This window comes from Pseudorca crassidens, chromosome 5, assembly GCF_039906515.1.
Source record: "Pseudorca crassidens isolate mPseCra1 chromosome 5, mPseCra1.hap1, whole genome shotgun sequence".
Taxonomy (NCBI): Eukaryota; Metazoa; Chordata; class Mammalia; order Artiodactyla; family Delphinidae; genus Pseudorca; species Pseudorca crassidens.
The window spans coordinates 55,754,756-55,885,036 of record NC_090300.1 but is presented as its reverse complement, the minus strand read 5'-3'; the positions used below and the strand labels follow the sequence as shown (position 1 = coordinate 55,885,036).

Here is a 130,281-nt window from a genome sequence, read left to right as displayed (position 1 = left end):
CTTCAAATCAGCAGCCTCTTATTTAAATCCTGACGTATGTAAAGCACTGTGCTCTGGTCTAGGGAATTTCACGGATGATTAGAATAAATTCTTAGTGTTTCTAAGCCTTTTTAAAAAAATATATAAGCTTGCATTTGAACCAATGTAAAAATATGTCACGAGATTCTAGACTCTTCTGGAGCCAAAGTAAATTGTTAGCTGCTGCACCCGCCCCTCCCCCCCTTCCCCGAGGTCTTTTGCTGCTTTCCTCTGAAGTCTAGCCAAGAATTTATCGGTTTTCCTATAATTACGATTGTTATGAAAATCTTTTATTTTCTTCGTTTTCTAAATATAATATCCTGTCACACAACCTCTTAAAAAGACACCTCCCGAAGGTGAGTTTTGCATAGTTCCCACCTGATCGCTGGTTTAAATAAAGGAAGAAAGGAGAATCCGCTGCTGAAACCTTAAATTTCCAACAAGAGGAGGAGAACTTGTACTTTGGAATAGAACACTTCTGAACGTCTCAAACAGGTTGTCAGGATTTGGAATTTTTCCTAACTTTGTCAGGCCACCTTAGAATGCCTGAAAAGTTTGTAATGCATTCCACAAAATGAGTGAACCAGTCTGGTAATTATTGGTTTCCCTGTTAATAATTGAAGAATATTTACAGTCTGCCCTTCATTTAATGCTATGATAACCGTTAGGGAGAAAGCAAAGAAAAACAGTAATTGAAATTTCACTTTGGAATGTGCTTGCATACTTAAACTAGGGTGTGCCCAGCATTCCAAAAGGTCTCCTCACTGAAAATACATTAAGCTAGTGAAGAAAGCAACCTGTTTCCTCTGTGCATTGCTCCCTGTTAGGCTTTGCACCCAAATCTATTGATTGCCTACACAGTATCACCACACAAATTGTATGCTAGCCTAACGAAAGCTATACTTGATTCCTTTTAAGGGTTATATGGCAGTCTGACTAGCAAATAAACGGGCAATACAGTCTTCTAACATTTCCTAACCATGTGACATCCTTTTCCATTTCCTAGGCAAGTAACCTCAAGCAAATTTAACCTCTCTATGCCTCAGTTTGAGTCTTTATAAAAGGGCATGATAATACTTACCTCAGAGTATTGTTGTGAGGATTAAAAGTTAATATATGTAATTAAAACATATTCTAGCATATAATAAACATTCAGTAGATGTTAGCTGTTAATATTACTACTACTTTGCGGCTGTGGCTGCTGCTACTATTACCACTACTGTTACCTCAGCTGAGACCCTTTACTTGCCTGATGGGACTGATGGTCCTCTACACCGCTTTCTCACCCTTGACCACAGGAGCAATGGCAGCAGTGTTTCTGTTCCCTTTGCCCCACCCATCCCCAGCCACAAATCCCGCCACCCACCAGACAAAGCTTGGTGCAGTGAAGACCTCCATTGCATTCTTTTCCTACCAGAGAGAGGACAGTCCTTCTACACCAAACTTAATCTCTCTTCTCTTTTAAGGGAAAGCCTGCAATGCTCAAGATGTCTCCTCTTGTCTAGAAGATACGGCGTTCTTGCTGCTGCCCTTGGCCAGGCTTCTGTCCCCTTCCAAGGCAAGTCCAGCCAAGATTCTTTATGCTAAATGCAAGCCTCTTCCTTCAGGTGCCTTCACTGGAAATGTAGTTATTGAATTCATATGTCAAGGGGACAAAACTGTTTACAGTACAGGATAAATAGATAGATAGATAGATAAATCAATATGAGAAGTTCCTTGAAAGAATAAACCATTTAAAAAATTCTTACATGTCATTCACAGCTCCTAAGATGCTGAATGAACAGTTTTCAACAAAAAATACTAAAGGAATTGAACTAAAGTACTTAGTATATTAAAGTACGTGACATATTTTCATCAAACAATATGATAATTTCTGAGGTGGGGAAATGAAATGTGGAAGATAGAACTACTGAGATTCTTCCTTTGGAGGATCAACTTCCCCACCTCCATCTCTGAATTGAGTGACACGCTGGACCATCTTTCCTGACTCTCATCTTAACACTTGTTCCTCTTCCAGTTTATTCCCTCCTCTTTATTTATAGTTCCTTTCTTTCCTTACACCCTCCCCTTTCCATCTCCATCTTTGTTTTCCATATGTACTCCTTCAGGGCAGCAGAGAATGGGGAGTTAGGAAAGTTAGTTTGGGGTTATGGAATATCTTTTTCCACCCTATATCCACCCGCATTCACAAGTATGCACACTGCCCACGCCATCACTCTTCAAATCAGAATGAAGAAGATTTCTCACACTTTTGTAGTTTGTTCTAATCTGCTAATAAGAATTAGTATATCTGAAAAGACTATTAAATTTTTGCAATAAATGGGCAATATTTGTTGTGGTGGATTTTGTTTTTATTACCTAAAGTTGTGATGAAATATAATTTCTAGGTTTTACTTTTTATTTTTTAAAGGAACATTTCTTTCTCTTTTTTTTAATAAATTTATTTACTTATTTTTGTCTGCATTGGGTCTTCATTGCTGCACACAGGTTTCCTCTGGTTGCGGCGAGTGAAGGCTACTTTTCTTTGCGGTGCATGGGCTTCTCATTGTGGTGGCTTCTCTTGTTGCAGAGCACAGGCTCTACGTGCATGGGCTTCAGTATTTGTGGCACATGGGCTCAGTAGTTGTGGCTCGCTGGCTCTAGAGCAGAGGCTCAGTAGTTGTGGTGCACAGTCTTAGTTGCTTCGTGGCATGTGGGACCCTCCTGGACCGGGGCTTGAACCCATGTCCCCTGCATTGGCAGGTGGATTCTTAACCACTGCACCACCAGGGGGGGAAGTTCTAGGTTTTATTTTTAAGTATGAAATGTCATCGACCAATAATACCATCTACTTTATAGTAAATTTAACTATTTCATCATAGAATTAAATGTTTTACTGTAACTAAATATTAACATTGTAATGGCACATAGAACTCATATAATTGTTTTTCTCCTCTGTCACCATCCTTACCACCTCAAAGCATTTGTGAAATACATAGCTATGTATAAAGCCACACTAGGTACAGTTACAAAGATTCAGTCCCTCTGAGAATTTATCACTTAAGATTTTTGTTTCAGAATCTTTAATGAGTAGCCATGGAATTCTGTACTTTCTTGGAATTATTAACATTTTTCAATTAAAATGTTGTATTTCCAAGTCGGTTATAATATAGCATCTTCTAACCTGTCATCTCTGCCTGTGAAACAAGCTTTAGAAATTATAATCACTGTGAGCCAGAAGAAGCTATTTTACATACCTCAACAGTCAGTAATTAGGATATGACATTGGCAGTTTTATTCATATGAATCATTAGGCTGTAAATCACTTGACATAGATTTGCAATACTATACAAATTTACCACCTGAAGTTTCACTTGGACAAATAGAATTACCATTCCTTGATGGAGCAAGAGGTTTCCAAATATGGTGAGGCCATTTTTCAAATTATGTAATTTGATTAGCAAAATTTTAGATGTAGAAAAAAAAAATCTCAGTTCACTAGTGTCATTCTTTATTTTACAAATGAATTTTACCGAGGCCCGCAACATAGAGCTTATATTCCTTTACCAAGGTCAGGTAACTGGTTAATGGAAAAACCAAGATCAAAAATTTTATTTCTATTAAATCTATTTTGTCTTTATTAAATTAAAGATACTAATATTTATATTTTACATTAAACTTATAAAAGTACCAGTATCTTTATTCATACTGCTTGTATATTTTACTTTTGAGGACATTAAGATGCTTTCAGGGACTTCCCTGGCCGTCCACGCAGGGTGCGTGGGTTCCACCCCTGGTTGGGGAACTAAGATCCTGCATGCCACCCGGCATGGCCAAAAATAAAAAAATTTTTAAATTAAAAAGAAAAAGATGCTTTCAGTCCCATAAGAGCCTTGTTGGTCTTGTTCACCAATGTATCTATCTCCAGCACCTAGCAACAGTTCCTGGCATATAAGATGTTCTCAAAAGTTGTTGCATGAATAACATTGTAATTGATCTTCAGAATCCATATTGCCTTCTTCTAATTAATTCTCAAGTTTGCATTTAGAGTGACATTATGCAAATCCAAACTCATCATATCACTACCTCCTTAAAACCCTTCAATACTACTAGGCCTCCATGGCCTGACCTCTACTCATTTCCAGCTTCATTTCTCTTGAGTTCTATACCTGCCTTCCTTCTCAAGGATTTTTGCATCTGCTCTTCTCTCTACCAATTCCTTTGATCCCCATTCTTTTAACCTAAGAGACAACTTCTAATCCTTTTAGCATTTGCTCACTTACTACTCCTCAGAAGATCTTTGCTAACTACCCATATCATCAGAATCCCCATTATATAGCCCCCAGCACCATGAGTATCTCTTTTGTGGTACTTATCAAAGATGTGATTATTGGATTAATGTCTCTCTCCTCCACTATCTAAGCTACTTGAAAGGGAAAATATTTTTTTGTTTACCATTTTGTCCACAGTGAAGGCACTCAGTGAAATATTTGTTGAAATAACAAGTAAATGAATTAATGATTAAATGAACTTATTTTTATTATAATATCAGTGATGTCCTTTCTAAAGTTATTTTAAAAGTTTTCTCTTTTTTTTTTCTGATTTTGTTTTTCTTTGGCTGTTCTGTGCAGCTTGCGGGATCTCAGCTCCCCAACCAGGGATTGAATCCAGGCCACAGCAGTGAAAGTCCAGAGTCCTAACCACTAGGCAACCAGGGAACTCCCCTAAAAAAGGTTTCTATTATTTTTACTTTTATCTAACCCATTATTTATGACAATTTTTCAGGAAAGATTAAGTGGCATATTTCCAAAATTAATAAATTTACAAAAGGATAAAATAATTACATCTTTTATTGACAGTTGAGTAAATTACCCAAGGATTGAATGCTTTTTATACCACGCCTATTCCAGCTATGAATGGAAGAGAGTTAATGCTAATAGTACTAAACTGATTGGATAAAACTTGCCAGTGTTTATGAACATAGGCAATTATCCATATCAAAAATTCAGTTTTTATACAACCTACACTTTCATACATTATAAACTGATACTTATAAATTGCCTCTTCCACACTGTCAACTGACTTGTAGACATCAAAGTTATCCCAAAGTGATTTTGTCTTCAGTTTAGTTTTGACAGTAACTCCGTCTTTGTAGAGTAGTACTGATATTTACTATGACAACAATTTGAATACTTTGATTGTACTTAGCAATATTTTGCTGCTGCTATTCAAATGAATGGAAAAATGGAATTGCTAATGCAATTGAAATAAAAATGGAACCCAGGTCCTCAAAAAATGGTGGATATTTGACCTCAGTTGGCATGAGGATTTAGCATAAGCAGATTAACTGTGGGTTTAATAATGAAGGAAAAATTACATGTAAATAGAAATGCATTGGGGAAGGTATTTTAAAGGTGAGATATACTGTTGTAAGTGATATTCAAGTGTATAGTGCAACTATATATAAATCCTATGCCTAGAAAAAAATTAACATTAATGAAATACACAAAATGTTCTTAGTGTCTCTATCTTGGCCATTGCATTTACATTATTTCCCCTTCTTTCCTTTTTTTTTTGGTACTTTTCAAATTTTCTATCACGAGCATTTTAGTGGACAGTTGTTGCTTTCCTGGCTGTTGAACATTTAACCATTCCTTCCTAATAATAGTCTGATATCCCTTTTGAGAAATCCCTCATTGAATATGGTTTTAGTGCAAGGTCATGTTCATCTGTTACCATAGATCTGAGTGGAGCCACATTCTCTTCCCATGCTTAAAGCTCAGTCATCATCTGCTCTTTCAAAGGATTTTGAATTTTTAGCATGTGTTAAAGATACGGAAAGGGTTAAGGATCATATATTGATACATTCTAATAGCACCAACAGTGTGCAGACCAGCTTCTTTGAGTCCAGTAATCTTTGATGGTATTTCCACTGACTACACCTCTGGAGCTCTCTAGCTCCTCCCAATTCCCAAGGCTGACCCTCATACTGATTCTGTGAATTTGCAGAATAAATTAAATCCTTTTTTCCTTCAAGATAGTTAGAATTGGTTTCTATTGCTTGTGACCAAGAATGCCCAGATGTGTTGCTTTTACAAATCCAAATCTTGTTGGCTCTACCTTCAAAATATGTCCATAATTAAACTAGTTCTTATCCCTCCATTACCCTTTTCTACACTACCATCATCTCTCACCTGAATTATTGCAATAGCCTCCTAACTCATGCCCCCAATTTTACCCATAAATCTTCACCATCTATCCTCAAAGAAGCAACTGGAATATTCCTGTTAAAATATAAGTCAGATCATGTCACTCTGCTCAAAACCTTTATTGGCTTCCAATTTCTTTCATACTAAAGCCAAAGTTCCCACAATAGTCTTCATGGCCCTACATAATCCTCATTGACATCCTCACCCTCTCCCTTTCACACCTTTGCTTACCTCTAGCCACACTGGCTTCTTTGCTGCTCCTCAAAGACACGAGACACACTCCTAACTCAGGCTGATTTCTCTACTTTTATGTTCTTCCTTCATAGGTGCCTGACTTACCCCCTCTTCTCTGTCAATTCTTGCTCAAATTCACCATATCAGCTAGGTGGCTACCCCTCCAAAAATTGCAGCTCCTCCTCAAGCTCTCCTGGTCCCCTTTGCCTTGCCCTTTTAATTTTATAGCCATTATCAACTACGAGTATATATTTATTTGTTATGTTATTATTTATTGTCTGTCTCTCCATACTAGAATGTGAGTTCCATGAAGGCAGCAGGGGGGTTTTGTCTGTTTTTTCCCTACTATATTTCCAGTGACTAAGTCAGTACCTGCCACATGATAGGTACTCAGAAATTTTTTGAAGAAAAGAATAAATGAAAGAAGAAAGGAAGGAATGAAAATAAGGAAGAAAGGAAATAAATATTTCTAAATATTACTTACATAATATAATGAAAATTTAGTTAATAGTTTATCCACTGTTTTCAAGCTTTTTGCATATTTCTTCAAATGAAATGTCACAGTGAACTCCAATACATAAAACAGATAAATGCCAAGCTGAATTGACATAGAAGAGAGGTCATGATTTATCTTCATAGAGACTGCAGGAATTTTAATTCTTCTAGAACACAGAATTTGAAAACCACTGACTACTGACAGAATTTGAAAATGATTGACCACAGTATCTGAAGGGCCAAACCCTTTATTTACAAAACAAGAAGATGAGATTTACTCCTAATAGATATTCACACCCATCTATGAAGTTATCTAGCAAAAAAAAAAAATTCTTTTTGAATTTGAATCTAGTTAATCTCTAGATCTGATTTTTTAAGAAATACAGAGAACAGAGAAACGTGAAAAATTATAGCTCAGGGATACAGTCAGTAAGATCTAGCCTTGTAGAAACTCTACAAGAAACCCTGATTTCTTCAACAAATAATTGAAAGGGGAAAATGATTAGTAAAGGGATAATCAATAGATGAGACTTAAAAGACATAAAACCAAATACAACATGTAGATTTTATTTGGATCATGATTCAAACTTTTTTAAAAATTATGACAACAGGATTTCTGCTTCTCCTATAGCTGAGTAAACTGCTAAACAACCAACTCTCTCACAAATAACTATAGATATAGGGGAAAAGTACAAAAAACAATTATCCAAAAGATTTGAACAGTGAACAAAAGCAGGTAGACTCTGCAGAGGAGTAAAAACTTAGATTGACATGGGGTGTTTAAAAATGTTATGACTTTTAGAATAAGAAAACTCTGCAGTTATTGTTATGCAGAGGCCAAAACTAAGAGAAAAGTCAGTCTTTCTGTCATAAGGAGCAGAGGACAGAATTTGGGGCAACCACAGCTGCTGGAAAGTAAGGGGGTACAGAGGGTCCTCTAGAGAGCCTAAGAAAAGCATGCTAAATTCTGCATATAAAATGAAACGATCTCTAGCTGACCCCTTAACCATGTAAATACAAGGAGGACTGCAAGTAATCCTGTCAAGGAAAAAAGAACAGAACTGAGATTTGAGCTACTGCTCAAAAGACAGAGTTTTCAGTTTCAATTCAAACAAGTAATTGCCTGACAATACAAAAATATCAGCATTTTTTGAAGAATAAAACAGAATTCAGAATCTCCAAGATACAACCATCATGTCTATGTTCTGTGCCATATCAAAAAAAAAAAAACAACAAAAAACAGGCATGACACATTCTAAGAAAAATAAACCAATAGAGGCTAATTCTGAGGTAGCTCAGATTTGAAGATTAGGATACAAGGACTTTAAAGCAGTTATTATAACTATGCTGAACGAGATAAAGGAAAGTATTCTTGTAATTAGTGAAAACACAGAAAAATCTCAGCAGAGAAATAGTATTAAAAAGAATCAAATGGAGCACAAAAAGCAAGAATCATCATATAAATTAAGAAAAATTTTATAAATTATATTTCGTAAAATTAAAAACTTCTACCCTCCAAAAGTCACTGTTAAGAAATGTCAACAGTTAAGAAAGTGAAAAGACAAGCCACAGACTGGAAAAAAATTACTTTCAAAATACCTATATGACTAAACATTGATATTCAGAATATTTAAAGAACTCTCATGACTTAATAAAACAAGCAACCCACTTTTTTCAAATGGGCAAAGAAAGATTTGACAGATACCCCACCAAAGAAGAGATACTAATGGCAAATATGCACATTATAAGATGCTTAGCATCACTATTCATCAGGGAAATACAGGTTAAAACCACATTCAGGTACTACTACACATCTATTAGAGTGGCTAGAATTTAAAATAAAAATGGTCAGTACCAAGTTATAGTGAGGATGTGGAGCAACATGACCTCTCATACATTGCTGGTGTGGATGTCTCTTACAAAGTTAAACATAATTGCCAAATGGCCCAATAATCCCATTCCTATGTATGAGAATCATTGAGGAAATTTTATTCATAATTGCTAAAAACTGGAAGGAACCCAACTGTATATCATTAGTGAATGCATAAACAAGTACATCCAAAACATGGGAAACTACTCAGCAATTTACATGCAACAAAATGGATGACTCTCATAAGCATCATGTTAAGTGAAAGAAAACAGAACAAAATACATGTTGTGTGATTCCACTGATGTGGTATTCTGAAAAAGACAATGATAAAGGGACAAAATACAGATAATGGTTGACAGAGGCTAAAGGGTAGGAGTGGAGGCTTACTGCAAAATGGCACAAGAGAACTTTGGGGGATGACGGAAGTATGCATGTCTTGATTGGGGTAGTGGTTACACAAATGTATATCTCTGCCAAAAGTCATGAAGTTACTGTATTGAATAATGTCTTAATAAGCATAACTTAAAAAAAAGAACAAAATGGGAATTCTAGGATGGAAAATAAAATAGCTAAAACAAAAAATTAACTGGATGAACTTAATAGTAGATTATGAGCCTGGCACACTGCCTACTGTGCTAAGGAGATGGATGGACCTAACAGAAGAATGAAGAGTCAGTCAGCTGGAACATAGACCAATAAAAATTATCCAATCATAAGGACAGAGAGAAAACTTTTGGATAAAAAATGAGAGCTTTAGGAACCTGTGGGAAAACATCACATATAATTGGAATCCCAGGAGGAGAGAGAGAAAGAGGAAAAAATAATTTTAAGAAATAATGGCCGAAATTTTCTCAAATATGGGAAAAGACATAGCATTTACCAGAAGAAAAGGTTTCTATTTCCAGAAGCTCAGAAACCCAAATTAGGATAAATACAAAGAATGTCTTTCATATCATAGTCAAATTGCTGAAATCCAAAGATAAAGGCAAAATCTTAAAAGTGGCCATGGGGAAAAAAAAAAAAGACACATTACAAATAGGAGAACAAGAGTTTGCAAATATACTAACTTCTTATTAGAAACTATGGAGACCAGGAGACAGTGGTACAACATCAAACAAATACTGAAAGAAAAAACTATTAACCCCAAATTCTATATCTAGTGAAAATATCCTTCCAGAATGAAGGCAAAATAAAGACATTTTCAAATAAAAGAAAACTAAGAATTAACTGCTAGCACACTAGTATTACAAGAAATGCTAAAGAAAGTTTTTCAGGCTGATGTGAGATGATTCCAGCTAGAAATTTTAAGACTCATGAAGAAATGAAGAACTTTAAGAAATGGTAAATAACTGAGTAAATATGAAAGACTATTTTTCTATTGGTTTCTTTAAAACACATGTAACTGCTTAAAACAAAAATTATAGGCTTTTTTATGGGGTTTATAATGTAAGTAGATGTAATACATCTTTATGACAACTACTGCATAAAGAAAGGCAGGAGCTCTAAACGAACCCACATGGTTGCAGAGTTTGCACATGTTGTCTTAATCTGTTTAGGCTGCTTTAACGAAAACAACATAGACTGGTTGGTTTATAAACAGCAGTAATTTATTTATTTTATTTTTATTTTTTGATTTTTTGACTGTATTGGGTCTTCATTGCTGCATGCGGGCTTTAGTTGCGGCAAGCAGGGGCTACTCTTCATTGCGGTGCGCAGGCTTCTCGTTGCGTTGGCTTCTCTTGTTGTGGAGCATGGGCTCTAGGTGTGCAGGCTTCAGTAGTTGCAGCACGTGGGCTCAGTAGTTGTGGCTTGCAGGCTCTAGAGTGCAGGCTAGAGCTAGAGCAGGCTAGCTAGCGCAGGCTCAGTAGTTGTGCCGCACAGGCTTAGTTGCTCTGTGGCATGTGGGATCTTCCTGGACCAGGGCTCGAACCTGTGTCCCCTGCATTGGCAGGCGGTTTCTTAATCACTGCGCCACCAGAGAAGCCCCAATGGCAGTAATTTATTGCTCACAGTTCTATAGGCTGAAAATCCAAAATCAGGGTAACAGGTGGTAAGGTTCTGGTGAAGACCTTCTTCCAGGTTGCAGACTTCTGACTTCTCACTGTGTCCTCACATGGTGGAAGGGGTGAGGGATCTCTGTGCAGTCTCTTTTAAAACAACAGTAATCCCATTCATGAGGGCTTCAGCCTCATGACATAAGCACCTCCTAGAGGTCCCACCTCCTAATATTATCACATTGGGCATTGAGATTTCACCATATGAATTTTGGGGGAATGCAAATATTGAGACCACAGCACATATTATACGAGGTAGAATATGAAAAGTTGACTGTATACTGTAATCCCTAGAGAAAACACTAAATTTAATAATTCAAAGAGACATAAATAAAAATGCAAAGAGGCAGAGAAAAAAATTAAGTAAAATTCTAAAAACATTTAAATAAACCAGAAGAAGGCAGAAAAAGGGAAAGGAGAGAATAAAAAACTGAGAATCCAAAAAACAAATAATAAATGATAGATCTAAATCCAGAAGGTTTAAACAGACACTTTACAAAAGAATACAAACTAATGGTAATGACCAAGAAGCACATAAAAAGGTGCTCAATGTCATTAGTCATCAGAGATAAGCAAATTAACAGCAAAATGAGATAGCACTATACACTCATTAGAATGTAAAAAGACTGATAATTAAAAATACTGATAATACCAAATGTTGGCGAGGATGTGAAAAAATCAGAACCTTCATTGTTGATCCGTGTAAAAAGCTACAACCTCTTTGAAAAAAGATCGGAACCATTTCCTGTAAAATAAGTATGCACCTATCCTATGACATTAATGCTTACTCAAGAAAAATCAATACATCTGACCACAAAAAGACTTGTATAAGAACTTTCATAGCAACTTTACTCATAATACCCCAAAACTGGAAACAGCTCAGATATCCATCAGAGACTATATAAACAAACTGTGGTATATTCATACAAGGGAATATTATTCAGCAGGAAAAAAGGAATGAATCACTGATTTCCACAACAATGTGGATGACTGACTCTCAAAAACATTATGCTGAGTGGAAAAAAGCCTCACACAAAAGAGTAAGGCTATTTATATAAGGTTCAAGAACAGTAAAATCTAATCTATTATGGAAAATAATCAGAACAGTGGTTTTCTCTTAGGTAATGGAGTTAGGGAGTAAATGGGGAGGGTCATGATGGCAATGGCAATATTCTGTATTTTGACAGCAGTTTGAGTTACAGATATATGCATTTGTCAAAACTCAATATATACTTAAGATTTGTGCATTTTATTGTTTGGAAATTTTATGACAAAAGAAAAAGTAAACAAATATTTTACTGTAGTTAATGATGTGCATATTGAAGTAAATATTTAAGGGAAATTGTACTGATATCTGTAATTTACTTTGAAATGTGTAAAAAAAAATAGATGAACTAATGGATACACAGAGGGATAGATATATGATAAAACCAGAAATAGAAAAACATTAATGGTATCATCTAGGTGGTCTGAAAATAGGTGTTCACTGTAAAATTATTTCGACTTTGCTGTATGAAAATTTCACAATAAAATGTTGGGGGAAAGATTCAGTAAAAATTTATTTAAAATAAGAGGATATCAAAGAAATGTGAATGCAGACTGGATATTTGATGGTATTAAGGAATTATGTTTATTTTTGTGTGTGTGATAATGGTATTGTGGTTATAGTCTTTAAAGGTATCTTTTAGAGATGCATTACAAAAAAAAATCACATTTTTGAGATCCTTGCATGTTTTTCTTTGTTTGTTCCCCAAATTTATACTTTTTTATTCATGTAAATTGACCTTATGGGCTTCCCAGTTCTCTGTTTTCCTATGATTGTGATATATTGACCCTGAATATGATACCTTTACTAAATTCTGGAGCAGAAATAGAACAAAAGAGTGACTGTTAGCAGGATTCACAACTTATGGGATATGAGTTCAAAGGCACTGGGACTCGAGAAGTTTTAGACCCATGATGACTGAGCTACTAAAATTCTAGCAAGCGTTAGGGATCAAATAGTATGTAAGATGCTATAGACCAGAGCCACACACAGGAAAAGAAATTCCATACTTTGGACAACAAATGTGAATCAGAGGAAACCTAAAATTCAGGCAATTGTGTGATTCCAGAAGTTCTTAACCTTTGCCCTATAGCAAATAAGCTAATGGGTACCCCATGAAGTGGTCTGTGAGTTTTTGTGCGAGTTGTATAAAATGATGTTAGTGCTTAGAATAATGACACATAGAAAGCACTCAATCAATGCTAGATATTATTATTATTATGTATTTGACAAATATTTTTAGGTACTTATTATACATCAGGCACTGTGCTAGGCACTGGGGATAAAATTATGAAACAAATTCGTGCAGCCTTTGCCACCATAGAGCTCAGAGTTTAGTGAGCTCTATGTAGAAAATCCTCATTCCATCATAGTGCTTTCCTTTTTTTACAACTGGAGTTCACAAGGCCATATAGCATGCTAACCATCCATAACAGGTAATTTTATGTTAATATGTATAAAATAGAAAAATGTTTCCCTAATGCCTACTAACATGAAAGTTGTGATGCTTGGTAGAGTCGCAGATGTGAAAAAAAAACACAACTAATGCTTTACGTCTCATTATTTTTACCTTCTCTTTCACACACAGTTGAACTTATAGAGGCTATTAAAATATTAGGCTATTTTCTCCTTCATTAAGCATAATTTCCTTTAATTTTTTATTAACATTTTGCATGCTTCTCTTTTTGAAGATTAAATGGAGCTATTATGTATAGTATCATAGAGTTTATCAATATTTTCAAATTATATTGTTTCATTTTCCTAATTAAAATCCTTTCTTTGTTTTCTTTTTTGCATGAATGTGACTGACCAAGGAATTGGTATATATTAAATCACTGCTCTTGAGAACACCAATGTGAAATTAAAAGCCAATATCTTATCATATAGTAGATACCTTTAGACAGCACTTGTATGTTGATTTTTTTTAATTGTAAACATGGATTACTTATATAATTTAAAACTTGGGAAAACGAAGCAGTCCTAATTATGCCATTTTCTTTATCAAACCTTTGACTTCCTGTTACCAGTAGCATATGCCAAGCACTTTCCCATGAACATCCAAGGCCTTTTACCAACTCTCTCCCAAGCAGAAAGTACAAATATGTTTCCATGCTTTGAAAATAAGGAACATAAGTTAAAAGACCCATTTCCTGGAAACTCTTGGAATACTTTAAGGTAGAAACCACAATTCATATACTTATCTGAAGTTTTAATAATATCTAATTAGATATGAAATCATCTACCCATAAACTTTACAAGTATAGTGTAAATCTCAAAACAAAACAAAGCTTGAGTTTCTAGTCTATTCATCTATTACATTATCTTGTTAAAATTGTAATGAATATATTTAGTATTTTACTATCTTAGATTCCTAAAGAAAAACCAAATATGTGTTTGATTATCACAAGATTATCATAGGGAGAAGAAGTTTTAGTAAAACAGACTTTGTACTGTCTTAAGCAAGGTCTGGCTTGATTTCTTGAGCGTACTTTAGAATTCCTCAAGACAGAAAAAAGTTTATTATTGTGGCACAATTACTTTTCTTGAACCAGGAGAAGGGGGTTTAAGTATAGGCTTTGTTTCCTAGGCCATAGAAATGAAGGACTGGGTTCTAGTTCACCATCTTTGGCTTATACCACATTACTGGGCTTTACCTCCACCTGCTTCACTTGGTGGTCCTTTTTTATATCTCCTCTCAAATGTGGACACATTCACCAGGAACCAGGGATCCCACAGTGGTCTCCCTTTTCTATGGGTCCTAAATAGCTTAGGCTGGGTCAGAGTACACTGGGCTCCACTATATTTGTAAAGGATGTGAATCTGCTCCACAATCATGGATCCAAAAAAACATCATTTTCTTTATTGTTCTAAATTAGATATGCATGCCTAAGCTTTCTACTCAACAGGATTTGTGGGATATTTAATCCATCTTGTTTAGTTGATTATACAGGAGAATGCATATAAGGCAGACGGGCTGCACTCCTCTCTAGTATCATAAACAATCTGGGTCATTGTATACAATCCAGAACATTTGGGGGAAAGGATTCTGGTCTTCAGTCCATTTTGATCAGTGCTGAGATGTTAATTATTGCTGCCTGCATAAATTATTTATAGGCAGCCACCTCTACTCTTGTCATACCATGCTTGAAGAAGAGTACCATCTGTTCCCCAAATGATGACACTTCGCTTCAGTCCCCAGGCATCCCCAAGCTGCCCCTACTCAGCAGCTGCCCCATTTCTTACTTTTCCTGGGGAGCCGTGTGGGAGTGGGTCTGAGATCTTCATCACTCTCAGGACTGCCTCCACCATGTTTCAGGAAAAATGCCCCAAAAGTCAGACCAGAATCCATCTTCACCTCAGGGAACTGGTCTCTATCTTCTCCCTCTCCTTCTTTCCAATCTTCTGAAACACAAAATGGCCTTCTTCCTTGAGGGCAGCGGTGGGAGTGCAGATAGGATATTCAATGTTATGGAGCTTTTCACAGAAGCTCACTCCTATATGTACTTTGTTTAATGCTAACTTACTGCACTAACTAAACATGAGTTATTATAAGACACTAAATCAAAACAAATTTAAACAGTAATTATTTAATGAAACAAGTGTATAATAAAATTTCATATTTATTAATTAAAAATCATGTCTGATATATCAGGTCTTCTTAAATAATATATACACATTTATCAAACTAAAAAACACAGATTATATTGATTAAAAAACTTATTACTACTTTCATACTTCAAGCAATTAAAAAGTATTAATACTATGGATTTAAATTTGTTTTTCATTATTTCTATACTATTCTCATTCTTATTTCTCATTACTGTTAGTGGTTGCGTTCCTAGGGTTACAGAAATATTAATTACCTGGAGGGGTATAGTGCCAAATTAAAAAGCAGAAAACATCAGTGCAGGGTAGCCAAGGTTACAGTTTCTGGATTGTCGGTATGTTGGGTCTGGCTGTGTCTTTCAAATCTCAGCTGCTGATCTCCAGGCTGTACTTCCTTTTCATAATTATTTTTGTAGCAAAGACTCTAATGTGAAATTTATGATAAGGTATTGTGGGCAAAGCAGAGCCAGAGTCAATAAAAACAGCAGGGGATAAACCATGGAATATTAAAGCTAGAGAACACCTTAAAGTCAGTCTCTGCTCATTTCATTTTTCAAATGAGGAAAAAGAAAAAGAAAAGATGCTGGTGGTAAGGAGACAATTAAGATGGCCTTTTTTTCCCCCCAGAAAACTGTTTATGTGATACTCTTCTTTTTTTTAAATAAATTTATTTATTTATTTATTTATTTGTTTTTGGCTGCGTTGGGTCTTCGTTGCTGCGCGTTGGATCTTCGTTGCTCTGCACGCAGGCTTTCTCTAGCTGCGGTGAGAGGGGGTTACTCTTCGTTGCAGTGTATGGCCTTCTCATCACGGTGACTTCTCTTATTGTGGAGCATGGGCTCTAGGCATGCGGGCTTCAGTAGTTGCGGCATGGGGGCTCAGTAGTTGTGGCTCGCAGGCTCAGTTGCTCCACGGTATGTGGGATCTTCCTAGACCAGGGAGCAAACCCATGTCCCATGCATTGGCAGGAGGATTCCTAAGCACTGCGCCACCAGGGAAGTCCAAGATGACCTTTTTAATAGCCCAGGAATTGTGACTCTATGGTCTTGAACAAGGATGGCAGCAGTAAAAAAGAAGGCAGATGTCAGAGACAGGGTAAACAAAACTGAAGACTTGCTGCTGACTAAGTTGAAATGCAAGTTTCTGTAATTGGTAACATGCTATGGGGAGTTGATTTGATAACAAAAGTGTAGTATATTTACAGCAGAGCTTGCCTTGTTTCTCAAAGCGGTAAAATTAGTAGAGCCAGCCAGTGAATGAGTGATTGCCACTGAACAGTGTTATATCCCCAAAAGGATTGGTTATCAAATTGGTTTTTCTTCATACTATGCAGTAATTTTAGGTGTTCTAAAACAATGTTACCTAAAGTATGATCTGTAGATCAGAACCAGTCTATAAACAGTTATCAATTCACAGTGAGATAAATACAGAAATTGTGAGTAAGCATTTAGAAACTTTAATACCAATTTAACATTGCTGTGACATTCAACTGCATGATCAGAGTAACTTAACAAAATATTGGTCTGAAAGGATTGGAAAAATCCCTGGTCCTTCACAGTTTGAGAAACTCTGTTTTCAAAGACAAGGGAAGACTGGTGGCTCAGTGGTTAAGAATCCGCCTGCCAATGCAGGGGACACGGGTTCGATCCCTGGTCCAGGAAGATCCCACATGCCACAGAGCAACTAAGCCTGTGCGCCACAACTACTGAGCCTGCGCTCTGGAGCCCGTGAGCCACAACTACTGAGCCTGCGTGCCACAACTACTGAAGCCCGCATGCCTAGAGCCCGTGCTCTGCAACAAGAGAAGCCACCGCAATGAGAAGGCCACGCACCTCAACAATGAGTAGCCCCTGCTCGCCGCAACTAGAGAAAGCCCGCGCACAGCAACGAAGACCCAGTGCAGCCAAAAATAAATAAATAAATAATAATAATTTTTTTAAAAGACAAGGGAAGATACTCACAATATATGAAATTACAAAAGCAGGTGACAGAAAACTTAATATTGTATGAAACTATTTTTATAAATATATACACTTATCTATAGTAAAAATAGAAATATATTAGCCAAAAGAGAGATTAAATAAAATAATGTATATAAAATACTTAGAACACTGCCTGGTACAGAGAAAGAAATACTCCATAGGTGTTCCTCATGATGATGATGACAATGCTGGGACCGATCTGCAGTTGGCAGTCCTATTCTGGCTGTCTATAACCATCAAGGATTTTAATTCTATTCCATAGCTGCTGCTACTGCCACCATTGTGCTTGCTGGTCCCTCACTATTGGTACAGACCCCACCCCAGGGTCTCTGCCTTATCACTGTGCCATTCCAAACATACATTCATCATTAATCATGGATTGTTCCCTCGGCAGCCAAGTCTCATGGCTCTTTCTCTTTCTGAGTCAGTTTCAACGGGAGTTAACAGGATGTTAAGCCTACCAAGAAACGTAACAATACTTTAGGCTGCTTAAAAATCAAAATGCATAGAGTTGCTTGTGAAAGTCAGCTTACATCTTCCTTGTGGTTCTTATCTAGACTTACAAAAGAATACATTTATTTAGAGGGGTATAGCTGAAAGAAACACAAGAGATCACCTAATGAAGGTTAAAGAGTAAAGCTCTGGTAACAATGTGTCAAAGTCCATAGTCCAGCTCTGCCATTGCCTAACTGTGTGACTTTGGGCAAGTTGCTTAACCTCGCATAGCTCCTCTCTTAGCCTGAGAGAGTAATATTACTTATCACTCCTTCAGCAGTGACTAGCAAAGTATGTGCTCAATAAATAATAACTGTTGTTATTAACACAACCCTACTATTTACAGAGGAGGAAACTAGGTCAAAGAGGCCCAAGATCACATGATTGGTGCATTATTGAACTAGGACTAGATGCCAATACTCTTTCTCATACCCCTCGCTGCCTTTCACAACTCTGTTCTGAAATTCTATAAATTCTCAGAGATGCCTCAGCATTGTGTTTATTTGTGTCTTGGAAAACATGGGCAAAAATATAGATATCAGGTTCAGCATATGTTTTTATTTTGTGCATTCATTAATTCTGGAAATGCGGTGGTATAGACCTATAGATGGATGTATACAGAGGAGGAGAGGAGAAGAGGAGAAAGAACAAATGCAACTAAGTTGTAATTCCTCTGTATCCTATGGATGTGCCACCACTGGCTAGCCTCTACATTCAGGAATTCTCATATATTAATGATCTGGGTTTATAAAATGTTAAAAATCATCATAATTGTGAATTTATTCTGTAAACGATTGTATCTGGGCTTTCTGTTATAAACAACAGAACCAACTCAGTCTAGCTAGTTTTAACAGAAAAGGACCAATCATTCTCAGAGGCTAAAGCTTCTTGAAGCAGTACCCAAAGCCATGAGACTGTCCACTGTGCCTCTGGGAACAATGAGGACAGACAGTATCACCAAGCTTCACCTCTGACACCGCTGAGAGCTCTGTGCCTCTCAGCCAGACTCTTCATGATGCTCTTTTGAGTCAAAGGCATTCCATGAGTGCTGCTAATGGCAGAACCTAGGGCACATACTGGGTGTCTGAGATGTGAAAGAGACTGGAGCGTGACATTTATAGCTTCTAGCTTGCAGACCTGGGATTTACAATGTGGGAAATTACCAACATTTAGAGTGTTCAAAAGATTCTGAGAGGCCACAGATTTTCAAAATGCCCACTATGATCCTCATGCAAGTTTTTTTGGAATAGTGTCCCATTCACATGCCCCCAAACATATTTACTGTAAGATGTATGAAGAGTCAGATAATTCACCTTTTAACATGGAATAAACTAAATATTTCTGAGGAGTTAAATAGTTAAAAATTTTTTTCTTTTTGTTCTCTTTCCCTCCAACACTCTCTCTTTATCCCCTACTTTCCTTCCTATTCTCCCTCCTTTTTCTCTTGTCTTTTTTCTGTATCTGTGATTTCTCTAAATACTTATCAATGCGCTGTATAAGTGACAATTGTCATTAAATTTTAAGAAAATATTGAGTGAATTTACCAAGTTTTTTCATACTGTTAATGTTTTAAGTATTCAAATCTACATTTCACTAAGATCTCTCTCCTGAGATCCACACCTATACATTGAACTGCCTCCCAGAATCTCCCTTTGGAAGTCTCACAATTACTCAATCTTCAGTTAAACCCCAAACTGAACTCAATATTATCTTACACAGACCTTCTTCTGCTGTATTTTCTAAGTGAATGGTGCCACCTACCCAACTGTCCATGACTTTAGAAACTTTGGAAGCATCTTCCACTCCTCCCTTTTTCCAAGCTGTAATAGCCCAGCAATCCTGTGTACTATGCTCCTCTAAAATCCATCCAGTTATTTCCACCCCTTCTGCTGCTGTCTTATTCAGGGTCTCAGCTCTTTTCACACAGACCTTGAAGTGATGCTTCCAGGCTAACATCCTGACTTTCATCTTGCCCTACCCACTACAGCAAGCATATGTTATCAGAATTATCTTTTTAAAAATGTTGATCTGATTATGTTATTTACCTTCCATTAGACTATCTCAAACAACTTCCTTAGCCTTCAGGTCAGTACAAAGCTTAAGCTACACCTTGACAATCGAAGTCCTTCATGATGTATTTACTGTCCCCTTCTCTTGCCAAGGGGTAGGGCTTAACTTGAGTTGTATATTGGAGTCCAAGGGTCCAACTGGGGCAGGGCACTCTACCTACCTAAGGATGGTATATATGCACACTTTGGACCAAGGACAGCTTTGCAGCATTCCTCAGGTTTTTGAAGGGTTGCATTTAGCAAGTGAGTGATATATATTTGTTTAGTATCTGAGACCATACAAGATTGAACATTTGTACTTATGAGATTAAGCTTAATCAGCAGGGATTTTGGTTAGTCTTAAGAGAGATAAGTGTTTTCCTGTTAGTTTGATTAATCCTGAAAGCAAGTTGTCAAATCTCTAGAAGTGTTCAAAAACGTAATCTTTTTTTGTTTTTGCGGTTCCCGGGCCTCTCACTGTTGTGGCCTCTCCCGTTGCGGAGCACAGGCTCCAGACGCGCAGGCTCAGCGGCCATGGCTCACGGGCCCAGCCGCTCCACGGCATGCGGGATCCTCCCGGACCGGGGCACGAACCCGTGTCCCCTGCATCGGCATCGGCAGGCGGACTCTCAACCACTGCGCCACCAGGGAAGCCCACCCAAAACATAATCTTATTTTAAGTAATTAGACATTAATCTAATACCAGGAGACATGCAGTTGTAGGAAAGAATTTTTTTTAAAACAAAACATTTTATTAACAAAGTAATGGATTTAATATACACAAAAATATTATATCTTATCACAAGAAACCATGGTCCACTCTACATACTAAGGGGATAAGGCACAAGCTTAAAGTTTTATGGGGAACGTCATCCCCCCAGTCCTGCTGGAGTAGCTCTGTATTCATCCATTTGACCTCATTTGGAAATAATTCAAGGTTCATCTTTGAGGTTGTTTGTAGGTGTGAGTTCAGGGCCAAATGGCCCTCTGCAACAACCCCTCCCTCCAGTTTCTGGTTATGACATTTATTTTAAAAGAATACTCTTTGTTCAAATAATCAGTACAAATTAACAATGCTAAAATAAATAGCTACACAGTTTCAGACAATGCTTTCCAGAAGGGTCTCTAAATGTTCACTGATTCATCAAGGGTAGGTTCCCACATCCTCTTTTGAGGGGCTTTAACTTGCTGCAGAAGACCTTGGCAAAGTGATATGTGATGGTTCCCTGCTCTGCCCCTGAGTGTTGGGCTGCAAAAAAGAGCCAGGATCAGGCAAGAGAAACACGGATTTTAGAGCTGAGCACCAGCAGAACCTTATTTAGAGTTTGTGTCAGTACTCAATATGGGTGTCTACAGGGCATTCACTGTTCCCTAGGGAAGGGTTATATCACCTCAGCACTGAGACATGAATGGGGTTTCAGTCAGGCCAGTGGTCACTGTCACAAAACAGCTTCGCCCACTGTGCCAATCATACTGTCATTCTTGTTGACCTAAAACAGATAGACTGCCAGTTATTTCACCAGCAGAAAAGAAGTGTTTATTCAGGATCAGCAGAGAATTGCAGTTTGGGTTCTACAACCATGATGAGCCACGGGCAAGTCCTTGCATGGCAAGGGAAGGAGAGTGCTTTGACAAAGGGGTAAAGAAAGTTGGGAGGGCTATAGTAAACAAAGAGTCCATGGCTTTTCATTGGTTGAGTCCTTCCAGGAAACCAGTCTTTTTTCTTCCTGTTGGGCTCTGCTATCATTCAGGGTGTGAGAGCTCCCCCTTCTGGCTTCCCAACTCAATTTTTTTGAGGTTTCTGTTCATTAATATTTTAGTTGTAATAATTGTTATCATTGGATCAATACCTTCTAATGTATATCACTCTTTACAATTTACAGCATACTCTCACTTGCATACTCTCAGATTGTTCTCCCAACCGTCCTATGATGTGGGTGTTATTATACTCCCATGTGTCAAATGAGGAGACTGAGGTTTAGAGAGATTATCTCACAGCTAAGTCATTGGCATAGCTGGGATTTGAATTGAGAGTCCACGTTCTTTTTTTTTTTTTTTGGCCGTGTCACACAGCTTGTGGGATCTTAGTTCCCTGACCAGGGATTGAACCCGCGCCTTCGGCAGTGAAAGCAGAGAGTCCTAACAACGTGCGAGAGTTCATGTTCTTAACTGCTCCACTGCAACCATCTCAGCCAGAGCCTCTCCATCCCCAAAGCTGGTGCCAACCAGACTCTATTTGTTGAAATAGTCTGCTTTAGTGACTCAGCAGTCAGTGCAGTGGAGTGAAACGAGAATGGCTGTGCAGTCAGACCCAGGTTCAAATCCCAGCCATCTATCTGAGTAACCTTGGGCAAATGACCATGTCATTCTCAGCCCCAGCTTCCCGTTGTGAAATGAGGCTATTGAAAGTATGCCTTAGGGAATTGTCATGGGTGATGGATGAGGGTGGGCAGGGCAGGAAGGGCAGAATTTGCTACTTCTTTTACCTTTATTGTATCTGTGGCTATGTTGTATGTTGAATGTCACACATATGATCTGGTCCCCAACTTCAAAGAGGGGAGGGCCTTATGTAAAGTGGGAAATGAGTTAGAAAATTCAGAATAGGAATTAATTCTGCCAAAGGAGGCTTCGCCCAGAAGAGAGTATGCAAATAAGGCTTTGAGAGAGATGAGGCCACTGGCCGGCTACACTCACATCTGCACAGGATATGTGGTTGACAAGGAATCTCATACCTGTTATCCAGTTGATCTCCACAGTAATGCTGGGCTGAGAAGGGTCTTTAGCAGATTACACCTTTGCAACTGGGGAAACTGAAGCAGACTATATTCAGTCAAGGTCACAAGTCAGCAGGGAGCTTCCTGCCTGTCTTCTGACTCTAGACCAGTGCCCAATGCCTCTGTTCCTCTCATAATAAAGTGACCCCAGGGTACCCGACTATCCCTGAACGGCTTGACAGAGCTTGTGTGCCTTTCTTTGGTCTCTGGCTGTAGAGACCAGGGTTATTCACATATCCCTGGATTCCCACAGGGGACAGGCCCCACTTACTTCAGAAGGGGAAGGTGCCCAATTTGTGCAGATTCTCCTTCAGTTTTCCGTAGTCCACTTCTGCAGTGTCAGTGGAGGGGGTGGTCATGGAAGTAGATGTTTGTGATGCCCACCTTCCTCCCCTCCCTGAGGCCCAGCCGCCCAGGTTCCTAGACAAGTTCAGGGGCCCAGCATCTCTGCAGGAAGGAGAGGCCCATTTGGTCTCTGCCCCAAGGGAGGCTGAGTTTGGGCTCCTTCCTACCCCTATTAATGATAAATGTGTCTAATTAAAAATTTGCTACCCCCTGACTTGTCAGCCCTGGGGCAGGCCTGGGCTGGGTGGACTTAGAAAGTCCACATGGACTTAGAAAGAAGAGTGGAAAGGATAACATTTTAAAACAACAAAGAAAGTCGACATGGACTTAGAAAGAGTGGAAAGCATAACATTTTAAAACAACAATAAAAGAGTTAGCATAAAAGATAACTTTTAAAAACTAGGGAGATGCAGTTATTAAGTAGATGATCAAAGAATTTATAAAATTAATGAGACCTTCATTTAATAGAAATAGACCATTATATACAGTAAAAAACTCATTATATATATGTTTTTCAGGCTAGCCTGGGAAGTAAGTTTCTTCTTACTTCCTTACTAGGACTAGAAAGAACACAACTTCCTTTGTTGGATGCTGAGATCTCTACCACTGATTATAGAATTGATCTTGTAATTCAATTCATTAAAGCTCTATTTATAAAGTAATTAGTAATGAGTTAGTCATAAGTATTGCAAAAGCTGAATGATTCATTTTACCTAAGGAAAGGAAAAATAACTTTAGGCCAGTGAGTCTAGAAGAGCTTAATTATGCTCCATGTTTTTTCCCAATGATAGAATTTCTTGCCAAATATACATTTCTGTGGATTATGATCACCTATTGAACTAATACTGTATTTTAATGATTCCTTATTTTTTCCCACATAAATTACTTTTTTGTGTGATAGATTTTGTATTTTTCTTATAAAAGTACATTTTTAGAGCCTTAAAGTGCCTTTTGGAATATGATTAGCCTGTATTTGCATTCTCATATGACTGGTAGCTCTTGGAGCTAGAAGAAATCTTAGAGATACTAGGTCCAAACTATTATTTTACAGATGAAGAAACTAAGAGTCAAGAATGATGAGTAATTTTCCCTAGGTCATATAGGTAGCCTGTGATAGAGCCAAGTCAATAACTCCCAGCCAGCTTCCTTTCTATTAGGATAGGCTGTTTGAGGCAAATAAATTATAAAGAATTGTTTTATAAATAGAATTTTAAAACTGGATAAACAGATGTAAATAATGTAACTTTCAATAAAAGTCCAGGTTTATCTGGTATAAGATGGTTCCAGTACCAGTTTTCTTTGGCATCTTTGTGACTTTTTGTTTCTAAGTTATTTTAAAAATATTATAGAGTAATGAATGAAGAAAATAGAAAATTTCAAAGTAATAAAAAGAAAATAAACGTATTCAAAGTTCTGTTATACAAACACAAATGCATTTGAGGTTTGAGTGTATTTCCCTCCATTTGTTGTATTTGTGGTTTTTTTTTTTTTTTTTTTTTTTTGCGGTACACGGGCCTCTCACTGTTGTGGCCTCTCCCGTTGCGGAGCACAGGCTCCAGACGCACAGGCTCCGGACGCACAGGCTCAGCAGCCATGGCTCACGGGCCCAGCCGCTCCGCGGCATGTGGGATCTTCCCAGACCGGGGCACAAACCCGTGTCCCCTGCATCAGCAGGTGGACTCTCAACCACTGCGCCACCAGGGAAACCCTGTGTTGTTTTAAACATAATTGTTGCCATAATATATATTCATTCACTTATAACTAAGCAGTTGTTTGTGGTGGTGGTATCCTGTTTTTTAAATTATTTTAAGGAGGTGTTCTATTTACATTTAGATAGTTATTTTACTATGTAGAAGAAACATTTTAATATGTAGAAGAAACTTATATGTATTTATTTTAAAATAAATATTTTTCTACAAGAAAACACTTACATAGTTTCCAAGGTGTTTTTTAAGAAAATGTAGGTAACTAATCTGTACGAAAGAATGTTTTCTACATAAAGATTCATAGCATCATTTATAAAAGGAAACTGGATACTGTCTATTTACCTACCTTCCCCAACATCTGTGTAATCTATTCTAACTTTATAATTTTTTGGAGGAAAAACAGGACCCTGGAAATTATTTTACATTCCTTGACTCTTGGAAGGTTAAACATTTTCCTATGTGTCTCTTTACTACCTGTGTTTTCTGCTACATGAATATAAACATTGTTAAAATGTACTTATTTTATCAATGGAGTTTTATATTGATAAAAATTTTTAAATAACAGAAATTTTTAATGTTTAAACAAATGCATCAAAAGTCTACCATATTTTTTACTATGTGTAGCAAATTATCATACCTGAGTTATAAACTTGAGGGAAAAAAAAATCCTAAAACAGAGTTGACATGATACAATGCTGCAATAGTTGAATCACTTTTCAGGAGTCTTGAAATTACAACTTGCTGAATTAATTGTAAAACTCCCCCTTTAATGACACACATGCACAAGCAAAAAATAAAATCCTGCACATTTTAACAATTTTTTCCCTTACCTTTTAATTCTTTGTTTCAAGAGTTTGTTTGTTTGTTTGTTTGTAAGGGTGGGGGCACTGATATTAATATGATGGTTCCATAGATATCCCTCATTTCTGTCTTCCCTCCCACCCCAGCAACAAAAAAGTCAGCATCCATCCACAGGCCCAAGTGCCTTTGAGGGGGCTGTGGGTCCCCACATCGTATGTCAAGGGACCAGGAGGAGTCTTGCCTACCCCTGTGTCAGGTAATAGGCAGATAAACCTTGACTCCAACTGTGAACCTTGCAGTGACCCATAAACCATTTCCAACTTTTCTCGATCAAGATCTGGGAGTCCCTGGAGAACACTGACTTGGACAATCACTCACAAACCAAAGAGCCTTTGTGGAAGTCCATGTTTGCAGAGAAGTTCCCACACTCCACTGGAGAAAAAAAAAAGTTGAGACACATTGAACTGAGCATTTAGTAAAGACTAGAGGAAATGAGAAGACAGCAACACAAAAACTCCAAGGAACGTGAAAAATCAAGGACACATGATACCACCAAAAAAATCACAATAATCTTCTGGTGACTGAACAGAAAGACATGGAGGTCTCTGACTTACTGAACAAAGACTGCAAAATAACTATTTTAAGGAAACTCAGTGAGCTACAAGAAAACACAGAAAGACAATTCAGCAAAATCAGGAAAACGATACATGAACAAAATGAATTTAACAAAAAGATAGAAATCATCAGAAAGAACCAAACAAATTCTGGAGCTGAAGAATACAATGAATGAAATTAAAAATGCAATAGAGAACGTAAGAGCAGACTTGATCAAACAGAAGAAAGAATCAGTGATTTTGAAGACAGGAGCTTTGAAATTTTCCAGTCAGAAGAGAACAGATAAAAAAGAATGGAAAAGAGGAAAGAAAGCCTATGCGAGTTATGGGATACCATCAAAAGGATCAGTTTGTGATCATTGCTGTTACAGAAGGAGAAGAGCGGGAGAAGGGGGTAGAAAACTTAATTAGAGAAATAATGCTGAGAAGTTCCCAAATTTGGGGAGAGATTTGGATATCCAAGTTCATGAAGCTCATAGGTGACTAAACAAAATCAAAGAAACCCTTCCAAGACACATTAGAGTAAAATGTCAAAAATCAAAGACAAAAAAAATCTTAAAAGCAGAGAGGAAAAAGGGAAACCCTCAAAAGGCTATTAGTAGACTTTTCAGCAGGAGCCTTACCAGCCAGAAGAGAGTAAAATGATATATTAAAAATGCAGAAAGGGCTTCCCTGGTGGCGCAGTGGTTGAGAGTCCGCCTGCCGATGAGGGGGACACGGGTTCGTGTCCCAGTCCGGGAGGATCCTGCATGCCGCGGAGCGGCTGGGCCCGTGAGCCATGGCTGCTGAGCCTGCACGTCCGGAGCCTGTGCTCCGCAACGGGAGAGGCCACAGCGGTGAGAGGTCCGCGTACCGCAAAAAAAAAAAAAAAAAAAAAAGTGCAGAAAGAAAACTGCCAACCAAGAGTACTTTACCTGGCAAAGCTGTCCTTCAGAAATGAAGGAGAGATGAATATTTTCCTAGACAAACAAAAGCTGAGGGAATTCATCACTACTAGACCTTCCTTACAAGAAATGCTTGAAAGAAGGTCTTCATGCTGAAATGAAAGGATGATAATTAGTAACATGAAAACATATGAAGATATACAACACACTGCTAAAGGTGAGTATGTAGTCAAATTCAGAAAACTCTAATACTGTAATATGGTGGAGTGTTAAACACTTAACTCCAGTATAGAGGTTAGAAGAGTATTAAAAATAACTATAGCTACAATAATTTGTTAATAAATACACAATATTAAAAAAAGGTAAATTGTAACATCAAAAACATAAGAGGGGGGCTTCCCTTGTGGCGCAGTGGTTGAGAGTCTGCCTGCTGATGCAGGGGACACGGGTTCGTGTCCCGGTCCGGGAAGATCCCACGTGCCGCGGAGCGGCTGGGCCTGTGAGCCATAGCCGCTGAGCCTGCGCGTCCGGAGCCTGTGCTCCGCAACGGGAGAGGCCACAACAGTGAGAGGCCCGCGTACAGCAAAAAAAAAAAAACAAAAACCAAACATAAGAGGGGAGGAGTAAAGGGTAGAGTTTTTGTATGCAATCAAAGTTAAGTTGTTACCTGCATAAAATAGACTGTTATGTTTATATTTTATGTAAGCCTAATGGTAACCATGCAGCAAAAACCTAAAGTGGATTCACAAAAGATAAGGAGAAGAGAATAAAAGCATACCAATACAGAAAATCATTAATTCACAAAGGAAGGCAGCAAGAGCAGAAGAAAGGAACAAGGCAACTGCAAAACATCCAGGAAACAATTGATAAGATGGCATATGTAAGTTCTTACCTATTAATGATCTCTTCTTCACAGTCAGGCTTTCAGATCTAAATTTTAGACTTTACCAGCTATAACATTTATTGAACTTCAACTATGTGCCTAGAACCGAGAAGAGACCTGGATATAGGGCTCAGAGCAGGCACCGGAGTAGGTAATAACTTTAATTTTGCATTCAAATTTATAAAAAGAATAACTTTCTGGGAATATGCTACAGAACTAACAAAAGTAAATGTCCAAAAGATCTAACCAATAGTTTATTTTTCCAAGATGAGTATTTAACCATGAGGCAGTAGAGAAACCTAACTGTATACATAACTCACTTGATTTACTTTTAACATATCTAGTTGCTAAAATTAAAATGTCATTTTGACTACTTCACCAGACATTTTTAATAGCTAGTTATTACAAAGCATATTTTTATCAATATAAATCATTTATTCCTGCGAAGTATACACTGATTATGCTATCATTGATTTACATAAATGCAATTAAATCACTGAAATGAATTATGATTGTAAATCACTAACTCGGGTCCCACCAGTAGTTCAGTTAAAAACAGACTTGTTTATATGATTCATAAAATCAACAGAAGTCGCTCCTTGAAAGTGTCATGCTCTTGCACCCAAACCTTTGATTACACAATATGCTTGCATATGCCTTTCTGCCCTTGTCTGTGTACTTCTACTCAGATATTCTTTCTACACCTCTCCTATAGCACTTAGCAAGTTTTCTTCTGTTTATTTATTTTCTTTCCTACTAGACCGAGAACTCCTTCCCTACATGGATATTATCCCATTCCCAAGAATGAAACAGTGTTCAATACTTAGTAGGTCACCGGTAAATGTCTACAGATTTTGAAAATAAATGACATCTATGTCCAAAGATAATAAGGGAATTGTAACATATTGTGATATTATATGTTTAAATATTATCAATTCCTTTCTACATAGTTTCATGCATAGACCATGAAAAGATGTCTGGTTCTTGAATGCACACATAAAATGCAAGGAGCTACTTTATATCAAGAACTATGAAATCATTTTCTCAGGGTTTAAAGGAAAATAAGCCTTAAATGTGTTACCCACAGTCCTTTGCGTCAATCTGAAAATCTGAAAAAAAAATGGAAAATGGAGGAAAGATACTTAACCAGAACCCTACTAAAAGGCTAGCTTTTAAGCAGGCAAATATTCAATAATCTTTCCGAAACAAGAGTCTGAAATAAGAAAATCATGTTAGTATTTCAGAAATATTGAAAATTACTTTAAAATAGGTTTCTTCAGGATACATATATCCAATAACATAACTTTCTGTCTAAATCATCCCCTTTACCCAGAGGCAGGTCCTTTAAGTTGGCTTTGTGAGAAAGGTAAGAGTCTTAACTGCTAACTGATCAGGTAGCAGTTATAGAAGGTGCTTCTATGACAAGCTTCAAGGTCCAAATGTATTACATGCTTAACATTGTAAGATATTGTCACTCCGAGGAAGTGACATTTAAACAGATACCTAAATAATAAGAATGGGCCAACTAGGATGAAAAGTAGAGGGCAGAGAGTGCCAGGTAGAGGAAATGGCACAGAATGACACAAATAAAGACCCAGAGGCAGAAGAGCCTTCATAGAAGTGACTTACTGAAAAGAAGCCAGTGTGGCTGCAGCATAGAGGACAGGTGAGGAGGGCACTAGGTGAGTTACAGAGTAGGCAGAAGTGGACCAGCCAAGGTTGGTAGGCTTGGGAAGAACTTTGGAATTTATTTGAAGATTATATTCAAATTCACAGGTGACTGGAACCCTGATTTCCAACTCATCACTTTCCATCACATGCACCCCAGGACCAACAACCATGCCCAGTCATCTACCTGGGTCACACCTTTTCCGGTGGATAGATCCACCAAGGACACCTTAATAACAATCAGTTCCTTGGAGAGCACAGAAGATTTTAGATAATGGAATGTGCCTGACTTTAAATGAGAAATACCTTTGGTCAAAGATCCCACCTTGTATCTTATTGCTGAGTACCTTTCTCCTTTGGGAGTACCTGAGCTAATGCTGACCAGATGCTGGTTTAAAAGAATGGTGTCATGTTTTCTACTGACCTTATTTACCTTCTGATTTTTAAATTTCTATCTTATTTTATTTTATTTTTTAATTTAAAAAAAAAATTTTTTTTTTTTTTGCCGTACGCGGCCTCTCACTGTGTGGCCTCTCCCGTTGCGGAGCACAGGCTCCGGACGCGCAGGCTCAGTGGCCATGGCTCACGGGCCCAGCCGCTCCGCGGCATGCAGGATCCTCCCGGACCGGGGCACGAACCCACATCCCCTGCATCGGCAGGCGGACTCTCAACCACTGCGCCACCAGGGAAGCCCTCTATCTTATTTCAGAAGATGTGTGTGTGTGTGTGTGTGTGTGTGTGTGTGTGTGTGTGTGTGTATGTGCGTGTGAACGCACATGCACGCTGTAGATTCTTTGAGCAGTGCCATGGCCATGTTTCTGCAAACAGCCATCACCACTAGCCATGATCCTCCCCACATATACTCTTCTTCTATCAGCCTGAAATCTGAACAGGACAGTTTTTTTGTCTTTGTCAATCCAAAGACAAAAGACTGAGCTTCAGAAGATGAGCAAGGGGAACATCAGCTGTATAGGAACTGCCCAGACTATCTCAGGAGGCCTGGGAACCACGTGCACAGCCACTGTGGGGGAAGGGGCAGGATGCCCAGCTAATGTGCTTCCATTACTCATCTGACTCTTGGGTACCATACTGGATTGAATAGTGCCACACACCCTTCCCAAATTCTCTTCCTTCCCAGTACCTCAGCATATGACCTCATTTAGAAATAAGGTTGTTGCAGATGTAATTAGTTAAGATGAGGTCACACTGAGATAGAAAGGACCCTTAATCCAATATGACCGATGTCCTTATAAGAAGATGAGACACAAAGACCTGTACACAGGGGGACAGTCATGTGAAGAAAAGAGGCAGAGATTGGATGCATCTACAATCCAAGGAACGTTGAGGATTGCCAGCAACCACAGAAGGTAGCATGAGCGAGGCAAGGAAGTATTGTCTCCTAGAGCCTTCAGAGAGACCATGGATGTCTGACACCTTGATTTTAGGCTTCTAGACTCCATAACTGTGTGACTATAACTTTCTGTTGTTTTAAGCCACTCAGTTTGTGCTACTTTATTACAACAGCAATAGGAAGCTAATACATTACTGAGGGCAAGATCCAGGAAACTGGGAGATTGGACGTCACTGTGGTCGCTGAGTTGTGTGTTTATGATGGGAAGAGGAGGCAATGTGATGCTCCCAATCAAGGAGCATCACGGCTGTTTTTGTGAAGTTGCCATAGGCTGGTTCATGCTGGATTTGTGTGTGTGTGTGAAGCCATAGATCTTTGGATGATACCATAATAGGATGGCTGCAAGAAAAAAGAAAAACTTCCTTTTGTTCTTTGAACACAAGCCAAGGTTTTCTGTCTTAAGAGAGTATAATGTCACAATTGGCAAGATCAAGGATGAGCTTCAAACCATAATCAGTAGAGGGATTATGAAAATTAGGCACATACATTATAAATATAGTAATTCACAAACTAATTTTCTTCAACATAGCATGTAGTGGCTTTGACCTTAATCAAATATTTAACACTGAATTTAGATCTTATTGATAAGGAGGTTGTTGAATGTAATTCTTAGTACATCACAGCACTGAACTCATCATCTTACCCTCAAACCTGCTTTGCATTCAATATTTCTTATGTCAGTTGATGACATTACTCAAACCAGAAACTTTGAAGTCATTATTAACTCCATCCTCTCTCTCCCCTTTCAAGAATCCAGTTAGGAAACTCCATAAATTTAACTTCTGAATGAGTTTCTCTCACTTTCACTATCCATCATTACTCAGTTGTCTAGATCAGACAGTCCCCTTTCTGACCACTTCTTCTTGGCCTCTGTTGTCAACTTGTCCTCTTCCTTCTCCTAATCAGTAAATGTCAAGGCCCTCAGGCCTGGCTTTCTTCCTTGCACTTCCCAAGCTCTTAGCTTCTCTCTCTTCCACTGTCAGGGCTTCAGTTATAGGATGAAGACTCCCACACTTACATCTCTAGCTTGGACCTCTCCCATGAGCTCCTGACTTGTTTGTCTAGGAGTCTACTCAATATCTCTTCTTGGATGTTCCATAGAAACCTTAAACCCAAATACTCCCCAGTGAATTTGTCATTTTCCCTCAAATCTTTTACTCTTCCACCATTCTTTATACAGTTGCTTCAACAAGAAATCTGGGAAATCACCTTTTCCCTCCCTCTCCAAGTCCTTCTGATTCTACCTCTTAGATGTCTTCGGACTCTTCAACCCCATTACCAACACTTCATACAAGTCTGAACTACAATAGCATCATCTTTCTCGGACACCTTGGAAGCAACACACTGCCAGCAGCTTCCCCTGCTCTCCTCCAGACCGCATACCCTCTCCATTGTCACTAGATCTAACATAAATCATCCAGTGCCTTCCCACTGCCTAGGGGATAATGTTCAGACTCCTTGGCACAACCTACCAGCCCCTGCATCTCATGACCTCTGCCTAACTCTTCAGGTTAATCTCTCCACCTTCCTGCATTTGATGCCCGAGAAGTATCTGAACTGCTTGCAGCTCATACCACATTTCAGGACTTTTGTGTGTGCTCTCCTCTCTGCTTGGGATGATCTTACCTAATATCCACCTGCACACTCCTGTCCAACCTGCCCAATCGCTCAGTCATCACCTTTCTTGTAGGTCTTCTTACTCCTCACTCTTCTAGAACAGATCTACTCATGATTTCCTCCTCTCTATAGCTCTGGAATTTGTATATTTCAGATAATAAAAAGTTTATCTGACTTTCTCTCTGACTAGAGTGGACATTGTTTTGTGGGAAAGGGACCATTTTTATCACGACGGCACCTACCACAGTGCTTTGTAGACAGCAGAACTCAGTAAGTGTTTGCTGAACTAAAGTTCTGCTTGTCCTTAGATGAAGAAGCCCACTTCACATGGCGTAGTATATGGCATTTTGGGTAAATTATTTCAAGTAATAAAAGTAAAAATTCTGTTAAGCAATGATATTACTATGTCATATAATTAGGAGATCTTAATAAAAACTAATTTAAGATATTCTATATAAATAGAAACATCAATTGCCTAAACATCAAATCACACATTATTTCCTTAGAAGCAGAGTATTTTATTGACTCTTCTCCTTTTATCACCCTTCACAATCTGTGAGTATGTCCTGTCTCCTCTATCTCTAAAATGTATTCTAAATCTGCCCCTTCTCTCTGTCCCACTGTTAGCTCTGCCCATCCAGGCCACCATCATCTCTGATCTGGATGACTGAAAAAGCCTCCTGTTCTCTACACTGCAGCTGGAGTGCTTCTTTTGAAATACAGATCAAATTCTCTTGCTCCCCTGCTGCAAGGTCTTCAGTGGCTTCCCATGCCACCTCCTTATCATGACCCACACAGTCCTAGACGATCCACCCTTCTGCATCCGTGCTACCTCTCTGACTGTGCCTGCTCTACCGCCCCTTGCACATGACCCTACCTCTCCAGCACTCTCTCTGTTCCCTGACCTCGTAACACCTCAGGGCCTCTGCACTTGTTCCCCACCCTCTAGATTTCTGCATGGCTGTCTCCTTAGTCATTCAGCTGTCAGCTCAAATGGCATCTCCTTAAAGAAGTCCCCTTCATCACCCAGTTTAAAGCAGCAACCAGCCACAAGGTATCACACTACCCTGTTCTATTTTCTTCCCAATCCTAACCACTCGGCAGCAGAGTTGAGCAGTAAAGCACATGAGCACAAGGGCCAGACTCCATGGGCTCAAATCCCAGCTATACTTCCCACTACCTAGGTGACTTGGGGCAAGGACTTCATCTTTCAGTGCCTCTGTTTTCAGAATAAGAAGAGCACATACTTCATAGGAATTGTTGTGAAGACTAAATGAGTTAATGCATTCAAAGTGTTAACCACAGAACCTGGCTTGTGGTTAGCATTCCATGCCTGTTAATTGTTATCATTTATCTATTGTTTGGCTCTCCTTTCTCTACTTTCCTTACTCTCACCCCACAACTATCATCACTACCAAGCACGCAAAATCAAAAAGAGCAGAGACCTTACTGCCTTGCCCCCACTCCTTTATTTCCTAGTGTGGACCAGGTATATTTGTGGAATGAATGAAGTATTAGAAACAAGTGATGAAGCTGTTTAAATTTATCTCAGATTGGTTTCATTTTATAAAGACTCTCAGATCTACAGAAGAAGCACTGAGAATCATAGTGGTTTCTTTGTTTTTTCTTGGTTTCTATCTCTTAGTGCACTGCTGAAGGGAAGCTACAGAGCACTGAGAGGCAGGAGTTAATGCGTTCAAAGTGTTAACCACAGAACCTGGTTTGTAAGTTCTATCACTTACAAACTAGAAGACTATGAACAAGCTGCTGTGGGCCTCAAAAGACTCATCTATAAACCAAGCTTGTAACTACTGGCTGAAGATGGAAGGATGGGTCAGGTGTGAGGTTGTTGTTGTTTGTTTGTTTTGTCATCAGCTCTAAGATCTATGATTTTATGAATATAATCAAAATCCAGGAAGAAAATATTAAAGTCTACAAGGTAAAACTTTGAATTATTTTACAGATTACCTGAAAGAAAATTATGTGAATCAATCCAGTTGTCAATTCGGTTGGTAGCTCTGGGATTGTTTGTAATTACCCGTAGAGATTAGCTTCTAACTTTATGCACATACATTCACTCACAAACTTATATATCTCTTTCTGTTTAGACTTATATGCTTAACTAGTAACTGCAAAGAAAGATAAAATGATGATCTCAAACTTGAATGCTTGAAACATCATTGAAGTGTACCCTTCATATAAATGTTTTATTCCAAACTTTGAATAGGAAGCCAACTTTCTCCCAAGAATCTCATTTTCAGTCCCAAATTTATGATTATTTCATTACTTTGGATTAGGTTAAATTTAAATTAGTATATTAAGTTGCAAAAGTATATGTACCAGGTGTTTTAAGGCCTCGATCAATAAGTTTGGAGTTATTCTCTAACCACCTCCTTAAAACAGTTCTTCCAATTTTTTTCTTCTGGATCTCTGTTTGTAATTCTGCTAGTGAAGTTTCTTTCTCTCTCTCTCTCTCATTCTATATCCCCTCCCCTCTCCCCATCTTTAATAGGAAATCTGGATTCAAATGCTTTTTCTGCTACCAGCAACCCACTTGAAAGAATTTTTTTCACGTGGTGTTTTCCTATTTATTTATATTAGTATAGACTCCTAGATATTTATTTTATTCAATGGTTTGTAATCCATTATTATTTATTTTGATGCTAAAATTATTCCAGCTTTAGCCATGGGAGACCCTTCAAGCTGCCACCTGTGTCCTTTTGACCAGTTCCCATCATTTTTTAGCACTTCCTTATCTTACAGAGCAACAGGTTCATCCTGTACTTTACCTGTCCCAGCCCTATAATCAGGCTTTTCTCCACGGTGCCATGGCAAAGGGTCATGGTTCCTTTTACTGGAGAATGAGATCTGGAAACCAAGATTTGGGTGCTAGATGTACTACTGGCTTAGCACTGCTTGAGCTATAAGAATTTGTTACTTTCTCTTACCACATAACAGCTAGAATTTACATTCCATTGCAAATCTGGCTGAAGACAGTGGATTTTTATCATTATCATCTTGTTATCTTTCTCACATCGGACTCCATTTTGAGTCAGACTGGCCCACGTAGTTTGGACAGACAGAAACTCATCACACCGAAACTATTCCGGGCGTGTTTTCGTTTGGGAACCTTCAGGAGGGAGCCTTTGGTCACAAAGGTGCAATACACACCTGTGTCCTCCGGAGTGCGCTGTTCTGCGCCCAGCACAGCCTCAGAGCTTTCTCAGACCTGAAGCGTCTGCAACACTTTGCAAGGACACAGTGGAGGGGGCACGTCAGCGCTCCGACTTCCTCCTGACGCCGCCTCTGATTGGCTCCTGGACATGTAAGAAACCGGTGAATGAGCTGCTGGCCCTTGCAGAAACTTGCTTGAGGTCTTTGGTGGCATTATCCTTTCCTCCTCGTCAACCCGGCAGGCCAGCCGATCCGGGGGAGGATGAGGTCGTCGTGTGTCCTGCTTACCGCCCTGGTGGCGCTGGCCGCCTATTACATCTACATCCCCCTGCCAAGCTCCGTGTCCGACCCCTGGAAGCTGATGCTGCTGGACGCCACTTTCCGGAGCGCACAGCAAGTGGTGAGACGTAGCCCAGCGCCGATTCTCTCTCCCTTCTCTTAAGCAATGTTTAAAGAGGGAAACAGAATTTCCGGACCTTGTCCCACGAGAATACAAATTTTTCTAACGCAATGATGCGATCGCTTTTTAAGGTGGTTCAGACTGACATTTTCAGGGTGTCGCATTCTCTTTGCTAGCAGAGGGTTGGGTCTATGTGTGTCTCTTCTTCTGTGTTGGTAATGGAGAAGGTGAAGTTCTTGAATAGAATTTGACGACTGTTTAATCCTTCGTCTTTCCTAAATGTCCCCCTCTTTCTTGGTTTGCAGCGCCAGAAACGGATCTTCCAGCCTTTTATAAACCACCCCTCCTCCATTTTTGTTCTCCTATAGAGGGCGGCAGAGAGTGAGTTAAATGTTTTAGGAAGGCTCTGGGAAAAACGGGTTCTGGTTCCTGGGAGTGCAGCCACCTTAAAAGCAGACTCGGGCGCGGGTGACCTCCCAATGTCCCCGACAGTGGAGCCCCCCATTCCCGGGGGCAGCAGGCTGGGCTCCTCCAGGTACTTGGGGAACAGCACAGATCTCGCATTTCATGCGTGGCACTCATCAGCTCAGCAAGAAAAGAGGCCAGGAGACCTGGCTGGCGGGAGAGGCAGTGGCAGCCGGTGTGTGCATGATGCATTTCTCTCCGGCCTGCCCTGCAGAATTTAGTTTGTCTTTAACTGTCGCGGAGATAACCTTTGCCTGAGCCAGGATACCCTGGCTTACCCTGGCAGGGTGACAGTTCTCTCTACTGTGTCACGGGTGTGTATTTCTTTAACCCCGTAGACAGGAAAATGTAACTTTCTGGTTTATTCTATGTAAGAGGCATTATTTTCAGTGCCAGACAATCTAAAATCTAAGCTACGATCTGTAGTCAAGGCTGAGCCCTATGACTGAACAGTATTTCTAAGCATCCTGCTCTATCTAAACTCCTAACCCTCCTCCAAAACCGAGTCTCCTCCCTTCCCCCAACCTTGAGCTTTAATCTCGGGTTATTTTGGTAAACTCCTTTCAAGAATGACAACTAGAGGGAAAAAAAAACCCATGATTTTCCTAGAGGGTCGATGTTCCTTTTCCCTGTCCATTCTAATTGTGTGTAGGATTACATAGTCTCTGAAGCTTTGTCCTATCAAAAAGTCTCTTGGGCTTCCCTGGTGGCGCAGTGGTTGAGAGTCCGCCTGACGATGCAGGGGACGCGGGTTCGTGCCCCGGTCCGGGAAGATCCCACATGCCGCGGAGCGCCTGGGCCCGTGAGCCATGGCCGCTAAGCCTGCGCGTCCAGAGCCTGTGCTCTGCAACAGGAGAGGCCACAACAGTGAGAGACCCGCGTACCGCAAAAAAAAAAGAGTCCCTTAACTAGGGTATTGTAGCACATTCCTACGACTTTGCTTTTCTTGAATCCAGCATCGTTCTCCACCCCTAAGTCCCCTATTGTCTCTTAGGTATGATCCATTGAGGCTATAGAGCCTCTTCCTTCCCTCCTGCTTACTACAGTGTTGACGTGGTGAAAGAATTACCATTCCCTTCTCTAGCATTGGCTCCAAGAAAGGCAATTTTTGTACAGGAAGCCCTACAATCACTCTCTTCCTCCAGAAATTATGTAGCTGGGGAGTAAAACCCTTTAAAGATTCTCGGGTACAATGGTATTTACCTGGGTGGCTTAAATGACCCTCTACAATAAAAAGAATAATGACTAATAATAAGAAAAACAGGAAAAAAAAAAAAGAGTCAAACTACTATGGTGGCCACAGAAATTATTCTTCCTTTTCTGGTCACCTAGGAAATCTTCCCTATCATAAGTAATTTGGGAAAAGCCAGGTTTGGAAAAAAGCTTTTCTTCCCCAACGAAGCAGCCAACCCATTAAGGCCTTTGGATCATACAGTCCTCTGCAGAGTATGCTCTCAGCTGGTGTTTGGGAATGATAATGTTTGTAATGCCAGGTCACAGAGATAGATAAGGTAACAGAGTGTCCTTACTTGACACTGTGGCCGGAGGTGGGTTAGCACAGAAGTGGCTCTCATCACTTGTCTTCTGAATTGTAAAGTATCAGAAAGATCATTCAGACCACAAGGAAGCATATTCTACCCAGGAAAGCAATTTACCAATGTCACTTCAAATTGTCCTGGGGAAAAGGAAACATGGCTTGACACTTGGTAGTAAATAGAATATGACTGTTAAAGTTAAGAGTCCTGCTTCCCTGAATCCCACCTCAGCCAGGCCACTTGCTGGCTTGAGGCTAGCCCATTTACTAACCTTCTCTGACCCTCAGCTTTCCTTGTAAAATAGGGCTAATAGCTACTTTGTAAGAGTGCTATAATGTATTTAAATGGCTAGAACTGGTGTAGTTATTCTTCTAAGAGTTGTCCCAAAGGGCCACTATGGGTTGTGGGGAAAATCTGTGGTACTGCCCAACTTTGTTGAAACAATAAAGCAAATGCAACCTGGAAGTAGTTTACCTCCTGGAATGAAACCTGGAATGCTGTCACTAAATTGCGTGGCATAACATTTGTTACCCAAATCATTTTAGTTTGAGTTGATTAGCTTAACTACAAAGGCTATCAATACCTCAAAGATGAGGCTTGGCCTACTTCCTAACACAGCAGGCACCTGCCTAGCCTCAAGAAATGTGACTGCTCAGGACTTCCCTGGTGGTCCAGTGGTTAAGACTCTGCCCTTCCACTGCACGGGGTGCGGGTTCAGTTCCTGGTCTGGGAACTAAGATGCCTCGAGGCCAAGAAAGTGAATGCTACTCTTATCCTGTTGTCATTGGCAAATGATTCACCCCTAGCTGCCCCTTCTAATCTCCTTTATCTTCTGCAGATGAGTCAGATTATTGAGATTATGTTCCTTGTACTTTTTCTTCCTTGGCATCCTCCAGTATTACGTAAGAAGAAACTACTTAGAATCTTTCTTAAGTCATCTCAAACACAGATGCTACATTAGAGTCACCTAGGGAGACTTCAGAAATCCTAAAGCCCAAGTCACACAGTATACCAAATTTATTCAGAATCTTTGGGAGATGAGTCCCAGGCAGCAGTATTTTTAACAGTTCCCAAGGTGATTTGAACGTGCAGCAAAATTGAGAACCACTGCCCTGTAAGTTAAATAAATGCATTGCTGATGTAGATAATATATTTTTGTTAAACTGCTCGAGTTATATTTCACACATGTGGCTGGAAATGAGCCCCTTAACATTAGCATGGATTAGTTTATCAGATTTGTTGGTTGATACTTTGGCTCTAAGAGGCTAAGGGATAAAATACTAGCTAGGCAACTTTCAGTGTTATAGCAAAGCCATTGTAAGACTTGAGCAGTGGAAAAGCGCAAACAAAAATAGATCTGGAAAGGACAGTGGAGAGAGGTTTAGATGAAGATCGGGCAGCAGGAGACTAGAAGAACAAAAGGAGGGAGTTTGGGGGAGGTTCTGAAGACATTTCAAAATGCTGTGCAAGCAAAGATTTTTTTAAAAATGGTAATCCCAGTACAGGTAGAGATATTGAGACGTATACACTGCTGGAGAAAATGTAAATTTTAACAACTGTTTTGAGGGCAGTTTGGCAATATCCATCAGAAACTGTAGAAGCATTTTCTTTGACCCAGAAATCCCTCTGGATTAATTTATTTTAAGTAATTATGCATATAGTCAAAGCTGTCGCTATAAAGATAGAAACATTTCACAGGTGGTACAGAAATCTTTTTAAACTAGTCCAAAAGCACTGCCACTTATGAGAAATATGAGGGAGCATTCAGCAACCTTTCTCTTCTTTTTTCTGCAGTTATTTAAAAGAATTTAAGAACAATAAGAGATTAAGTAAATATGGTAAACCCATATTTTGGAAACTATGCAGTAAAAAAATTTAAGTTGTAAAAATAAAGTTTAATGGTCTACAAATGATTTGTACTGGGTGTTAAGTGGGAAAATGCTACAAAACAGCATATATGCTGTAATCCCATTTAAAATACCTATTTATCAAAACATACAGTTTTATATATCTATATATAGATGTATAGAAAGAGCTAAAGGATATAATTTAAAATATAGTGTTCTTTTTCTGGGCCATAAGATTATATCTTCAGTTTTCCTATCTGTATAGTCTAGTTTTTCTACAATGAACATGGAATAAGAAATTAATTTAAAACTTTTTTGTAGGAGGTTTTCTACTTCTAAAGCAGAATTGATGTGCAATGCATATCAATGTGATTAATATTTTAGCAATTGTTCTGTGAAGAAAATAGATTTCTTTCTTTCTTTTTTTTTTTGGCTGTGCTGCATGGCTTGTGGGATCTTAGTTCCCTGACCAGGAACTGAACCCCAGCCAAGGCAGTGAAAGCACCGAGTCCTAACCACTGGACTGCCAGGGAATTCCCAAAAATATTGGGGAAAAGTTCCTTTGGTTTTTAAGTAAAAATAAAAGACACATTTGTCATTTTCACCAAGAACTTTATTGAACAATGTATTCACTGTTTTGTTCCACTACCTTCTGTCATTTTTCAGGCAACTTCATAATTCCATCTTCCCAAAACTTTTAATCTTTTTTGAGCAAAGAACTGTTCCAGGTGCCTTTTACAGTCTTCCAGGGAATTTTCCATTAAGAGAATTTTGGGGCTTCCCTGGTGGGGCAGTGGTTAAAATCCGCCTGCCAATGCAGGGGACACAGGTTCGAGCCCTGGTCCGGGAAGATCCCACATGCTGCAGAGCAACTTAGCCCGTGAGCCACAGCTACTGAGCCTGCATGCCACAACTACTGAAGCCCGAGCACCTAGAGCCCATGCTTCGCAACAAGAGAAGCCACCACAATGAGAAGCCCACACACCACAACGAAGAATAGCCCCTGCTTGCCGCAACTAGAGAAAGCCTGCACACAGCAATGAAGACCCAATGCAGCCAAAAATAAATAAATAAAAGATAAATTTATTTTAAAAAAAGAATTGTGTGAAGACCAAAAGAAATGAAAATCCGAAGGTATAATGTCTGGTGAATATGGGGGATGAATCCGTACTTCCCAGCCAAGCTGTAACAGTTTTTGCCTGGTCATCAAAGAAACATACAGTCTTGCTTTATCCTGATGGAAGATTATGTGTTTTCTGTTGACTAATTCTGGACGCTTTTCGTCCAGTGCTGCTTTCAGTTGGTCTAATTGGGAGCAGTACTTGTTGGAATTAATTGTTTGGTTTTCTGGAAGGAGCTCATAATAGATGACTCCCTTCCAATCCCACCATATACACAACATCACCTTCTTTGGATGAAGACCAGCCTTTGATGTGGTTGGTGGTGGTTCATTTCGCTTGCCCCACGATCTCTTCCATCCCACATTATTGTACAGTATCCACTTTTCATCGCCCGTCACAATTTGTTTTAAAAATGAAACGTTTTCGTTAGGTTTAAGCAGAGAATTGCACGCAGAAATATGGTCAAGAAGGTTCTTTTTCACTTAACTTATGTGGAACCCAAACATCAAAGCAATTAACAAAACCAAGCTGATGCAAATAATTTTCAGTGCTTGATTTGGATATTTTGAGTATGTCGGCTGTCTCCCATGTGGTATAACATTGATTGTTTTCAATTAATGTCTCGACTTGATTGTTATTGACTTCAACTGGTCTACCTAACCGTGGAGCATCATCCAGTGAGAAATCTCCACCACGAAACTTTGAAAACCACTTTTGACATGTTTGATCAGTCACAGCACCTTCTCCATACACTGCACAGATCTTTTTTTGTGTTTCAGTTGCATATTTACCTTTCTTGAAATAATAAAGCATAATATGCTGAAAGTGTAGCTTTTCTTCTTCCATCTTCAATATTAAAATGAAAATTCACCAATTTTGATAAGTTTTTTAAAAATGCACGCTGATATGACAGCTGTCACAATACAATCTAACAAAATTGTTTCGAGTGAAGTTAAAGACAACTTAGCGCTACTAGAGCCATCTTATGGAAAAACTGAATGAAAGAACCTTTTGGCCAACCCTATATATACATTGCTTTTAAAAACACATCCTGGATCCTTTGACAGCTATCACGATAGCAGGCTTCACGCTCAGTCACTTGGATGTAACACAGATTGAAAGCTTACTGTTTGAGTCTGACCTACAAGAAATTGCAGTCTAGTACGATGAGAAGCCATGTTAATATACAGCTATTAAAAAGGCAAGGGACTTCCCTAGTAGTCCAGTGGTTAAGAGCCCACCTTCCAATGCAGGGGACTCGGGTTTGATCCCTGGTTTGGGATCTAAGATCCCACATGCTGTGGGGCAACTAAGCTCGTGTGCTGCAACTACTGAGCCCACCCCTCAACTAGAGAGCCTGTGTGCCACAAACTACAGAGCCCATGAGCTCTGGAGCCCTTGCACCACAACTAGAGAGAAGTCTGCGTGCTGCAATGAAAGATCCTGCGTGTTGCAATGAAGATCCCGTGAACCGCAACTAAGACTCAACACAACCAAAATAAATAAATAAATAAAATAAAATGTAAAAAAAGCAAGAGCTGACAAGTTTTTCAGAAGCTCATAGGAGGGAGTGGTTATGTACAGTTCAGAGGGGTGATAAAGATGGTGACTAAAGGTAATAATGGTATCTCAAAAGAATTCAGAGCCAGAGTGTGGCTTGTCTTCCCTCGATCATTTCCTAGCTTTCTAGTTCTTACCCTACATATCTTTTTGATGACATAATATAAAAGAGAGATTATTGAACCTGGTGTTTCTGCTGACTTTATTTATTTCTTATAAATGGCAGTGCTTTTGGACTAGTTGAGCAAGGTTTTTCATCCCGTAAAATATCTCCGAACTTGTTGAAATCTAATGTGACCTCACCTGAATTCTCTGTGCATGTGCCTTTGGACTGTGTGGGTATGGTTTAAATGACAGCTCAGCTGGATGCCATGCAGAATTCCAACTTGGTAACCTTTTTCATAACCATTCATGAACTGGAATGTTTACTACTGTCACGTAAATTTAACTTTAAATTAGAGATTTCACTAAGCACAATTTTTAGCTGATTTAATGGGATTTTCTTTAAACACCTGGCAGCAGAATGGCTTTAAGAATAGCTTAAGGGCACAGTATTTAATCAGCATTAGTTCTGACAGGTGCTCAATGTGAGTTGGTCTCAGTAGACAGTACCTGCCGGTGAATCCAATCAAATATCAAGGTCAGATTGAATCAGCTACAAGTGTGTAAGACAATACCTAATTTATAATTCTCCTTTTTATTTTTCCCAGAACTCTACAAATATGGCCCTGAGCACAGAAATGCCATCATTATTACTTTATTTTAATGGGACATCCTATTTGTAACATGTGGCTTGAGCTTGATATGAAAACATTTCTCTGAGGTGTGAAAGTGTAATAATTGTTCTTAAACATTCTATTAATGTACAGTTACTTCTTTTAAATTAGTGAGCATATTTTTACTTTTACTGCCAAGTGAAACTATATGGGAACTATCCCTTATTTTCTTCTTCATTTATATTTATAAAGAATTAAGACATATAATTAAATTTCCAAGTGGCAAACCTAGCTATATTCCCTACCTAATCTGTCTTATTATGAAATTTTAACAATCTATCTTTCAGTGTTTCCAAAATGAAATTTAAATCCTACTTTAATATCCTATCCTTAACAAAATTAAAATTCAGAAGTCATCATTAATTCAATGAATATTAACTGAACCCTAATGCTAGGAGTTGGTGAAACAGAATAAGACACACACCTAATCTGGAGAAGTTTACAGTCCAGTGACGGGAGACAAACCTACTGACAGTTACAGATTGTGCACTTGACTGATAGAGGAAGAGTTATGATGGAGGCATTTGGGGGTTGCTATAGGAGCCTTAAAAAGGACATCTAATGTTAACCTGGGCATTAGGAACAGATGTCTCCCTTTCACATTGATTTCTACTGTGAATTATCAAGGTTGAGCATTTATGGTAAAAATAACATCTATTAAGGATATAACTCAGCATTTACTCTGTGCCAGATACTGTGCTATGTGCTTTACATGCAATTCATTTAATCCATGCTATAATTCTATGAGATGGATGTTCTTATTTTCCTTATCTTACAAGGGAGGAAACTGAACTGTAAAGAAAAGTAACTTGCTCATGATAACAAAGCTTGTAAGAGGTGGAGTCACGATATAACTCAAGCCTGTCTTACTGTGAGTTCAAGAGTTCAACCATTGTTGACTTTCCGTAAGAGCTAGCTGAGTGGAAGAGTTGGGGAAGAGAAGAGGGAGAGAAAGGAGAGTGAAAAAGGCATTCCAGCCAAAGCGATTGTTCCAATGGGAGAGGATGGTACAAGCTAAGTCTCTAAAAGTGGTTCAGAGTTGCTGGAGCATAAAACTCCGAAGTCAGAGAGAGAAGGTAGGAAGGAAGCACAGGCCAGGTAATGAAGGGCTCTGTGGGCCAAGAAAGGAGCCACTGAAAAAGATTTTTAGTAGGGAAATCACATGCTCAGATCTGTGTTTGAGAACAGTCTTTCTCAGTGGCAGTATAGACGCTAGAGTTTAAGAAACCAAATGAGGGCAAAAGACCACTTGGAAGCAATTATCCAGGTAAGAGGGGAGGGCATGAACTAATAAAATGGGACTGGTTTGGAGTGAGGCTGACCAGAGTTGCTGATGGAGGGGGCGTGGGAGGCTAATATGGAGTGAAGGAGAGAAAGGAGTCAAAGATGACTCTTGGGACAGACTCTGGAGTAACTGGGTGAATGGTGATGATGACCCTGATTAGGAAAAGGAGCATATCTGAGGGTGAAGGTAATAGAGTTTGGCACCTTGCTTTGAAGTGTCCATGGGACTGGTTTAAGGATAGCTGTTCATAAATAGTTTGCATATACAAGACCAGAGCTTGGGAGTGAGAGGGAGAGAGACAGCTGGGCTCAAGACATGGATTTGGCAGAGGTCAGTGAAGGGGTGGTGGTGGGAGTGGTGGGAATGAATGTGTGTGGGATGAGAGGAGGATTGGTGATCCTACCAGGGAAACCCTAGAGGCTCACCAGTAAGAGGAGGAGGAGGCTAACCCTAATAGAAATGAGACCCTAAAGAACATAATTGGGCTTCCCTGGTGGCGCAGTGGTTGGGAGTCTGCCTGCCGATGCAGGGGACGCGGGTTCGTGCCCCGGTCCAGGAAGATCCCACATGCCACAGGGCATGAGTCATAGCCGCTGAGCCTGCGCGTCTGGAGCCTGTGCTTCGCGACGGGAGAGGCCACAGCAGGGAGAGGCCCGCGTACCGCAAAAACAAAAAGACAACAACAAAAAAATCCCATAATTTTTTGTTATACCTTATATGTATATAGCACTCCAGGTTTTACAAAGGGTTTCCCTTACATTATCTCATTTTATTTTTACAGTGAATAACTGGCTGGCCTTAGTTATTTCCATTTGTCAAGTGAGGAAACAGGTTCAGGAAGGGTCGATGATATCCCCAAGGTCACATGATTAGTTATAGTGGCAAAACAGAACTAGAATAAAAATTCCTAGACTCTTAATTTCACGTTCTCACTGCTGGGCCTGGGTGACCTGAAAACAAAGTCCTCCATGATGGATTTGCCCATTTTTGTCCCTGGTGCTTGCTCTCTGACAGGCCCCTCATGGCTGTGGCCATGCACTTGGGAACGCTCATGATAACTTTATCACAGCTACACTGTATCTTGACTGTTTTTTGAGCTCCTACCATTAAATTAATCTACACTGGTGTTTCCCAGTCTTTTTTCATGTCAGAGACTTGATGACTTTTGTATGCCAGGAAAAAGTGGAGGAAATACCAGGGGAATCTATAAGGGCTTGAATGACAGAATTCACAAGATTCAGAAAGCAAATTATACAAATGGCTCTCAAAGAGAATACCAACTCTGATAAATTTTGAAAAGTTATAAAAAATGGTTTTAAGTTTTTACCTCTGTAAAACACCTAACCATCAATCTCTTATAGCCCATCTGTAACCCGTTAGCAGCCTACCTGTTGGGAAGCTCTCTTCCTTACAGTTTGTAACTATTTAAATACACGTTTATTATTACTGCTATTAAACACAAAGATATAGTCCCCGAGTTACATATACCTAGGTAGCCACATAATTTATTGTCCAAACCATGACATTTTTGAGAGTGATAGGGGCTGCTGTTAGTAATCATGCCAAGACAACCGTCTTAAACCAGAACTATTCCCAGACAAATCTGGACATATGCTCAGCCTGCATTTATGTGACTTGCATTGATCAGCATAATCAACGCAAAGTTATGGAGTGATTCCTGTGCTCCCTGTTCTGCCCAGATTTGACTGTTAACCCTCCAGGGAACCAGCTCCCATCCATCACCCCCAGGCGGAATTCCTGTTCCCTAGGATAATGGCCAAATAAAAGTACTAAGTTCCTTAGCTGGCACTTAGGGTCTGCTCCAACCTGGTACCACGCTGCTGAATCTAGCCTCACAGTGTTCCCATGACAATCCTGGCAGTTTTCCTCCTGTTGTCACCTCTGCCTCACATGCCCTCCCACCCTCTTACTTTAGCCAACATCCCACGTGTCTTTCAACACCTACTCAAAAATCATTTCTTTTGGAAACTTCCTCTTTTTCCCCAGTCAACCCTAATTTGTCTCTCCATTATACTCTGTTAGCATTTCATTTTTCTTTTATGGCCCTTGTATGTTTCTTTCCTAATGTTGATATTTCTTTATGTACAAGCTCCCCACCAAATCATAAGCTTTCTCACCTATCATAGACATAACTTTTCTCTTACTATTTTAGGGCTTTTGTTTTTTGGGTTTTTGAGAGGGGAGGCTTGAAGATCATTCATGATAGAGGAAATAGGAATTCATAGTTCTGCTTTCTTTCAATCCTCTGTGTTACTCCATTTGCCCCAAAGGGCAGACCTGGTGCTTTCTTGTGCTTCTGACTCTGAATTTATCCCCAAATGGCTTTTTGTTGTCCTTTGCAACTTTTTTTTTTTTTTTTTGCGAGCCTTGCTGTTTTCTGGGTTTCTAACTTCCTCATAATGTTTTTGTAGATTTATGGTTGTTTTTGAATTTGTAATGAATCATGTGTTTCTAGCTAAACATTAGTTATCATTACAGGCCATCTCCTTAAAAGATCACTAGCAAATTCCCACATTCATTTGGTATCATTCTACTTTTCTCTTTTCCTCCAGAATGGATAATTGATGAATGCCCCCTGAGAAATTAATTTGACCAACACTCTTCTGTGCTTCCTGTACCATAATATTTTCTCTGCCCTAGGTACCTTTTCCTTGACCATTCTAAAGTCTACTTTTCTAAAATGCAAGCTGTTTATTTCACTATTCCTACTTTATGCCATTTCATGGCATAGTTCTTCCCTGTTAGAAGCAAGTCCAGAGCAGCAATAATCCCTGCTTCCTTGACTTTCTTAGCAAGACAAATCAATTTTGCTTTTAAAAGATGATCTGCTTTTAATAGAATAAGATTACTGCAGATATCTGCATAATAATGGATCCATTTATTGAATAATAAACACAGCCACCTTGTGAAATAGCAGTTAATGCCCTCACAGAAGCTCAGTAAGGTTGGGTAACTGGTTCACAAACACATGACTGCCTGGGAGGCTGGCCGTGAACCAGGTCTGCTGGACTCCACAGCCCTTTCAACTGTATTCCACAGCTTCCTGTTATGACTGTTCAGTCTCCCTTCCTCTCCTTGTCACTTGCCCACTCCATTCTAAAATCTTTTGTGTAATCCACATTGAACAAGCATCACGAAGGCAAGGAGTGTGTTATGTACTACTTACAAATTTTAGTCCTGGAGCGTTTTAATATATGTTACACATTGAAAAGTGTTCCATGATTAAATAAGACTAGGAAATGCTGAGTTAAAGAAATCAGGATTTCTTTCTTAACTGTGAAACATTTCAGAATTCCTACCATACTAATATGTATTTTGAATTTTAAAGAGAGAATATTTAGTGAGTCCCATATTTAATTGACTATAGATCCTTATTTGAACCTCATGATACTGATGGTATATTTGCTAAATTTGGGGGTCCAGTTTCATAGTGTTTAAGAGCATGGATTTTGGGGTTAAGAAGACCTGTGCTCAAATCCAGGCTTGAGCTATACTAGCTGTGTGACCTTGAAGAGTTTATTTAACCTATGTGTGTTTCCTGATCTAGTAAGTGGTCATGATACTTAACCCATAAAGTTATGGTGAAGATTGCATGTGATAATGTGTACAGAGCTTTATCGTTTGTCATCATCATCACACAGTAGTTAATACGTAAAACACATGGAACAGTACCTGTCACATAAGAAATATATTTGGTCCAAGTCTGATTTTTGGCAATTGTCTACAGTATACTCCAATAGTAATATGCAGTTTTTTTATTTTTAACTTTCACCATCATTCTTGCTCTCAGGTTTGTGGATTTCTATACAGCTGTAGATCTTTTTCACCTGGACTGCTGTTGGCTACGGCTACTGGGCTTAAATCGTGACTTTAGCACTTACTAGTCGTGAGACTAATTGGGCAAGTTACTTAAACTCTCTAAGCTTTAGTTTCCTTATCTATAAAAGTGGGATAATGACAGTGCCTCCCTCAAGGCTTGTTATGTATGTGGATTAAATGTGATTGTGTATATAAAATTCTTAGCACAGTGACTGGTATACAGCAAGAACTAAAAACCTCTTCCTGCAGTTAAAATTTTGGAGTCCATGGGCTTAGTTTGCTGATGTTCTAACTGGATATATGAGTCATCGTCATCATAGCTAACTCATACGGTCTAACCATTTCACATATATATTAATTCAATCTTTATAACAGCCCTGTGAGGTAAGTACTATTATTCCCATATTAGAAATGAAGAAACTGAGGCACAGAGGGGTTAAGTAACTTGCCCAGATCATACTCCCGGAGCCAGAACGCTAATTCAAGCAGTCTGGCTTTGCAGTTAGTGCTCTAAAAGCTGAAGAAATTGAATGTCTTTTAGACTGTCATTGTCTTATGTCAAAGATCTTCATCAGACTCTGCCAAGGTATCAATTCATTTTAGAATAATATGTGTCACCTGAAAAGAGTTCTTTAGACTTTAGGTACCTAAGGTACAGTTGGTGACATGACATTTTGTTATATAAATTAAAGTGCTTTACTTGAATTCTGCCCTGATGGTGAGCTGTGTGCCACAATGTGAAGGTAGTAAAAAAGCACTTTACTTAAGGGTTGATGCTTTCCTAAACAAAGGGCTTTGGATTTGCTCAAATGATTGCCATCTCTTGGGCCCAGAGATCTGGCCTATAACTTTGGAAAATATGACATTGACCTCTAAGGATACTAAAGGCAGGTGTCTTCAGCTGACCACCATAATAGAAGAAATTCACCATGGCCTCTATCACCTGTTTAATTGAGCAATCATTAATTGCTGGGCAGTGAGGTTATAGCAATTCACAAAACAAGTAGCACTTGGCCTTCCTAGAGCTACAACACTGAGCCAAAAATATGTGGCAAATAATTATATAATGGAAAATCCAGGAAATATGGCGAAATTTGTTGGCAGGTCACTGGTAACTGAAATCCCCTAAAGACATTAAAGTCCCCTGAGGAAACAGTGTTGAATAAGAGAATAGTTTTAGAGTTGAGGAGAAGAGGCGGAGCCAGCAGAGGAGATAGAGCAATCAGAGAACAAAGGAAAACTGGGGAAACAAGAGTGTCAAACAGGGCTTCCCTGGTGGCGCAGTGGTTGAGAAGCTGCCTGCTAATGCAAGGGGACACGGGTTCGAGCCCTGGTCTGGGAGGATCCCACATGCCGCGGAGCAACTAGGCCTGTGAGCCACAACTACTGAGCCTGCGTGTCTGGAGCTTGTGCTCTGCAACAAGAGAGGCCGCGATAGTGGGAGGCCCATGCACCACGATGAAGGGTGGCCCCCACTTGCCACAACTAGAGAAAGCCCTCTCACAGAAACGAAGACCCAACACAGCAAAAATAAATAAATTAATTAATAAACTCCTACCCCCAACATCTTCTTAAAGAAAAATGAAAGAGTGTCAAAGAAACCAAAAACCACCGAAGAGCTCCACTAGGAGGGGTGGTCATCTGTGTCGAATTCTCCTGAGAAGTGAGGATTCTGAGGATGGAATCAAGCCCATCAGCTCTGCATCCTGACCTCTCAGTGGATGAGCCACAAAATGTGCTTCCAGGCAACAGTGGCTTTTACATTTCAGTGTCTCAACCTGTAGCCTCTTCATTGGAATGGTTTCAAGGATGTCTGTCAAAACTAATGTTTGACTTTGGCAATGTTGTTATTGAGCTATCACTTATGACAGGAGATAGCCAGAATATCCTTTATAACTTGTGATTAAAAAACCTGAGATGGAAGTTACCGATGGATATTACTGAGGTACTAAATAGGTTTATCTATAAATATATATGATAATTACATAACTACTTAGTACATTGAAGAAGTAAATATATATTTAAAAATAAAAATGTATATTTAAAAAATAAAAAACAAGGGGAAAGAAAAAGTCAGAAACACCCCTTCCCCAAATAACTATGTCTAAATTTGTGTTGGTTGGTTCATCTATGTGGAAACATATTTTAAAATCTAGACTCTTACAGGCTAAGTAGCTTTTCCTGTCTGCTTCCCAATGAGGTGCACATCAGATGAATATTAAACTTGCTTCCTTGCAGGTTGATGCCTATTAATCCTATAGTTAGCAGTGTACCATTTAAATGCATGTGCTATACTTTTGTCAAGGATAGTGGGCCAGTATTTTACAGGACGCACAGTGTGCCAGATTCAGGGCTTACTGGCCCCCTACTGACCCAAACCAATAACTTCTCAGCCTTATTGCCTCACATAGCTAATCCAAATGGCACCGTCCTGCAACTTAAATGAAGATATATCTTGGATGAAAAGAAGAACATTGTTATTGGTTATGTCTACAGAAGGAACCTGTTTGGGAGTGATTTTCAGTTACTCTAAAAACAGTAACATGATTTCCTGACTCCATAAAAGTGTATTTTGGGGCAAATCATAGAATTTAAACTGCTTAAAAAGTTGGACTTTCATTTAGGTGTTGTCAGTGGTTAAATGTCTTCTGCTCTTATCTCCCCACCCTCCTTTTTTGTTTTTGTTTTGTTTCATTTCCATTTTCAGATTTCAGAGAGTGGCAAGCAACCATGGGTAGCATTTTTTAAGTTCTATACACCTGTGATCCTTAAAGTTGCTGCACTACAGATTGGTTCCTGTGGTTTTTAGTGCATGTGGGAGAGCCAGGTTTCCTTAGGGTCTTTTTGTATTTATTGAGATTATGCTTAATGTATAGTGTTATGCTGTTTCACCTCTTTCTCTTTCTGTTCATGGAGGAAAGTGGTGCATTGTTCATTCTCTAAAGTGCCGATATACTTTCAGCAATTTATTGAAAGGTATCAGACACTGCAGAGACATTGAGGTGCTCACACTCTATTGTGTTTGGAAAAGCCAAGGAGACACTTCCAACAAAACCTACTAAGTGCTGTGGTTCGTGGTACGTAGTGGGTGCTGTGGGAACCCAGCAGAAGAAGCTTCTGTGTGTCTGGGGAACTCAGGCAGAGGATCCCAGAGGAAGTGCTGGCTCAGCTGAGTCTGGAAGGATGAGAAGAAAGACATCACACAGGTGTAGAAGGAAGGGCATTGCAGGAAGAGAACAGCAGGTGCATATCCCTGAGGTGGGACAGCATGACACATACAGGGAGTTATTTCTATTGCATTTCTGAAAGGTATAAAATGTTTGAAGGAGATCTTTGCATAACTGGGCCATGGGTGGAACTAGTCTCAGTCTTGTGTTGTTACGCTTAATACATTTCACTGTTTTAATTATGGTAACTTTAAGTAAGCTAATATGATTATGAAAACACACAACCAATATATGATTCTTCAAGAATAAGTACTACTTGGTGAAATAAGCTTTAATCTACTTATTAAAAATATTCTCTGTTATAAACCAGTAGAATAGCATTAAATTCTGGTGCCCAAATACATTTTTAAAAATTAATTTATTTTTGGCTGTGTTGGGTCTTCGTTGCTGTGCATGAGCTTTCTTTAGTTGCAGCGAGCGGGGGCCACTCTTGGTTGCGGTTCGAGGGCTTCTCATTGTGGTGGCTTTTCTTGTTGCAGAGCAAGGGTTCTAGGTGCGCGGGCTTCAGTAGTTGTGGCACTTGGGCTCAGTAGTTGTGGCTTGTGGGCTCTAGAGCTCAGGCTCAGTAGTTGTGGCGCACGGGCTTAGTTGCTCTGTGGCATGTGGGATCTTCCCAGGCCAGGGCTCGAACCCGTGTCCCTTGCATTGGCAGGCAGATTCTTAACCACTGCGCCACCAGGGAGCCCCCAAATACATAATTTGATTGGAAATAAATTATCTTTCTACTGTTGTTTGGTTTTAGTAGCTTTTTGTCTTAAACTGACTTAACAAAATTGTTTTTCTTGTTGTGTTTCTACTGTGCTGCTTCAGAAAGTCTTTCTTTGTTTAAAGTTTGAAACAGACACTGCAGCTGTTGGCAGCTGTGGTGCCTTAACTGAGACAAAAACTTCTTGCGTGTTCATCAGAGGAGTTAGGTGTCTGGTTAGAGACCTCTTGTTTTAACCACCCAGTCTAGTTTCTGTCTCACCCCTATTTTCCTCTCTCACTCTACCCTGACTTTTCCCTCCACGGAACACACCGCTATTGGTGATTGTTTCTTTAATTACTCCTAAGTAATTTGTCTCTCTAAGTAATCCTGTCTCCCCTGCTAGGTTGGAAGCTCTGTGAGGGGAAGGAGCAGGTCTGTGGGCTTCGCTGCTCCTAAAAGTACCTGGCAGAAAGTAAACGCTCGCATAATTGCGGAGTGAATCGATGATGAGTGATTCAACATCCCTGGACAGCTTCCACAATAACGAGGGTTGGTGATAACAACCGGCCAGGAAGCTTTCCCTGTACATCCTACTTCTCAAATAAGGCATCATCATCAGTAGGACCAAACAGCAAAACGTATTTGCTTTTACCCTGGATTCCTGTTTCCTTTCCTTGAAGAGCCCAAGTAGGAAATGATAAGGGGTAAGCTGCCTGCTTTTTCTCAGAAAGCAGGAACTTAGAAGCAACAGTGAAAGAAAGCATAGTCAACAATATAAGCCATTCATTCAGCAATTATACTGAGCACTAATTATGTACCAGGCAGTGTGATAGACCAAGCAGAACAAAGGTGAAGGAGATAGCTCTAGAAATTCATAATGACAATACAGCAAGTATCAAAAATAGGAACTTGAACCAAGTCCTAGAGAGCACTGAGGCAGGAGCAACCGTCTGAGGAGTGAGTTGGACAGGGTGTCACAGAGGAGGGTGCATTTGAGATGGACACTGAAGGAGGAACTGGAATTTGGTCAAGCGGGAGAAATTCCATCAGCAAATGGAGCCCTGCAGTGCAGGCTTCTGTTATCTTTGAGGAAAGTAAATACTTCATGGGCAAGACAGACAAGGTTTATAGGCAAAGGTGTGTACAGGGAAGTAGTGTGTAGGAATATGAGTAGGTATAGGGTGTGTTTGAGCAGTAGGTGGATGTCAGACAGTGGAGAGTGTTCTTTAAGTTCTATAATCTCTGGCTATCACAGCCACTTAAAATTTTTTCCCATAGAAGCATATTTCCTTTAGTAAATTAGAGGACTGGATTATTTTATATACTATAACAGGTACATAATTATGCTATAGAAAATTTAGAAAATAGAAAAATTCACCTACTCTAACTGTAACACAGCCACCATTTGCTTTTTGTTATATTTCCTTTCAGTCTCTCTTTTTGTGTATATGTTGTCTTTTGGTAGATGCTGTCATATTATACAGCTTTATGCACAACTTAATTTACTTGTCATTTTACCAGAAGGATATACCACATTATTACTGCATAGCATTCCTTTCTCTTTGTAATGGACGTATCAAAGAGCAGGTACCATTTTTAACATAACTATTTCCCTATTACCAGAAACTTAGACTGTTTAGTTTCTTGCTATTATAAGTAATGTTATAGTGAACATATTTGTGTCTATAATCTTTTTTGCTTTTAGGATTTTTCCTCAAGAGATTCCCCCAAATTAGAACCACTAGATCAAAGAGTATAAATATTTTTGCAGGTCCTCCTTCTTATTTCCAAGTTATTTTCCTATTTATATGATTAATAGCAATGTGAGAAAATGCCAGTTGTGCTATATTCTTTCCAGCGTGAACTGCTGTAATTGATTTTTTAAAAAACTTGTTAATTTAATAGCTTGCATGGATACCTTGTTTAATTGTAATTTCTTTGAAAACAGTTGATATTAGAAGTTTTGTTCATTCCTTCAATGACTATTTATTGCATATGTATTTTGTATCAGCTCTACTCTAGGGAAAAAGTGGTAAACAAGTGTAATTCCTGCTCTCACACTATATATTCTTACATTTAAAGAAACTTTCATTTAAAAAAAAAATACTTGAGAGGTAAAATATTTTTTAAAAACTCATACAGCTGGTAAGCGACTAAGAAGGAATTTTAACCTAGTCTCTTATTTCAATCCCTTGGTCTTTCCAATCTGCTACGCTACCCTTCAAAGGGAAATATAGTGACTTGTTAGTAGAGTGCCTGTTCCTTCAGGTATCTTCCTCTAAGCTTTAATCTAATGATGATGCCATTGCTAATACTCAGAACTTGTCTAAAATATATATTTTTTTAATTTTATTTTTACTTATTTATTTTTGGCTGCGTTGGGTCTTTGTTGCTGCATGTGGGCTTTCTCTAGTTGCAGCAAGTGGGGGCTACTCTTCGTTGCAGTGCGGGGGCTTCTCATTGCGATGGCTTCTCTTGTGGAGCATGGGCTCTGGGCGTGCGGGCTCTAGAGTGCAGACTCAGTAGTTGTGGCACATGGGCTTAGTTGCTCTGCGACATGTGGAATCATCCCGGACCAGGGCTCGAACCCATGTCCCCTGCATTGGCAGGTGGATTGTCAACCACTGTGCCACTAGGGAAGCCCTAAAATGTTTTTTAAGAAATTTCATTCCAAGGCATTTCTTGTGGTGCATGTCAACGTCATTCTCATTACTTTATAATCTCATCTTGTTTATGAACGAAATGTGATCCTCAGCTTCATCACACACCTTGTTATCTAGAGGAACTTTGGCTTTTCCAGAAATCAAATCCAACTTCAGGGAAAGAGGATTTGTCCCCATTAAGGGTATACAGAGGAGTGAACCAAGGTCTCTGAAAGCAGTTATAAAAAAAAACTTTAGTCAGTATTCTTAGTCAGTTGGATCACACATGTGAACTCCCTACTTCTTTGCAAGGGTTAACATTTACATGCTATGGAAGCTGCTTTCGTGTTTGGTTTGTGTGAGGACTGTCAGCTTCCACTCCTGCTGGAGTTATAGGGCCCTGCATGTCCAGAGCACCTGTGGGTTATTACCAAGTGTTTAACACGTCTGTCAACTTCAAGGAAAAGGGCCAGTGACCCTTAGCACAGTACTGGGCACCTATCATTGTAACACCCAGTTTTAAATAGCCCACTTCCTGGTATCCTTGGGGTGGAGGGGAGAAGAAGGACGTAGCATTTAGGCAGCTTGGACCTTCTTTCATACTCATATCATATGTCATATCATATTATAGTCTCTTTAACATATTTTCCTTTTATCTTCTTACTCTAACCCAGCTAATTGTCTCAGAAAAATTAGTCTTTACCCCCCATTTCTTTTGTGATCTCTCAAGAATGACCATAATTACCTCTAACAAGACTATAGTCAAATCAAGGAAAAGGAAATCTGTGTGGTTTTAAAGGAAAATAATTTTTTTTATTAAAGTATAGTTGATTTACAACACTGTATTAGTTTCAGGTATACAACAAAGTGATTCAGTTATATATCTACTATATATTTTTTTCAGATTATTTTCCATTATAAGTTATTACAAGAAATTGAATATAGTTCCTTGTGTTATATAGTAAATCCTTGTTGCTTATCTATTTTACATATAGTAGTTTGTATCTGTTAATCCCATATTCCTATTTTATCCTTCCCCCCGCCCTTTCCCCTTTGGTAACCGTAAGTTTGTTTGCTATGTCTGTGAGTCTGTTTCTGTTTTGTATATACCTTCATTTGTGTTATTTTTTAGATTCCATATATAAGTGATATCATATATTTGTCTGACTTACTTCACTTAGTATGATAATCTCTACGTCCCTCCATGTTGCTGCAAATGGCAATATATCATTCTTTTTTATGGCTGAGTAATATTCCATTGTACGTATGTATTACATCTTCTTAAACCAATCATCTGTTGATGGGCACTTGGGTTGTCTCCATGTCTTAGCTATTATAAACAGTGCTGCTATGAACATTGGGGTGCATGTATCTTTTTGAATTAGAGTTTTTGTCTTTTCTGGATATATGCCCAGGAGTGGGACTAGTGGGATCTCAATTCCCTGACTGGGGATTGAACCTGGGGTACGGCAGTGAAAGCCCAGAATCCTAACTGCTAGGCCACTAGGGAACTCCCTATTTTTAGTTTTTTAAGGAACCTCCATACTGTTGTCCATAGTGGCTGCACCAATTTACATTCCCACCAACAGTGTAAGAGGATTCCCTTTTCTCCACACCCTCTCCAGCATTTATTATTTGTAGACATTTTGGTGATAGCCATTCTGACTTGTGTGAGGTGATACCTCATTGTGGTTTTGATTTACATTTCTCTAATAATTAATGACATTGAGCATCTTTTCATGTGCCTGTTGGCAATCTGTATGTCTTCTCTGGAGAAATGTCTATTCAGTTCTTCTGCCCATTTTTTCATTGGGTTGGTTTTTTTTTGATATTGAGTTGTATAAATGCTCTGTATATTTTAGATATTAACCCCTTGTTGGTTGCATCATTTGCAAATAATTTCTCCCATTCTGTAGGTTGTCTTATTGATGGTTTCCTCTGTTGTGCAAAAGCGTGTAAGTTTGATTAGGTCCCATTTGTTTCTTGTTTGCTTTTATTTCTTTTTCCTTGGGAGACTCATCTAAGAAAATATTGCTATGATTTATGTCTGAGAATATTTTGTCTATGTTCTCTTCTAGGAGTTTTATGGTGTCATGCCTTATATTCTTGCCTTCTTTGTCATAGATTAACTGACTGTAGGTGTGTGGGTTTATTTCTGGGCTCTCTATTCTGTTCCATTGATCTATATGTCTGTTTTTGTGCCAATATCATGCTGGTTTTTGTTTTTTGTTTTTTTTTGTGGTACGTGGGCCTCTCACTGTTGTGACCTCTCCCGTTGTGGAGCACAGGCTCCAGACGCGCAAGCTCAGCGGCCATGGCTCACGGGCCCAGCCACTCCGTGGCATGTGCAATCTTCCCAGACCGGGGCATGAACCCATGTCCCCTGCATTGGCAGGCGGACTCTCAACCACTGCGCCACCAGGGAAACCCCACCATGCTGTTTTGATTACTGTAGCTTTGTAATATTGTCTGAAGTCTGGGAGGGTTGTGCCTCCAGCTTCATTCTTTTACCTCAGGATTGCTTTGGCAATTCTGGGTCTTTTGTGGTTCCATATAAATTTTAGGATTACTTGTTCTAGTTCTGTGAAAAATGTCATGGGTATTTTGATAAGGATCACACTTAATCTGTAGGTTGCTTTGGATAGTATGGACATTTTAACAACTTTAATTCTTCCAACGTAAGAGCATGAGATACCTTTAAGGGAAAATCATTTTTAAAAAGAAACAAGTGCATCAACCTGTGCAGTCCTTGGGAGGACCCGTAACTCCCATTCAGAGTCTCTATAATCCCCATTGCCATCACCTTCTAATTAAACTGCTTCTATGCATCACTGTAATTTAAAATGTAAAATGAAAACAAAAAAAGCCAAATATTTCTAATTTTATGCCTTAGTTTTGTTATTATTGTCCAGGTTTGGGGCTAGAGCATTGTCAATTACACACATTGTCTGTCTAAAAAAGTGATCTGACTTTCTCAAACAGCAAGCGTGAGAGCTACAGATTGACATGCAGATATTATTTTTGGTCCACACTGCTTATTAAACATTTAAAAATTCATTGCCAACATCTAAAATTCAAAATATCTCACACAATAATCTGGACTTCCTATTTTTTGAAAAATCAGATCATCTGACAGCACTAGGCCAGACTTCCCACGTCACAGAATCACCTGGGGAGCCCCACAGCTTCTTCCTTATTCAGGGCATTGTTTTTCCAGTTTGCTGCAAGCCTCCCCACTCCCTGATGTTTACACCTGTTTTACTCATTTGCATGAGCAGCCCTGGCCCCTGAAGGCATGAGTTTATGACCTATGTTCTACAGTTAACACTCATTTAATGTTTCATATAATTAACAAGTATGTTTCATTTTGCACACGTGTTCCAAAAGGTTCCTATGCTTGAATGGTTCAGAATCTATTTGGGGAAACAAGACATAATTGCATAGCCAATAAAGTCATAACAAGAGCATAAACCTAGAGATATCAGGACTCAGTAAATACATGGGTAATTTTCAAATGGGCAGTGGAGTTAAGGACTGTAAACTCCAAGATTGACTGGAATGACCTTGGGAGGGTTAAGATCAAAGCTGTACCTTAAAGAGTGGGTCAGAATAGCATTGCAGGGAGGCTAGGGGAAGTGGATGGGGGGAAGAAAAGAATAAAATATGTACAAAAGCAAGTTGATAAGAATGAGCATTTGGGGGAACTATAAGCAGGCCTGTGAGTTTAGTTGGATAAAGGAGCTGTTTAGCAGAGTATGGGCTGCCCCTCATCAGTAAATACTATCTGGCATCCATCCTTTAATTCTTCCCATCATTATCTATTCACTTTACAGTTGTTCTGGAAATGCCCACACCAAAGGCAGCAAGCAATTTGTGCAAACACTTGGCCCACCACTGGGCCATGCAAAGCATGTTATCCACTCTCTTAAAACTCCTTCTTTGTGTTACTGCTTCCTAGCTCTCCCTCCCTCAAGAAAATATGAGAGGAGACCTTGACTCCTGGCCTAGTAAGGTCTCTAGAATCAACTAGGAAAACTTGGAGAAAATGAAAAGGAAGCACAGAGAGGAAGGAAGGGCAGTTTGACGTGCACCAGCAAATTTTTGGAGAGGCCCACGTTCACCTAACTCTTACCTAGAGACTAAGGCCCCCTCTGGAGAGTCTTAGCCTCAAATTGCCTCCATGACATTTTGCTCAGGACTTGTACCTCTAATTCCCTAGAAACCCCTGAGAAAGATCCTTACGATGGCTTTGCGTGCCTGTGTCCCAGTGTTTAGTGTTGCACAAAAGTTGTATAACTGAGTAAACCCAGCCCAGTCCTATGTTGAATGGATGTAGGATCAAGCTGAAATAATATGATCAAGCATCCACCCTTCTCATCTCCCCTCACAGGCATACACTACATGAACATTTGTAGTCCATCCCGGGACAAAGGGTTGGATCTTGAGTGTGCTGAAGACCAGAAAGAATTGGATCCAGCAGAGGGGAAATAATACTTAAAGAGTAGGCCCTGGCCTGAGACTCAGAGCTGGATTGGAGCCCTGGCTCTGGCCCCAAAATAGAGTAGGAGCCTGGTCAGTCATTCAAATGTGGATTCAGTTTTGATTGTAAAACAAGGGGGGTGGACTAGGCAAGGCCTTCCCCAATCAGTTTTAAGGGAATTTAATAGGTGGAAAAGATGAATGACTCAACAGAGTTAAATAAATTTCTCGTTTTCTTTTGGGACTTGTCAGTGTCTTTAAAAACCTGACGTGCACTGTGAATCTCTGAGAAAAGAATTGGTATGCAGCATATCCTAATCTTAGTTGATCACAGGATCACAGAACCCTTCACTCTTTGTCCTCTGTGAAATCATCACCTCAGAACTGCTGCTCCATAGAACTCAGTTTGGGAAAATGTGCTCTGTAGTTTTCCTTTCAGATCTCACATGCTAATATTCTAAGTATGTAAAGAGGCAACAAAGGCCTGAAAGCCAGAGGTATCAAAGAGAGCTCAAGAATCATGTCTTTGGACAGTTCTGTAAAGATTGCAGATGGTGAGGATTTAGGAGGATGCTGTTGAAACAGGGATGCTCTAGCTGTAGTTCTGGGAGGCAGATGGAATGGTAAAGTGGGAGGGTGGAATTAAAACAACAAAAATAAGTGTAGAGTTAAGCAATTTTGCTAAGAAGGGGAAGCAAAAAAAAAGGTTAGGGTCTCAGAAACTTTGAGGTAAATTGAAACTTTTTTCCGTAGAGATGTAGTCAAAGAACCTGGGACTAGGACTCTGTTGACCTGAGTTGTGGTCCAAACACGTCAGTAACTGGATGATTTGGAACTTGTCACCCCACCTCTCTGTGCATCAGTTTCCTCAGTTTTCAAAGAAGACAGTCTATATGCATAGGCCCTTAAGATGTTAAAATTATATGACTTTATTGGCATCTAGTTTAAGTTAGTAAGGATTGAGTCCTTCAGAAAGGGATTTGGCGAGAAAGATGTATGAGTAAATGAGAGCAGAGACCTAGATTAGAGAGAATTAGGTCAACAGAGGCCCTTTACAAGTTCCACAGGGATGGATCTTTAATGGTACTCTGTGAAACAGTGTGTTCCAAGTCCTGGCACTTCTCTGCAGCATTGCACATAGACTAGATGGTATCTGTTCAGTTGGCTTTTTAATGTTAATGTGGTTTAATTTCCCAGCTAAACCCACCAGACATTTGAACTAGATGAGTTGTCATTAACTCTGCTGAAGAATTGATTTACTTGATTAACTTTCACCCTGATTTATTGAGTTGGCCAAAAAGTTCGTTCGGGGTTTTCCGTAAGTTACGGAAAACCCCGAACGAACTTTTTGGCCAACCCAATATGTTTTTTCTGTTAGTAGAGTTTCTGGATAATGACAGTTTAGTGAGCCATTGCCAATTTTCATTGTTTGTAGTCTTGTGACGTTTTCTACATTTGATTTTCTTGGGTATTTGCTAAGGTAAAATTAGTTTTAGTAATTTCATAATTATGAGACATGATAATGTATATCTTGGTAAATAGTTTAGATATATGAGAAGTACCACTGTATTTCTTTTTCAAGCATTAAACACATACTTCTAAGTGTGGTTATGGACACGCATTTGTTCCACAAGTGTTGCACATGTACTGAATGCCACGCAATGTACTAGAGATGAAGCAGTGCACAAATGCATTGTTATTATCCTTACAACCTGTGTTGACAGGTATCTAGCTTCAAAGAACTGTTGCCTATGCAAACATTCACTCCCTAATTCATTTTTATTTAATGATTCTATTCATTTTGTGTTATAAAAGAATGATAAAGTGGCAACTTTCAGGGAAGCACTGACGGAAAGAAAATATGCTTAGTCACCTTATTTATCCAATACTCAGTAAGACAGGAAGAACATGTTTGACAATACTAGGTTTTATTAATACCACGGTGGTAAATAACCTTATGTTTATGTTTTTTTAAAATAAATTTCTGAGTCACTCGCAATTCAAAACCCACAAAGAAGCTGAGTCTTTTTTTTTTTTTTTTTGCGGTACGTGGGCCTCTCACTGCTGTGGCCTCTCCCGTAGCGGAGCACAGGCTCCGGACGCGCAGGCTCAGCGGCCATGGCTTACGGGCCCAGCTGCTCCGCGGCATGTGGGATCTTCCCGGACCGGGGCATCGGCAGGCGGACTCTCAGCCACTGCGCCACCAGGGAAGCCCAGAAGCTGAGTCTTTAAGTTAAATGCACTCTTCCTGAGAATTCTTAGCTGCTGTGTCTATCCTTGAACAGTAACATTTTATTATTTACCATTCAGTATCTACACAGCAAAATAATGAAGGTGCAGCTAATGCAAGCAAACTTAAATCTTTTCTGCTTCTGAGCTGGGGGCGTGGCCACACACTTGGATTGGTGGTTTCCCTGGACTCGTTAACAATAATGTCTTGATCTCCATCCAACACAACCTTCTTCGAATCCATCACTCTCTTCTGAAGTGTAAAGCTGATGAAACTAAGGGGCTGGCCAGGATCTGACTGCTTCCATTTCATATATTTTAGGAACGTCTGACCGGGTTCACGTATTTTAATGAAAAACCTGGGCGTTTCTTAAGTTCACCAATACTTAAAATGCTTTAGTGTTTGTTTTTTTTTTTTTTCCCTTAGTTTTCTTTCTCCTCTTCAAGCTCTGCCCTTTCTTATTTCTCTGGGTCATCAGACAGTTCAGAGTGGGGATCCTGACCATTAAATACACCTCGTTATCATCTTCTTCATCTTCCTCTTCCCACCTCTTTGACCCCTTTAGGGGTTCATCCCTGTCCCTCCATTTCGCCTGTGGGCTCGTGGATCTTGGCAAATGAGACCTTAGAGATGTCATTGTACTTGTTTCCCAGGGACTGAAATTCCTTCAAATATGGCTTCTATCTGATCTTGTTGCTTCTGCAACTTTTGGAGGGCAAGGACTGGGCTGTTCACAGAGCGCATCAAGCTCTCACGGAAGCCGTTTTTAGGCCTGGTACATTCTCCTCCGGGGCCTGGGGCTCCTCTTGCAGGTGACCAGTGCACCCTGAGTCCCCACTGTGCTCCGGCTGTTGTGCCACTGCCTCTTCCACCGTCTGGCTTGGCTCTGGGGGTCCCCTGTTCCCTGAGTCTGGGGTGTTAGAGAAGTGGCAAAGGGGAGGGGTGGCATTTGTGAGGGCCCAGCTGCAGGGAGAGAAACTGGGCCATGCCTGGGAGGGGCTGGAGGAGGTGGGAGGGGGCAGGCCTGTGACCGGAGCTCCTGTACAAAAGGAGGCTGGGGAGTAGAAGCCTCCCCTGTCTGGCAGCTTTGAGGCACATCTAACTCCCCCTCTGTATCCGTTCATCTCTGAGCACCAGCTGCTTGGATATGCAGATTTCTTCAAATGGGTTCCTACTCTCAAAGAGTTGATGGGAGAGCAGGACACAAACCAACCCTCACACTGAGAAAGGAGAGGTGCAGAAATGGAGATACGTTCAAGCCACATCTTGACACACAGAACACAGAGAGATCATTTCTGTGCCGAGGAGGGTACAGTCAGGGGGTCCTTTACAGAGGAGGTGTCTTGAAGGATAAGGGGGAGTTCAGAGGAGGGATCATTCAAGCCTGAAGGAAGCCAGTGTGGTCCTTCAGACGTTCCACTCAAGACCACCCTTAGCAGCATTGTCCCAGGACTTTGACCCATTGCTGTTGCAAAGAAAATCAGTCACAACAAAAACTGCCTAATGAGAGACTGTCTCACACTTTGAAGAGTATAGGCCAGTGTTTCTCAACTCTAATGTGCAAAAGAACCACCTGGAGAGACTCCTGGGTCCCATTCCCAGAGATTCTAATTCAGTAGGCAGAGGTAGGGCACAAGAATTTGTACTCAGATGCTGCCAGTCTGGAGAATACCCTTTGAATAATCTTGGACTGGACAACTTGCCTGATTGTGTAATGGTGATAATAGAAATAAGAGACAAAAGAACTAGTTCTCAATGACCTTCTCTTAAAAACAGGTGAATTTTTAAACCGAATAACTTACTAACCTATTGTTTTGCCAAACTCCTTTAGTGTCTTCATTTGGGATTTATATCTTTTAGTGGAACCAGACTTTTGCTTCCCTAGGTTTTGTGCCTGGGATTGAAAGGGAGGGGTGCATGGAGAGGAAGAATAGATGTTCTTAAAAAGTACCATGAAGAGAGATGATTCAAAGTCATATCATAGATATGGACTATTTTCCTTATGATGGTATATCTAACCTATAAGTTCACCTTAGGATAGCAATAGAGTCAGTCCTCGGTTTCCACCGTTCCTCACCTGGATGGATATACTATGCTTCAAGCCCTGGATGTAGAGAGCCTACTGCATTACGCCACTTTATATAAGGGGCTTGAGCATCCACGGATTTTTGTATATGCTGGGGGTGGTGGTGCTGGAATCAATCCCCCACTGGTAACAAGGGACCACTGTAGAGTTATCTCATCTGTTATACAGATATTTTGACTTAGACTTAATATGTTATACATTAAACCCAGTAGATTGTTGTGGATCATGATTAAATGTTTGTGAGGAGTAAATTGTTTCAATTTCCTGAATCTGTTAAATCGAGAAGCCTCTCCTGGGGTAAAAGTAAAACCTCCATCATTGGGGACTCCAGATTCTATCACAACAGCCCTGCCTTCTGCTTTCCTTCTTGAGCCTGGTGGTCCAGCCTGTCTCCTAATGCCTCAGGCCAAGGAGTGACTGAGCTGTATTAACTTGACACTGCTGGCTGTAGAAATTCTAATTGCTGTCAACACTGGCTTTTGCACTGATGCCAATTTTCTTAGTCACTGTTTACATTGGCAAACTGGTCCTGCTAGCCAGCTCAGCAGATCTCCTGGCAAAGAGAGTATGTAGCTGGTAGGGTAGAGTTTGGGATACATTTCATGACCTTCTTCCCCTCACTACCCTGATTTTACACTTTTTACTCCTAAGTGTTCAAACCCTGTATGATGGGAGAAACTCAGCTTTAAACAGTAGTTTGATTGTTGATTTTCTTCTGAGCTCTGAGTAATAACATTCAGAGTGATGGGGCAGCCAGTTGGGCTTTTGGGTACCCGTACTCACTTTGTAACTTGGAGCTTTACGATCCTGGGCAAGGCATTTAACTTCTCTAAGCCTCAAATGAGCAAAAAATGAGTGTAATAACCTGTTCTTCCTATTTCACAGGTCCTTGTGAAATTCAAACAAGTGAAAGCTCAAATGGTCATAAACTGTAAAACATTATACAAAAGAGTAATTATTATAAATATTGTAATTTATTATGTATTTTATAGAGTATGTATTAATTTATTATAATCACATTCTGAATGTGCCAAAGGGGTCTTAATTTATTATAATCATCATCTGAATGTGTCTCTTCAGACATGAGTAGATATCTATAAAAATCACTTGCCTTTTATCTTTTGGGTTTATATACCATTTAATAAACATTTTTTCAAAGAGACATCTAATTTGCTGCTTTCTCCACTTTACATAGAGCAGAAGATTAACTCAACTCCTGGAGTATCCTGTGTAACACACTTGTGAAGTCAGGCAGAGGGCATGAGTGGGCAAGCTCTGAACTGCCGGAAGCAGAAGGGAGTTTAGGAGGTTTTGTTTAGAAGTTTAATTCTTTTGTGCTGCCTTGATTCAGCTGCTATTTGGAACACTCAGATGAAGACAAATGCTGCTTGTCCTCACAGTGGAAGCTTTTTGCAGCTTGGGTAGCCTCATGAAGGACATTTGTTTATGACCATGTACATGGGACACTGGAGAAAACTTTGATCTCCAAGCCTCAGACCTTGCCCCAAGGAGCTCACAATCTAGTTATTGCTATTGTAGGTAACAGAGATGTGAGTACAAAAGAACTCTAATTTTTTTAATCAGCTGTCACGTGCGTGTCTATGGAAGGTAAAGGGGAGTAAGATAGGAAAAAGACTGAGACAGGTGTTAGCAGAGAAGGCTTGAGAGAGAAATGTGCTGGTGAGGAAGAGCTGGAGGACAGGGGCAGAGGGGAGTGCCTTCTCAGCCCAGAGTGGTCAAGGCTAAGCTGCTGACCCTGGGAGAGTCATGTGTCCCTTCTGGGCCTCAGTTTCCCTTTGTGTAATATGGGATACTAAAGGGTCATTCCAGATGTAAAAATCTTCCAGTTTTCTGAAGTAGGTTTGAGAATCAATTGACTAGTGAATGGCTATAGAGGATGATGGCTGAAGGTTCTGGAGCCAGAGGGGGTTCAAATCCAGCCCACCACTTTATACCTATGTGACGTTGGGTGATTCACTGGAGCACTCTTGGTCTGAGGCTCCAGACTAAGAACAGTGACTGGCAGAGAGCAAATGTCAGTACATGTGAGCTCTTATCCCCCTTGAACATAGGAGGCTTTTGGAGCTAAGCAAGTACGTTGGCAATACAGAAACCGTCGTCTGTGTGATAGTAAAAAAATAAACAAAAAAGTTTAGGGACTGGAAAGGGACAAGCCTCTCCTTTTTGTGTTCCCCCAGGTTGAATTGCAGTGAGAGAACAAACTGAAGGCTTTAGGGTGAAGGCGTTAGGGTGTCAGATCCCTTTGAGAGCTCTTGCCTTTCTCTCTTCTAGATTACCTTATTAGTGAGTGGTGGTGAGGTTCTCCTCAGGTTTGCTTTGTAACTTATAATAAAATCTTCCATAGAGGACTAAACAAGTATGAAATTGTAATAGAGCAATCTCGTCAGAGAACCCTACTGTTACATAATCATATTTGTGCTTCACAGGTTGGCTTCATTATTCCCTCCAGTGCTTTGCTCTATGGAGAGAGTGCCCTGCACAGAACTCTTTTGGTCCCTGACTATTCTCAGAGTGTGAGCCAAAAGGTTTACTTTATAAAAATAATGCTGACTAAAGGAAATAAGGGAGAAAGGTCAACTATAAGAAGGGTCCTTAACTGGATGGGGATCTACCAAAGGGCTGAGCAAGAATCCTGCCAATTCTGGGCCTCTGGAGAGAGGGGACAACAATAGATAATGTGGATTTACTCCTCACGTGCACTCTTTTTTACTCCTTTATCTGGGAAACCTGGGCCCAGACAACTGGGGAAGCTTGCCCAGGTCACGTAGCTAATAAATGATGGAGCCAGGACTTGGCCTTGGGCTCTGTCCAAATTCTGTGCTCTTGTCTCTCTATCATATTTTGTTAAGCCTTTCTGCCCTTGCTCAAAGAATCTCAAGGCAGGATAATGAAAAGTGATTCTTCACAACCTTTTCTTCTGAGGAAGCCTTGAAGATGGGGTTTACGTCACTTAAAGGGCTCTGCTACCCAGAAGTCCTTATATAGCTCTCAGTTTAGGAACATGCAGCTGATGATTCAGCCTGGCTCCAAGCTACTGTGAGACTGACTTTGTGAGTTACCAGAGCTGAGCTAAGGTAGCAGGACTTCATTACAGGACAGAATGAAGTGCTACGAAGCCCTGACATAAGCAAATAAAAAGAGGTAACATTATGAGAACTTACGTACTAAGTTCTATGCCAGGTATCCTTTACAAATCACTATAAAATATAGGTATTATGATCACCCCAATTTTACAGATGAAGAAACTGAGGCATAGAGAAGTTTGTGACTTGCCCAGAACTACCCAACTAGCAAGTATCAGAGCCAGGATTGAGCCTTGGCTGACTGCCTTTATCATCCACACCCTAAAATGCTATGCTATGCTCTGGATGAGTTGGGGATGGGGAAGGATGCAGTAGAGGCAGTGGAGTGCTCTCTGGGGGTGCGGCGTGGGGAAACGCTGATTTGGAGCTATTGCTGATTTCCATGATATAAATACCCACCCTACCCCCATGGTCACTTTCAAGCTACTGACCTGATGTCAACTGACTTGTACATTTAACAGTTGGTTTTCGTGACATGGCAAGAGCTGGCTCCAGCACAGAACTGAAGGGTATTGCCAAAGAGAATAGCGGGTACTGAAAAAAATTGAATTATGCAAGTTATGCCTGGGTACGTTTGACTCTAGAGAACTAGAAAGCACAAGGGGTGGGGTAGTGAGAAATAGAGCTGAAATGTAGAGAGGGACCAGACTGCAATGTGAAGTTCAGATTTTTTTTTTTCTGTAGGAAAATGGAAGTCAGTGAAAGTTTTTAAGCAGCCAGGTATTGTGATCAGTCTTTTAGGATAAGAACTCTGACAGCAGTATGGAGCAGGTTATAGAGAAAGAAAGTGCTATCTAGAATTCAAGTTAGTAGGCAAATGATGGAAATAATGAGCATCTAATCAAGGCAGCTACGGGAGTTGGGGTAGAGTCTTAGGGTAGAACTAGATTCAGAAAATGTTGGCAGGTAGAGTTGACATGAATTGGTGATTGATTAGATATCATGTGAGAGAAGGAAGGAGCTGAAGAAAATATTAAGATTTCTAGCTTGGAAGCTAGATTTACGGTCAGCTCATTAATTGAGAATTTAATGGAGTGAGTTGCTGAGTCAGGAGTGGAGAAGCAAGTGTAGAACATGTTCATTTTGAAGACCATATAGGCTATAATCCTGGAGATGGTTGGAAAAGTGAACCCAGAGCTTAAGAAAGACAGATCATGGATGGGAGATGTGGAAGTCATCAGCCTATGGAGAGAGCTCATAGCCATTTAATTTATCAGGCTGCTAGTAAGCACTTCCTATTTGCCACGCATTATGGCATGGTGGCACATTGGTCTGCTCAGGGAAAGCAGGAATTATGTAGCTGAATAAAATAAAAAATGGAACCTTGGGGAAAACCATCATTTACAGGGCCAAGGGACAGGAAAGGAAGAAACAATCAATTAAAAACCCAAAAGAAAAAAAGGAGGAATTAATTATTAGCATGGCAAGAGACTACAGAAGTTCAGGAGGAAGAGAGCTTCAAGAAAGAGCAAGTTGGGCTTCCCTGGTGGCGCAGTCGTTGAGAGTCCGCCTGCCGATGCAGGGGACGCGGGTTCGTGCCCCAGTCCGGGAGGATCCTGCATGCCGCGGAGCGGCTGGGCCCGTGAGCCATGGCCGCTGAGCCTGCGCGTCCAGAGCCTGTGCTCCGCAATGGGAGCCCATGGCATTTAAAAAAAATAAATTTATTAATTTATTTATTTTGGCTGCATTGGGTCTTCGTCGCTGTGCACGGGCTTTCTCTAGTTGCGGCGAGCGGGGTGGGCTACTCTTTGTTTTGGTGTGTGGGCTTCTCATTGCGGGGGCTTCTCTTGTTACAGAGCACGGCCTCTAGGTGCATGGGCTTTAGTAGTTGCAGCACGCAGGCTCAGTAGTTGCGGTCAGCAGGCTCTAGAGTTCAGGCTCAGTAGTTGTGGTGCATGGGCTTTGTTGCTCTGCGGCATGTGGGATCTTCCTGGACCAAGGCTTGAACCTGTGTCCCCTGCATTGGCAGGCGGATTCTTAACCACTGTGCCACCAGGGATGTCCCTCTGCTGGCATTTAACAGCTTGCTCTTTCTTGAAACTCTCTGCCCTGCTGAACTTCTCCAATCTTTGTTTTTTCTTGCCATGATAATAATTACTTCCTCCTCTTTTGGGGGTGGAGGAGGGATCTTTTAATGATCGATTCTTCTCTCCTGCCTGCTATCCCTCTAAAGGATGGTGTTCCCTAAGGTTTCATTTTTATTTTATTCAACTTTAGGATTCCTCCTTTCCCTGAGCAAATTGACTTTCCCTCTTTGGTGCAATTTACCATGTGGCCTAAAGCCTGCCAGCAGAGCCCCATCCTTTCATCAGAGTTGAGTTAGAGATCCAACCCCCAGCAAATAAAGGGGTGTTTTTATCCTTGTAATCTGGGTGGGACTAGGAAAGAGGACTTTGATACCTTCTTATCCTTACTGGAGGAGGGTGATGCTGAACACTTGCAAAGCAAAGTAAGATTGACGGGCAGAAGACTGAAGTGTGGCCCACATGTCCCACAACCACAGACATCTGTGTGCCTTTCCCCACCCTCCTCTCCTTCACCAGCCTACTGATCACTCATTAAACTCATTTCAGTCAGCTGCTACTATCTCCAGGCAACCAGATGAGGCCGACTCTGTCCTCTCCTAAGCTGGTTATACTGATACATACCTTTGTACTTTAAGGTACATATCTCTACTTTTTAAGTTTCTACATCATATCATAATCATCTATTATGTCTAGGATGTTCCCACGTTTATATGTTCCTCAAAAATAGGCCATTGTGCTTTGTTCATCCTTGTACCCCCAATGCGTAGAACAGTCATGACCAAATAGGTACTTAAATGTTGGTCGAATGAATTTGTTGATTTACGTAGTGATTCTCAACTTTGCTAGGTATGCAAGGAATTCCTCTAGGAATTTACCTAGAGAGCTGAAAACAATACCCATGCCTTAGGTCACATTCCCAGACATCATTATATAATAGGTGTGGAATGGGACTTAGGCATTGGTAATTTTTAAAAGTTTCCAGGTGATTCTAATATGCTTCCAGCTTTGAGAACCACTGGCTTAAAGGAGTAAAATAAGATACACCAATGCCTGCTATGTGCCAGATGTTTTAATTACATTCGCACAATAACCAAATGAAAGGGGATGAGGTTTGATTTTGTTAACACACGGGAAAAAACCGAGGCTCGGAATGACATAATAACTTTGCATAAACCACAAAGTTGCTAAGAGGCAGGGCTAGGACCTGATTCTGTTACCTTGCATTACCTTTCCAGCTTCCCAGGCAGCTTCCCTCCAGTGGTGAGGAATCCATTCAATCTCTTATCAATTCTCTCAGAGGTGGAGCATTGGCCAGCTGGCTGAATTGTGTAACATTAGAAGAAATGTGTGATTAGCTCTATTCGACCTCCAAAAGTGAGGTTGGATTGGAATCAGCCCATGTAAGGACTTGTCTGTGTCACAACTTCGTGTCTTTCACATTTGTAGGATAGTTATGCCTTTTTTTTCTTTTTTCCCTGGGTTGGGCACTCAATCTTGCCTCTGGGTCTCTTTCTCTGAAGGATGGCCATTTCCAGTAGCTTCTTGGTCAACCCTTTACAAACCCCCTCTTACCCCTTCCATCTCTGAAATGAGCCTATAATTCTAATTTTTCTTTCCAGGTCACTTGCAATTTCTTTTAAGGTTCTGATGCTAACAGTGTTTCTCCTTCTACAAGTTCTATATGATATATATTTATTACAAAGAGAACTAAAAAAATCACTTAGAGTTTTTGGAGAACTTTATAATATCTCAAATTCATTAGAAGATATGCTGGGATCTTACAAGTTAACCATAAATTACAAGTTCACATAAAAGTTACCGATAGCCAAAAGCAAGTCAAGTTTTTCTAAACATTTAATTTGTAAATTTTAATAAATTAAGCAAACATTCTCTAAATACTCTAGTTAGTCTTAATTAACAGTAAGTTAGACCTAAATATTGTCAAGTTTGTTCTGTGGGATAAAAACTAAGTAACACTTTCACAATATTAATTATGAGTTGGTAATCATCATAATTAACAGTTACGTAGTGTTTGCTATGTGGCAGGCACTGTTCTAAGTGCTTTCTACATGTTAACTCATTTAATCTTCAGAAAAACTCTGTGAGTTAAGTACTATTATTCCCATTTTATTTTTTATTCCCATTTTATAGATGAGGAAATTAAGGCATAGGAACATTAACTAAGACATACAACCAGTATGTAGTAGAAATAAGATTCAAACCTAGGCAGTCAAGCTTCCTAGTCTTTGCTCCTAACCAGTTTTCTAGATTTGCCTAACAAAGCTTGGAAATTAGACCAGTTTTGCACATTAGTGAGGAAGACTGATATGGTGCTGTAATTCCTGAGTATCACTTAGCCTGGACTGACACTTTTACCACTTGGCTTAAGCAACCATGAACACAGGAATTCTCTGCAGGTTGGAATGGGAGGCATGAGAAGATCTTGACAAAGCCAAAAGGTTGGTACAGCCATTAAATCTTTAAGGGAGCAGTAGTCAGAATGCAGAGCTAGCAATGACGAGGCTGTTGAAATAATTAGATTATGCCTCCGCAATGTGCCTAAAACTTCTCCTGGCTAGTAGTGATGACTTCCTAATTATGTTAATGGCCATTTTTTTAGTCCTTAGCTCCCTCAAATTGCCAAATAATCAGTCTTTTTAAAAAATTCTTCCAAATTTGACTTTTACTTTCTGATTCACTCTCAGTTTTCCTCTTGCCAATCTCTGGATTTCTCCCTCTAGATTCTTCTTTTCAGCCTGTCAAAGAATGTTTTCCTCCCTGGTCTATTTCTTTGTCACTGTGTTCTGTCTCTTCACTAAATCTCCTGAGTCTTACTACTGTCTGAGTTGTTAACAGTTACCTCTGAGCTCTTCCTCCAGGCCTGACCTCCTTGAATCTCTGACCCTGCATTTGCTATCTGTCTTTTGGACCTATCTACCTAGATGTCCCATTGGCTTTAAATGGAATAATTTTAAAATGGAAATTTTCTTACTTTCCCTGACTGTTCTGCCTGTTTTCTCTGTTTCTCATACTCCAAGTGAGGACCCTCCAGGATCTTTCAATCCTTTCTCTGTGTCCTACCAACCTGATCCCATATACTACTATGTGAGCAGTTACCAAGGCCTATCAACTCCGTCTCAGTGATCTCTCTTGAATATATTCCCTCCTCTATATTCTCCTGGGGCAGACCTTCATTTCTCTCCTGTGGACAATTGCCAAACTATTATAGCTGTTGCCCTCTAGTCTCTTCTCCCACCAATCTACTGTGTACACCTCAGCTGTATAATTTTTCCCAAAGTATAGTCTCATTAAAGAGTGTCCACTGTATAGCACAGGGAATTCTGCTCAGTATTCTGTAACAACCTAACTGAAAAAAGAATTTGAAAAAGAATAAATACATTTATATGTATAACTGAATCACTTTGTTGTACATCTGAAACTAACACAACATTGTTAATCAACTATACAATACAACTATATTTTTATAAAATAAAAAGTTAAAAAGAATGTCCAAAATCTTTGTTGTTTAACCATTAACAACTAAGAGCATTTCATCTGCCACCACCTTTCCAGCTGCACCTGCGGTAAGACTGGATCATCCTCTACATCAGAAGTTGCAGCTTGTGGCCCTTAGTCCAGATTTGGCCTGCAGGCAAGTTTTGTTTGGTCTGTAACTTAAAAAAAATGTAATCTGAATCAATGCTTTCAAACCAGAGGATTTCCCTTAAAAGTTAAAGTCTTAGAGAAAGTTCAGAGAACTGTGAAAACTTAAGGACAGGTGGAAATTTGCGGGAGTCAGGCAAGATTTAAATTCTTAGCTACTTAAGTTCTCAGTCCATCTTTCACCCATCTTTGTATCCTTGTAACATGTAGCAGAATCTTTACATACAGTAGGTGCCTAATTAACACTTGTTGAATTACAGTTACTTGACTTTTGATAGTTCCTTGGTGCAATCATTGAGGTTGTTTGTAGAACAAAAGTGCTGCATTAGTGAATCACAGGTGATCTGTACAGTGGTCTTAAGTGAAGGTCATATAATTTGTGCACCAATAGAAAAAAAATAAATCTGCATTTTAAAGTATACTCAAACTTTACAATGTTTAAAAAAATGTGACCATAAATTTTCATACAGGTAAGTGTTCTATGAAATTGTTTTCCTGTAATAGGCAGGAATAGAGCAGAATCTGGAGGGGAGAATTTAAAAGCTGCTTGACAGAATGAAATGGCCATCACTGGAAAAGTTGGGAAACCACTGGCATGGAATACAAAACTTTGAATGTCAGAAACGAAGCAGGTAGTGAGTTATAATAGACGCTCTAATTATTTAATGTGGTTGGTTCATGTTGAAATTTGACCACATGCTAAGTTGTTGATGTGTATGGAATATCAGAGTACTATGGCTTTTCCCCACCTCTCCCTCCCACTTTGACATGAGCACACAGATGAACTTTTTAGAAATAAATATTTGACATCTTTTTCACCTGTAGTAGTTTCAGAACTTGGTGATCATTGGGGTCCTAGTAACAAATGTACACAATGGGAGAAAATGATAGTCTCAGCTTCCCTGGAAACATTGAGCTCTCTGTCCCTGGGCTCACATTTCTTCATGCAGTGATCTTCCAGATCAGAGGTGTGACAGTAACGATAACCAACTCATAGAAGGCTTGGTATGTGCCAGGCACTGTTCTAGGGATTTTTACCTTTTTAAGCTTCACAACAGTATTTTGAACCAGTTAGTATGTCATTTCTGTTTTACAGATGAGAAATTGAGGCGCAGAGAGGGTGAAGAACGTGCCCAAGACCCCACTGCTGGAAAGCGGGGGAGCTGGGCTTTTAACCAGGTATTCAGTCTGCAGTCTGTGCTGCTGACTTTGGCTTCCTACCTGCCTCCTAGACTGAGCCTTGTATTGCCGGCTCCCCCTGCCTACACTTGCCTTACTTAGCTTTTCTTCCCATAGGCATTTGAATTATAACACTTGCCCGACACTTTGGCATCTTGGATTCCTATCCTTTTCCTTGCTACTCGCACTTCGTCTTCTATTAAGGCACGATTCAGAATAGATGCCGTATCGGATTTCATCCCAGAACGAAGAGACACAAGTAATTCCTTCCTTCTCTGGGCTTGTGCAAGCCTTTATCTAGGCTTCTTTTACTAAGCTTGTATTGCTTAACTAACGTCAGCTATTCATTTACAAGTCTTGGCTCTCCTCTGTTTCCCTCAGCTCCAGAAGATGGTCTTTTTCTCCCCCTTAAGTTTCCCTGCCCGTTGAATAGATTTTCTAATTTGTATGGTGAATGAATTAGCAGAGAACAACCCCATTTATAAACTAACAACGAACATATTTTAATAAGCAGAGTATAGATTCTGCTTGGCTGCCTTTGATTTTTGCTTGTCCTCTGACCTTTGGTCATCAGACCTGGGTAGGGAGCCAGTGGCCACCTATTTTGCTGTATCTGGTTCTACTGAAGTGTAATGAGTACCCTTCATCCCTTCCACCTCCTCAGGCAGAATTCCCTTCTAGAGCCTGAAATGGTTATGGGGCAAGTTTTAAGACCTCTAGTACTGCCCTGGAGTACTTCATCTAGCCAAAACTGGGTCAGTTCGCAACTTGTGAAATTCTTAACACTTGGCTTGCTTCTTTGTGCTACTGGAGTTTTCCAGCTACTTTTAAATAGGTTTCAGGAAACTTTGTTAACTAGAGAATGTTTCTTGGGTGGATCTGAATCTCATTTCACAAACTCAAGGATGCAAGAAATATAACTTGATCTATATTTTGAGCCTTCATTCTTTAGGTAGAACTTAATTCCAGTGAATTTAGGTATTCCCCCATCACTGTTTTCTTTTAGGTTTTGAAGTGTCTCATGTGATGTTGATGCATAATGCATGGGGGGAGCCATCTGGGTACTCATCCTTAGCCCACATTCATATTCCACCTGTTCCATGGTGTTTGGTTCCTACAAGTTGCCCTGGGATATCCTTTGTTCTTATTTATAAGAGCCCTTCAGGTCCATTAGTGCTCTCTTCTATTCCTGTTAGACCCTTGAGAACATGTAGTGGGCCACGGATAACGGAGAAGTTGTCTCAGACCCATCTGCAAGACATTCATGCAGCCTTCCTGTTTTTATGCCTTTCTGGACACATGGAGTCATTCTGCTGCTCCTGCGCAAGCTGGAGCCCGAGGGGGGCTCTCTGAGGCCATTTGAGGCACCACCTTCCTAAACATACCTTGCGGTCACTCTTCCCTAGAGTCTTGCCTTTTTCCACGGTTCTGTCTGGGCATGGGGTACATGTCTGTTGTTCTCAGATTACATAGACATATCTGAGGGTTGCTGTGTCCCAAGGTTCTTTTTTCATTGGATCTCAGATATCAATCCATTCATTCCTCATTTCATCTCTAATAATTTCTCCTCCCCTCTTCCACCACCTAGCTCGGAGAATCACTTCCTATTCTAGGAGACTTCTTACTCATCATTTAATCTCCTAAATCAATGTCTTTTTTAATTCTCCAAAGGATATAGGCTTTTGAATCAAAAGCAGGAGGACATTTCTGTTTCTTTGCTATTTGTTCTCATATCCCTTCCCTGAAATAACAACTACATAAAGGCTTGGCTACTGATTTTACCTGTTGGACAGTAGGGATGGGAGGGGAGTAGTAAGAGGAGCTAACGGAAACAGATATTAGGGAAAAAAGTTAGATACCATTCACAGTTTTATCATGCCACATGACAGCACATACACATATGAATGTCATCCTATCCTGGATAGGACTCAGAGCAGCTTCCTGGGCCCACACTGTTCTCAACCAGCATCTCTAGGGTAATTCTGTATGTCCTGCAGCCCTCTCATAGTTCCAGGAATCCAGCTTCTATACTGGTTACTTAGTCTCTAAACTTCTCTTCTCTCTTCTTCACAAGGAGGAAAATAACAGAATTGTAGCCAGAATTCAACAACCTCTCCTCATACTGTAGGCACTCAGGCAGTGATAACTATTATTATTAATAATAGTAACGATAAATTGGTTAATGACAGATTACTGCTTGTTTCTCTTCATTTTCAAATTTTGAAACAAAGTCATTATTGTCTGCAGGATAATGATTTTTCATTCTCTAATTTACCAATACAATTCCAAACCTTAGCACAATTTTATTTTAATACCTTTCTGGATTCTTCTTTTCCCACCCATCCAGCCTTTCTTACACCCATCTGCTTATTTTTTTCTCCTTCATAAACAAACTCTCTCTTCTCCAATCAGCACTTCTGCTCCCACACCACCCTGTCAATGTTGTGAACAATGCAGATAGTTGTTCAGAAATTCTATTAATGCAAGTGCTCATAAGCTAATACAGCAGAGGTGCTTCTGGAAAGGTATGGGCAGATTGAGGCAAGTCTGCATGCACTCAGAGCATGCAGTACACATAAAGGAAACCCGGGGTGGATTCTATGAAAATGAATACTCTTCTCTAATCTGCCTTGTAAAGACAACTCACTTGTTGTACAGCTTTCCTTTAGTTGAAGAAACTCATATGATTTGTCTTATATATTCAATGAAGTCTTCATTTAACTAAAAACAAAAAATGTAGTTCAAAAAGTAACAGAGCCAAGCCTGCCATGTCTTTGTTCATAGTTTATTATTTGATGCCTATCAAGCTACTTGGCCTGTGAGAAATGGAATGGATCTTGCGTGTTCTCTGTTAATTGACAAGGGTTTATTGTGTGAACTCTAGAAATCTTAGTGAATACATTCTCGGCCATGCCCTGGCAGATCTCCATATTCCCCAAGTTAGACTGACGTGTTACCACAAAACTTAAGTGATGATTGCTTTTTCCCAATTTGCCAAAGACCTTAAACCCTTAAACTTGTGGTTAGGGTGCACGCACACACTCACATTTGTTTGTTTCGTATCGAGAACGTTAACAGTTGCTTTAACTTTTTCAATAAATTGGTCAATTGTACATATAGAAATTGAATTATTTTCTTAATATTCATTTGCTTTCCTGTTGCTTATATTTCCAGCAAATGAATATTAATAGAATTATTGGAAAAGCTGTTCATGGTTAGATAAATTGCCTCTTGTTCTTGTTTTTCATGAACACTCGCTAATGGTTTTATAATGCAGTCTTTCCAACTCTTCACAGCAGGGCATATGTATACAATTTTATATGGGACACTGGGGTAAACAACTCAGGAACTTGGCTGCCCAGGGGCTGAGGGGATCAGTGTCACAGCACATCTGTATCCTCTTCAAGGCATACCAGTGTGCCCCATGTACATGCTGGGAAGCTGTATTATGGTGTATTGCAGACTGCATACAGTTCTCATTTCTATTAGGAACATTGTTTTCTTGATCTTATGAAGGCATTAAATATTTCACTAATCATCAGCATTCTGTTTCATATTCTACAGAAGGGCACTGTTACTCTCCAGCTGCTCCCCTTCAAGGTTTGAGAGCCACTAGGCGATACAGTATCTGAGTTCACGCTCCTGTGCCGGGAAGGTTTCTAATCACCCTGTGACACTTCTGGGCCTCTCTACCTTAACTAGTCACGGGCTTCCAGATGGCTTCTAATTCTCTGACTTTGAAACATGGCCAGTAGGTCTTGCAGGGAGGTCAGTTTTATAAGTGTACTCAATAGGAAGAGCTTGTATAAGAAGTAGAAAGAGGGAATACACTCCACAGGGTCTTTGCTGGGTGGATGGCCTGGGTCTCCTCTCCAACCAGATAACTTCCTGTGAACACTTAATGCAGAGCTCAATGCCCTTAGGGCTCAGAAGGGAAGAGACAACAGGCTGCATGTTTTTTGTACATTTCTGCAAAGCTCCTGGTTGTGTCTGAGCTGGTCTGCCAGGACTGCAGTTGACTCTGCTCCTTCCCTCTCACACACTCATTCCTTTCTCTTACTCTCAAAACAACCAGACACACTTCAATATATAAGCTTAAAAACACTTTAAAAATACTTATAGTAAATATAAAACTCTCCTCTCTTCTAGTTGTATTCAAATAAAGTATTCTTCCTCCGTTCCTAGTATGTTATTGGAACTGTGATGTGCTGATTTAGGGTGGGCAGGGGTCGGAGGAAGGGACTGAATCCTGGAATTCACAGTTCCTAGGTTTGAGTCGCAGAACTGCCATTTATCCAGCGAAATGGGCAAGTTCAGCTAATTTCTAAACCTTCTTGATAAAATGAGACTGATGACAGATTTCCCTCTCAGAGACCATCTGAAGATCAAAGGAGATTTACTCTGATATTTTCAGATGAAAATACTCTCGAAGTTCTGAAAACGAAAGGTAAATATGATTTGTTATTCTATTAAAAGTAGCCAGTGAGTCCTCAAGGGCAGCGGCAATTGCTTGTAAGAATTCGAATACTGAAGGGTTGGTGAGTGTGGCTCAGGTGATAACTTAGCTGACACACACTCTCCCTCATTCCCCCCTCATCCTGCAGAGTAACCTGATACACTACTTGGGCCTCAGCCATCATCTGCTCGTGCTGAACTTCATCATCATTTCTTTTGGCAAGAAAAGTGCATGGTCGTCTGCTCAGGTGAAAGTAACAGACACTGACTTTGACGGTGTGGAAGTCAGAGTGTTTGAAGGCTCTGCAAAGCCAGAAGAGCCGCTGAAACGCAGCGTTGTTTACATTCACGGAGGAGGCTGGGCCTTGGCAAGTGCAAGTATGTCCTGGTCACATTCAGGTTGTTTGGGGTTGTAGCTGGCCCACAGAGACGTGTGATTGAAATGACTTTCTTACTGGGTAAGGAGAAGGGAGACATTGGACTTGCTTCCCCTGGCAGTCCCAGTTATCCCTATTGTCTCAGCAAAATTATTCATAGTGCCCCCCCTTCCCATTCTCGAAAGGGTCCTGGTTTGGATGATTGATTATATAGCTACCCTATATGATTATATAGCTACCCTACATCAAGGGTTTTGCCTGTTTGTTTGTTGATTCAGGCAGACTGTTTTGAAAATATTTCCTGTAACCTAAATCCTAGACTAACTTATTGTGAAGTACTGAAGTTGCTTTCTGCACCAAAACAAGGTAAAGTTTCCCTGGGCCAGAATATGAGGCCATTATCTGTAGCTCTATGCCAACTTGTGTTTTGAAGACACCTTTCTATGAAATAGAACAAGTATTTCTGAATACACGTTAACTCATCAACATTTCATCTGCTTGTGAAAACATAGATGAAAATATAAAACATACGCCACAGTTAAAAGGAAACGACCTTGCAAAGTTCAAGAACATTCTCTCTGGTATTGGAAAACTTTCATGAACAGATCACACATTAAAAATGTCAGGCAAAAAAAAAAAAAAAAAAAAAAAGTCAGGCAGCCAAGGGGAGCAGCCTAGTGAAAAGCATACTAAGGAGGAAATAAGGGCCTTATCTCTGCTTGTAGTTATTATGGCGCTACTTTCTCATCTTCAGCCCAGAGCTTTTGGCATCCCCTAAGTTTAAAGGCGATGGCAACTTGTTCTAGTTTGTCTTTTTTTTTTTTTTTAATGCAGCAAAGGCCAAAAAGTATAACTTTTTCTAGTAATCTCATTTCATTTAACTCCATATTCATCATTTATTCTTTTATTCATTGATTTGTTCACATTTCCATAAGATGATTACTGAATATGTAGGTTTGCCCAGGACTGAGTAGTTTCCCAGGGTGCAGGACTTTCAGTACAAAAACTCAAAGAGTTGTATGCAAACCTGGACCTCTGGTCACCCTAATGTGTGCTTGGTGATGGGGATACAAAACTGAGTAAGACAGAGTCTCTGCCCTAGAAAAGGTTGCATCTGTAGCACTGGACACTTGCCAGGTGAGATAGTATCAATACGTCAGAGGCCAGGAAGTATAAGTGCCAGGAATGGTATGGATTATGAGTCAGCCTGGCCTTTTCCACATAATTTTGGCTGATCACTTCGGCCAGAGGAAGAGCTGGATGTAGGTGTGCAGGTGTTTATGTAGTTATTGAACTTCTGGTTCTTAGACTGCCTTGGAAAACCTATAAATAAGGTAGTATTTGTCTTTCTGTTGAGGCAATCCAGCTCTTAATATATTATAAAAACATTAATATATTAAAAGAACAGCCTAAGGGATTAAATTTTTACATATTAAAATTGCTTCTGTCACTGCAAACCTGTGGATTCTCTTTCTAAGAAATGCTAAGACTTCCTAAAATTCTATTTGTTCTGTGTTGGTTTAAACGGAATACCATATTCTTCAGATTGGTGACTTTTCTGAATCACAGCAAATGATGGTGTTAAAAGAGAAAAATTTTTTGGTTCTAAGGAGGAAACTGCTTATTTTCTGTGATTTCTGGAAAGGCATACATTTGAAGAACTACAAAATCAGAATGAATCTGATGCACTTCATATCGTCCATTATGAAATAAATTTTTAGTCAGTTAAAAACACATTCAAAGGTAATCTAATATGGATTTCCTGTTATTTTATAGTAATTGCATTTTATGAGAAACCAGATTAATTTTTTATATTTGTACATGTAGCTCTGTTAATGAGGTATATGTTCATATTTACTTTTTATTGTTTTTATTATTAATAACTTAAGTCCAAGTCCAAAAACAATCCATAGTTAGCAGAATTTAAGAACGGACAGTATTAAATAAACTGCTTTATAGTGAGTGTTTGCTCCTTTGTCTCTTTCAGAAATCAGGTATTATGATGAACTGTGTAAAGCAATGGCTGAGGAATTGAATGCTGTCATTGTCTCCATTGAGTAAGTAATTAATAATAGTCATAGAAAAACATTTAAGAAGGAATCCTAGATAACCATCTAGTTATTTTATTTTACAAGTGCTAGAGTGTAAAATGAAAGTCCAGAGAGGTGAAGTGATTTTCCCAAAGTCACAGAAAATGATTTCTGTTGTAACTTAGAATTTCTTGAACTAGCTTTATAATGCCTCAAACTATCATTTTATTTTAGTTTTGGAACCTTCTGGAAACGGAATTAGCTGAAATTAAGAGAAATATATAATCAGTTATTTATAGTATATAGTTTGATTACTGCCTTTTTTTTTTACTTTAGTATAGCTCTGTATTATTAGACTATTGAAGTGTAAGAAAGCCATGCAATGCCTTTCAAGAGGAATTAAAGTATAGCTAACTAACTTTAATAAGTTATAGTTGAATCATTAACCTTGTGAACTGCAAGGTCAGACAGTGCTCATGGAAAACCCTAAAGGGAAAGATTATTTTGTTATGTGGAAATAAACTATGATAAAAGCATAAGAGAGAAGGGATTTTTTCCATCAGGTTTTTTCTTAGACAGCCAAGTAAAAGCATATTCTAAAAATTACCACTATAAATTTCAACTGATGTTGAAGTTAAAAAAATTCTTGTATAGTGTGACTGTTTTCTGTGTTAATTCTCTCACTTTACCTTCACAAGTGCTGAGAAAGCAAAGGAAGTATGGACATACCAGATAATTCCTACTATTCCATCAGATCCACTCATTTAAAATTAAGTGGAAATACTGTTAAGTCCCCTAAGTTCCGAGAGCGCATTCCTAAGTCCAATTTGTTCGTAAGTCCAACAAACACAATCGTTATCACTTGGTGCTTCTTAGCAGTGTACCAGCTACTTCACCGCTGCTTTTACACTTGCTTCCGGACACCCTGGGCTTGAAATAAAGATACTGTACTACTGTACTCCAGACAGTACTATACATGATTACTGCCTTTTTAAATCTAAAAACCAATCAGCATTTTAAGAGAATCTCTCCTACACCAAGAGTTGGAGAAGTTATCCTCCTGGAGTTAGGTTCTGTAATTCAGACCTTGTAAATAATAGTGTGTTCAACCAATCTTAGTTAATGTAGGTATTATTATCACTATTAGTATTAATATTAATATCAGTGTTTTGAGTTGTTTCTACCAGTTCTATATTAGCTATTTTTCTGGGACACTAAGAAGAAAGTGAATAATAATTATAATGATTGCGGTGATGGTAATACAAAAATCACGGCACCAATTCCATGGCAGGCATTGTGCAGGTGCTATGTATATATTGTTTCTCCTCCTTCAGATCTTTGTTCAAGTATCATCCTTTCAGCAAGGCCTTCCTTGACACCCCTAAAATTGCAGTCCACTTTTCTTCTGCTTTATTTTTCTCCAAAATTATCATCAACATCTGACAGACCATGTATATAACTTCTTATGTATTTATTGTATTGGATATAAATAGACAATGTAAGTTTTATGAAGGCAGAGATTTTAGGGATTTCTGTCTGTTTTGTTCATTGCTGATCATTAGTGTCTGGAAACGTCCCTGGCAGATAGTGGAAATTTATGATATTGTGATTTGTAAGAAATATATATTTGGTCATTCAGATGACCAAAGTGTATTTTTCACATGTACTTGATCTTTGTCCAAAGTTCCTGGCTCACAGCTCCCCAAATCCTTCAAATTTCCTAAATGTTCAGAGAGTTAAAGGAGTCTTTTGTGGGACTTCCCTGGTAGTCCAGTGGTTAAGACTTCACCTTTCCACTGCAGGGGGCAAGGGTTCAATCCCTGGTCAGGGAACTATCCCGCCCCTGCCCCCCTTGCATGGCCAAAAAAAAAGGTGTCTTTTGTTATGTGAATGAGGTGACTTTTGGAAGCACCTAAGGATGGGGGCTGGTTGCCAGGAGAACCAACCATGTGATTAGAGGGTTGGGACTTTCCCACCCTGCTGGCCTCTGGGGAGGAGAGATGGGCTGGAGGTTTTATCAATCACCATTGGCCAATGATTTAATCAATCATAACTAGGTAATGAAGCCTCCATAAAAACCCAAAGGACAGAGTTCAGGAAGCTTCCAGTTGGTGAACACATGCAGATTTGGGGAGAGTAGTGCACCTCCAGAAGGCATGGAAGCTCTGCACCCCTTCCCACCTACCCTGACTTTCGTATCTCTTCCATCTGGCTGTTCCTGAGTTGTATTCTTTTTATAATAAATCAGTAATCTAGTAAGTAAAATATTTCTCTGAGTTCTTTGAGCCACTCTAGCAAATTAATTGAACCAGAGGAGGAGGTTTTGGGAACCTCTGATTTATAGCCAGGTGGTCAGAAGTACAGTAACAACCATTGGCATCCTGAGTTGGAGGGGATTGTTGGAACCTCCAATCTATAGCTTGGGGAAAAGCATAGGTGACAACCTGGGTTTGCGTCTGGTGTCTGAGGTTGGGGGTGATCCTACAGTTTTGCAGGACTGAACCCTTAATCTGTGGAATCTGCTGCTATCTCCAGGTAGATATTGTCAGAATTGAGTTGAACTGTAGGACACCCAGCTGGTGTCCAGAGCATTGCTTGTTGGAGGTGTGGGGCACCTCCCCCATCACACACACATGTTGAAAATTAGTCACAGAACACCAAAAGAGCATTTAATACGTATTTATGGAATGAATGCATAAAGAGTCTTGCCTAACTTTCGTATAAGTCATCCAAAGTAAGTATTTTGATATTTTCCTCATAGATGAGGAAATTGAGGTCCAAAAAGTTAAGTAACCTGCAAGAGGTCACATAGCTACTTAGTCACATATGTGGAGTGGGGAATTGAGCCAGGTGGAATCACTCCCCAGGCTCCTATGCTTCTTTGGCCCATTATCAAACTAATATATATATATATATATATATATATATATATATATTTTATTTTATTTATTTATTTTTTTTGCGGTACTCGGGCCTCTCACTGTTGTGGCCTCTCCCATTGCGGAGCACAGGCTCCGGACTCGCAGGCTCAGCGGCCATGGCTCACGGGCCCAGCCGCTCCGCGGCATGTGGGATCCTCCCGGACCGGGGCACGAACCCGTGTCCCTGCATCGGCAGGCGGACTCTCAACCACTGCGCCACCAGGGAAGCCCTCAAACTAATATTGAAGGAAGCTGATGATGCTGAGTGACAGGGTTATGGCAACATCAGCCACTTTCCATGCCCTGAGCTTATGTAGCTCTCCACTTCCCTCTGCCTCTCTCTGCCAGCTGCACTCCCATTCATAACTCATCTCCTTCTTGCCCCTACTCCAGATCACAGACCTAAGAGAATCCTTGCTTCTCCAGTTCCTTGGAAGGGTTGGTCTCCTAAGTCATTTAGGCAGCTCTGACCCTGTGAATGGGAGCCTTAGAATCAGAGTGATGCTGTGGCTTCCTCCTCTGCAAATGTGGCACTGGACAACTCTGGACAGCTCCCCGGCCTCCCTGGATCCTCAGCTGGGCCTCCCAGATCACTCAAGGGCCCTTGATGCAGTTTTATAATGCAGGAACCTTCAAGTAAATGATTGTATCACCTGGCCTGGGTAGCGGGCCAGAGGAAGGCAGGGCTGTTTAAGCAGCTGAACTCCTTTATGGAGCAAGGCCCTGCAGCTTGGTGCTGGTGAGCTGGTCTCAGGGCCTCTTCAGTGGTTTCCTGTGTAGTTCCAGCTCCTCAAAGGCCTGAGGAAAGGAGAGAAGGTGGACTTGTTTTACTTGGTACCATAAGGATTCTCCACACAAGCCTTATCCTCCAGGGCTAATGTAAGCAACTGGCAACATGACTAAGCTCTTCCTACATGCCCTTCTCCACCTGTTAGCATCTGTCTCCAGTGAAACAGGTGTTCTTTTAAGTCTGTGCTTATCATAAAACAAAGAAGGATGGATAGGGTGCTTTTTTTTTAAATAAATTTATTTATTTTATTTATTTATTTTTGGCTGCATTGGGTCTTCGTTGTGGCACGCGGGCTTTTCATTGTGGTGGCTTCTCTTGTTGCAGAGCACGGGCTCTAGGCACACGGGCTTCAGTAGTTGTGGCTCATGGGCTCTAGAGCGTAGGCTCAGTAGTTGTGGCGCATGGGCTTAGTTGCTCTGCGGCATGTGGGATCTTCCCGGACCAGGGCTTGAACCTGTGTCCCCTGCATTGGCAGGCAGATTCTTAACCACTGCTCCACCAGATAGGGTGTTTTTAAGAAGATTTTTTTTTTTTAAAAAGAACTAAAATATAGAGGGGCCGTGCTTTCATCTTCACTTTCCACTGCGCCAAATCTGTCAATGTAGCACCCGGTTTATCAGCAGATAAGCATCACAGCAGTGGGCAATTACTATTACTCAAGGCTGTAATCTCAGGCAAGTCACTTAACCTCACGTGCAAAATGGGCTTAGGAATCTTTCCTGTGTATGTCAACGTGAGCTACTGGGAACAAGAATCATTTCCTCTTTTCTTTGGGCCCACCGCACCCAGTATATGGCTTAAACATGTATGCTAATAAGTAGATACACTTTGAGTTAGGTTAATGATTTCAGAGAGTTGTTATGAGAATCAGTTTGGACATTTGAGATAAAAGGGCTTCTGATATTCTAAATCACTAGACAAGACTGAAGGGTTATTGCTCTAGCCCATAGGACAGAAAGGTCATAGGACAGAAAGGTCCAACTTAACTAATTTATTTATCAACATGTTTGGAACTCACAGCACTTTTCTTTGCAGAAATAATGAGCTAAGGTGATTCGGATCCATCCAGGCGAGCCAGCCCACAAAGAGCCACATAACCTGTGCTCTAGTTGAGGTATAGCCAGCATCATATGACCGTGATGTTTCTCTTGGAAAGTATGTTCAGAGGTCTAACTTGGGACCTCTTCTCACTGCTCACCTCTTTCTTTTATTCCATAAACGCCTATTGAATTCCTGTTATGTGCCAGCTACTGTGTTAAATTCTGGTGGCATAACAGTGTGAGTAAGAGAGGCATAATTTCTGTCCTCATGGAGTTTACAATCTAGATGAGAAATCAAACCTTGAACAAGTAATATTAAATGTGATAAGTGATGTGAAGTAGTAATGGAGGCATCGAGTAGGTAAGATCTTACCTAGTTTGAAGGGTTTGAATCGAGCTCCTAGGGATGAGCAGAACCTAGTTAGACAGAATGAATTGGTCATGGAAGTCCAAAGTGGTGTAATGAGAGGGCTTGGGAGGATGGAAGGAGGCAGAGAGCATTAAGGGAATGAAATATGAGAGAAGACAGATGAGGGGACCTATGCTTCTGGCAATGACTAAGGAAAATAAGAAATAAGGGTGGATAATCCTGAGAGCCTTCACAAGGATGGTGGACTCTTGGTTCTCTTGGAATTCCTTCTCCTAGCAGGGAGGTTGTCTGGAGACAGCTTCTCCTTATCCTTGAGGCCAACAGGAGTGGGTAGTGGTGTCATGGCTTTACTTCATGTAGGGAGTGGCCTTGTGGAAGGTTAGATATAATCTGAGGAAGCTGGTAGGCAAGGGTTGGGGGCAGCCCTGGTGATGGAATCACTTCACATGAAGCAACACCAGGAGCTGGAACTTCTGAGTTTACATCACTGCCATTGGCTCAAGATTCTGGGAACAGATCCAACAACTGAGGTAGACAAAGATCTCAAGGTATGAAAATAGGCCATGAGTTCTATTTAGTAGCTTCTACAACACTATGCTATTTTTACACATAATTGCACAGTAAGTATTTATGAAATAAATGGAAGAGTTCATCTTATCATACCCAAGATACATGGATGTATCCTCATTTACATAATCTGGGAAGGAAGTTTATATTCATAAGTTTATTTTCATAAACTTCATTGCAGTTTAACTATAATATGGTACCTTTTTACCTGTAGTTTATATAATAAAACACAATACTAGAACCATAAGACATCAGGAAAAAGGAAGATTTAATTTCTTTCTTCTTTTTTTTAAAATTAATTAATTTATTTTTATTTTTTTGGCTGTGCCGGGTCTTAGTTGCAGCATGCCAGGTCTTCGTTGAGGCATGCAGGATCTTTTGTTGCGCCGTGAGGGCTCTTCGTTGTGGCTCGCAGGTTTTCTCTTCTCTAGTTGTGGCATGTGGGCTCCAGAACGTGTGGGCTCTGTAGTTTGCCGCCCGTGGCCTCTCTAGTTGAGGTGTGTGGGCAAAGTAGTTGTGGCGTGCAGGCTTAGTTGCCCCGCAGCATGTGGGATCTTAGTTCCCCGACCAGGGATCGAACCCATGTCCCCTGCATTGGAAGGCTGATTCTTTACCACTGGACCACGAGGGAAGTCCCTAATTTCTTTTTTTTTTAATTTATTTATTTTATTTATTTATTTTTGGCTGTGTTGGGTCTTCGTTGCTGCGCGTGGGCTTTCTCTAGTTGAGGCGAGCGGGGACTACTCTTTGTTGCGGTGCTCGGGCTTCTTATTGCGGTGGCTTCTCTTGTTTTGGAGCACGGGCTCTAGGTGCGCAGGCTTCAGTAGTTGTGTCACATGGGCTCAGTAGTTGTGGCTCGCGGGCTCTAGAGCGCAGGCTCAGTAGCTGTGGCGCACAGGCTTAGTTGCTCCGTGGCATGTGGGATCTTCCTGAAGCAGGGCTTGAACCCATGTCCCCTGCATTGGCAGGCGAATTCTTAACCACTGCGCCAGCAGGGAAGCCCCCTAATTTCTTTTTTTTTAAGATAAAATACTAATGTACAGCATGGGGAGTATAGTCAGTAATATTGTATTAACTATGTATGGTGACAAATGGTAACGACTTATTGTGGCAATCATGTCATAATGTAACATAGTGCCATAGATCATGGCACTATGTTGTGCCCCTGAAACTAATATAATATTGTATGGCAATTATACTTCAATTACAAAAAGATAAAATGTGAGATAATAACAAAGTAGGCATGTCAGATATTATTAAATTCTACAAGGCATTTACATTGCTTTTTTTGGTTGTCAAAACGGTTTCAAGTTGTGTTTTGCTTTTAACTAAGTCTGTACGACACTAAAACTCTATTTTGTGTCAGTGGAGACCTATTCCCATCCACCAAATATCAGGCGGCACTATGCACAGAGAACTTAAAACTTGACAGAGCTGTAAAGAAGAACGTTGCTCACATAGACAGAATAGAAGCTGGACCACGTATCTTAGTCTGCTGCTTAAGCAATGGGACTTTTATGACTCTGTCCTGCTCATCCATAAAATTAGATGAGTACAAGCTGACAAAACCACAGAGCTTCTAGAGGCACAATACAACACACATCTCGATAAATAGTTGTTCAAACAAGATACTCTGGAAGACACGAGCCACGGTGACCTAGCTGTGACTCTCCCTCTGCTCCTTTTCCTTCTCTTCTTCCCAGACCAGCACGCAGAAATCCTCATGCCTCACCCCAACCTGGGCAGCCCTGAGAGATGGGCAGACTGAATTCCTCAGGGTTCCCCTCCAAGAAAGGGAAAATTTGTCCAAAACTTTCCTTTTACTCAGTCCAGGCTACCTTATTAGCAAATCCAAAGGCCAGTGTTACAAATAATTTATTAATGCTACAGAAAGATAATATTGAGGCTTCTTTTAAGAAGTAGGTTGTTTTAGTTCCTTCACTATCGTTAACTAATGAATCTCCTTTTTAGACATATTAAGCTAATGTCTTCTTGGCTCTGTTTTCTACTAACATTAAAAAAAAATCTACTGGTTTCTCTCTTGTGGTTTAGGTCTTTTAGAATTTGGGGGGAGGGGGCCTTGGAGCTGTACAGAAAGCCTGTGCTGCACACTGCGGCGAGGTTGGGAAGCCTAGTTCCGCCCACACCTGAGCCCAGAGCTCTGTTCAGCTTCTGAAATCACACAGAGAAAGGAGGTCCGACGGACATGGACCCAAGCCTGCTTGGGATTCTGTAGCCACCTGAGGGAATGTTTGGCTCTCTATTCCCCCTTGAGCTTAAAGGCGAGGTTTATATCTGAATTGGGGAGGGGAGGCCTGGGGAGCTCCCTGCCGTGTCCATAGAGACGTCTCAGGAAGTCTTAACTCGTAAACAGCGTCAGAGCATCATATCATTTACACGGATCACAATTCTAGGTTCAATCAGTCCTAGGATTTTGGTGACACATCCTGACATCTGTCAGTTCTTCTGAATGTACTTATTATCCATTCAGCCAAGCCTTTGTTAAGCTGGGCTCTGCCTTGCTGAATGACTGGTAGTCAAAGCTATTTCGAGAGCCAATTTTGAGAGTAGAAACAGAAAGGAAGACCCTTCCTCAATCTTTATGCACAAACCTCATTGCACAAATGGAAAGAGAAACAATTATCCATTCACAGTCTTTCCACTTTTATGTAATTTTATTATATATTCTTTTAATGGAAAGGAAGCTTCTACCTATTAGAGGAATAAATAGATTCTTCCCCTGGAGTTGTCCCTCTCAAATAACACAATGTGACTGTAATTGTTGATTTGTTTCAGATAACCCCTACTAATATGGGTTCTTTAAGACTGAGGAGAATGTTAACCTTTTTATGTTCTCAAGATGAATCTACTGAGCTCTTCTTGGGAGACAGTGAAAAAGGAAAAGAAAAACGAAAGAAGGCCAAAATGGAATGTGATTTTATCTCACTCCTGAATCAATAGGAGTATAATTTCATTCCGGAATATCACATGTACCTTTCACCTAACTGGCACTACGTGAAGAGAACTCAGTGTCCTTGCCCGCTGCAGAAGACTGTCTCAGTGTTTCCAGGCTAGGTTATTTTGAGGGAGAATGCACTTTACAGCACTCTTAGAACACTAGTATTATTCAGGGCTTCCACATCCATAGTCTTGGAAGCAGCTCACATTTTCCTTCAACTCTGGGCTGTGTATCTGCCTTTGACTTAAGGAAGAATTTGTCAGTCTTTCTGAGCATTGCTCCATCTCCCTGGTCACTAACAAAGTAGATAATAAAGTAATAGGTTGTAGAAATGGTGCTGCTTATTTCAGGTGGGTATACATCGAACTCTAGTACATAGCTGTGTGACTTTCCGTCTACTCCTAGAGGAAGTTGACATGTCTGTTATGACCTATTGTAAGAGAGACTTTGAGGGCTTCAAGAAAGGAGAGTTACTTTTGGCTGGGCTCTTAGAAGATTTCATGGAGGAAGTGGCATTTGAGATGAGACTTAAAGAATGGCAACATTTGATGAGGAATTGCTGGGGGAAGGGCATAGGGGATGGAGAGAAGGACCAATGCATTGGGAACAGGAACAGGGAGTTGTGTTCAGAGGAGAGTGACAGTATGGTTGGATTCAGTAATATTTCTAAACCCTGGCTGCACATTAGAATTACTTGGGGGAATTTTTCTTCAAATATAGTTATGCTGGGCCCCACCTCAGATCAAATAAATTGGAATGTTTTGTAGAGGAGCTCAAACCTCAGTGTTTTATTATAAAGTTCCCAAGATTATCCTATGGTGCATTTAGAGTTGAGAAACTCTCAGCTATGCAGAGCATACAGGCAGGCAGTCCTTGGAGATGTGCCCAAAGAGTAGGTGGGTTAGGAACAATTTCTTTTTTTAAATGTTTTTTAAAGGCATATAGCTTATTACTTTTCCTACCATAAGAGTATGTAATAAAATATGACATATTTTATATGTAAAAAGTATAAAATAAATCTCTAAAATTTTGTTTGGGACAAATAAAAATATCTTATTAAAGATGTACCATGTGCCAGGTACTCTGCCAGGTGGTTTGTTTTGAGAATATTGCAAAAACATTGAAATCATGAGAGAAGTTATGGGATGTCAGAAATCTACAGTTTTGAGAACTTACTGCTTTGGTGAGGTAATGAAAACACACACACATACATTTAAAGGCTGTGGGTTTGGAAGAATGAGAATATTTTAAAAGGGGGCGGCATGTGGATTTTGAAGTCAGTTGTGAATTCAGATCACAGCTTTGCCACTTACTAGGTGTTGTAGACTAGTTATGCATCCCCCTTGAGCCTCATGTTTTCATCCTTAAACCCACAGGTTTGTTCTGAGATTTGATGAGGTAATGAAAACTGCTTTTGGTGAGGTAATGCTTTGGTGAGGTAATGAAAACACACACACATACATTTAAAGGCTGTGGGTTTGGAAGAATGAGAATATTTTAAAAGGGGGCGGCATGTGGATTTTGAAGTCAGTTGTGAATTCAGATCACAGCTTTGCCACTTACTAGGTGTTGTAGACTAGTTATGCATCCCCCTTGAGCCTCATGTTTTCATCCTTAAACCCACAGGTTTGTTCTGAGATTTGAGTACCTGGTGAATACATGGTGAGGTACCTCACCTAGCAGGAAAAAGATAATTTTTATAGAGTGTACATATTTATTAAATTGAGTAAACTTCATTCCTGAATTTACACCAAATTTTGTTCTTCTAGTGGGAGGCACCTGCACTAATAGGCAGGTAGAAGCTGACACTGCAGAGTCATGTATCCTGCACTGAGCTGGGCAAATTGAGACTATGTGCCACAAATTCATCAGGTGCTTTCACTCAAGATCTACAATTAAAAAAAAAAGGCAGAATCCTCTTTCAGTACTTCGCAGGGACACAGCCTTGAACAAAAGCATCAGATAAATGTATTTATGCATGCTTTCTTTGACTACACCACTCATAAATCACCTCCTGACTCTCAGTTTTCTGTGTCTATAATGATATTACAGAACCTTCGTGATACTTCTCAGGTCAATTTCAAGCTCCTTTGAAGGCTCATCTTAAAAATATCTAGGGCTTCCCTGGTGGCGCAGTGGTTGAGAGTCCGCCTGCCGATGCAGGGGACACGGGTTCGTGCCCCGGTCTGGGAAGATCCCACATGCCGTGGAGGGGCTGGGCTCGTGAGCCATGGCTGCTGAGCCTGCGCGTCCGGAGCCTGTGCTCCGCAACGGGAGAGGCCACAGCAGTGAGAGGCCCACGTACCGTAAAAAAAAAAAAAAAAAAAAAAAATCTAGTTTCACTACATCCTTCAGTCCATGAAAATAGTATCCCTTCTTAATGTATAAAACTAGAGAATGTTTCCAGAATGAACAAAGATAAAGGGAGGAGGGCTTAGGAGATAGATCTTCAAGGGCACCAGAAGGACTAGGATGTTTACTCTGTTATCTGAGCCAGTTATTAATCAACTCATAAGATTTGAAGTAGTAGCATATTTTTTAGATTACCAGTTCCTCTTTTTTTTTTTTTTTTTGCAGTACACGGGCCTCTCACTGTTGTGGCCTCTCCTGTTGCGGAGTTCCTCTTGATTCAAAGTCATTAAGACCTTTTGTGAAACAACATCTGAAAATTTGATCCACATATGTGTTCTAGCAAAATATGTTCTGACCTCTTGGACCACTAGGAAGATAGTCTATCATGCTATCTGGAATCTTCCTGAGACAAAATAGCCTTTATTTTCACACCTTGAGTCATAAAGTGCATTTGTTCTTATTTCATTGAAAGAATTAAGAATTCAGCTTGGTAATATTGAAAGTAACAAATTGAGACCTCATCCCAGAACTGAGGGTAAATAGAATCATATGAGATGACTCCACCTATTGGACAAAATGGTGTACTCCTACTCCTTTTACCCATTATTAATGAATGAAATAAAGTAGCAGCAGCTTCACTAAGACATTGTGAAAGTCAGCTGGAGAAAAAATATTTCAGATGATTACTTGATCATCACAGATGGAAAAAAAAAGAAATTAGAAAACTTATTTTATCTGTTATAGGGCAACCACTAAGGGAATGTCTTATTGCATTTTGTGTTTTAAAAATGTAGTCATTCCTGAAAGAGCAGATCTACATTCACTGCTTATCAAAGTATTTCACAAATATTTGTCGATTTGATTGTATCTGCACAGAATGTCAAGTTTTTTTTTTGGCTGCGCTGTGCCGCTTTTGGGATCTTAGTTCCCTAACCAGAGATCAAACCCGTGCCGCCTGCAGTGGAAGCACGGCGTCCTAGCCACCGGACCGCCAGGGAATTCCCAGAATGTGAAGATATTTAATTAACTATCTGGAATTTAGATGGGGGAAATGAATGACCTTATATAGAGTAGTATAGAAAAAACTAGTTTCTGAGAATAAATATGCTCATTACAAATTGGAAATCAAAAGACTTGAGTACTAGCTGACTATTATTAGGTTTTAATTAATTAGTTCCTATCCTACCTTGTTTTGATTTGTGTTTGGCTTATTTTACAAATCAAGTAGCTTTTCTATGCCTCAGTTTCTTCACTTGCAAAATGAAGGTATGTTAACACTCAGAAAAGTTTTACTAGATGCATGATTGTGTGCTCAGCACATTGATAGATATACACTGGAAACACACAGTCCCTGATATCAGAGAACACACTCTTAAGAGGAAATACGGAAAGAAATCATGTTACTATGAGGCAATATGAACAATATACCCCAGCACACAGAAGTATCAAGGAATGGTAGCCAGCTAAGCCCCAGAAGCAAGTGGAGTTGTAGTCAAGGAGAGCTTCCTGGAGAAGGCAAACCCTCAAGGAAAGCTTAAAGGATGAGTGAGAAGTAAGGAGTGTGGAGGATGAGAGGGCACCTCAAGCCAAGACTACCAATGGGTTTGTAAGGTGTTATTATATATAGGTGAGGCATTTGACAAAACCGGGGCTCTTGGGGCTCTTAAGCGAATCTGTACAGAGCAGGACCCCAGAGGGACTCTAATCTTGCAAAGTGGGGCAGTAGGAGAAGCCCCAGAAGTGTCCCAGGAGGCCTGCCATGGGCCATCTGGAAACTTGGTTTCCCTTTTGCCGGTTGACAGCTGACGTTTTAGTTCCAGCCTTCCAGAGAGCAGATACATTGCTTGGGTTTAATGTCGGGCTGGCATGACCTCTTTAATGGAGTACAGTTTTACTATATTTATCAAGTAAATCATGAAGAATACCATATGCACTCATTAAACTTGAGACCAATGAAGTGGTTAGTGCTGCCGAGTCACCTTCTAACACAGAGGTGTTGTGAACGGAACACTGACTTCCAGAAATAAAATTCCAGAATCTTTTGTGGGTCTATCTATATTTTAATAATCAACATCTGCCTTTTACTTCAAAGTTTTGTTTTTGCCTTGGTGGTGGTTGTAGGTTTTTGTTTTTGTTCATTTTGTTTGGTGGCCCACAGTAAAAATTACTATGACAAAATCATGACTTTTTAAAAGTATTTGAGTTGCAAGAAAATGGTTTATTTTTATATTTGTTATAATTCCTTACCTGTTTGTTTCTGGCTTCAAAAGAACCAGTTTCCCCTTAAACTTTAAATGGCCTCTGAAGACTTGGTGAAGTCCTTAAATGAATACAACTTTTGTCTTCACAGATACAGGCTAGTTCCAAAGGTTTATTTTCCTGAGCAAATTCATGATGTTATACGTGCCACAAAGTACTTCCTGCAGCCAGAAGTCTTACACAAGTATTCAGTTGACCCAGGCAGAGTCGGCGTTTCTGGTGACAGTGCTGGTGGGAATTTGGCGGCTGCCCTGGGCCAACAGGTAACAGAGAGCCCTGAGGTGCTGGTGGACGGAGAGCATGTGATAATGTTCAACAGATTGTCCACTAGGCATGGCAAAGGCCTAGCTGGGTGGGCTGGTCACCTGGGGGCCAAGTAATTCAGATGACTGCACTTGGCAAGCTCTCAGAGATCTTTTGAAGTAGGAAGAGGGGTCATTGAAAGAATTGTAATCTCTGAGTCCTTGGAAGGGCCCTGATTACAATTAAGGTGAGGAATGTGAGAGGAGGGCTAACATTTTAGAGGGCTCCCTTACTCCTCAGGGATATGCATGGAAATTAAGTATCTTCTGCTCCTTTTCCATGTTGGACTTACAAAACAAGATAATTTTGCTTAAATTCCAATTGCTAAGGTTGTTTCCTTAAACTTTGAGCCAAATTAAAAAATTTAAAAGTGTTTCCCAAAGGCTTTTTTTTTAATATAAAAGAAAGAGTTAAATGGTTCATCCACTTTAAATGTTACAATACAAGTTAGTCTGAGCTTTAGCTGGTTAAATTCTTTGAAAACTGTCTAGCTCTAGTAGCATCTCCAATTTTGGACAGCTGTGTAGACTCAAAGATAAGTACATTTTCTTCCTTTTCTGAGTTAAATAATTTAAGAATAGCATCTCTGTCTTCTTACCTCCAAATTTCTTTTGGCATTCTGAGATAGCATCTGCCTTTTCATTTGTGTCATGTCCTGATTTCTTCTCTTTTGCTATAAATAAAGACTTTGTCCTCCACTTGGCATTGGTGGGTTTGCTATCCACACGTCCAAAGCGGTAAGAAGAAAGTCCTGGTACAGTGGGGAGAACCTCATGGGCTTTAAAACTGGCCACAACCAGGATGGAATCCAGGCCCCGCTGTGAGAGCTGTGGGGCTTTGGCAAGTCCTCTCACCTCTCTGAGCCTCAGGAAAATGAGGCTCATGCCATTTGATTGCAGGGCTGTTGCCAGGATTTAGTGATATGAGGTATATACAGTTCTTGGCACACATTAATAATACTATTAACTGATCATTTCCTCCTGCTTTTACAGAGCAGTTGCATCTTCCCTCGGGATGGGTTCTAAAGTGCGGTGTGAAACAAAATTGTATGGCTAACGTTACCTTGAAGATTGTTTAGCTGCTCGTGAAACACAGTGACCTAGTTAGCTGCCTTTTAGATGGGGGTTTAAGGACCTAAGAGATCATGTACCTTTGAAGTGTTCACTCAGAACTATGAGTTTCAAACATCACACCTTTCTCAGTAAATATCCAGCAGCTTGAAAGGTGCTGGTAGTGGTAGCGATGGGGAAGTATTTATTTTTTAAACTACATTCCTTAATACCATGCCTGGTAGAAATTAACACTTATACCCCTTTGATTGAGTCAAGGTAAAGCACTGGGCTACTTTAAAAGGTATGGTTTCTGTAAAAGAAGCCATTCAAAATGAAATAATGTGTTCGCTTTTTCTTCTCCAGTTTAATCAAGATGCCAACCTAAAAAACAAGCTCAAAGTGCAAGCTTTAATTTATCCAGTTCTTCAAGCTTTAGATTTTAACACACCCTCTTATCAGCAAAATGTGAACACCCCCATCCTGCCCCGTTATGTCATGGTGAAGTACTGGGTGGACTACTTCCACGGCAACTATGACTTTGTCCAGGCAATGATAGTTAACAATCACACTTCACTTGATGTGGAAGAGGCTGCCGCCCTCAGGGCCCATCTAAACTGGACATCCCTCTTGCCCGCATCCATCACAAAGAACTACAAGCCTGTCATGCAGACCACCGGCAACACCAGGATCGTCCAGGAGATCCCTCAGCTGCTGGATGCCCGCTCAGCCCCACTCATCGCAGACCAGAAAGTCCTGCGGCACCTCCCAAAGACCTATATTCTAACCTGTGAGCACGACGTCCTAAGAGACGATGGAATCATGTATGCAAAGCGTTTGGAGAGTGCAGGTGTGGAGGTGACCCTTGATCACTTTGAGGATGGCTTCCACGGATGCATGATTTTCACCAGCTGGCCTACCAACTTCTCAGTGGGAATTCGGACTAGGAATAGTTACATCAAGTGGTTGGATCAAAACCTGTAAAGGCGTGAAATTTCTAAAAGGCTTGAGTCCCTCTTGATCTCCTGCACCTGCTCTGGAAAGACATTCACTCTTTAGGTGACTAATTTCCCCTCGTTACTTGAGTTATGGAATCTCTATTCCCTGCAGACTTTATGTTAATTTAATTTTAAAAAATGCTTTTGAGTAACATAAGTGCAAAAACATCTGAATCTGGTTCTCTAAGTGAGCCAGTCTCTCTGTTCTTGTTTTAACCAAATTTCTACTAACACCCACAGCTGCAGAAAGCAGGGCTAGGAGCTGGAAATAGCTTTGGGTCTTGCCTCCGTCAAGAAGTTCTTTGTGAAGAAATTCTACCAGCTGCGGATGACCTTTAATGAGTAAAAAGAAAATGTGGGCTCTTCAACTTGCTAGAGTTTACTTTGAATTAAGAACAGTGTTAAATGTGTTCACTTCAAGGTCAGTGCTGGCTACCAAGTGCCCTCTGTTCTTTATGGATGGATGGCTTTGTTTCCTGTGGGAATTTTGGCAGAGCTGTTCTAGCAAGGACAAGTTTCTCAAATGACTTTCCTCCTTTAGAGTGTTAATTTTATGTGATAGCTGTCTCTAAGTCCAGTTGGATTATGATAATACTTGAAAGTTACTTTCTACCACTATTATTAGAAAATATGAGGTTGCATGCACTGGATTCCTGTACATCATTAAGTTTTTTGGTTATGCTATCTCCCTGGTGGAGATCTTTTGGGAGCAGATTAATTTAGATTTAGAGTAAATTTTCCTTTACAGAACAAGTAAAAACAGACAAATGAACCAACCTATTGTTTTCATAATGAATACTTCTCACATAAATTACCAAAAGTGGTGTGTATATATTTGGCATAGTCAGAAAAGAAGATACATTTAATATTAAAATTATGAAAAATACCTTTAGAGGGTCTAGTTTATTCTTGAAAACTCAACTTTTTCACTTACATGGCTTTAAAATGGGGCTATTTTGGTATATATAATGTACTGTATTGTTTATTTTTTTAAGTTATTTAATGTTAATATATATAGCTAGACAAGATTTTTCAGAATAAAGTCAGTAATGAATATTAAAAATAATGATTTTTTTAAAAAACTACCTTAGGGTTTAAAAAAACAACTTTAGAATTATATCCACATGTAATTTTATGGAAAGAGGTAAAATACCTATTAATATTACTATATATAAGGCCTAAATATTTTGATGTTTATATGCATATACAAATCACAATAATTAGAAACTATGACTACACCTAGTAAAGTCATCTAAGTTTATAGTTCAATAGCTTAGACAAGACACACATTGGTCATTTCTGCTCTCTGTGGTCGGAGGAAATACTTCCTACTCTTCTGGGTGACACCCTTCATTATCGCCTTCCAAGTAGGTCTAAAGTTACAATAGACCAGGCTTAATTTCATGTGAAGCCTTCACTGCCTGTGGGACATCTTTGGCATACAAGGAAACTCCAATTCTGATCTGACTTGTGTACCTTCGCCCTCCTTCTGCCACTCTTCGTACTGCTGCAATCTGCGCTACTTTCAGGGACTGCAGAGAGCAACTACACAGCCGAGTCATGATACAGTAAATTTATCAGTGGAAAGAAAGTAGAGCCTTTTCACTCATTTGAAAGATGGGTATTTCCTACTTACGAGGATGAAATAACAAATGAATATATATGTGAAAGTGACTTGCACTATATCCCACCTCAGACCTTTCTTGAAGGTCTTCCTTGAAATTTTCCTTGGTGTAATCATTGGAAATCATGATACACAAAAACCACTAGATACAAGAGAGGCTAAACCAACCAAAAATCTGAGTGCTAAGAATTCCTTTGGGAAGCGTACAGAGTTTATATTGAAGATATTTTGGCCTGGAATCCGTTTATTTTGTTTTAATTTTTGTTCTTATAAAAAATCTTTATGCTCTGCAGATTGATTTTTTTTAAGTGTTATGGCTTTGTTTTGTTTTCCTATTTTAAGAAAAAATGGATAGTCTTTTTACAATATCGTTGTTGTTTGTGAAATGTGACCATAAATATATGAAGAAAAAATCTTGAAGTGCTACAAAATCTAGTGAAGTGTAAATTAGTTACTGTTTTATCATTGATTTGTGAGGAAGTTAAGACTGTTGCATATCTTGGTGGATATAATATTTTATGCATGACCTTTTAACCTTTGACGTTTTGCTTATTTCTCACTGCAAAGGGCAAGGCAGATTTTATGAAGGATTTTGGTAGCCAGTCTATTTTGTAAGATGAAAATCCACTGTGGAGGTAGGAAAGTATAAATCTGTTTTGATTCATGGTTGTAAATAAAATGTCTCCATCTGGAAATGTGCCTCTTTCACTTCCCCTCATCTCATTTTCTGGTTCCCTCCTCTCTTTCTCTTGGTATCCTACATCCCTAGCCACAATTCAGCCCAAATCTTCTGCCCCCTGGAGTCCTCCAGCTGCCTTTCAATTACTGAGAGGTGACTCAGTGGCCTCTCTGATGACATCCATTTCATGTCTGGATACAGTATGTGCTGCTCGTACTGGAAACCTGCCTTGGACTGGCTAGAATATTCATAAAAGTTAGGCAGTTAGGCAGGCCATGAGACAATTTGGGGACTTTCATACACATATTAGGAAGGGTTGATCTCAGTGCAAATGAATTTGGATTTGAACTAGTTCAGGCAAAGAAGTACTGATACCACTGAAGGCAAGTTTTCACATTGACTCTGTCATTACAAGCAAAGCTAATAATTTCACGCTTGAGTTCATTATACTTAGTTCACTTCAATATCATAGGAATTTGCAAAACTTTTTTTTCCAAAGTAAATTGTTTGTGTTGGTTCTAAATGGTCACATATGTGTGGGTAAATTAGATTTTCCTATTCAATTAGAGTTATTTTCATCTTCTCCGGCAAAACCTCTGGTGCGTGGCTATATTTTGCTGAAGGGATCCACTAATGGTTCCAACAATTCTCCTTTAGGGCATTTAAAATGTACTCTATGTGTTTTAATATTGTTTTTTCTTGTGATTTTCATTCTTTTTTAATCCCCCATTTTTTTTAAAAAAACTAACATCTCATATCTTCCAGTGGATCCCCTATTTAAACATCTAGAAGATACTGATATTAGCATCATATTCGCCAAATTTGAGATTGAAAATGTAAATATGATTTCCAGTAGGCATACATGTATTGTTCAGCCCTGTCACTCAGCATTTTGTGTCATTAGAGAGACACAGCTGCTACTTGACATGTGGTGTTGTAGTAGGTGGGCTGTAGAGGCAGATATGAGAATCCAGATGGCTCCTGTTAAGCCAGACATTAAGGAGTTGCAAACACGTAAAACAATGCCACACTTCTCACTCGTTTGTGTTTGGAAAATTTAGTGATTTTTTTCCACCATAGAATATAGCTTAAGGTAACATGTAATTAAGTACATGAATAACTGTGTTTACAGTTTCTCAGTTTTAATTCCTAATACAGTAAACATCAATAAAGTTCATATGAACAGAAGCTATTTGGGGTCCTCAATAATTTTTCAGAATGTAAGGTCCTGAGACCAAAACAGTCAAGAAGTGCTGTTGTACATCATCTATGGCAAGCCCTGTATTCTGTGCTAGGCTATATAGCCAGCCAACGCTGACCTTATCATCATGGGAGACACATGCCATATTTCTCTTACCTAATACTCTTCCCTCTACCCCGATGGCCTTTCTTTGCCCTTCCTTGTCTTCCTTTGCCAGCCTGCTCCAGGAAGCCCTTCCTAACTCCTCCCTCCTCAGGATATTTTGGTGTCCCTCCTCTGGTCCCACATTGCACTCAACACATGGCACGTAATTGGCTATTAGTGGGTCTGACTCCCTCACAAGACGGTGGGATCCTTGATGTGGGGTCATGTCAGCATCACTTTTGTGACCCCAGTGCCTAACACAGTGCTTCTCACAGAATAATCACTCAATAAGTCTTTGCTGAACAAATGTTCTTATGTTGTTGCAATTAAAGCATAGTGTCCTTTTCAATGGCATGTAAAACTATGCCTGGTGCTATTGTATATATTTGCTTATTTATATTCTTAAGACACAAATCTCTGTTTGTTTTGATTGTTTTCCCCCAGCAGATGTTTTCTTTCTACTCATGCATTAAAGACATTTGGTCAACAAATGAAATCCCGGAGCCCACAGAGTATTTTTAAAATTCAAGGCAACTGCCAGCAGAGGGCACTCTTGAAAGTAGAAGGCGTTAGACATCCTCCACGCTGCTGCTTATGTTTCACCTGGAATTTAAAAAGATTTCCCAACAGCTTATAAAAGGTAAATAAAAAGACATGTTATATTTAATCACAGAATAAATTAAACTGAGTATTTTTTTAAAAATAGACTTTAAAATCCTCATAAGTACCTAGAGAAAAAAAGACTGCATTTTCAAAACAAAGAAAAACAAACCTAAAAAGCACTCACATTGATTCTTTGTTAAAGCATGACTCACCTCTCTGCCCACCAAAGTGCTTTGTCTTTTTTTTTACATGTTTTTATTCAAGGTAGGTATTTGCCATCCATTTGGAAAAAGGCTGACAGAAAAATGGTGTTCTACATTTTTGAAGGACCATTTAGTACAGTGGGAAATATAGGACCTTCATCTTTTGTTGTGCGCACTGGCCAAACCCAGCACCCAGCACCAGATGAATCCTTAGTTGGGAAGAAACTACCTTTGAAAACAATAAGTAAGGTAGAGCTAGATGGCCTTCAAAAGCTAAAGCACATTTCCAATTCAAACAACATTCAGCAGTGACATTTTCAGTATTGCCATACATTTTTTTTTAATATTTAAAATTTATTTATTTCTTTATACAGCAGGTTCTTATTAGTTATCCATTTTATACGTATTAGTGTATATATGTCAATCCCAATCTAGTATTGCCATACTTTTAAAAACAGATATAATATGTTCCATGGTTAAGGGAAAAAACCTTGCCACTCAGCTCACGTGGAACAGAGGAAATGGAATGAACTAGAATTTAGGAAACCACAATTCCAGTTCCAGCTCTGCCAGAAATTTCTCAGTGAATTTAGGTAAGTCTTTATTGGTACCTTGGTTTCCCCATTTTAAATTTATATTTATCTAAACTTTTTTTTTAACCTCTTTATTGGAGTATAATTGCTTTACAATGTTGTGTTAGTTTCTGCTGTATAACAAAGTGAATCAGCTATACGTATACATATATCCCATATCCCCTCCCTCTTGCATCTTCCTCCCACCTTCCCTATCCCACCCCTCTAGGTGGTCACACGGCACCAAGCTGATCTCCCTGTGCTATGTGGCTGCTTCCCACTAGCTATCTATTTTACATTTGGTATCTAAACTTTCTCACTCCATGAAAATACTTGAAGCAGCTTATAATGTAAAAATACAATGAAATAGAGATATAGAAATAGGAGCTTATAGCCAAGGAAAAGAACAAAAATATGCCAAATAGAAAAATCAGTTGTGGTTAACTTCTGGTTTGGCTGAGTCCCCTGGCAGTTGAGGAAAAAAGTAAAAAACATGATTAGTGATTTGGCATTTCTGTCAGTGTTTCTGAGGCATTCCAGTTTCTTAGGGTTGATGGTCTTTCCCTAAGACTGAATTCTAAACGAAAATCCCTCCATGTGACTTAATGGAAAATCTCCTCAATTATTTTAAAGCAAATACAATAGGAACTCTTACATAGCTATTTATTTAGTCCATTTCAATGAAAACTGAGGACATGATTTTAAACCTCAGTGTATCCATATGTTCACTCAATGAAAGTTAATAGTGCTTACCTTACTGCCTGCCTCAAAGGACTATTTAAAAAATAAAGCTAAAGAAGGAGATTTTTTTTTTAAGTCATGGGTTTGTTAACCTGGAACAAATAGGCTGCCAGATATTTCTCCAGCAATGATGGGTTTATTTGGGATCAGCAGAGAATTGCAATTCAGGGTCTGCGGCTATGGTGATCCACAGGCAAGTCCCAGTATGGCAGGGAAAGGAGAATACTTTTACAGAGAGGAAAAGGAAACTTGGGAGGACTATTTAGTAAACAACGAGTCCAGTGGCTTTTCCACTGGTTGAGTCCTTGTGGGGAAGAAAAGGAGGCTGTCTTCTTTTTGGGCTCTACTATCGCCACAGGGCACAAGAGCGCCCCCTTCTGGTCTCCCAACTCTATTTGATTGAGGTTTCTGTTCATTCATTTTTTACAAGTTAAATGTTAGATATTATTAAATGTATCCCTCTAGGTATAGTAATAATAAGATGATCAGCTTTCTGTTCTTTTATTGATGCCAAAAGGGAAAATATCAGGGGGCATTATAGGTAAGGTACATAGGAAAATGATTAAAGGTTATACAAGACACTTAACTGGTTACCTCTGGGGAGTGAAGATAAGGGTCCTAGGGAAAGATCTTTTTTTCTACCTTGCTTCCCTCTGAAATTTTTGAATTTTTTATAATGACTATGCATTATTTGATATTTAAAAAGCATAAAAAAAAGGCAATCTGCTCATAAATAATATCTATACAATCCAGGGTATGCAAAATAATGCCAAATATCTATTTATATTTCCTTTTAGTGGTGATTTAGTTCATCTCTTTGCAAGTCATCTCTTGCAAGAAACAGATACTCATTCAAGCTAGCTTAAGTAAAAAAGGGAGGTTTATTATAAGGATACAATCAGAAATATTCTGTACATCCAAGATAAAAAAATGAAAGAAAGCCTGCTCTCATGGAGCTTGGTATAGAAAATTCAAGGAACCAGTCTTCTTCCTCTGTCTCTCAGTGGATCTAATTTCTTCTTCTTTCTTCTTATCTTTCTAAATAACTAACTTCTCTCAGCAGATAGGCTTTCTTGGCTTGCTTTATGAATCCATCATAACTTTGTATGATCAAAAGTGACCATCAATTCTGGATGGTCCAGAAGCACCCACTACTGACTTTCTAAAATGTTTATGCCTCTTAAGCCAGCACTTGTCAAATGTTAATCTGCATTGGAATCACCTGAGGATCTTGTTACAACACAGATCCTAATTCAGTAGATCTTTGTGGGTCCTGAGAACCCTAGGTGATCCCCTGATGCTGCTGGTAGGCAGACCACACTCTGAGTAGCAAGGCCTACTAAAAATAGCAAGTGCACATTTCTGAGAGAAGGAATCTGATTGGTGGCTAGCCAGCCAATGCTTTGGGTTGGATGCAATCATCTGGCCTGGGGTAACTATATGACATGCCCGCTTAGCATGAGCTATGGATGGAAGTAGAGCCTCGGAGAGAGTGGGGAGGCACCTCAAAACACAGACATTTTACTCTTGTCTGCATCTAAAGTTGCCACAAACATGACCCAGCTACATACAACAGAAAAGCCCTCTCTCCCTGTTCCCAGTAGGTAGCAATCTAAATAAAGTCAGGTCCAAAGGTAACTCTGGTTTCTTCAGAGCTCTCAACTTCATGATGAACATTCTTCCTTCAGGTTTGTTGCTGTCGGTTCCAGCTGTGGTTTCTCACCGTTTTGAACTGATGGCATGATCAGTGGTTCCCAAACTTGAGATTCTGATTCAGTGAATCCGATGTGGGACCTGGGCATCGGGATTTTGAACAAGCTTCACGGGCCATTCTGATGCATCATCGCACTCTGGTCTGAGACCACTAAACTGAGGGAAAAAAAAGTCCTTTCCAGTGGAGTGGAGGGTGGGGGAGTGGAGGATAGCATCCCTAACATTAAAATGCATGGGTCACCATATGTTACATCAGTGGTTTTCAAACTTTAGCATGTATTAGAATCCTTTGGAAGGCTTGTTAAAACACAGACTATTGCCCAGATTGCTGGCTCCCAAATTTCTGATTCAGCAGGTCTGGGACTAAGCCCAATAATTTATATTTTTACAGGGTCCCCGGTGACACTGTTGCTGCTGAGGCTGCACACATTGTGAGGGCCTCTGTGTTATATGACACCACTAGTGATGATCACCTACCTCACAATCCTATGAGTATAGGATTGGTGGCAAGAGTGCATGTAAAAATTTACGGAATAACTTAGAGCTATAAAAATGTCCCTTAGTTGTCAGTGAATAACAGAGGAATGGATAGAAGATGGTTTCCATTCAGCTACTGGCTAATTTTTAAGGACCTAAGATAGAAAGGCCAAAACTCACAGATGCATTATATTCTCTCTGCACATGAGGTGTATCAGTCAGAGTCCTGGCACGTGAGAGATAGCACACTTAAATTGGTTCATTTGAGAAGCATTTAACAAAGTGACTCTATGCAAAGATGTGGGTAGGGTTTAAGGAAACCAACAAGAGACAGGGCAGTACTCTGGGGCTGGTAGCAACAGGGAGCTGTTATCTAGCCCTAGAAACACAAAGGAAGGAAGTAATCCCCCATTCTAAGAGAGGGTGGCTGTGTGAAGAAAGCCTGGCATCCACTGTGTCTTTTTTTGTGTGTGTGTGGTACGTGGGCCTCTCACTGTTGTGGCCTCTCCCGTTGTGGAGCACAGGCTCCGGACGCGCGGGCTCAGCGGCCATGGCTCACAGGCCCAGCCGCTCTGCGGCATGTGGGATCTTCCCGGACCGGAGCACGAACCTGCGCTCCCTACATCGGCAGGCGGACTCTCAACCACTGTGCCACCAGGGAAGCCCTCCACTGTGTCTTTCGGTGGACCATCAGAGAAGGAACCAGGGGAGTAAATTCCCAAAACGTCTTTCTTCTTCGGCCCTCCGTTCTCCTGCCCGTGCCTTCCCTGTTCTAAACTGGAAGTGAGGGAGCCCATTCACGCAGTCCTTATCAGTCAGATTCTGTGGGCCCCCAGCAGGATAGAGAAGGGTAGAGAATGGATCTGCAAATAGAAGACACCCAACACACAGGTTCTGTAGACTGAACCCCACATCTAGTGCTTTTGTAGCCCAGGGTTTAGTAGCAGAGATAAAAAGGAGAGGTAGATGTTTTCCATGTCAATTTCACACAGGCAAATTTTAGCTCTTTATGCTCTCTGAAGTAATTATACTTAAAAAAATAGTAGAAGTGATATTTAATTTAGGATGGCACTTAGCAGAAGTAATAGGTATAGCTGTATTATGACATCTAGCCCTAGTGGTTACCCTGGCTCAAAATTTGTAAGCACAGTAACTAACAAAAAATACACTACTAGCCTTTCCTTTTAAGTATGAGTTTTAGGATCAAATGATTTTTCCTGCCTACTTCAGAGAAATAGCTTTGGCTTGTAGTAGGCAACAAAAGGACCTCATAAACTGTAATTCCAACATTCATAGGGATGAAGACTTCACTTAAACTGTCAGTTCACTGGTCAGTCAAGAAAGAGAATTGTGCTTCTCTTCTATGGCCAATGAGGACTGTTCAGGCACAGAAGGGACACAAGGATGGTACATTCAGCAAAATATTGGGTCTTAAAATACCCTCTTCTCCCGTGGTCTCTCGTTGATTCATTCATTCATTTAATAACTGCTGTTTCATCCCTCCTAAATGCCTGGCCCTGTTCCAATCTCTAGGGATCACTGGTAAACAAAACACCTCCAGGCTCTCGAGGAACTTGCAATCCTGTGACGGAAATGCAAAAGTTAATGATATTCATCTAATTGTGAAAATAACTAAACATGTTCATAATAATCCATGGTTTACCAGAGCAGTTTTTTTACAGATGTTATCTTACTTAATCCTCATTCAACTTGGGAAGTAATTTTAATTGTCCTGATTTTACAGGTAAATAACTGAGACTCTGAAAAGATGGGTACTGACCAGCGATTGGCAGAGATGGAACTGAATCCCAAGTCGTAGGACATACACCTCTGTGCTGGGCATTGCTCTGTAATTGCCATCTTTGTTTAAAAGCCAAATACACAGGAAGGGTAAAGTATCAAGACAATTCCAAAATATAAGTCAACTTTAAGCGTGACAGGAATAGAGCACCTTGAGAGAACACAGAAAAGAAATAAGTATGTAATGAAAGTTGGCCTGGAAAAGAGGAAAACAGCATAAAAATAGAAGATGAAGGTCACCAACAGGCAACAGTCTCTGCGTTATAACTTCACTCAGCTCTGGCCCTGTTACCTACACAGTCTCCATGTCTGCTGCCCCCAAGATTCATTTCCAGGCTTGAGTCTATAACCAGGTCAATTATAATTAAGCTGAATTACTTGTCTAGCTTTGCTGAGAGGGAGTGGGATACCAGGTTAATGTGATAAACAATGTTCTATCTGTCCTTGTGGTCAGCATTTGTTCTTTTCCTTGGGGCCATAATGAATTTGTGCCCCAAACAGCACATGAAGTTCTATGTAGCCAATTAAAATGCCCTGTAAGTAGTCCCAACAGCATGTTTTGTTTTGTTTTTTTTCCAGTTTCCAAATTGGCATGGCCTAAAAGGGAGAGTTTTGAAAACAAGTGGGAACACTTTGTTGTCCATCAATGGAGACGTGCTCTATTTCCTCCATGGCTTACCTTACCAAGTTTGGTACATCAGACACCCAGTGAAGATTCAGGATGTATCAAAATCAAAGCACATGATAGAGGAACATGGAACATACTAAGTATTAACATCATGGTCTGGTTTGATTTTCAAGACTTTACTAAAAGTTGTGGATACATTTTGGTGATTTTAAAAGAACACTGAACATACCTTAAAAAATACTACATTCAAGCTACTCTGATTCATCTTCCATCTACAAACTATTTTCTATTTTACCTAAAGTACCAAGTACAGAATAATTATTTTTTGGAACAATGCTATATAAACCTGAGGGAAACACTAATAATAGATATGATGCGCTGAATGCTTACGTATGTGATAAACACATTGCAATATTTTCCCCTAACAATCTGCAATATCTTGTGCTTTGGGGATGAGGAAATTGAGAGGTTAATTAGCTTATCCAAGATCACATAGCTACAAAGTGGCTGAGATCAGGGATTTGAATCCAGATCAATTTAACTCTAAATCTGTACTCTTTCATCACATCACTCTATCCCAAGGAGGTGAGTTTTCTTTTCTTCTTTTTTTTTTTTTTTGGCGGTACACGGGCCTCTCACTGTTGTGGCCTCTCCCGTTGTGGAGCACAGGCTCCGGACGCACCGGCTCAGCGGCCATGGCTCACGGGCCCAGCCGCCCCGCGGCATGTGGGATCTTCCCGGACCGGGGCACAAACCCGCGTCCCCTGCATCGGCAGGCAGACTCTCAACCACTGCGCCACCAGGGAAGCCCTGGGAGGTGAGTTTTCTGATCCCAAGTTCTGACTTTAAAGTCTTAAGAGCTGCATTGATTGTTTTGGACAGTGGGGGAGATCCTGTTAGAACAACTCGTGATGGTTAATTTTATGTGTCAACTTGACTGGGCCACGAGGTGCCCAGATATTTGGTCCAACGTTACTCTGAGTGTGTTTGTGAGGGTGTTCTTGGATGATATTAACATTTGAATTGGGAGACTGAGTAAAGCAGATTGCCCTCCCTAATGCGGGTAGGCCTCATCTAAACAATTGAAGGCCTGAATAGAACCAAAAGGCTGACTGCCTGTGAATAAAGAGGAACTTCTGTCTGCCTGACTGTCTTTGGGCTGGAACATTGGTCTTCTCTGCTTTTGAACTTGGACTTGGACTAGAACTTACTCCATTGTCTTTCCTGGTTCTCAGGCCTTTGAAATTGAACTAGAAATATACCACCAGCTCTCCTGGGTCTCAGCTTGCAGACTGCAGATCTTGGGAGGCCTCAGCATCCATAATGACATAAGCCCATTCCTTATTATAAATATTTGAATATATATATATATACATATACATATATATATACACATATATACATATATATATATGTATGTATATATTCAGTTGACTCTTGAACAACACAAATTTGGACTGTGCAGGTCCACTTATAAGACACGTGGATTTTTTTCAATAAATATAGTGCCTGTATTTTCATTTTACAGATCTTTACATTAACAAAGTGTGGAGGAAAATTTGTGTTCGATTAGAACAATATGTGGAATCAACAGAACTAAGGTTTGAGTCCTGATTTTATTCAAACTGTTTCAGCTTCCTGTCCTTGGGTGTCACTGATCAATTCCTTGTTTTTGAGGAAGAGATAGCAGTACACAGATTTTTGATCGGGGGGCGGGGGCGGGGGTTGGCACTCCTAATTGCCCCGCATTGTTCAAAGGTCAGCTGCATATATGTGTTTGTGTGTGTGTGTGTGTGTGCGTGCATATATGCATATATATCTCCTATCTCCTATTGATTTTGTTTCTCTGGAGGACTCAGACTAATACACAGCTCTTCTCATCATATATTCTGAGGTCAGCCAGTTGGCCAGCTGTTATTTAAGTTTCATTTGGCCCATCTCCAAGCCTCTGACACATTCATCTCTGGTAATATTCTGGAAATTCCCACTACACTTCCCTGATGACAAAATCCACACCCACTTACCCTTGATGTTACTGAGATTTTCAGGAGATAAAAGTGACTCACCATCCAAAAAGAACTAAAACCTTCTATCTTTTAAATTAAATTTGTAAACATAAAATTTATTTTTTAAAAGGTCAAGTTCTTTGGTTCAAATTAGAAATTTATTTTATATTGAAGTTTGCATATTCAGTTCAACATTCTTTTTTCTTTGGCTGCATTGGGTCTTTGTTGCTGTGTGCGGGCTTTCTCTAGTTGTGGTGAGCGGGGGCTACTCTTCATTGCGGTGCACGGACTTCCCACTGCAGTGGCTTCTCTTGTCGCGGAGCTTGCGCTCTAGGCACACAGGCTTCAGTAGTTGTGGCACGCGGGCTCAGTAGTTGTGGCTTGCAGGCTCTAGAGCGCAGGCTCAGTGGCCATGGCTCACGGGCTTAGTTGCTCCGCTGCATGTGGGATCTTCCTGGACCAGGGCTTGAACCCATGTCCCCTGTACTGGCAGGTGGATTCTCAACCACAGTTCCACCAGGGAAAGCCCCTCAACATTCTTAATTGATAAAATATACTGCCTAAACTACTTCAAGTATATCTCAAGCCATATGAAACTCATCTTTGGGTCAGAAAGGGGGACATTAAAAACTTGAAATGCATAAAAATCAAAATGGATAATTCACCCAATTTCTAAGACCACATTTTGAATTAGATAGTATAATCAACTGTGCCATACCTAAGAGGGTTTTCCAACCAGTCGCCTAAATTGTATTGAGGAGTCTGTGAAACAAACCAGTTGAATAGGATGTTGTCCTGGGCAGGAGCATCCTGACCCACCTGGGAAAATGTTGGCTGCCTATCTGCCACCAACGGGCCCTGGCCTCGGCTCTCTGACCTATTTGACATTCAGGGGATTTTCTGTGACTGCCCTATCTCTGTGGCTGTAAGAGTAAATGTGCACACAAAGGAGAGCAAATTCATTTCCAGGATATTAATGAGATCAGACCCAAGGACAAGGGAGAAAGAATCCTATTTTTAAAAGCTCAAAAAATTGTTCATGAGTGAAATGCAAGCTGAATCTGCAAGTCACTGGCTACATTCAAATATCCCAAAAAGGGGAGGTGTTTCTGTGCATTATGATGTATTCCCCCAAGCTCATTTTGTAAATATATATTAAAAATGTGTACCTATTTGCCTGCCACATCATTAACTCATTTATTTATTATTCATTTATTCAATACACATCCATTAGGTATCTTCCATTTTTGAGCCATTATGCTGGGTACTATAAGAGGTTTTAAGATAAATAATAGAAGCGTAGGGGGAAGACAATTAGCCAAATAACTGAAATGCAAAACAGCTTTATATGTATAGGCGTATGAGGGAGAACAAATGGCTATCAGGATTCAAAACAGGCTAAAATTTAAATAGCGTACTGCATGAAGTAAATTAAGATATACTATATGAAAGATGAAGAATGTGATTTTAGCATTGAAGGTTGGCAGACACTTCAGCAAAGGGCCACTATGAGCACACATGTGTAAGTGGGACAGTTCACTGACCAGCACAGTTGGTTGATGGGAAAAGCATGGACGATTGGAATGGGATGATGGACCCAGCCCTGATCAAAGGAGAAACCAGAGAAGCATATAGGAATTAAAGGTTAAACTCGACCAGAAAGAAATTGCCCTGTGCATACCATGGCCAGTATGACACAGTGGAGCAGGGGCTGCCAGGTCTGTGAGTCAGAAAATCTCAACTCTGGCCTCTTCCTTGTCTTCTGGGGGCTCCTTTCCCCTCTTTGGGTCTCAGTGTCAATATATGTGAAATGGGAGTACTAATCTGCCTACTTCACAGAGTCCTTAGGAGGATTAGACAATGCAGATGATTACTGATCTCCAGTGTAGCTATTTCCAAGAATAGCACTATGCTATTCAATTTTTGAGAGCTCAGAACACTAATTCATTTTTAATGTAAAAACATCCCTCAAAATTCTGCTTGGGGGCTTCCCTGGTGGCACGGTGGTTGAGAATCTGCCTGCCAATGGAGGGGACATGGGTTTGAGCCCGGGTCTGGGAAGATCCCACAGGTCGCGGAGCAGCTAGGCCTGTGAGCCACAACTACTGAGCCTGCGCGTCTGGAGCCTGTGCTCCGCAACAAGAGAGGCCGCGATAGTGAGAGGCCCGCGCACCATGATGAAGAGTGGCCCCTGCTTGCCACAACTAGAGAAAGCCCTTGCACAGAAACGAAGACCCAACACAGCAAAAATAAATAAATTAATTAATAAACTCCTACCCCCAACATCTTCTTTAAAAAAAAAAAAATTCTGCTTAAACAATATAACTACTAGATGTAGAGCAAAAACAATCTAATCATATTATAGCAATGATGATAAAATTTACTTTGATTTTTTAAATAACCCTCTTGATATGGATACTATTATCACCCCTAATTCAGAGGAAACTGAAAATTAAAGGGAGTAAATCAGTAGCCTACAGTCAGTGGACTAGAAAATGGCAGAGTTGAGTCTACAAACTCAAGCAGTCAGTCATGAGCCCACACCAAGCTACACTACTTTCACATAAAGCAAGAAAGACACAACCTTGCACATGGTTTTAATAAAAGAAAAAGTATATAACTTGAGTGTCTATTGTCCAAAGGAGTATTAGCCCAAAGAGACCTAATATTCAATTGTCTCCTTTATTAAAAAAAGTACACAAAAGAACCTTATTTAATGTTAATACTATAACTCAATGAATTGGAATTAAATGAGATACTACTTTAGTTAATATAGCAGATCCTTTAAAAATCATTTGCATATATTTTTCTGAGGTTAAATTGACAGGCTCATCATAGAAAATTGAAAAAATATTGAAAAGTATAAAGAAGACGATAAAAATAACACACAATCCCATTATTAACATTTTCTTTTGTTTTTTGTTTTTTTTGGCCATGCCACACGGCTTGTGGGATCTTAATTCCCCAACCAGGGATTGAACCTGAGCTCTCTGCAGCAAAAGCATGGAGTCCTACCCACTGGACTGCCAGGGAATTCCCTAACATTTTGTTAAATGTCTTTTCAGCCTTTTTTAAATCCAAAGATAATATTTTTAGGCTTTTCTGTCCCTAGTGAAATATAGATACTTTGTTAAAATTTAAAAATATTTGCATCTGAAGGTCTAGGTTCCTTAGCAACAAAATTTTCACTCACTGCTAGCTTTTTCCTTTATTATATATAGTTATATGTATATGTAAAATATAACAAGTATAACATATAAATTACACCTATATGTTTAATTTACACACAAAGTGTACACATCTTAAGAGTCTAGATCAGTTAATTTTTACATACACCCATGTAACCACCACCCATGTCAAAATATAAAACATTTCCAACATTCCAGGAGGCTCACCTTTGTCACCTCCCTGTCAATTCTGTCCCCCAACCTGGGATAACTATTGTTCTCGTCTCTTAACCTTCCCAGCTTGGCTTGAATGACTATCCTTGATCAACCAATCAAAATTTTGCAGTCTGTCTCTTACTTATTATATAACATCTTATAAACATCTGACAATGCAAAGCAACTAGGTGGCCAAATGAAATTGCAATTCTTGCAAAAGCAGAATTTCATGACATTGATAAAAGTGAAGTTGGAGAACTGTTCCAATCTCATGTATATTCATGTATCAAGAGACTAGGTAAAAACTGAAGAATAAAAGAAGAGAAAATGGGTAAGGATAATGACACAATAAATGATTCCAAAAGGTACTGGCTTAAATACCAAAGAATTTTTAAAAATCTCTTTGGAAGATTGATTAAAACCCTTGATTTTAAAAAATTCTTAATTTTAAATTATTTTGTAAAAATGATCCCCTTTGATAGTGTTGCACAGGGTAACACGAACTAAAGGATATTGCATTGTGCCATTCTACAATTTTGTCCAAGAAAATGTGTCTTCTCTCTCCATGCCAAATCAGCTCCCTAACATTCTTTGGACTAAGAATTTGTGCGTTGTTGCAATTAATCATAAATTCTGTTAACTTTAAGATAATTATTTTTATTATATACTTTGAAATTTGCTCCTTATTATAAGAAAGTTAATTCACTTTGACCCCTTTACTGCTACCATTTATCCTTGGATGACAAGTGTTTCTTGTAACTCTGGTCTCTGTGATGAAGTTTAGAGATGTAATTTATTTATTGCATCCACACTGTCCTCACTTGGCCAACAGAATAGAAGCATAGAGCAGATAAGTGATCTGCAAGGGCCACAGTGATGGTGTTTCCATCCATGTCTGTCTGTCTCTTTAGGTCAGAATTCCTCCCAGGACCTCAAAAGTGGAGGCAGCCGGAAACCCAGGGTGATTCCTTTTACTTTCCAATCCTCAGTCCTTTGAATGAGAAAATGATGTCTGTATTCTTACTCTTATTACTGATACCCATGCTTTATGACTGCAAGGGCAAACCACCTCCACACACATCTCATTTGGTCCTTACTACCACCCAAGAGGTGGAGGAGAAACAGGCGAGCAGGAAGCTGAATGACTCCCCCCAGGACCCCCAGCTCACAAGCAGCAGTGCTATAACTGGAATTAACACCTTTAGACTTAGAGAGGAGCAGTACTCTTTTCTCTTTACAACTGTCTCCTGGCATGAAAAGAGGTCTGGGGAAGCTAGAAAAGAAGTTCACTGACCAAGTTAACGTCTAAGCAACATCTCTACCTAATACATGGCCTTCTATTGTGACATTTTCCAGGTGAACAACCATGCTGTCTCCCCCTAAGGGCAGTGCCTGCAACCCCAGCAAGAGGGAGGCTTTGAAGTCACAATTCTCACCTTGGAGGCTCAAGAAGTTTCTAGTATTTGAATTCTGTACCAGTAAGAAAACCAACAAAAGGACCCCTCAGGGTCTCTGTCCCACCACGTGCACTATCCAGGGGAGCCGACAGAGGGCAGTGACCCAACACAGATCCTGTGAAAATCAACCCTCGAGTCGTTTTCTTTCAAACAGCTTTAACAGTTTTACTTTCTATTTCTTGAACTAACTTCTCAATTTCCATTCTTGTCAGGGAAAGGCTGAAGACAACAGCAGCAACACACCAGGATTTATAAATCCTCTTTAGCCCTTATTTCCCATAGAACTCTCAGCTCTTCAGACCTATGAGATTTATTCTAAAAAGCCTTGATCAACGTACACTCCCGCCCCTCTGGATATAACTGGTAATAACATAAAAAGCAACAGGGTCAAATTTGGGGACCCAACATTGCAGGGCGGGGAAAAAGCATAAAACCAACCGTTTGGTACTGCACAGCCTATGAGAGGAAGCAGCAGCTTGAAATAGAAACAAACACATTTTGAAATAAAAACAAAAACATACACATTCTGAGCTCATCTACATCTAAAGCTAGTTTTAAAAAGTTATTTTTCCTTTTTCCTTCTCTATCATGTTTATCAGGATTTTCTCTCTATCTAGGGAAAGGTAGGGAAAGGTTTTTTTTTTTTCTTTTTTAGATTAGTAAAGCTTTTGCTCAGTTTTCCAGTTGAAAAAGAACATGAACTTTCATATCATCTTGGAGTTCTTATCTAAGAACTCCACCCAGTCCTTGGCAAATTCCAGATTAACTTCCGCTAGTTCTAGTTAATCAGTTAAGCAGTGTGTTAGCTACTCAGGGGAGCAGTTTCTAGTTGATTGAAACTGCTTAGCTGAATTCAAATGTCTTCATGTCCACTGAACTGGCACACACATTCTCTACCTGAGGAATAAAGTGTAAGGGTCAGAGTGAATTAACTCTCTTATAATAAGGAGCAAATTTCAAAGTATATAATAAAAATAATTATCTTAAAGTTAACAGAATTTATGATTAATTGCAACAATGTACATATTCTTAGTCCAAAGAATGTTAGGGAGCTGATTTGGCATGGAGAGAGAAGACACATTTTCTTGGACAAAATTGTAGAATGGCACAATGCAAGATCCTTTAGTTCGTGTTACTCTGTGCAACATTATCAAAGGGGATCATTTCTCCAAAATAATTTAAAATTAAGAATTTTTTAAAATCAAGGGTTTTAATCAGTCTTCCAAAGATATTTTTTTAATTCTTTGGTATTTAAGCCAGTACCTTTGGGAATCATTTATTGTGTCATTATCCTTACCACAAGATAGACAAGACATTTCAACAGCTTTCAGGATATATATGTGCAAACTATATATATTCATTTGATATATATGAATATAGACAATATGCAACATCTATCTGTCTATCTATCTATCATCTATATTGGTAGCTAGTTGTTAAAGTAATAATAATTCTTTACCTCTGGAGAACTCAAAGTGTAATTACAGCTATTATTCTCCTGTCTGCATTGTCTTTGGGAGGGAGGGAGGGAAGGCAGGAACGAGAGAGGAAAGAGGGAGGGAGAAATCAAAACTGAGATTCCCTTCTCCAGAGCTGCTCAACTTCTAGACCCCCTACGGCTACTCCTGAGAGGAACACCAATGCGTCCTGAGGACCAGCCAGCCGGCCTCGGTGTACCCAGCCCGGGAAAGGACAGTTACGCATGGAGCCGCCCTCTGACTGGCTCCCAAGACCAAGGCAGGAGCCTGAGGCCGAGGGCGGCTCCCGCTGTGGTCGGATGCCCAGGACTCAGGGCAATTGTATCCCCTTAACCACATTTAAAACATGATACTACAAAAAAAAAAAAGTTGAGCAGCTCTGGAGAAGGGACCCTAGGGAGGCGGTATATGGTTCCCTGGCTCCTTCCTCCAGGGCTTCTCTAGGCTTTGGTGGCTGCCACGTCCCCATTCACATAGTTGGGTTCCCCGCCGTCCTCGTGTGGGCTTCCTACAGGGGAGGAAGGTGCCTCCCTCGGGACTGGCTCCACGACTCTCACTGTTGGATGTAAGCTGAGTTCCGATAATCCTCAGAGCCCTCGTTCCCTTGGGGAATTTCGCCTAGTTTGAACAAACAGGAACACCTGCCTGTTAGACTTCGACGCTTGTGGGAAAACTTCCAAAGCACATACACACTGGTCTGATTGCCTTAAGTGGCTTAGAGTGGATTTGCCTGGGTTGAGTTCTGGAGTCTCCAGAATTTTAAGGAGAAACAATAAATTATTTCTTGGTCTTTGCTGTGTTTACAACAAAGCCAGCATGACACTCACATCCTCAGGGACATGTGGAGGAAGCTTTTTTAGGACTCTGAAGCTCTGCTTCTACCCCAGCACACATCACCATACACACATTATGGCTCAGAACTGTGTCTTCAAGGGGTCTAAAATTGCTGGGCAGGAAAGGGAACAAAACAGCCTATCTCTGGCCTCTGGACCTCTGCCCATCTTTCTACCTGCCACCCTAAACTAGGAGAGGCAAAAGCTTTAAGGAAAGTTCACCAGTGGAGATCCCAGTGTTAAAGAAAATCCACTGGGATATTTTGGACTGAACTGACGTTTCCTTTCCTTTCATACAATTGTATGGCTGGAAGTCCAAGAGTCTCAGAGAAGCCTTACCAAAGGTGAGTGAGAGAGAGGCAGCTGGACCCAGGAAAGGTATTGACTAACTCTTCCCTCATCCTATCCTAGCAAATGCAAAAAAACAAATGAAATCTTCTTTTAACTGAATGCCTCACCTGTCAAGATTTAGCTTATCCTACTTTTAGAAAGAAAAAAAAGTCACAATAATAAGGATCTGGCATCGGGCTCTGTGTAAAAGCTGATGTTCTTAAACCCCAAGGGTCTCTCCAAAGAATTATCATTATTGCAAAGAAAAAAAATGCATTGGGGAAAATAAACATACATACTTGTATATTTAATTTGTAAGAAGAATACGTTTTCCTCCTCTTTTCTTTAGGAAATGACTCCACTGATTCTTTATAATGTTTCTTCTTATAGTAAACACATTAAAGGATATTTTTCTTATGCTCAGACCTAAATCCTTTTCCTGTGTTTTCTTTTTTTCTCTCTTCTTCCTTTCTCCACTCTCCTTTTCTGATCTCTACTCTCTTTGATTTTCTTCTGTTTCTGAAGATAAAATCAGGAAAAGAGAAGAAGGAAAAAATTTAGGTGTGCATTTACCACACTGGCAAGACTTCCATACGTATTTGTACTGGAGTAAACAAAGAGATGAGCCTGAGTATACCTAGATTAGCTGGCAAAATTTGCCTTAAATGTTCTCAGTTTAGTCTGAGAAGGACCAGTGTACTATAGTTCCATATCCCAGAAGTAAATAAATGACTGTAACACTGTCTCATGAATCCACTCACACGTTTTTTGAGCTTAAATAAAATTAGGTGCTTTCATGAGATACTTTTTTCATAGCTTGTGTCTGGGTGTTCATGTGGAAGAGTGACTGTAGGTATGTGTTTGAATGTGTAGGTGTTTATTCATGTCAAGTGTTCTTGCCAGATTTTGAGCTGATGCCTTATTTCCTGGAGTTAGCCCATTTATAAACATGTTTCTTTTTGCTTAGCTTTCCCTTTTGCTTACGCTTACCTCAGATGAACTGTAGAGGCTTTCGGTTTCTTAGAAATTGGAGTTTCTCTTCTATTAGCCTCTGCTGATTTACATTTGTTCAGTTCCACAGATCTTGATGAATTACGGTTCTGGAATCAAGAGCTAAATCTGAGGCATTCTGTCATACAGCAACAGGTTCTAGAGCTTTATCCATTCTGTAAGTTTTCAGCATTTAACCTGGCAGTGGAAAACTATAGCCCTGTAGCCTGGTTGGAGAAGAACAATTCCCCTTCCCCTTACCCCACGTTCCACGTCATGGAATGGTTTTTACAGTGGGGGTAATTGTCATCTTTGTCAATAAAAAGAACCCAAAAAGATGTGTTAGGAGCTGAAGAATCAGACTTCTCCAGGTCTCCATCTTATGTCCAACCACATCTCCCTTTATTTGCTTTCCCTGACTTTAGTTTGGTGCAAAGAATCCAGCTTTTTAACTCTGCAAAGCTCAAGTCTATCCATCATTCAACCATATTGGATTTATGGTCATAGGCAAAATGTATCTTTCTTAGAAAAGCTGTATTTCCTTCTTCTTTGCCTTTCAGGGAGGCCACACTTGATAGAAGCTTCTCACTTGTATGATTTTACTAAAGTTTTCAGGATGTAGTCAACACATCCTAACATCCTGATATTGTCCCATCAAGCCCCCCAAAATCAAGGCTTGGTACCAGTCTGTGCTATGATTTTATTTTTAAAAAACAGGTGGGGAGAAAATATTTGCAAAAGGTATATCTGATAAAAGATTGTTATCCAAATTTTATAAAGAACTCTTAAAACCCAACATAAGAAAACAAACAACCTGTTTGAAAAATGGGCAAAGGACCTGAACAGACACCTCATCAAAGAAGATATATGGATAGCAAATAAGCATATGAAAAGATATTTAATGTCACGTCATTAGGAAATTGAAAATTAAAATAACAATGAGATACCACTACACACTTATTAGAATGACCAAAATCCAAAATACTGAAAGCACCACATGTTGAGGAGGATGTGGAGCAACAGGAACTCTCATTCATTGCGGGCGGGAATACAAAGCGGTACAGCCATTTTGGAAGTCAGCTTGGCAATTCCTCACAATACTAAACATACTCTTACCATGTGATCCAGCAATTCCACTACTTGTTATTTACCCAAGTGAACTGAAAATGTATGTCCACAAAAATCCTGCACACAGCTGTTCATAGTAGCTTTATTCATAATTGCCAAAAGTTGAAAGCCACCAAGGTGTCCTTCAGTAGGTGAACGAATAAACTGTGGTATATCCAGACAATGGAATATTTCAGCACTAAAAAGAATAAGATATCAAGCCATGAAAAAACATAGAGGAAACTTAAATGCATATAACTAAGTGAAAGAAGTCAATCTGAAAAGGCTACCTACTGTATGATTCCAAATATTATGACATTCTGGAAGAGGCAAAGCTACAGAGACAGTTCAGTGGTTGCCAAGGGTTAGAGAGGAGGGAGGGATGAATAGGCAGAGCACAGAGGATTTTTAGGGCAGTGAAAGTACTTTGTTGCTATAATGGTGGGCACACATCATTATACATTTGTCGAAACCCACACAATGTCCAACACCAAGTTTACTTATACCCTAATGTAAACTATGGACTTTGGGTGATAAGGATGTGTCAATGTAGGTTTGTCAATTGTAGCAAATGTACCATTATGGTGTGGGATATTGATAGTGGTGGAATTTGTGTATGTATGGGAGTAGGGGGTATATGGGAACTCTTTCCACTTTCTTTTTCTGGCCTTTGAGTTGTACAGAAACCCAACTTAAACTGGCTTATTCAAAAATGAGAATGTATCAACTATATAACTGAAAAGTACAGGGATGAGACTGGATTCAGGTTTAACTAAATCCAAGTGGTTAAAAGATACAGTCAGATTCCCCTCACCTCCCCCCCTGCCACCCAGTCCAGTGAGGGCTGGCTCTCTCCATGTGGTGGCCATATGGATACCGGCACCTCTGGACTCATGCTACACTGGTTAATCCATAGTTAGAAGAAACAATGCTCCTTTCTCAGTAAAATTTAAGCTGCTGTCTCATTGGAAAGCTACTTGCTGAAACAACTTTAGTCCACTCTTTCCAAAAGTGTGTATGCATGTCACTAGTGCTCTATGAGATGATTCAGTGGTAAGCAATCATCTTTCTTAACTTCAAGAATTACATTAATTTTCATGTGTATAAAAAATAACTAGTACAACAAAATTTCTTTTATGCTTTGGGTGAAGCTGAAATATTATAGAAAGGAAGGTAGTAAGCCACTTTTCATGGCTAGGATGAGTGTCAAGTAAGATGTTCAGGCATGTTCATGAACATTTCAAACCGTTGGTAATCTGAATCACTCACCAAGTCTTCATCTTTTCCATGAAGGCAAAGTGCTGCACAGGCAGAAAAATCTAGGCATGTTGTATATTGAGGGGAAAAGTTTAGGATAATTTAAGTCAAGGATTCTGGAAAGATCCTTGTGATCCATGCAATTATTCATCAGACAACTTTTGAAATGAAGTCAATAGGCCACAAATATTTAGTATTTGATGGTGTCATATTCCATATTACAGTTGATAAATGAAAGATTTACTTCTGTGGAATGTCATAATATCATGTATGACCTAGGGGAGTTTGAATTAATGAGGTATGTCGGCCCATAAGTGTACCTTTGAAAAGTTTTACCCCACTTGAGAATAGTGTCATTTTAGTGTAAAGCAAAATTAATTACGTGATTGACTCGCCCACAGTTAAGTTCCTTTTCAACCAACATTACATAACTGATTTTTGTTCCTTCTGATTTATTTTCATGCAGTTTGATTTCCGAGATAAAGCAAGCTTCCTTCTTAAGTTTAATTTGGATTCTATTCCAGGAACAAACACAAGCTGTTTCTTTTTACATTTTCTTTTAAGGTATCACTTTTGTTTCTCTGTTGTTTCACTATGAGAAATAACCCAAGGAGGAAGAAGGCTGTTATAATATTTTCATATTTCTATTACGTGAGTTCTTAAAAATTCCTTCAGGTAAGTAGAGTATGTAGTTAAAATGTAATTTTCATTAGTAAAAATTTATAAGGATTCATCCACCACAAAAATACAAAATAAGCTTTCATTGCTTTATATAAATGATGATTCTACATGATGACCAATATACCAAACCTAAATTGTCTATATCCTTCCTATGGTCATTGTTTCTTTTTATTCATTTTGTCATGAAAGAACTCATTGAACCCATACCCACAATCAGGGCAAAACAAAACTGAGGATACATCTAAACAATGGTCACAACAGAAACAGGAAAGAAGTGAAAATTAAAAAGAAGCACTTGTAAACTAAGGAATGGAAGGAAATAGATATTTACTAAGCACTTTATTACACATGTTATTTATATAGTACTCACATGTGGAATATTATTTCTGTATATATACACATATATATATACATATTTTTTAAGAGGTTAAATAATTTTCTCCAGTTCATCTGGCTTGTAACTGGTATTTTGTTTGACTCCAAAGACGTTGCTTTACCATTCGGCCTCAGGAGGAAAATCTCACAGGCAAAATTAATGTAACTTATTTAAAACTCTTTGGAATTTCTTTTGTGCATTCTAATATTTCCTGCCACATTAGAAGGTGATTTCTTTAATAAAATAGATTGGAGGCCAGAAAAAGCACTATTTGGCTAACCTGCTTCTTGAGCATAGCAAGGGTGAAAGGTCTTGCTCAATAGTAGAAGAGGCAGACACCTGAGAACCCATAAGGATCACTCAAAGCATGGGGGAAGCAGCTCAGAAAACTGTAAAGGCCTTGCAAATACCATTATCCATGTACAATTTGCTCTTGCCCAAGTACCCTCTAAGCAACAAGTAGTGAAACCCCACGTTTCCAGTGTGGGGGAGGGGAGGGGACATTCTGAGGCCTTCTGTCTTAAGTGGAGAGTAAAAAGCAACTACCAGTTGAAATTCTACGGTGAAGCCAGGCCCACACGGACAGGCCATAGTAACAAGGAGTAGCCAGTGAACCAGGAAACAAAGAGGGACTGTTTAAAACGTAGGTGTGGCCTTATTGCCAGTCATAGGAGCCACACAGATCTACCACGCTCTGCTATTGTGATAATAACAGTAACAGTAATATATATATTTTAAAATGTACTTATCTTATTTTTGGCTGCATTGGGTCTACGTTGCTCCGCATGGACTTTCTCTAGTTGTGGGGAGCGTCGGCTACTCTTTGTTGTGTGTGCGGGCTTCTCATTGCGGTGGCTTCCCTTGTTGCGGAGCACGGGCTCTAGGCGTGTGGGCTTCAGTAGTTGTGGTACACGGGCTTAGTTGCTCCACGGCACGTGGGATCTTCCCGGACCAGGGCTCAGACCCATGTCCCCTGCATTGGCAGGCGGATTCTTAACCACTGCGCCACCACAGAAGTCCCAACAGTAACAGTAATATTAATAATACTTTATCATAGGTGCTATAGATATATTTTTCTCAAAACAGCACTGCAAGGTTGGCATTAGCATTTTGCTGTGAGGTACAATAAAGTTCAGAAATGCAAACCCACCCAGCAAGGGTGGAGCTGGAGCCCTCCCAGGTCCTGGGCTACTTGATTTCTCCAAGTTCCTGCTTGTTACACAGTCATACCAAGCAGAACACATGTGTTAAATGTGTGGCCTTTCACTTAGTACATGCTAGGGCACTCAACAAACTTTAGCTCTCTTCTTCTTGCCTGTTGGAAAGAAACTTCTGATCTTGTTTCATCTTTGGGTCTGATTGTTGGCTGCTTTATTAAGCATCCTATTGCTGCTACAAATTTAATGTCTTTAAACAACACAAATTTATTATCTTATATTTCTGGAGGTCAGAAGTTCAAAATCAATCTCACTGGCCTAAAATCAAGACGGTGGCAGGACCGGTTCTTTCTTGAGGCTACAGGAGGGAATATGTTGCCTTTTCCAACAGCCAGAGGCTACCTGCATTCCTTGACTTGTGGCCTCTTATCACATCTCCTTTTCCTCTCTGTGCCTATCATCACATCTTCACAACTCTCACCCTTTTGCCTCTCTCTTGTTAAACCTGTGATTGCAGTGGACCCACCTGTATAATCCAGGAGTGTCTCCTTAACTCAAGATCCTTAAGTTAACCCCACAGCAAAGTCTCTTTTACAGTGTAAAGTAACATTGTCACAGTTTCTGGGGATTAGGGCGTGAACATCTTTGAGGGGCCATTATTCAGGCTATCACACCATGTGGGTGACCACTGGGTGGTCAGGCTGTGCTACAGGATGGAGTGTAACATGAGTGGGGCCCAGGCTAAAGGGCAGGCATGTCACCCAGGGAAGAAACAAGTACATGATTTGAGGTCACTGAGAACAAACAACGCACACACCAAGCTCAAGTGGCACAGCATTTATTCATAGCAAGAGGAGAGAAAGCGTGCATAAGATCCAGCTCCTTGCAGAGGTTGGGCCCCCAGGGCCAGCTGATCCACTTAACTACCAATTCAGGTAGCGTGGTTGCACGTACTCTATTTTGTGCTGCAGTCAAACGACCCAGACTCCAACCCCACACCTGTGGGATCTGACTTACAGAAAGCTGGGAGTGTGCCTGAGGGCACTGACACATGCACACAGTCCGGTCATGTGCATGCACACGGTCGTGCACAGTCTCAAGCACAACAAAGGAGCACACTGTGAGTCTGAAACAGGGAAAGCTATTCCCACACAAGGCGATAAAGCCAGCACAGGTGTGTGGGCTCTAGGGCAAGCCCATTCTTTTTTCACTGTCGCGGCCTCTCCCGCCGCGGAGCACAGGCTCCAGACGCGCAGGCTCAGCGGCCATGGCTCATGGGCCCAGCCGCTCCGCGGTATGTGGGACCTTCTCGGACCGGGGCACGAACCCGCGTCCCCTGCATCGGCAGGAGGACTCCCAACCACTGCGCCACCAGGTAAGCCCGGAAAGCCCATTCTTATGTGGCTGAAAAACTGCATGCTTGAGACTGCCTTTCCCAACACTTTTTTTTATCCCCTTCACTGGGAGCTGGTTTGGGAACTGCAACCGGGAAGTATAGGAAGAGGGGAGGCCAAGATGGTGGGGTAGGAAGACTCTGAGCTCGCCTGCTCCCACGGGAACATCCAAATCACAACTATTTACAGAGCAACTATGGATGAGAATGACCTGAAGACTAGCAGAAAAGATCTACAACTAAAGATATAAAGAAGGAGCCACAATAAGATGGTAGGAGGAGCAAAGGCACAATGTAGTCAAGACTCACACCCCCAGGTAAGTGACCCGCAAACAGGAGGATAATCACAATTGTAAATGTCCTCCCGAAGGAGCCAGGGGTCCAAGCCCCACATTGGGCTCCCCAGCCCGGGGGTCCTGCACTGGGAAGACGAGCCTGCAGAACACCTGGCTTTGAAGGCCAGGAGGGCGTACTTTCAGGAGGGCCAGAGGGCTGCAGGAAACAGAGACTTCACTCTGAAAAGGAGCTCACACGCTCTGAGACCCAGGGCAGAAGCAGTCATTTAAAAGGAGCCTGGGGCTTCCCTGGTGGCGCAGTGGTTGGGAGTCCGCCTGCCGATGCAGGGGACACGGGTTCGTGCCCCGATCTGGGAAGATCCCACATGCCGCGGAGCGGCTGGGCCCGTGAGCCATGGCCACTGAGCCTGCGTGTTCGGAGCCTGTGCTCCGCAACGGGAGAGGCCACAACAGTGAGAGGCACGCGTACCGCAAAAAAAAAAAAAAAAAATGGAGCCTGGTCAGACCCACCTGCTGATCTTGGAGAGCCTCCTGGAGAGGCAGGGGCCAATTAAAACTCACCCTGGGGACACAGAGGCTGGCAGCAGCCTTTTGCGGAGCTCGGAACTCATTCTACCGTAAGGACACAGGTGCTGGCTGGCACCGTTTTGGAGTCCTTCCTCCAGCTTTTTAGCAGCTGGGACCCATCCCCGTCCACCAGCTGGTCTGCACCAGTTCTGGGAAGCCCCCAGGCCAAGCAGCCAGCAGGCTGTCAGCTGCCATAGGTCCCTGTGAGCCTACCTAGGGACCCCGCCTTGCCCACCACCGAGCCAACACTAGCCACAGACCAGCCTCACCCACCAGCAGGTGGGCAACAGCTCCAGGACCCACCTGGGGCCCTGCCTACCTGGGGGTACCATTCACAGAGCACACATTGTAGATCTGTATATTTATTACATCAATTTTCCAACAGATAGAAGTAAAGTGTCTTGAGAAAAGATTTCTTTTATTAATCTGCACAATGGTGTAGCGCTGGCAAGCACTGGTCCTGCTCTGTCCTGAGAAGAAGAAAAAGCAACTCTGGGGCTGGGGGGAAGGGGAAAAAAAGGCTTATCACAAAGAAGGCTGGTTCTCATGAAGAGTTCCTTAACCACCTGCTCAAGGAACTCAGCTTAAGGATGTTTAAAAGAACAGTTATCACTTGAAGATACCAAGTAGACTAGCAAGTTAAGTCACCCCCTTATTCTGAAATTTTGACTTGATGGTCTTAATTTTCACAACATTTTACAATTTGTTTTAGTCTTGGGAGATTTGGAGCAATTCCTATGAAAATCCAGCTGAAGTAATTGCCGGATGAGAAACAGTGACAAGGTAAAGTCTTTTTTTTAAAATAGATTTATTTTATTTATTTTATTTTTGGCTGTGTTGGGTCTTTGTTGCTGTGCACAGGCTTTCTCTAGTTGAGACGAGGGGGTGGCTACTCTTCGTTGTGGCGCACGGGCTTCTCTTTGCGGTGGCTTCTCTTGTTGCAGAGCACGGGCTTTAGGCGCGTGGGCTTCAGTAGTTGTGGCATGCGGGCTCTAGAGCGCAGGCTCAGTAGTTGTGGCGCACGAACTTAGTTGCTCCGTGGCATGTGGGATCTTCCCAGACCAGGGCTCGAACCCGTTTCCCCTGCATTGGCAGGTGGGTTCTTAACCACTGCGCCACCAGGGAAGCCCCAAGGTAAAGTCTTGCTTGTGTTTTTTGCTTCCTTTCCACCCTCCAGGGCTGCCTTAGCTGGGCTCAAATCCTGAGCCATATTCAGGAAAAAGTTCTGTTATCTACAGGAGGGAAAAAAATGACTGCCCATCCATTTAACCTCTATATTACTCTGCCTCATGTGTGTTCTGTAAGATCTGTAAAAAGAATGGTGTCCAGCTTGCATCTCTGGAGTAAAACTACTTACTGTGGACATACCCAGTGCACAAATTACACAGGGAACTATAGTCAATATCTTGAAATAACGTATAATGGAAAAGAAGCTGAAAAAGAATACATATGTTCACTTTGTTGTACATTTGAAACTAACACAATATTGTAAGTTAACTACACTTCAATAAAAAAAAATTTTTTTTAAAGGGAGCCCTACCTATGCTCATCTATGCTGGATGATTATGGTCCCCAATATGTGAAATATTTTAAAGTTTGGTATAGATAAACAGAAATAATCTCAAACTGTAGTTTTCCTTCGATAGATCTTGAAACATCTAAGGAAAATCATGGAATGGAATCATGCCTTTTTTGCCTATATGGATTGATGGTGTGTGTGTGTGTGTGTGTGTGTAGTTGGGGGAGATGAAACTTACTACCAAATACCCAAGATCTCATTGAGGACCTCAAGGAAAAAATCTCAGTGGACACCTCCTCAAGTAATTGTAAAATCCTTCTGGAAAATGGCCCCCAAGACTGTCCTCTGGTCTCCACCCCACCCTACACTTGACAGGAGTAAAAGTCTGCTCAGTTAGGCTTCTCTCTTCCTCTGCTCTCCAGGTCCCCTAGACCCTCTCTGTTCTGAATCCTCAGGAGCCTCCCAGTAACCCATCCCCTGAGACTCTGTGATCCCATACATCAGGTTGCATCAGAATAAGGTTAAGCCTTCAAGGCATTATCTCTAAAATCTTGAAACAGTTAGGAAGATCCACTCTGGAAATAATGGACTCAGTATCTGGGACATTTGATCTTCATAGCTGGAAACTGGAAAGAGTCAACGTGAAGTAGCTCTATCCCCAGAGTAAGCCTAGATTGCAAAAGGCAGAGGATAGAGCAATGGCTTGTATCAAAGAATCTGAATCTAGCAAGCAGCATTGGTCCTGAGATTTGAATAAGTATAACTGGAAGCAACTTGGCCTTTACATGTGAAGTAATTTTGTTTTATGGATTTAAAAAATATTTCCACAGGAGCTTAGATATAGATATAATATTAACATACCTTATAATTATAGGATATTAAAGGCAGAATTGGTTTGCCCAGCAGGGACTCATGCATTTGAATTTTACACATACCATTCATTTAGTCACTGATGATGAACCAAATGGTGGCTTAAATGAAATTTATACACAGAACTTCGGCGATTCAGTGGCTGACTTTTTCCCTCCTATCTGTTAAGGGACTTTTGTTTTCCTCTGAAGTAAAACTTAAAATCTTCTAAAACCTGAGAATGGTCACCATAAGAATATGAACAACCTCAAATTGAAAAAGAACAAACAATCGCACATTAGGTAAGTGTTTCTATAACATGTAGAAATGAAGGATCGTGAATGACTGTAGACCAAAATAAGTTGACAATACATCCATAATGAGATGTATTCTAAGGACAAAAACAAGTGAAAGAAAATTTCGAACTTCATCCTATCATCTTTTAGTTTGTATTAATGGTGTTATTGTTTTGGAGTTATTTTCTTTTTATTGTTAGGTAAAAACTAATCAGCAATAATATTTGTTAAAAATCAAGATTTTTTTCCAGCATAAAAGAAATGGAGGTACAATTATAGAAAATAATTTAAGTAATAGCACAATAGTGTTAGAACTGAATGAGAAAAATCAATATAAACTCACGCGTTAAGAGGAAAAAAGTGTGTCTTTACTAGAAATATCCACTAAAATTGTTTTCTAACAATGCCATCCCAGGTGGAATACAATGACTATGTATGTTTAGTATACATATTATGGTTTATAATACCATATGTCCACAAAAACAAACCAGGACTCCTTGGAAAGATAGCCAATTCCATGTCTGGGTCTAGAAAGATGTAAGGCAGAAGACAGGAAAACTTTCCAAGAACAATCTGCATAGGTGCTTTAAAAAAAAATTTTTTTTCATTTTGATAGAATTTCTGTCTTACAGAGAAGTTGCAATGTTATTACAAAGAATTCCTGAATGCTCTTCGTTCAGATTTCCCAAATGTTAACATTTTAATGCATTTGTTTCATTTTTTTCTCCCTCAATATATATTCTGAAATATTTGAAAATAAATTGCAGGCATGCTAGCCATTACCACTAAATACCTTAGTACATTCTTTTATATAATCACACAACAATAATCAAAATCAGGAAATTAACACTGATATAATTCTTATCTAATATCAGATCTTATTCCAATACAGCAAATTATTCCAATAATGTCTTTTATAACAAATGAAAATCTTGGATCATGCATTGCATTCAATTATCATGTCTTTTAAGTCTCCATTAATCTGAAATAGTTCCTCAGATCGCCTGTGTTTTATGACACTAACATTTTTGAAGCACACAGGCCAGCTATTTTGTAGAATGTCTTTCAGTTTGGATTTGTCTGACATTGTCTAACCATTAGATTAGGATTATTTGTCTTTGTCAGGAATATCACTCAAGTGTTGCTGTGTTCTCACTGCCTCACACCAGGAGATACATGATGTTGATTTGTACCTTTACTAATGATGTTGACTTTGGCCAGTTGCTTAAAGTGGTGTGATAAAGGTTCTTTTCTGTATATTTCTTCTATATGTTTCAGTTTGCTTTGTTGGGGGTTATAAAGGAGACAACTAAGTCATATTTGTTAGCAACTAAAAGTAAAAACATCAGAAAGTATTTCAGCAGAGATTATATTTGAGAAACTATTATATCAATATACACTGGGAAAGCACTTAAATGAATATAAAGGATTGTTATTATTTTTAATAATTATTCTACTTTTAACATTTCCTAAGAAAAAAGTTATTTAATATGTGAAAGGGTAAGCCACTCAGCTTTTTTATCTGGATTTTTGTCAAGTAAAACAATCACATAAAAGTAGTATCAATCCAAAGTCAAATGCCCTAGAACTCTTGATGAAGGATGACTTCTATGTTTCTCAAAGTCTTATGATCTCAGCTCATTCTCCTACACTTGGATAAATTACCTAGAGTCTCCACGTTTTAACTTCTTCTTCTAGAAAAGAGGTGGGGAGAGAGAGAAACCCTTAGTTTCCAGAATAGTTGGGAGGAACATATATAAAGTTCAAGGCACTTATAGTAATGCATAATGCTTGGCAAGTCACTGTGAAAAAGAAGACATATTATTGTGGAAGTTGTCCCTATCCTTATGCCCTGTGGGTCCCCAGAGATAGGTAGGAAGCATTTGTTATTATCTCCATTTTAGATGTGGTAACTGTCTCCAAGATGACCTAAATCAAACTAGATGTGGGGCTGGTGCCTGCTTTTGGGTTACTATTTTATTGTTGTTTCTTCTACATTATGGCCATGACCTTGTGTTTATGCTTAAAGAATTCGTTTCACATTCAATGCATATACAGTTTTGCTTACACTTTTCATAGATTTCATGCAGATCAAAAAGTGATCATGCAGGGAATTCCCTGGCTGTCCAGTGGTTAGGACTTGGTGCTTTCACTGCTGTGGCCCAGGTTCAATCCCTGGTCAGGGAACTAAAATCCCACAAGCTATGCAGTGCGGGCAAAAAAAAAAAAAAAAGATCATGCAAAAGATAATAATAGCCTCTATTTAGTATCAATTAAATCATTTTGTTCACTTATCTCTTTTGTTGAAAAGAAAGTTCTCAATAGAATGAAAGGTGACCTGAGTATGACTGCAAAACCAAGTCATATATCAGTGTTGGAGGCAACAGCTGTAAACATTTCTCTAATCTGAATTCAGGGGCATTCTCACCAATCATGCTGGCAGAAAGCAAAGCAACATTGCTTTTACCAAGAGCAACCTTCCATCTGACTAGTAACCATAAAAACATGTGATACATTCTGCTGAAAATATATTACCTTGAAACCTCACCCAGGAAAGACCAATAAGTCTGTTTCTGTGGTATTCAGTTTTCTAATTGCAACTTGGCTTTTATCAAACTGTTTGTCAGATCTAGATCTTTAGCTAATAAATACAGTTGCCAAAATGTGAAGAAAAAATTATTAGTTTTCTTTGGTTGGCCATATTCTTTGGTTTGGTGTTATATAATCCAGAAATGAAAGAGAATCAGAACACTGCTAAATAGTTAAACAACTTCAATTGCTTAATAATTTGAAAAAGGTCCAATTAGTAGGAAAAAATGCTAATAGGAGGCTCCCAAGACAGTGTCTATTCCTGGAACTTTCCCCACCTCAGGGAACCCAGGAGAAGGGTAGCAAATCCACCCAAGCATAACCACCTCATTCCTATCCCCCAGATCATATTCTCCCCCTTACCCACCCACCACCTTTCTCTCTCTCTCTCTCTCTCTCCCTCTCCCTCTCTCTCTCCTTTCTGTTTCCCAACTAATACCTTTTTTGTGAAAACAATCTAACATTAATTTAAAAAGTGAAGACTTGATGCTGACAATCTTAAAACAAATTTTGAGAGAAAACCTCTTTGGTCTTCTTCTTATATGTAAATGCAGATAATATTGTGATGGTTTTGTTCTTCTTTACCAAACTGTAAAATGGGTAAAGTTTCGTTTCATTTCCTCCCTCTCAAAAATATGTTTTCCATTTGACCTTGATGATTATGGGTATTCAGGTTGTGTAGATGTTTTTAGTCAATTGTGAAAGCACTCAGACAAACCCATTCCAGATCCAGGAAGCCTAGAGAGTTCCAAATAAGATGACTAAGATTAATCCAAAGAAATCTACACTGAGACAC

At 40.0% G+C, this 130,281-nt stretch overlaps 1 protein-coding gene and 1 long non-coding RNA gene across 5 annotated transcripts; both read left to right on the top strand.

Annotated features, from left to right (window-relative positions):
- The first annotated feature begins 36,041 nt into the window (after nt 1–36,041).
- On the top strand, nt 36,042–98,855 carry NCEH1 (neutral cholesterol ester hydrolase 1). 4 transcript variants are annotated; one of them, XM_067738047.1, is made up of 6 exons: nt 36,191–36,312; nt 78,438–78,513; nt 78,671–78,899; nt 80,886–80,955; nt 94,278–94,449; nt 95,905–98,855. In XM_067738047.1, the coding sequence occupies exons 4-6, from the start codon at nt 80,918–80,920 to the stop codon at nt 96,520–96,522; spliced, it is 828 nt and encodes a 275-aa protein (XP_067594148.1). In that variant the 5' UTR covers nt 36,191–36,312; nt 78,438–78,513; nt 78,671–78,899; nt 80,886–80,917; the 3' UTR covers nt 96,523–98,855. The 4 variants fall into 4 exon arrangements, with proteins under 4 accessions (XP_067594147.1, XP_067594151.1, XP_067594148.1 ...); XM_067738049.1 differs by lacking the exon at nt 36,191–36,312 and adding an exon at nt 74,009–74,066; XM_067738046.1 differs by lacking the exon at nt 78,438–78,513 and having other exon boundaries at nt 36,042–36,312.
- A 901-nt stretch (nt 98,856–99,756) lies between these two features.
- LOC137224916 (uncharacterized) lies at nt 99,757–108,306 on the top strand. The gene is made up of 3 exons (XR_010943571.1): nt 99,757–101,583; nt 106,238–106,383; nt 106,873–108,306. It is a non-coding gene; the product is annotated as an uncharacterized lncRNA (long non-coding RNA).
- Nucleotides 108,307–130,281: the final 21,975 nt, after the last annotated feature.

Coding starts and splice junctions, on each gene's coding strand:
- NCEH1 (XM_067738046.1), top strand. CDS start 36,175: ATGAGGTCGTCGTGTGTCCTGCTTACCGCCCTGGTGGCGCTGGCCGCC. Junction 36,313..78,670: donor TCCGGAGCGCACAGCAAGTG/GTGAGACGTAGC, acceptor CTCATCCTGCAG/AGTAACCTGATACACTACTT. Junction 80,956..94,277: donor GCTGTCATTGTCTCCATTGA/GTAAGTAATTAA, acceptor TTGTCTTCACAG/ATACAGGCTAGTTCCAAAGG.